This window comes from Oncorhynchus kisutch, linkage group LG25 (assembly GCF_002021735.2).
Source record: "Oncorhynchus kisutch isolate 150728-3 linkage group LG25, Okis_V2, whole genome shotgun sequence".
Lineage (NCBI taxonomy): Eukaryota > Metazoa > Chordata > Actinopteri > Salmoniformes > Salmonidae > Oncorhynchus > Oncorhynchus kisutch.
In genome coordinates this window covers 35,811,277-35,944,316 of record NC_034198.2, presented here as the reverse complement: position 1 = coordinate 35,944,316, position 133,040 = coordinate 35,811,277, and the positions used below count along the sequence as shown (strand labels likewise).

The following is a 133,040-nucleotide window of genomic DNA, read 5'->3' as shown; positions in this document are numbered from 1 at the left end:
CTGAAAGTACAGAAGTCCACCCTGAAAGTACAGAAGTCTATGGTTTTCTCCTGGAATACCACCCTGAAAGTACAGAAGTCTGTGGTTTTCTCCTAGAATACCACCCTGAAACTACAGAAGTCTGTGGTTTTCTACTGGAATACCACCCTGAAAGTACAGAAGTCTGTGGTTTTCTCCTAGAATACCACCCTGAAAGTACAGAAGTCTGTGGTTTTCTCCTGGAATACCACCCTGAAAGTACAGAAGTCTGTGGTTTTCTCCTGGAATACCACCCTGAAAGTACAGAAGTCTGTGGTTTTCTTCCGGAATACCACCCTGAAACTACAGAAGTCTGTGGTTTTCTCCTAGAATACCACCCTGAAACTACAGAAGTCTGTGGTTTTCTCCTGGAATACCACCCTGAAACTACAGAAGTCTGTGGTTTTCTCCTGGAATACCACCCTGAAAGTACAGAAGTCTGTGGTTTTCTCCTAGAATACCACCCTGAAAGTACAGAAGTCTGTGGTTTTCTCCTGGAATACCACCCTGAAAGTACAGACGTCTGTGGTTTTCTCCTGGAATACCACCCTGAAAGTACAGAAGTCTGTGGTTTTCTCCTGGAATACCACCCTGAAAGTACAGAAGTCTGTGGTTTTCTCCTGGAATACCACCCTGAAAGTACAGAAGTCTGTGGTTTTCTCCTGGAATACCACCCTGAAACTACAGAAGTCTGTGGTACTCTCCTGGAATACCACCCTGAAACTACAGAAGTCTGTGGTTTTCTCCTGGAATACCACCCTGAAAGTACAGAAGTCTGTGGTTTTCTCCTGGAATACCACCCTGAAAGTACAGAAGTCTGTGGTTTTCTCCTAGAATACCACCCTGAAAGTACAGAAGTCTGTGGTTTTCTCCTAGAATACCACCCTGAAAGTACAGAAGTCTGTGGTTTTCTCCTAGAATACCACCCTGAAAGTACAGAAGTCTGTGGTTTTCTCCTAGAATACCACCCTGAAAGTACAGAACTCTGTGGTTTTCTCCTAGAATACCACCCTGAAAGTACAGAAGTCTGTGGTTTTCTCCTGGAATACCACCCTGAAACTACAGAAGTCTGTGGTTTTCTCCTAGAATACCACCCTGAACGTACAGAAGTCTGTGGTTTTCTCCTGGAATACCACCCTGAAAGTACAGAAGTATGTGGTTTTCTCCTGGAATACCACCCTGAAAGTACAGAAGTCTGTGGTTTTCTCCTGGAATACCGCCCTGAAAGTACAGAAGTCCACCCTGAAAGTACAGAAGTCTATGGTTTTCTCCTGGAATACCACCCTGAAAGTACAGAAGTCTGTGGTTTTCTCCTAGAATACCACCCTGAAACTACAGAAGTCTGTGGTTTTCTACTGGAATACCACCCTGAAAGTACAGAAGTCTGTGGTTTTCTCCTAGAATACCACCCTGAAAGTACAGAAGTCTGTGGTTTTCTCCTGGAATACCACCCTGAAAGTACAGAAGTCTGTGGTTTTCTCCTGGAATACCACCCTGAAAGTTCAGAAGTCTGTGGTTTTCTTCCGGAATACCACCCTGAAACTACAGAAGTCTGTGGTTTTCTCCTAGAATACCACCCTGAAACTACAGAAGTCTGTGGTTTTCTCCTGGAATACCACCCTGAAACTACAGAAGTCTGTGGTTTTCTCCTGGAATACCACCCTGAAAGTACAGAAGTCTGTGGTTTTCTCCTAGAATACCACCCTGAAAGTACAGAAGTCTGTGGTTTTCTCCTGGAATACCACCCTGAAACTACAGAAGTCTGTGGTTTTCTCCTGGAATACCACCCTGAAAGTACAGAAGTCTGTGGTTTTCTCCTGGAATACCACCCTGAAAGTACAGAAGTCTGTGGTTTTCTCCTGGAATACCACCCTGAAAGTACAGAAGTCTGTGGTTTTCTCCTGGAATACCACCCTGAAAGTACAGAAGTCTGTGGTTTTCTCCTGGAATACCACCCTGAAACTACAGAAGTCTGTGGTACTCTCCTGGAATACCACCCTGAAACTACAGAAGTCTGTGGTTTTTCTCCTGGAATACCACCCTGAAAGTACAGAAGTCTGTGGTTTTCTCCTGGAATACCACCCTGAAAGTACAGAAGTCTGTGGTTTTCTCCTGGAATACCACCCTGAAAGTACAGAAGTCTGTGGTTTTCTCCTGGAATACCACCCTGAAAGTACAGAAGTCTGTGGTTTTCTCCTGGAATACCACCCTGAAACTACAGAAGTCTGTGGTTTTCTCCTGGAATACCACCCTGAAAGTACAGAAGTCTGTGGTTTTCTCCTGGAATACCACCCTGAAAGTACAGAAGTCTGTGGTTTTCTCCTGGAATACCACCCTGAAAGTACAGAAGAGTTGAAAGCGTTTCTCCTGTAAAGAGTGGGCTTGTCCCGCGACGTCTCATCCTCATCTGAACGATAAGTTAGCAGGAGTTCAATCTTTTATAACACATAATGAAAATTAAACCCACAAGAATATATGTTTAAAAATGCAGTGATACAATGAGGTAGGGCCTACGTCTCATATTAAATATTAATGTCGCGCCCCAGCCTTGGGAGGTAGATTATTTATTAGGCTACATATTGGCATCTGCTAATAAATTTACTGTGGGCATTCAAAGTGAACTCAGAATTAAATATGTATATTGCTTGTGGCCCTCACATATTGAATCCTTCGTATCCGGCGCCTTGATAGCCCTACGTACTTCCCCAGCCTGTTGTTATGTTTTGCCAGTGCGGATGTCACTGGCATGGAGGGGGATGGTGGGACGGGGTTGGGATGGTGACCAGCGAGTCTTGTGCGGTTACCTATACACTAAAAACAAAAGGTTCTATATTGTACCAGATAAGGGTTCTTTGGCTTATAACCATAACAGATCCTTTTATGATGCTAAATATAAAACCTTTCTTTGAAGGTTCTATAAAGAACCATGCCCATAAGGTTCTATATGGAACCTGTGTGGTGCGATAAAGAACACTTTCCTACACAGCAAATTTACCAGTGTGAATATTAGTGTTAAATTAACACACTGCTTGGTGTAAAGCCTTATTTCCCAGAATGCCTTGCCTTTCGAGTGAATTGTAGAGTTACCGCCCAAGACTATATTTCTTAGCGACAGAGACATGGTTGTTGTATTCATCAATTTTAAGTTCTGCGGACCTCACCAAGTGAGATTCTGAGCAACTAGATTATTCAAATGTAATTATTTATGAATGTATGTATGTATGTATGTATGTATGTATGTATGTATGTATGTATGTATGTATGTATGTATGTATGTATGTATGTATGTATGTATGTATGTATGTATGTATGTATGTATGTATGTATGTATGTATGTATGTATGTATGTATGTATGTATGTATGTATGTATGTATGTATGTATGTATGTATGTATGTATGTATGTATGTATGTATGTATGTATGTATGTATGTATGTATGTATGTGGTGGTAGGCCTGATCACCGACAACAGCGACACAGCCTATAGGGAGGAGGTCAGAGACCTGACCGTGTGGTGCAAGGACAACAACCTTTCTTTCAACGTGATCAAGACAAAGGAGCTGATTGTGGACTACAGGAAAAGGAGGACCGAACACGCCCCCATTCTCATCGACAGGGCTGTAGTGGAGCAGGTTGAGAGATTCAAGTTCATTGGTGTCCACATCACCAACAAACTAACATGGTCCAAGCACACCAAGACAGTCGTGAAGAGGGCACGACAAAACCTATTCCCCCTCAGGAAACTAAAAAGATTTGGCATGGGTCCTGAGATCCTCAAAAGGTTCTACAACTGCAACATCGAGAGTTGCATCACTGCCTGGTATGGCAACTGCTCTGCCTCCGACCGCAAGGCACTACAGTGGGTAGTGCGAACGGCCCAGTACATGACTAGGGCCAAGCTTCCTGCCATCTAGGACCTCTAAACCAGGAGGTGTCAGAGGAAGCCCCTAAAAATTGTCAAAGTCTCCAGCCACCCTAGTCATAGATTGTTCTCTCTGCTACAATATGGCAAGCGGTACAGGGGCGCCAAGTCCAGGTCCAAGAGGCCTCTCAACAGCTTCTACCCCCAAGTCATAAGACTCCTGAACATCTAATCAAATGGCTACCCACACTATTTGCATCCCCCCCACCTTTTACACAGCTGCTACTCTCTGTTGTTATCATCTATCATAGTCTCTTTAATAACTCTTTAATAACTCTACTTACATATACATATTACCTCAATTACCTGGACTAACCGGCACATTGACTCTGTACCGGTACCCCCTGTATATGGCCTCTTAATTTTTATTTGACTGCTGCTCTTTAATTACTTGTTACTTTTATTCCTAATTCATATTTTATTTGTTTAACTGCATTGTTGGTTAGGGGCTTGTAAGTAAGCATTTCACTGTAAGGTTCTTGTATTCGTTGCATGTGACTAATACAATTTGATTTGATTTGATATCCCCACTCTGGCTGGATTTCAATAGGAACTAAACATCAATCTGCAGCATAATGTGACAAGTTGTGTGAATAAGCCGCCATGTTGGAGTTGTTTAGGTTACCCAAACAAGGGGTTCATTTAACTGTTAATTGGGTTTTGATTCACTTTTGTTCTGGATTGACCAAGCAGCTAGGTCTTTTTTTTAATGTAATGCATGTTGATCGAGGTTAAGTTTGTACTCTGCAATGTTATTATTTCCTTGAGTATTGTTCAAATTATTATTTACATATTGCTACAAAGTGGCTACTAATTCCATTGGGGATAGCACATTGGGATTTGCATTGGCTTTTCATTAAAGCTCCAAAAATGTCAGTGTTCAACCTGATATCAATTCAACAGAACATTGTAGACAGAGCCTTCGGAAAGTGTTCAGACCCCTTGACGTTTTCCACATTTTGTTACGTTACAACATAAAAAATTGATTCAATAGTTTTTTTACTCATCAATCTACACACAATACCCTATAATGACAAAGCAAAAACGGGTTTAGACATTTTTGCAAATGTATATAAAAACAAATATCAGTATTCGGACCCTTTTCTCAGTACTTTGTTGAAGCACCTTTGGCAGAGATTACAGCCTTGAGTATACTTCTTGGGTATGAAGCTACGTAGATACAAGCTTGGCACACCTGTATTTGGGGACTTTCTCCCATTCTTCTCTGCTGATCTTCTCAAGATCTGTCAGGTTGGATGGGGAGCATTGCGGCACAGCTTTTATCAGGTCTCTCCAGAGATGTTGGATTGGGTTGAAGTCCAGGCTCTGGCTGGGCCACTCAAGGATATTCAAACACTTGTCCTGAAACCAATCCTGCGTTGTCTTGGCTGTGTGTTTAGGGTCGATGTCCTGTTGGAAGGTCAACCTTCTCCCAGTTTGAGGTCCTGGGCGCTCTGGAGCAGGTTTTCATCAAGGATCTTTCTATATTGTTCTCCATTCATCTTTACCTCTATCCTGAGTCTCCCAGTCCCTGCCACTGAAAAACATCCCCGCTGCATGATGCTGTCACCACCAAGCTTCACCGTAGGGATAGTGCCAGGTTTCCTCCATACGTGACGCTTGGCATGCAGGCCAAAGAGTTCAATCTTGGTTTCATCAGACCAGAGAATCTTGTTTAGGTGCCTTTTGGAAAACTCCAAGTGGGCTGTCATGTGCCTTTTACTGAGGAGGAGCTTCTGTCTGGCCACTCTACCATAAAGGCCTTATTGGTGAAGTAATGCAGAGATGGTTGTCCTTCTGGAAGGTTCTCCTATCTCCACAGAGGAACTCTAGGGCTTTGTCAGAGTGACCATTGGGTTCTTGGTCACCTCCCTGACCAAGGCCCTTCCTCCCGATTGATCAGCTTGGCCAGACGGCCAGCTCTAGGAAGAGTCTTGGTGGATTCCAAATTTCTTCAATTTCAGAATGTTGGATGCCACTGTGTTCTTGAGGACCTTCAATGCTGCAGAAATGTTTTGGTACCCTTCCCCAGATCTGTGCCATGACACAATCCTGTCTTGGAGCTCTGCAGACTATTCCTTCCACAGATGAAGTCAGAAGTTGACATACACCTTAGCCAAATACATTTAAACTCAGTTTTTCACCATTCCTGACATTTAATCCTACTAAAAATTCCCTGTCTTAGGTCAGTTAGGATCAACACTTTATTTTAAGAATGTGAAATGTCAGAATAATAGTAAAGAGAATGATTTATTTCAGCTCTTATTCCATTCATCACATTCCCAGTGGCTCAGAAGTTTACGTACACTAAATTAGTATTTGGTAGCATTGCCTTTAAATTGTTTAACTTGGGTCAAACATTTCAGGAATCCTTCCACAAGCTTCCCACAACAAGTTGGGTGGATTTGGGCCCATTCCTCCTGACAGAGCTGGTGTAAATGGGTCAGGTTTGTAGGCCTCCTTGCTCGCACACGCTTTTTAAGTTCTCCCCACAAATTTTCTATGGGATTGAGGTCAGGGCTTTGTGATGGCCACTTCAATACCTTGACTTTGTTGTCATTAAGACATTTTTCCACAACTTTGGAAGTATGCTTGGGGTCATTGTCCATTTGGAAGACCCATTTGCGACCAAGATTTAACTTCCTGACTGATGTCTTGAGATGTTGCTTCATTAAATCTACATAATTTTCTGTCCTCGTGATGCCATCTATTTTGTGAAGTGCACCAAGTCTCTCCTGCAGCAATGCACCCCCACAACACGATGCTGCCACCCCCGTGCTTCATGGTTGGGATGGTGTTCTTTGGCTTGCAAGCATCCCCCTTTTCCCTCCAAACATAACGATGGTCATTATGGCCAAACAGTTATATTTTTGTTTCTTCAGACCAGAGGGCATTTTTCCAAAAAGTACGATCTTTGTCCCCATGTGCAGTTGCAAACCAGTCTGGCTTTTTTCTGGCAGTTTTGGAGCCGTGGCTTCTTCCTTGCTGAGAGGCCTTTCATGTTATGTCAATATAGGACTCGTTTTACTGTGGATATAGATATTGTTGTACCTGTTTCCTCCAGCATCTGCACAAGGTCCTTTGCTGTTCTGGGATTGATTTGAACATTCACACCAGAATACGTTCATCTCTAGGAGACAAAACGCGTCTCCTTCCTGAGCGGTATGGCGGCTGCGTGATCCCATGGTGTTTATACTTGCGTACTATTGTTTGTACAGATGAATGTGGTACAATTTGGAAATTGCTCCAAAGGATGAACCAGGCTTGTGGATGTCTAAAAAAACGAATCTGAGTTCTTGATTGATTGATTTTTATTTTCCCATGATGTCAAGCAAATAAGAACTGAGTTTGAAGGTAGGCCTTGAAATACATCCACAGGTACACCTCCAATTGACTCAAATGATGTCAATTAGTCTGTCAGAAGCTTCTAAAGCCATGAGATCATTTTCTGGAATTTTCCCAGCTGTTTAAAGGCACAGTCAACATAGTGTATGTAAACTTCTGACCCACTGGAATTTTGGTACGGTGAATTATAAGTGAAATAATCTGTCTGTAAACATTTGTTGGAAAAATTACTTATGTCATGCACAAAGTAGATCTCCTAACTGACTTGCCAAAACTATAGTTTGTTAACAACGAGATTTGTGGAGTGATTGAAAAACAAGTTTTAATGACACGAAACTAAGTGTATTTAAACTTCCGACTTTACCTCATGGCTTGGGTTTTTGCTCTGACATGCATTGTCAACTGTGGGATCTTATATAGACAGGTGTGTGCCTTTCCAAATCATGTTCAATCAGGAATTTTCAACAGGTGGACTCCAATCAAGTTATAGAACCATCTCACAGATGTTCAATGGAAACAGGATGTACCTGAGGTCAATTTCAAGTCTCTTAGCAAACGGTCTGAATACTTATGTAAATATGTTATTTAGTTTTTTTTACATTTTATAAATTTGCAAAAATGTCAAAAAAATCTATTTTCATTTTGTCTATATGGGATATTGTGTGTAGATTGCTGAATAATTGTTTACATTTAATCAGTTGTAGAATAAGGCTGTAACGTTGAAAAAGTCAAGGGGTCTGAATACTCTCCGAAGGCACTGTATGTTCATACACTTTATTTAGACACAGGGGGGTCACCTTAGAGACCAATGTCTCATTCTCAAGGGAGCCCTGTGAACATGATCACACAATTTACATTGACACCCTCCTCCATTTTTGTTTTTGCACTGCTGCTACTTGCTGTTATCATCGACAGTATGTATAGTCACTTCATCCCCACCTACTTGTACAAATGACCTTGACTCAGCTGTACACCCGCACATTGATTCGTTACCGGTACCCCCTGTATATAGCCTCGTTATTGTATTGTGTTACTTTTTATTATTTTTTATTTAGTTTATTTAGTTTATTTAGTAAATATTTTATTCAACTCCTTCTTGTTCAGCACTGTTGGTTAAAGGCTTGTAAGTAAGCATTTCACGGTAAGGTCTACACATGTTGTATTCGGTGCATGTGACAAGTACTCTAAAACTATGGCAAGGCAAGATAGCTTGGAAATTGGACAGTAGTCAGAAGGATTGCCTTCTTTGTGTCGGGGGAGGACTTGTGCCGTTTTCCACATCTTAGGAATAACCCCAGAAACAATTGTCAAATAAAAAAATAAGTGGGAGAGAAAGCTGAAGCAAAAAGGGGATCCAGTGAGTCAGCCCCAGTGAATTGTTTTACATCCATCTACAATAAGGCACTTAGTACATCATAGACATCAAATGGGTCAAAGGAAAACGGATTAGGGAATGTATTGTTCTCTGCAACCTGGCTCGAGGTGAGTCAAGGACTCCCTCTACTGGGATCAGAGTTTTTAGAAGCTTTTCTATCAAATAGGTGGCCTGCTGAGGCAAAGTGGTTATTAAAAGCACCACAAATTTCCATCTTATCTGTTATGGGACCAGAGGCTGTCATAACCTGCTGGGGTAATGAGGGCGTGGAGATTTATTTCAGAGATTTGACTACCTTCCAGAAGGCCACTGGATTCCCACCATTCTCAGATACACAGTTCAAGAAGTAAGTCTACTTTGCTTTTCCAACCATGGAGAGAGATCCATTTCTCAAGCATCTGAAGGACTACCAGTCAGACGTAGAATCAGTCAGCCTTAAGCCCAAGACAAATTTATCTCCTGAACTTTCTGATAGTTCATGTGTGAACCAGGGCTCTATTAGCTTTAGCCTTAGTTTCATGAACGGTACATGCTTATCTGCAATAGAGTTGAGCAAAGAAGCAAAACAATTTAGGACTTGATCCAAGTCAGAGTTATCTGACACAACCCCCCCATTCACACAATCCCAGGTCAGACAAGAGTTGTTGCTCATAAAATACCTATAATTTATCTTTGTAATAATAGGAGGTTAAGATTTAGGTAGCTTTGCATCTCTTATGCAGACAATGGGACAATGCTCACTGAACTCATTAGCAAAAATTCAATTGGCTGTATACTTATGAGGGGCACTGGTCTAAATAATATCTTAAAGAGTATATTTTTCAGCATGTTTAAAGTTGGTTCAGTTATCAGCTGAGTTAGATCTAACTCAACGCATATATCTTTCAGCCTTAAATAAACTGGCATCAACCAATCCAAATGAAGATCACCCAAAATTAATAATTCAGATTTAGTATAGTTTGATACAAGTCAGAAAATCGGCTAAGAGCACATGTTGAGGCAGAGGGATGACGATAAATTCCCACTACAGTAAGTTGGGCATTATTACCAAGTCCCACATTTAGGACGATACATTCAGATTACTTAGCAACAGAGGTAGTGAGAGAAACAAAAACATTTAAGTTGTCCTTTGTAAATATGGTGACACCTCCACCTCTGCCAACTCTGTCGGATCTAAGAACATTATAACCAGTCAGAGACACATCCGGCATTTAATTATTTAACCAAGTTTCAGAAATTACCAGAATGTCCATGTTGATTTGAGAGGAAATTGCGAAAAGTGCAAATCAATCCCAGAACAACAGCAAAAGACCTTGTGAAGATGCTGGAGGAAACAGGTATAAAGTATCTATATCCAAAAACGAGTCCTATACTGACATAACCTGAAAGGCTGCTCAGCAAGGAAGAAAGCAATGCTCCAAAACTGCCGTAACAATGCTAGACTACAGTTTGCAACTGCACGTGGGAACAAAGATTGTACTTTTTGGAAAAATGTCCTCTGGTCTGATGAAACAAAAATAGAACTGTTTGGCCATAGTGACCATCGTTATATTTGGAGGAAAAAGGCGGAGGCCTGCAAGCTGAATAACACGATCCCAACCATGAAGCACTGGGGTGGCAGCATCATGTTGTGTGGGTGCATTGCTGCAGGAGGGACTGGTGCACTTCACAAAATAGATGGCATCATGAGGACAGAAAATTATGTTGATATATTGAAGCAACATCTCAAGACTTCAGTCGGGAAGTTAAAGGTTGGTTGCAAATGGGTCTTCCAAATGGACAATGACCCCAAGCATACTTCCAAAGCAAAATGGCTTAAGAACAACAAAGTCAAGGTATTGGAGTGGCCATCACAAAGCCCTGACCTCAATCCCATAGAAAATGTGTGGGCAGAACTCAAAAAGCGTGTGCGAGCAAGGAGGCCTACAACCTGACTCATTTACACAAGCTCTGTCAGGAGGAATGGGCCAAAATTCACACAACTTATTGTGGGAAGCTTGTGGAAGGCTACCCGAAACGTTTCACCCAAGTTAAACAATTTAATTTCTTAGTGATAGGGTCTAGTTTCCTGAATTTCCGCCTGACTGACGTGCCCAAAGTAAACTGCCTGTTACTCAGGCCCTGACGCCAGGATATGTAAAGTTTCTAAAAGTGTTAAAATAATGTCTGCGACTATAACAGAATTGGTATGGCATATATATAACTTTTTTTTTTTGCTCCCAGGCTCTTATAATAGAAGCCTATTGTTTCTATGTAAATCCATCGCCCAGATTGCTATTCCTATGGCTTCCACTAGATGTCAACAGTCTTTCTTCAAGGTTTCAGGCTTGTTTTTCAAAAAACAAACAAGTATTTGGAGTTTTTGCGAGAGAAGCACCGGAACAATATCAGAGGGAGAGGGCGCGCTCTTACTAATTTTCCTTTCCTGTTGAACATACCGCATGAAAAATAATAGTTCATTTAAATTTTAGAGTGCCTGAGGATTAAATAGAAATTTGTTTGACTTGTTTGGACAAGACAAACTTTTTGGACGAGTGGATTACTGAATTACTGATTACTGATAACTGAAACCGATGGTGCCAACTCAACAGACTTTATGGGATATAAAGAAAGATTTTATCTAACATAACAACCATTTATGTTGTAGCTGGGACCCTTGGGATTGCAAACAGAGGTAGATCTTCAGTAGTAAGTGATTTATTTAATTGCTATTTGTGATTTTATGAAGCCTGTGCTAGTTGAAAAATATGTTGAAATGGGGCACCATCCTCAGACAATCGCATGGTATGCTTTCGCCTTGAAGCCTTTTTGAAAATCGGACAACACAGTTAGATTAACAATAATTTAAGCTTTTAATGATATAAGACCCTTGTATGTTCATGAATGTTTAGTATTATGATTATTTATTTGAATTGTGCACCCTCCAATTTCACCGGAGGCTATGTCTTGTTATTGGGCTACACACAATCCACTGCTTGGCAATAATAAAAAATAAGCTATTAATCCTCTGTGGCTAAACGATAGGCCTTTTCATTATGTAGGTGGAATGTTTGCAACAAGCATGTCCCTGTCACTAACAAAATGTTTAGGTTGTAACTCTACAAATTCAATTGAAATGCAAGGCATTCTGGGAAATATTCAAATAAGGCTATAAACTAAGCAGAGTGTTAATTTAAAGGTCCCAAACCGTCATTCAGATTCCCATGTAAAATAGTATTTTAAGTGACTAAAATATCAAAAATTATAAATCTACTCAACAAAGATGTTAACTCAACATGGAACAATTTCAAAGATTTTACTGTTTTGCAGTTCATATAAGGAAATCAGTCAATTTAAATACAGTTCATTAGGCACTAATCTATGGCTTTGAAATGACTGGGCAGAGGTGCAGCTGTGGATGGGCATTGGAGGGCAGCCAGGCTCACCCACTGGAGAGCTAGTCCCAGCCAATCAGAATGACTTTTTCCCCACGCTTTATTACAGACAGAAACTGCCTAGCGGTTAAGACTAACCGAAAGGTGACAATGTCAGAGTTCCCAAGTGGCACAGCAGTCTAAGGCAATGTATTTCAGTGCAAAAGGCATCACTATAGTTACTGGTTCAAATCCAGGCTGTATCACATCCAGCTGTGATTGGGAGTCCCATAGGACAGGGCACAACGTGGCCCAGCGTCATCTGGGTTTTCCTGGATTAGGCTGTCATTGTAAATAAGAATTTGTTCTTAACTGACTTGCCCAGTTAAATAAAATAAAAAAGTTTTAAATACACTTCCCTCTTTTTTGCTCCTTGCTGGCTGAAGACTTGGCTAGTCAGTAACTAGCTAACACCACACATGTGAAAGTATCTTTGCCATAGATTACAGTTTTTCTCAATTGCTAAAACACTAAAACCCATTGGCTGAACAAAGTTCTCAAGTTGCCTGGACTCATTTAGCTAATTATGCAGCCTGTTGTCAATACCTTAAACCATTTCACATGGTAAAACACAATTTGCAGATCTCACTTAGACTTTTCAGCCAAACTCTAAACACATTCTCATTCTCAAAACACATTCTGCACTCTAATGCACATGTCATCCATACTGGTAAACACATTCTGCACTCTAATCCACATGTCATCCATACTGGTAAACACATTCTGCACTCTAATGCACATGTCATCCATACTGGTAAACACATTCTGCACTCTAATGCACATGTCATCCATACTGGTAAACACATTCTGCATTCTAATGCACATGTCATCCATACTGGTAAACACATTCTGCACTCTAATGCACATGTCATCCATACTGGTAAACACATTCTGCATTCTAATGCACATGTCATCCATACTGGTAAACACATTCTGCACTCTAATGCACATGTCATCCATACTGGTAAACACATTCTGCATTCTAATGCACATGTCATCCATACTGGTAAACACATTCTGCACTCTAATGCACATGTCATCCATACTGGTAAACACATTCTGCATTCTAATGCACATGTCATCCATACTGGTAAACACATTCTGCACTCTAATGCACATGTCATCCATACTGGTAAACACATTCTGCACTCTAATGCACATGTCATCCATACTGGTAAACACATTCTGCATTCTAATGCACATGTCATCCATACTGGTAAACACATTCTGCACTCTAATGCACATGTCATCCATACTGGTAAACACATTCTGCATTCTAATGCACATGTCATCCATACTGGTAAACACATTCTGCACTCTAATGCACATGTCATCCATACTGGTAAACACATTCTGCACTCTAATGCACATGTCATCCATACTGGTAAACACAAGTGGCAACAATCAAATACAAATAGAGAACACATGTCATTGATTGAACACAACCACTCAACATGGATTTAACCTGTTTCAAATGATGCGACACAACCAATATAAGCCAGTTCAGAGAGCAAACAGGTGGTTGAAGGTGGGAAGGAGAAAGTCTGAGAATGGATTTATTTATTTTATTTTTATTTTATTTCACCTTTATTTAACCATGTAGGCAAGTTGAGAACAAGTTCTCATTTACAATTGCGACCTGGCCAAGATAAAGCAAAGCAGTTCGACAGATACAACGACACAGATTTACACATGGAGTAAAACAAACATACAGACAATAATACAGTATAAACAAGTCTATATACGATGTGAGCAAATGAGGTGAGAAGGGAGGTAAAGGCAAAAAAAGGCCATGGTGGCAAAGTAAATACAATATAGCAAGTAAAACACTGGAATGGTAGATTTGCAATGGAAGAATGTGCAAAGTAGAAATAAAAATAATGGGGTGCAAAGGAGCAAAATAAATAACTTAATTAAATACAGTAGGGAAAGAGGTAGTTGTTTGGGCTAAATTATAGGTGGGCTTTGTACAGGTGCAGTAATCTGTGAGCTGCTCTGACAGTTGGTGCTTAAAGCTAGTGAGGGAGATAAGTGTTTCCAGTTTCAGAGATTTTTGTAGTTCGTTCCAGTCATTGGCAGCAGAGAACTGGAAGGAGAGGCGGCCAAAGAAATAATTGGTTTTGGGGGTGACTAGAGAGATATACCTGCTGGAGCGTGTGCTACAGGTGGGAGATGCTATGGTGACCAGCGAGCTGAGATAAGGGGGGACTTTACCTAGCAGGGTCTTGTAGATGACATGGAGCCAGTGGGTTTGGCGACGAGTATGATGCGAGGGCCAGCCAACGAGTACAGGTCGCAATGGTGGGTAGTATATGGGGCTTTGGTGACAAAACGGATTACACTGTGATAGACTGCATCCAATTTGTTGAGTAGGGTATTGGAGGCTATTTTGTAAATGACATCGCCAAAGTCGAGGATTGGTAGGATGGTCAGTTTTACAAGGGTATGTTTGGCAGCATGAGTGAAGGATGCTTTGTTGCGAAATAGGAAGCCAATTCTAGATTTAACTTTGGATTGGAGATGTTTGATATGGGTCTGGAAGGAGAGTTTACAGTCTAACCAGACACCTAAGTATTTGTAGTTGTCCACGTATTCTAACTCAGAGCCGTCCAGAGTAGTGATGTTGGACAGGCGGGTAGGTGCAGGTAGCGATCGGTTGAAGAGCATGCATTTAGTTTTACTTGTATTTAAGAGCAATGGATAGAAGAAACAATGCGAGAGGATGATGACATATAAGAGGTGGGCGATGAGGAGGAAGAGGAGGAGGAGGGCAAGAAAGAGGAGGAGGGCAAGAAAGAGGAAGAGGAGGACGAAGAGGAAGAGGAAGACAGTGGAAATATCTGATGAAATTCGAGCAACAGTTATAGACTTGTTCTTGTCCATGGACTGGCAATGAGGGAAGCAGGACTTAGAGTGGAACCCAATTTGAGCCGATGTTCTGTGTCCACCATAGTAAGGACCTTCAGAGAAGAGAACAGGTACAGTATACTACTGTATTTTTGTAACTGCAAATTTACTGTACTACACTATATGCAGCTGTTTCAATAGACATGTGTAAAGTTAATCACTGTATGTATTGTACTGCATGAATATGTTTTGCAACTGCACAACTACTTTTTGTAGAATTGCAAGGCTGCCACATGCAGGTGGAAGGACAGCTATATTCACTCGGGAGCAAGAGGCCGTTATAGTTGGCATGGTCCTTCAAGATAATGCAATACGACTCAGAGAAATCCAGGAACGAGTGATACAAGACAACACACACTTCCAGGGAATCGACAGTGTGAGCATTTCCACAATTGACCGTGTCCTCCATCGTAACAGGTTGCGAATGAAACAAGTATACAGAGTACCTTTTGAGCGCAACTCACCAAGGGTGAAAGAACTGCGAGCTCAGTATGTGCAAGTAAGTGTACATTCAGAAACATTTACTGTAATCCAGATTGTCTACAGTACTAACACATACTAAGTGAATGACATTACTCTTCAGTACATACAATGTATGTGAATCAGAAGCCTAATTGTACTCTACATTATAGCACTGTCTCTGTACGACTTACAAAATCCTACATACAGTATATTGTATTTCTACACAGACAATATTTGACTTGGAATCCTTGGACAGACCCCATGAGTTCATCTTTGTCGATGAAGCAGGCTTCAATCTATCAAAGAGGAGAAGGAGAGGCCGAAACATGATTGGACAGCGGGCCACTGTTGAAGTCCCTGGTCAACGAGGTGGCAATGTCACAATCTGTGCTGCTATCAGCAACCATGGTGTTCTACATCACCATGTTACACTCGGCCATTTAACACACAGCACCTTCTAAGATTTATTGTCAATCTAAGAGATATTTTATTTGAGCAGCAGGTTCAAGAGCAGCAGGGTCAAGAGCTAAATGAGAATCCCATTCCCACCTATGTGATAGTGTGGGACTATGTCAGTTTACACCAAGCTGCTCAGGTAAGGGAATGGTTTAACATCAATGGGCAGTTTATGAACTTGTACCTCCCTCCATACTCGCCTTTCCTGAATCCGATTGAGGAGTTAGTCTCCTCTTGGAGATGGAAAATGTATGATAGACAACCCTACACCAGAGTAAATCTGCTGCAAGCCATGGATTTAGCCTGTGGTGATATAGCTGAGGAATCATGTCAGGGCTGGATACGGCACACAAGAGGCTTCTTCCCCCATTGCCTCAGGAGGGACAATATTGCTTGTGATGTTGACGAAGTGCTCTGGCCTGACCCAGCCCAAAGACAAGAAGAAGCACATTGATCACATGTTTACTCCTTTGATTTTTGTCCCTTTTAGTATTGTATACTGTAGTACAGTGCATTGTAGGCTGTATACTGTACAATGGACAAATTGTATGGCCCTGAACATTGTGCTTTCCATTTATTAACAGTACTGACTGCTCAATAGATTTTGACTGGTTGCAGGTTCATATCAACAAAGAACAAGAATTACAGTATCACAGAGACAAAGGACACGTTTGTGAGATGCAGGGTACAGGACTGTAAAAATAGAGGTACAAGGAGGAGGAAGAACAAAAAACTAAAATTGCAATAGAGCAAAGCAGAGTAGTAATTTCTGATAAATTTTGAGCTACTATGGTAGAACATGTTTTCGCTCATCAAAAGACAATGACGGAAAAATATGAATATTTTTTTAGATTAAAAATGTACTTCTCCCTGAAAATTGTATGTTTTGAACAATGTGTTTTCTATTTTCTGGTGTATTGTTTACTGACTGTGTCACGTTCTGACCTTTATTTCCTTTGTTTTGTATTTATTTAGTATGGTCAGGGCGTGAGTTGGGTGGGCAGTCTATGTTTGTTTTTCTATGATTTGGGTATTTCTATGTTTCGGCCTAGTATGGTTCTCAATCAGAGGCAGGTGTCATTAGTTGTCTCTGATTGAGAATCATACTTAGGTAGCCTGGGTTGCACTGTTTGTTTGGGGGTGATTGTCTATGTTGTAGCTTCACGGTCGTCATTTGTTTATTGTTTTGTATACAGTGTCAGTACTTTCGGTATTAAAGATTTACCATGGACACTTACGACGCCGCATTTTGGTCCGATCCTTCTCGCCTCTCCTCTTCAGATGAAGAGGAGGATGGCCGTGACAGACTGCTTGAGAGTGTATATCATTTTGATCACTTTGTTTATGATTTGAGAGCAGTGTTTGATTTTGAACACAGGTAAAACGGTTTTGAGGCGAATGTTTCATTTTGCGAGAGGAGTCAGAGGTTATGTAAATAGTGCTTGAAGATGAGGTTTTGTGTTTGATGTTTTCAGGAAATGGAGCAAGGTTTCAGAAATTGTGTTTTAGCAATTGAGAAAAACTGTAATAGTGTAAACTTGTAATTATTTTTGCTGACACCCAACGGTCAAATTTTGACACCATTAGAGTAGCTATCTAGCTACAGTATAACCCCCCTATATGCAAATATGCCTTCTCTGATGTTGGTTACAAGGCGGTACTTATTTAAATTAGGTAAGAGAATATCATGTTACCATTGGTGTATTAAAATGAGAGTTAGAGTGATGTCACCCCATCCCTTAATAATTCTGCCTCCTGAATCCAAGTGTTTGACATGGTGCCAGTAACATTATAATCAAACTTCATCAATGTAGCAACAGTCATTTTTCATAATTTGGTAATTCATACTTTGATCTGGTTTCATCCAAATCTCATCCAAATTCATGAAAGACACGATTTTGTCTGTTCATGACACTGAAAAGTGTGAACCCACATAGACAAAGGACCAGTGTTAAATTGAACTCTGTCAGTGTTGATTTAACACTGAGAGATTTGAAAAATAAATATATGGCAAATAGAAATCAAAACTGGATGGTGTTCATAGATAGATGGGAGGGGTTGAGGTGAAGGATGGGACTAAAAACATATAACAGAACTATTGTCAAATATACTGTGTTTGTGAAATGTATATAGTATGTACAGTACCAGTCAAAATTTGGACACACCTACTCATTCAAGGTTGGTTACCACTATGAAGCAGGGAGGAGGAGGTGTGATGGTGTGAGGGTGCGTTGCTGGTGACACTGTCTATGATTTATTTAGAATTCAAGGCACACTTAACCAGCATGGCTACCACAGCATTCTGCAGTGATATGCCATCCCATCTGGTTTGCGGTCATTTGTTTTTCAACAAGACAATGACCCAAAATGCACCTCCAGGCTGTGTAAGGGCTATCTGACAAAGAAGGAGAGTGATGGAGTGCTGCATCAGGTGACCTGGTTTCCACAATCACCCGACTTCAACCAAATTGAGATGGTGTGGGTTGAGTTGAACCGCAGAGTGAAGGAAAAGCAGCCAACAAGTGCTCAGCATATGTGGGAACTCCTTTTGGAAAAGCATTCCTCATGAAGCTGGTTGAGAGAATGCAAAGATTGTGCAAAGCTGTCATCAAGGCAAAGGGTGGCTACTTTGAAGAATCAAAAATATATAAAATATATTTTGATTTCTTTAACCCTTTTTTGGTTACCACATGATTCCATATGTGTTATTTCATAGTTTTATGTCTTCACAATTATTCTACAATGTAGAAAATAGTAAAAATAAGACCTTGAATGAGTAGGTGTGTCCAAACTTTTCACTCGTTCTGTATACAGTTGAAGTCAGAAGTTTACATCCACCTTAGCCAAATATATTTAAACTGTTTTTCACAATTCCTAACATTTAATCCTAGAAAGAAATCCCCTGTTTTAGGTAAATTAGGATCACCACTTTATTTTCTTTCTTTCATCACATTCCCAGTGGGTCAGAAATTTACATAAACTCAATTGGTATTTGGTAGCATTGCCTTTAAATTGTTTAACTTGGGTCAAATGTTTCAGGTAGCCTTCCACAAACGTCCCACAATAAGTTGAGTGAATTTTGGCCCATTCCTCCTGAAAGAGCTGGTGTAACTGAGTCAGGTTTGTAGGCATCCTTGCTCGCACAGGCCTTTTCAGTTCTACCCACACATTTTCTGTAAGTGTGAGGTCAGGGCTTTGTAATGGCCACTCCAATACCTTCTTTGTTGTCCTTAAGCCAGTTTACCACAACTTTGGAAGTATGCTTGGGGTCATTGTCCATTTGGAAGAACCATTTGCGACCAAGCTTTAACTTCTGATGTCTTGAAATGTTGCTTCAATATATCCACATAATTTTCGTCCTCATGATGCCATCTATTTTGTGATGTGCACCAGTCCCTCCTGCAGCAAAGCACCCCCACAACATGATGCTGCCACCCCCGTGCTTCATGGTTGGGATGGTGTTCTTCGGCTTGTAAGCCTCCCCCTTTTCCCTCCAAACATAACGTGGTCATTATGGCCAAATAGTTCTATTTTTGTTTCATCAAACCAGAGGAAATTTCTCCAAAAAGTATGATCTTTATCCCCATGTGAAGTTGCAAACCAAAGTCTGCCTTTTTTTAATGGCGGTCTTGGAGCAGTGGCTTCTTCCTTGCTGAGCGGCCTTTCAGGTTATGTCAATATAGGACTCGTTTTACTGTGGAAAAAGATCGACTTGTTTTTGGATATAGATACTTTATACCTGTTTCCTCCAGCATCACAAGGTCCTTTGCTGTTGTTTTGGGATTGATTTGCACTTTTCGCACCAAAGTACATTCATCTCTCGGAGACAGAATGCGTCTCCTTTCTGAGCGGTGTGATGGCTGCGTGGTCCCATGGTGTTTATACTTGCGAGCTATTGTTTGTACAGATGAATGTGGTACCTTCAGGCATTTGGAAATTGCTCCAAAGGATGAATCAGACTTGTGGAGGACTTTTTCTTCTGAGGTCTTGGCTGATTTCTTTTGATTTTGCCATGATGTCAAGCAAAGAGGCACTGAGTTTGAAGGTAGGCCTTGAAATACATCCACAGGTACACCTCCAATTGACTCATATGATGTCAATTAGAAGCTTCCAAAGCCATGACATAATTTTCTGGAATTTTCCAAGCTGTTGAAAGGCACAGTCAACTTAGTGTATGCAAACTACTGACCCACTGGAATTGGGATACAGTGAATTATAAGGGAAATAATCTGTCTGTAAACAATTGTTGGAACAATTACTTGTGTCATGCACAAAGTAGATGTCCTAACCGACGTGCCAAAACTATAGTTTGTTAACAAGAAACTTGTGGAGTGGTTAAAAAAAACAAGTTTTAATGACTCCAACCTAAGTGTATGTAAACTTCTGACTTCAACTGTGTATATATATATATATACACACATATATATGTGATCATTTATTTTGTATTTTAACGGCCTGGTTGGTTGGTGGGCGAATGTTTTTGCACTAGTCGCATTAGGCCTTATGCCATGGAGACCTTGACATCCATCCTCTTCTACATTCCAGGCCTATGCAAGAAACATAGCATGACAAAAAACATTTTTTTAATTAATTGGATTTTATAAGAAATTTCCTTTCGATCTGCCTTTGATATAATTAGGCCTCAAGACGGTTCTACCAACTCCTGATCCCACTGGTTGACCCTCAGCTCACATGCCATCAGACATTTTCATATTACCTTTATTTAACTAGGCAAGTCAGTTACGATCAAATTCTTATTTTCAATGACAGCCTTGTTCAGGGGCAGAATGACAGATTTTTACCTTGTCAGCTCGTGCATTTGATCTTGCAACCTTTTGGCTACTAGTCCAACATTCTAAGCACTAGGCTACCTGCCACCCCTACATTCTAACCACTAGGCTACCTGCCAACCCTACACTCTAACCACTAGGCTACCTGCCACCCCTACATTCTAACCACTAGGCTACCTGCCACCCCTACACTCTAACCACAAGGCTACCTGCCACCTCTAAGTTCTAACCACTAGGCTACCTGCCTCTAACCACTAGGCTACCTGCAAGCCCTGCATTCTAACCACTAGACTACCTGCCACCCCTACATTCTAACCACTAGGCTACCTGCCTCAAACCACTAGGCTACCTGCCAACCCTACATTCTAACCACTAGGCTACCTGCCTCTAACCACTAGGCTACCTGCAAGCCCTGCATTCTAACCACTAGACTACCTGCCACCCCTACATTCTAACCACTAGGCTACCTGCCTCAAACCACTAGGCTACCTGCCAACCCTACATTCTAACCACTAGGCTACCTGCCACCCCTACATTCTAACCACTAGGCTACCTGCCTCAAACCACTAGGCTACCTGCCAACCCTACATTCTAACCACTAGACTACCTACCACCCCTAGATTCTAACCACTAGGCTACCTGCCTCTAACCACTAGGCTACCTGCCACCTCTACATTCTAACCACTAGGCTACCTGCCACCCCTACATTCTAACCACTAGGTTACCTGCCTCTAACCACTAGGCTACCTGCAACCCCTACATTCTAACCACTAGGCTACCTGCCACCCCTACATTCTAACCACCAAGGCTACCTGCCTCTAACCACTAGGCTACCTGCCACCCCTACATTCTAACCACTAGGCTACCTGCCTCTAACCACTAGGCTACCTGCCAACCCTACATTCTAACCACTAGACTACCTGCCACCCCTACATTCTAACCACTAGGCTACCTGCCACCCCTACATTCTAACCACTAGGCTACCTGCCTCTAACCACTAGGCTACCTGCCAACCCTACATTCTAACCACTAGACTACCTGCCACATCTACATTCTAACCACTAGGCTACCTGCCACCCCTACATTCTAACCACGAGGCTACCTGACTCTAACCATTAGGCTACCTGCCTCTAACCACTAGGCTACCTGCCACTCCTACATTCTAGCCACTACCTGCCAACCCTACATTCTAACCACTAGACTACCTGCCACCCCTACATTCTAACCACTAGGCTACCTGCCACTCCTACATTCTAGCCACATCTACATTCTAACAACTAGGCTACCTGCCACCCCTACATTCTAACCACGAGGCTACCTGCCTCTAACCATTAGGCTACCTGCCTCTAACCACTAGGCTACCTGCCAACCCTACATTCTAACCACTAGGCTACCTGCCTCTAACCACTAGGCTACCTGCCAACCCTACATTCTAACCACTAGACTACCTGCCACATCTACATTCTAACCACTAGGCTACCTGCCACCCCTACATTCTAACCACGAGGCTACCTGACTCTAACCATTAGGCTACCTGCCTCTAACCACTAGGCTACCTGCCACCCCTACATTCTAGCCACTAGGCTACCTGCCTCTAACCACTAGGCTACCTGCCAACCCTACATTCTAACCACTAGACTACCTGCCACCCCTACATTCTAACCACTAGGCTACCTGCCACCCCTACATTCTAACCACTAGGCTACCTGCCACACCTACATTCTAACCACTAGGCTACCTGCCACCCCTACATTCTAACCACTAGGCTACCTGCCACACCTACATTCTAACCACTAGGCTACCTTCCTCTAACCATTAGGCTACCTGCCTCTAACCACTAGGCTACCTGCCACCCCTACATTCTAACCACTAGGCTACCTGCCTCTAACCACTAGGCTACCTGCCAACCCTACATTCTAACCACTAGGCTACCTGCCACCCCTACATTCTAACCACTAGGCTACCTGCCACCCCTACATTCTAACCACTAGGCTACCTGCCACCCCTACATTCTAACCACTAGGCTACCTGCCAACCCTACATTCTAACCACTAGGCTACCTGCCACCCCTACATTCTAACCACTAGGCTACCTGCCTCTAACCATTAGGCTACCTGCCTCTAACCACATTATATATGCTCTATGAGTTCCATCTGTAGAATTATTAATGAATAGGATTTGTTTGTGGAGGATTCCTGACAATGTATACAGTTTTTTGTGTATATTTTTGTACATCTCTGATTGTGACTTTTCCTCTGGTTGCTGTACAATATGTAATATGTTTGTTAATAGAAAATATTGAAAACTAATTATTTCCATTTGATGACAGTGAGTGTGTGTGCTTATGATTATATCAAAGTTAATGATTTCGCAAAAGTATATCTGGAGAGGAGAGTTGAGTTGACCAACACTGGCCTTCATGGAAGGGATACAGAATAACTGACCTGCTCAGCGCAACATGAAGAAAATATAAACAATGCTGCCACCACCTGGTCATATAGTGCATTACAGCTCACCTACACTCGTTTACAGAACTGTCCAGCGGTTGAACCGGGATCTCGACTTAAAGCTAGGGTTAGGGTTGAGGCTAGGGTTAGGGTTGAGGCTAGGGTTAGGGTTAGGGTTGCTGGTACATTTGTCTCTTACAAATGTCTCTTTAATTCTATATGCCACTCTGCACTGTCAGAGAAACAAATCTCTTCTAATATTTTTTGTGGCACTGCAATATCAGAGAATCTGCCCGAACACAACTTCAGTACTTCGCCTGTAAACACAGGACCATTTTACTCCAAAGTACAACATGGTCAACTCCATCACCACCAAAACCCATAGACAGTGATATCTCCCTGAGGGATGTGGTCAATAACAGGCCAGAGACTGCTGAGTCTGGTGTCAGCCATTTTAGCAGCTATCTTTCTCCATGCATTTGTGCTGCGCTGGGGAGCTGCCACATCTTCTCATTACCCTTACACACTAATCTATTCTCATGACTTATTTACACTCTATTCAGACTACCCCCGAGGGTAAAAGCTTTAGAAATCACATATTTTCATCAGAGAGAGAGAGAGAGAGAGAGACAGAGAGAGAGAGAGAGAGAGAGAGAGACAGAGACAGAGACAGAGACAGAGACAGAGACAGAGACAGAGACAGACATACAGATGCTGGGGTTGAGCCAGGACAGAACAGGCAATAGGTCAGTGTAAAACTCAGAGCTGCTACACCAAACACTACCACTCGATGGCAGCAGAACACCTCTGCATAACCAGGAGATGTAAAAAACACTGACGTCTGAAACCCATCTCTGAATGTACTACGTACTATTTAGGACATACTGTTTAGTAAAATGGCATGCAGGTAGAAACAAATATCAACATACTACTTAATCATCCATACTGTTCCCCAACATGTGTTAATTTGTGTAGAGCATGTCCCCATTCCGCTGTTGAAAAAACACAGGTGGGTCGCGTCTTTCTTTTTCCCAGCGCAGTTAAGCCAAAACCACGTAGTTATTCATAGGGGCGTTCTACTACGCTCCCATTGGCTAGCGTTGTGTCACTCACAGGCGATCAGCGCTTCTAGTCAGCTGTTGGCTCGCGAAAGCTATTGCCTCACAGCCTGTTAAAGAGAGACGTGGCTGAACACACACCACTGATATAATGCAGGCCTACTATTAACATGGTAACATTTGCCCATGTATTTATTTTCAGAGTTTCAATGAGTTGTAAAAATGTCACAGAGAACTCTGCCTAATTCCCCCAATTTGAAGGTCAACTAAGTTAACCTAGGGGTTGGAACAATTTCGGCAGATAGTTTTACAAAGAAAGGGTCCAGATTGTCTAGCCCGGCTGATTTGTAGGGGTCCAGATTTTGCAGCTCTTTCAGAACATCAGCTGACTGGATTTGGAAGAAGGAGAAATGGGGAAGGCTTGGGCGAGTTGCTAGGGGGGTGCGGTGCTGTTGACTAGGGTAGAGGTAGCCAGGTGGAAAGCATGGCCAGCTGTAGAAAAATGCTTATTGAAATTCTCAATTATAGTGTATTTATCGGTTGTGACAGAGTTTCCTATTCTCAGTACAGTGGGCAGCTGGGAGGAGGTGTTCTTATTCTCCATGGACTTTGCAGTGTCCCAGAACTTTTTTGAGTTTGTGTTGCAGGAAGCAAATTTCTGCTTGAAAAAGCTGGGCTTGGCTTTTCTAACTGCCTGTGTATATTGGTTTCTAACTTCCCTCAAAAGTTGCATATTACAGGGGCTGTTCGATGCTAATGCAGAACGCCATAGGATGTTTTTGTGTTGGTTATTAAGGGCAGTCAGGTCTGGAGAGAACCAAGGGCTATATCTGTTCCTGGTTCTAAATTTCTTGAATGGGGCATGCAGTTCTGTTAGCGGGTACATATGCCTTATTCCCAGCACCAACATCATCTTCTCTCTTTCTTAAACGTATTTACGGCCATTCAGATCAACCTGTGTGTACACCATGACAAGTAGTAACTTTATGTTTTCTACACAGATACAGTACTATATGTGTGAGTGAGACCAATGTAAGTGTTGTTTTTGCTTTGGACTCACAGGGGGATGATCCAGTGGGTAAGAAATGCTGCTCCCTAGAGAAATTAGTAAAGTTATACGAAATACACACGTTTCACATACATTGGTCTCAACCACATACATCTCATATATGATCTGGCTATAACAGTGTATTTTCATATTATATACAGTGTAAGATTAGATTACTTGTGAGATATTACTGCACTGTTAGAACAGGAAGCACAAGCATTTCTCTACAGTCACATTAACATCTGCTAACCATGTGTATGTGACCAATAACATCTGCTAACCATGTGTATGTGACCAATAACATCTGCTAACCATGTGTATGTGACCAATAACATCTGGTAACCATGTGTATGTGACCAATAACATCTGCTAACCATGTGACCAATAACATCTGCTAACCATGTGTATGTGACCAATAACATCTGCTAACCATGTGTATGTGACCAATAACATCTGTCAACCATGTGTATGTGATTAATAACATCTGCTAACCATGTGTATGTGACCAATAACATCTGCTAACCATGTGTATGTGACCAATAACATCTGCTAACCATGTGTATGTGACCAATAACATCTGCTAACCATGTGTATGTGATTAATAACATCTGCTAACCATGTGTATGTGACCAATAACATCTGCTAACCATGTGTATGTGACCAATAACATCTGCTAACCATGTGTATATGACCAATAACATTTGCTAACCATGTGTATGTGACCAATAACATTTGATTTGATTTGAAGATTGCAAATCTTGGGAGACTACAGAGCCAAAATAAAATGTTTAAAAAATCAATTTCTGTAGAATATATTTTTAGAGACAAGGTCTATTTGTCATTTTCACCATGTATTTGGCACAGATTGAATCAGAAAGTCTTTAGGAAAGAGTACGGAAAGCAGAGCAGGCCTTCCATGATATCAGCACTAGAGAGGCAGATAGAGGAACACCATCTAAAATGCAGAAACACCTGTGCTAAAAAATCAACATCTTCAGGTGGAACTCCTCTCCATATCCTCCCCCCTTAAGAAGCGGGTCCATCAACTCAAACACCAATGTTTCGGCGGTTCACCCGGAAACATGGACAGAGAAAACTGCAGAATGTTTTTACTATCTTCGTCTTGGGATCATCTTCGCCCAGTCAGAAGATGAGGCCACAATTTTTGAGGGCCTTCAGCTCCTGAAGGAGATATTGGTGGAGGATGCATTTGCTGGGAGAGGTCAGTGTAGAGTAAAGTCAGGTCAGTGTAGAGTAAAGTCAGGTCAGTGTAGAGTAAAGTCAGGTCAGTATAGAGTAAAGTCAGGTCAGTGTAGAGTAAAGTCAGGTCAGTGTAGAGTAAAGTCAGGTCAGTGTAGAGTAAAGTCAGGTCAGTGTAGAGTAAAGTCAGGTCAGTGTAGAGTAAAGTCAGGTCAGTGTAGAGTAAAGTCAGGTCAGTGTAGAGTAAAGTCAGGTCAGTGTAGAGTAAAGTCAGGTCAGTGTAGAGTAAAGTCGGGTCAGTGTAGAGTAAAGTCAGGTCAGTGTAGAGTAAAGTCAGGTCAGTGTAGAGTAAAGTCAGGTCAGTGTAAAGTCAGGTCAGTGTAGAGTAAAGTCAGGTCAGTGTAGAGTAAAGTCAGTGTAGAGTAAAGTCAGGTCAGTGTAGAGTAAAGTCAGGTCAGTGTAGAGTAAAGTCAGGTCAGTGTAGAGTAAAGTCAGGTCAGTGTAGAGTAAAGTCAGGTCAGTGTAGAGTAAAGTCAGGTCAGTGTAGAGTAAAGTCAGGTCAGTGTAGAGTAAAGTCAGGTCGATGTTCAGTGTATAATAACTGGAACAAGACCTTAACTGTCCTCCTCACAAGACGTAACAAAAGTAAACTCTTCAATACTGGTATTCACAGGACAGAACGGTTTAACCCGCACAAATGTTAACAGTGAGACAATACAGGTCAGTTGTTTTATGTGTGTTCATTGAACAATTGCAGGTACAGCAAATTCCTGGCTTACCTGGAGAAACGATATGGTCGTAGGGAGAGTTGGGCCCTGGGTTTCAGAGAGGACATGCTTACCTGGAGAAACGATATGGTCGTAGGGAGTGTTGGGCCCTGGGTTTCAGAGAGGACATGCTTACCTGGAGAAACGATATGGCCGTAGGGAGTGTTGGGCCCTGGGTTTCAGAGAGGACATGCTTACCTGGAGAAACGATATGGCCGTAGGGAGTGTTGGGCTCTGAGTTTCAGAGAGGACATGCTTACCTGGAGAAACTATATGGCCGTAGGGAGTGTTGGGCTCTGAGTTTCAGAGAGGACATGCTTACCTGGAGAAACTATATGGCCGTAGGGAGTGTTGGGCTCTGAGTTTCAGAGAGGACATGCTTACCTGGAGAAACTATATGGCCGTAGGGAGTGTTGGGCTCTGAGTTTCAGAGAGGACATGCTTACCTGGAGAAACTATATGGTTGTAGGGAGTGTTGGGCCCTGGGTTTCAGAGAGGACCCGTGGGATTGACACCAATGACTACGTGGAAGCTGCCATGAGTGTCCTGAAAGACACAATCCTCCAGAGGACCAAAGCCTTCAACCTGCCGCAGCTGTTTAATCTCCCCACATCCCGCTTGGAGACCTACTCTGAAGCCACGGTGACAGACGTGGCATGTGGATGTTGGGAGTCTTTCCACAAGTCTAGATTCCTTGCTTTGAAGAGCGATCTTTAATAGGTCAGACATCTGCCAGGTAAATACAAGCATATTACTATCAACCCGCCTTATACATATCTTACCTCATTTTATCTTCTTATATACATTTTGATGTAATATCCTAGATTTAATAGAAGATGGTTAGTGTGAAGGGCATCTCTCCAGGCACTGTTTACACAGTTGATATGGAGGTGGAGCTGTGTACCTGCCCAGTAGGCCATACAGGAGCATTGTGAAAGCACCAGGCTGCAGTGGTGCAGAACTTTGGATGATTCTCCAGCGAACTTCCTTCCCACAACATCGGAGATGCGGGAGATGAGCTCTTTAAAATAACATCAGGATACAGTAATACAGTGCCAACAAAACATTCTAAAACACAACATGAAATTAATGTACTGTTAATGTACATAAATACATGCATCAGTGTTCATTGTATGTACTTTGAATACCTGTTATAGCTAACATTTCCCTGGAGATCCTGCAGCCCCTGAGGGACAACATTCAGTAATATCAGCCAAGAGGGGAGTCAGACACAGTTAACATGACTGTACTCAACAAGTACTTACACTTTCACAGACATACTACAACCCCCCAAAAAATGATATCATATCATTTGTCATATCATTTAGCAGCATGATTCTAACTATTACCTACAGGTCACTCCAATCAACAACTTGGGGATCCAAGCTCACCAGTAAACGGTATGAAGCTGAAACATCAATGTTCACTACATCTACACTTCATGAATGAATACAGGGAAAGTATTTTTACTGGCACTTCTATTCTGTTTGGGTTATAATTTTCCTCTGTTGTTTTCAAGTAATGGTATATTGTGTTGTCATCCATATTAATTGCAGTTTCACCATCCAAATATACAACCTTCATTGTGCATTGTACCTTAGTAGTCATATCGTAGTAGTTTCTATGTTCAGTTTTAGACAGGGCCACCTGCTTGGAGGAACTAACAGAGTGTTCTCCTCACCAACAGCCTGTGTCCAGTGACAATGATGAGGGTTGTACTTCTAATCAGTTCACATTCAGCACTGTCATTTCAGTTGTCTGTCCCCTAACAACGGGATGAATTACCAGAGTTTTACATTGCACCCAAAAAAATATGTTTGTTTATTTTACAGACATATCCTCTGAATTATCCCCAACTGACCTGGTTGCTGGTTGACCTCGACAGGCTGAGTATCGATGACAACTTTAGTGAGGCACTGGTGGTAATGGCAAAGCAAATAAAGTCAATCCATCAAGGCTTGTGTCAGCCATCCATTACAATCCATGAAGGCTTGTGTCAGCCATCCATTACAATCCATCAAGGCTTGTGTCAGCCATCCATTACAATCCATGAAGGCTTGTGTCAGCCATCCATTACAATCCATCAAGGCTTGTGTCAGCCATCCATTACAATCCATCAAGGCTTGTGTCAGCCATCCATTACAATCCATCAAGGCTTGTGTCAGCCGTCCATTACAATCCATCAAGGCTTGTGTCAGCCGTCCATTACAATCCATCAAGGCTTGTGTCAGCCGTCCATTACAATCCATCAAGGCTTGTGTCAGCCATCCATTACAATCCGTCAAGGCTTGTGTCAGCCATCCATTACAATCCGTCAAGGCTTGTGTCAGCCGTCCATTACCATCCATCAAGGCTTGTGTCAGCCATCCATTACAATCCATCAAGGCTTGTGTCAGCCGTCCATTACAATCCATCAAGGCTTGTGTCAGCCGTCCATTACAATCCATCAAGGCTTGTGTCAGCCGTCCATTACAATCCATCAAGGCTTGTGTCAGCCGTCCATTACAATCCATCAAGGCTTGTGTCAGCTATCCATTACAATCCATCAAGGCTTGTGTCAGCCGTCCATTACAATCCATCAAGGCTTGTGTCAGCCGTCCATTACAATCCATCAAGGCTTGTGTCAGCCATCCATTACAATCCATCAAGGCTTGTGTCAGCCGTCCATTACAATCCATCAAGGCTTGTGTCAGCCATCCATTGCTTTGCGAAGTCTCACATCAGCCCAGCGGCCAACAGAGCAGCAGCACTCCGAAGAGCTGCCAGATGACCAGGCCCTATGATTTCCTGTCAGCCTACAGCTGTTGCCCATCGTTCCACCAAGGCTGATACAAAACGGGGTCTCACGACTGGACGACCAAAAGGTCAGAACAGTGGCTCTGAGTACCCATACTGTTCACATGCTAAAAAGAAAAGGCCTTCGGAAATCAGACATCACAAGTTGTCTGACCCAATGTATGCAAATAGTTCTTACCCAAGGTGATTAACGCACAATAAAGCACAAATTATGTTCCCCTTGAAGATGTCTCAATAAAATACAAACTGCTCAAGGAGAGTCTGTTAGCCACTGGCATAGACAAAATATGTATGTATTTTATGGATTTAGCGAATATGATGTCAAACTTCATTAATCAGCCACTGAATCTAATTTGAGCATTAAGGGACCTTAATGGCCTGCTCGGTCCATGACATTATGTTACTTTATCTTTCAATCTTGAAATAAAAGGGCAAATGTTGTTAATCAGTTCATCCTTGTATTTAAAGCATACTAAATTGTTGAAATTTCACATACCCAAAAAGCCTAAGAGAGGCAGAGGGAGAGCACAGTAACTACAGAGAGAAAGACAGAGGCATAATATTTGCTGTCTCCGTCTCTAGGTTGGGTCTGGGTTGGAGCGCTCTGATCTACCCAGCACATTCCACTGTGTCCACTGAGAGAGCTTGGCAGGTACACACCATCAAATACCCAGGGGAATTAGAGACACGCCCCATACAAGACAGGCTCACACACACCTAAATAAGCAGGCAAGGATACCGTTTCTCTCATGCATTCTCTCAACCTCCCTGTCACTCAAACAAACAGAGCATTTCTTTGTTGTATTTTTAATGAATATGAACCATATACATTCTCAGCCTAATCTTTATATATCAAAACTACTTTCAAACAATCCATACTGTAGTGGCTGCCAGGTCGTCATTGTAAATAAGATCTTGTTCTTAATTGACTAGCCTGAATGAATAAAAAGTTCAATTAAAAGAAAGTAAACAGTAGACCGCTTTCACTGACAGTATGTCAAATATGTACATCTGCAGGCACTAAAACAGTTTCCTGTCATTTCTGGTCTTGGGTAAGTATTTCCTGGCCCTCCTGTCCACATCCTTTTTTACTTCCATTTTAGCTCATCGAAAAGGGTTGGATGACTTTGTCTGGACCCTGTTACCTGTCCAGAAAAATAAGTAATTAATTAGGAACGTTTTTTCTAGTCAGGACATGTGATTCGGGAAAAACCCCTGGAGGTTCACTTATACTGAACAAAAATATAAACAAGTGTGTTTACATCCCTGTTAGTGAACATTTTTTTTATTATTTGTCAAGATAATCCATCCTCCTGACAGGTGTGACATATCAAGAACATGATTAATCAGCATGATCATTACACAGATGCACCTTGTGCTGGGGACAATAAAAGGCCACTCTTAAATGTGCAGTTTTGTCACACAACACAGTGCTGCAGATGTCTCAAGTTTTGAGGGAGCATGCTGACTGCAGGAATGTCCGCCAGAGCTGTTGCCAGAGATTTCGTGTTCAGGTCTCTACCATAAGCCGCTGACAAACATCCTTTTATAGAATTTGACAGTATGTCCCACCAGCCTCTCAACCGCAGACCATGTGTCACCATGTCAGCCCAAGACCTCCACATCTGGCTTCTTCCCCCGCGGGATCATTTGAGACCAGCCACTGGGACAGCTGATGAAACTGAGGAGTATTTCTGTCTGAAATAAAGCCCTTTTATGGGGAAAACTCATTCTGATTGGCTGGATCTGGCTCCCCAATGGGTGGGCCTGAGCCCTCCCAGGCCCACCCATGGCTGCACCCCTGCCCAGTCATGTGGAATCCATAGATTAGGGCCTAATACATTTATTTCAATTGACTGATTTCCTAATATGAACTGTAGAAACATATTTTAAATTGTTGCATGTTACATTTATATTTTTGTTCAGAATAAATTACTTGACCTGTCATTCAAAAGCCATGAGGGGAAGTCAAGTAGGACCCATGGATAGGGTGTGAGGGTTTGGTTTTGGAACAAGGCCCAACTAGGACCCATGGATAGGGTGTGAGGGTTTGGTTTTGGAACAAGGCCCAACTAGGACCCATGGATAGGGTGTGAGGGTTTGGTTTTGGAACAAGGCCCAACTAGGACCCGTGGATAGGGTGTGAGGGTTTGGTTTTGGAACAAGGCCCAACTAGGACCCGTGGATAGGGTGTGAGGGTTTGGTTTTGGAACAAGGCCCAACTAGGACCCATGGATAGGGTGTGAGGGTTTGGTTTTGGAACAAGGCCCAACTAGGACCCGTGGATAGGGTGTGAGGGTTTGGTTTTGGAACAAGGCCCAACTAGGACCCGTGGATAGGGTGTGAGGGTTTGGTTTTGGAACAAGGCCCAACTAGGACCCGTGGATAGGGTGTGAGGGTTTGGTTTTGGAACAAGGCCCAACTAGGACCCGTGGATAGGGTGTGAGGGTTTGGTTTTGGAACAAGGCCCAACTAGGACCCATGGATAGGGTGTGAGGGTTTGGTTTTGGAACAAGGCCCAACTAGGACCCGTGGATAGGGTGTGAGGGTTTGGTTTTGGAACAAGGCCCAACTAGGACCCATGGATAGGGTGTGAGGGTTTGGTTTTGGAACAAGGCCCAACTAGGACCCGTGGATAGGGTGTGAGGGTTTGGTTTTGGAACAAGGCCCAACTAGGACCCATGGATAGGGTGTGAGGGTTTGGTTTTGGAACAAGGCCCAACTAGGACCCGTGGATAGGGTGTGAGGGTTTGGTTTTGGAACAAGGCCCAACTAGGACCCATGGATAGGGTGTGAGGGTTTGGTTTTGGAACAAGGCCCAACTAGGACCCGTGGATAGGGTGTGAGGGTTTGGTTTTGGAACAAGGCCCAACTAGGACCCATGGATAGGGTGTGAGGGTTTGGTTTTGGAACAAGGCCCAACTAGGACCCGTGGATAGGGTGTGAGGGTTTGGTTTTGGAACAAGGCCCAACTAGGACCCATGGATAGGGTGTGAGGGTTTGGTTTTGGAACAAGGCCCAACTAGGACCCATGGATAGGGTGTGAGGGTTTGGTTTTGGAACAAGGCCCAACTAGGACCCATGGATAGGGTGTGAGGGTTTGGTTTTGGAACAAGGCCCAACTAGGACCCATGGATAGGGTGTGAGGGTTTGGTTTTGGAACAAGGCCCAACTAGGACCCATGGATAGGGTGTGAGGGTTTGGTTTTGGAACAAGGCCCAACTAGGACCCATGGATAGGGTGTGAGGGTTTGGTTTTGGAACAAGGCCCAACTAGGACCCATGGATAGGGTGTGAGGGTTTGGTTTTGGAACAAGGCCCAACTAGGACCCATGGATAGGGTGTGAGGGTTTGGTTTTGGAACAAGGCCCAACTAGGACCCATGGATAGGGTGTGAGGGTTTGGTTTTGGAACAAGGCCCAACTAGCACCCATGGATAGGGTGTGAGGGTTTGGAATGGGGCCCTGGCCTTTGAGGCTAATACTGAGCTCTAGGGACTTCTTCATCTGATTGGCTGTCATCAACTTGTATAAACAGAATATTGGGAAACCATCCTTGACTAAATGACTTGAGGTTTCATGAAGTGAATACTGGATTGTGGTACCAACAAAAATAAATATATATTTTTTTGGTGAAACTTGATATGATTTTGGAATATATTTTCTTCACCACTGATGTTACACTTGACATTAGAATATTTAACAATAAAAAAAAGCATATCATTATATTTCAAACACTTTGCAAAATACAATACAATATATACTGTATGGATTGTTTCTTTTATCCAAACAACACCATTTAAAAAGTAAAAGCTCCATGTGGAATTACTGTATGTGTTGGATTTTGCAGCTCACGTTCAGTACAGCTGGTCCTATTGTTGTATTATACATGGTAGGTTACATTCACAATGAAAGAATAGTGTCTGCGCCCCAAATGACACCCTAGTCCCTATGTCACGCACTACTTTTTACCACGACCCATAGAGCTCTGGTCAGAAGTAGCGCACTGCCCAAGGAATAGGGTGCCAATTTTAGTCCTGGGTTTTTCATTTCATATTTCAAAGAAGGGCAACCCCACCCTGGTACAATAACCTAAACCTACAGATACAGTTTGCTTACATGGTTTGAATGTCCACAGTCACCAAACAACCAGAATGCAACTATGTGAGTGAATGTACAGATATGCCATGCTCTGTCTAGTCCAGGTCCTGTTGCTTTGTCTAGTTCATATGAAGTCCATTTAAGCACCTGTTGCTTTATCTAGTCTGGGTTCTGTTACTTTATCTAGTCCAGGTCCTGTTACTTTATCTAGTCCAGGTCCTGTTACTCTATCTAGTCTAGGTTCTGTTACTTTATCTAGTCCAGGTCCTGTTACTTTATCTAGTCCAGGTCCTGTTACTCTATCTAGTCCAGGTCCTGTTACTCTATCTAGTCTAGGTCCTGTTACTTTATCTAGTCCAGGTCCTGTTACTCTATCTAGTCTAGGTCCTGTTACTTTATCTAGTCCAGGTCCTGTTACTTTATCTAGTCCAGGTCCTGTTGCTTTATCTAGTCCAGGTCCTGTTGCTTTATCTAGTCCAGGTCCTGTTGCTTTATCTAGTCCAGGTCATTGTCATTGTATGTATGTTTTATGATATCTATGTATACAACTGTTTTACACTGGGGACAATAAAGATCTATTGAGTTCAAATGGACAATAAAGATATATTGACATTTAAATGGGTGTGTTTACAGTGTAATATGTCTAATCTATGTCTAACTCAAACAAATATGATCTGTCTCTACATCTGAAAGATATGATGTCACGCCCTGACCTTAGTTATCTTTGTTTTCGTTATTATTTTGGTTAGGTCAGTGTGTGACAAGGGTGGTATGTGTAGTTTTTGGATTGTCTAGGGGTTTTTGTATATCATGGCTTTTTGTATATCTAGGTGTTTAAATGTCTATGGTTGCCTAGATTGGTTCCCAATCAGAGGCAGCTGTTTGTCGTTGTCTCTGATTGGGGACCATATTTATGTAGCCATAGTCCCTGGGTATTTTGTGGGTTATTGTTTATGTGTAGTTGCATGTCAGCACTAGTTTATAGCGGCGTGTTTGTTTAAGTGTTCTTTGTTTTAATTAAAGAAGAATGTATTCCAATCAAGCTGTGCCTTGGTCTCCTGGTTATGAGGACCGTGACAGAGGAGTGCTCTTAAAACATACAGTTTATCTGGGTGCAAAGTTGATACGAATCATAATACTTTGCATCACACAACATACATGATTCATAAAGGCTCTGCGTCCCAAATAGCACCATACCGGTATTCTGTATTTAGTGCACCGTTTTTTTTTACCAGAACCTTATGTGTCTAAATAGGGAATATGGTGCCGTTTGGGATGCACCCTAAGTGTTGCAGGGAGTCAATGTGTAATTCTTTTGATTTACTGGCCAAAATTGAAAGCAGTGCTGTAAGAATGGTATGGCTGCAAGACGATGCTTCACGCAATCAAGGCACTTTGAACATGGTTAGTGGGCTCTTTGGGACGTCCCTACCCTGAGGATAATTTTTCTCCGCTCTGTTGAACATCTTGAACAGTGGCCATCTTGAACAGTGGCCATCTTGAATTGATTCTGTTTGGCTGTTTCCTGACAAAACCTCCAACCGATCATCAATCTTCATCAGGCTGTGTGTGCAACATGTTTTTGTCAAATTAACAAGTGGCTTGGTTTACTTCTCAAAGTAAGTCAATGTCTCTCTTGATATCTGGATTAAATACAATAATAACACACGTAAAAAGACACAATAAGAAAGTTAAGATATTCTTCTATGAACTGGGAACCAATCTTCTTCAGATTTTGGTCTCCTTCTCGCGTCACACTGGTCCATCATACAAGCCCACAACCCCCCTAGTATGCATCCCAAGTGGGATCCCGTTCCCTATGTAGTGGACTATACAGCTAATAGGGTGCCATTTGGGACACAGCCCCAACCGACCCCTTTCCCCTACCCCTCGCTCTTGGGCTTGATAAGGTGTCCATTGAAGGTGATGTAGGTATCAAAGTCATCGCTGAAGATGGCGTTCTCCCTCTCTCCTTTGAACAGCCGGACCCACACCTGGTCCTCTCTCTCCAGCTCTAGCATCAGGCTCTGGCTCTGCATGATGCTCCGGTCACTGGACTGGGCGTACAGGATCACCACCTCTCTCTCGTTATGCATCACGTGCACGTACGTCTCCTTCTGGTTCCACGTGTGCACGTTCAGGCTGAAGTAGTAGATTCCCGGCACGTAGCAGTAGAACTTGCCGGTGAACATGTTGAAGTGTCCGTAGAGGTTGACGAGCTCAGTGTCGAACACTAAGGTCTGGTAGTAGTCGTTGGAGTGGATGGCCTTCTTGCGGCCCACGGAGAAGGCAGCGTACTGGACCTTGCAGGGGTCACCCGGGGTCCCTATGCTCCCCTTGGTGCCCTTGATGCCATTGGGCCCACGAGGGCCGGACTGGCCGGACTTGCCAGATTTACCGTAGGGCCCTCGCTGGCCGCTCTCCCCCTTCTCACCTAGAGAAGGACAAAGTAGAAATGATAGAAATGGCCTCAGGTCAGTGGCTGGTCACAATGGTTTCCCCCGCGTATCTGTACTCAAGTAACTGACTATTAGGATTTTGCCACATACAACGTGGCAGATACAAATACCCACAGCTGTTATCCCCTCTCCTAACCCACTGGTTTCAAAACTAGTTTTGGCCCAAAGCCTGTTACATTCTTTTGGAGGGGGTGTTGTTTTAAAACTGCATATTTCCCAGCATGCTTTTCGAATTAATGTGAGAGATACTTACCCATGACTGTGTTTGTCAGTGACAGAGATATGATTGTTGCATTCAATACCTCTCATTTCTAAAGTCTTCACCAAATAACTGCCTTAGTGGTTGAATGAGAAATATACTCTTTATGACCAGTTGTGGCATATAGTGATCCTGTGGTCTGAAAATCATCACTTATGGGTCACATCAGACTTGTAAATCACAATATGCTGGTTTGAAAAGTGATCAGTATTTCCTAGAGATGGGGAAATTAAACTTCCTAAAGCATTGAGCATTTTCAGCCAATTGTGTCAAAAATAGGTCAAGTATTCAAGACGTTGATCAAACGCTAACTGCAGACCCATATGTAGTAGTATCTGTGGCATCACCTACCTTTGAGGATGGTTATGTTGATCTGTGGCACCGCCTGGTACTGTGGGTAGTGTTGTGGGTACTGGGGGTCGGCAGACTGAGTACGGACCTCCTCTCCAGGCTCACAGCACCGCTGACACTCTTTACCCCTCACCTCGCTAGCAGAGAAAACAACGTCAATGGACACAACCCCAAATGGCACCCCAACTCCCTATTTAGTGCATCACTCTTGACCAGGGCCAAAAGTAGCGCACCATATAGGGACCCTGGTCAAAAGAAGTGTACTATATAGGGAGCCTGGTCAAGAGAAGTGCTCTATATAGGGACCCTGGTCAAGAGAAGTGCACTACATATACATAGGGAATAGGGTGCCACTTGGAGTGGTATTATTAGGTAGTATGTTGTATAGCAGTAATACCTGGCATCTCTGTGGTAGTCCCAGGTGTCTGGCCTGGCATCTCTGTGGTAGTCCCTGGTGTCTGGCCTGGCATCTCTGTGGTAGTCCCTGGTGTCTGTCCTGGAGTCTAGCCTGGAGTCTGTACTCTCTCTGTTCTGGCCTTGTTCCTGGTCGTATGGGGTCCGGTAGGGTTCACCTGACTCCACCAAAATAAGCAGCACCACCCACGCACACAGGGAAGAGGGTGGAGGTCCACCACCCACTTTCATCTTCAGGAAATAGGAAACAGGAAGTGACATCGGTCATGATCAGGAAGTGATTGAGCTCATAGGGTGAGGAATGGTCATCACTAGTTACCACAGCCACAAAGTAAATATGGCTAAACCCCACCTATTTCTAAAACTACTTTTCCTCAAAATCTGATTTTAAACCTACCCTAACCACACTGCTAACCTTATGCCTAACCCTAACTTTTAGTTTTCATGAATTTTTACAATATAGCCAATTTTGACTTTGGCTGTGGTAACTAGCGAGAAGAGAGGATGCGAGGAATCAATGAAAATACAATTGAGATTCACCCGTAGATGTTGTGAATAATGGTTGTTTTTGGGACTCTAGATTTACTATGAATGGTTCTCTTTCTCTAGGAGAGTGGTTACTACATAATGGGCCAAGTTGGGGAAGGACCCAGTTTCTCTGGAGACAGAGTGGTTTGCACTGCTGCTGTTATGTATTTGTGGGATAAACCAAATGTCTAGGATGGTGATGACACCTCATAATGACAACATCAGATAGTCTCAAATGTCACCCTACTACCTACAGTATATGTTTCATTAGGGCTCCGGACAAAAGTAGTGCACTATGTAGGGAATAGGGTGCCATTTGAGATGGAGACAGACTCTGAGTAAAACTGTTAATCAGTGTAAAAAACAACACTCAAAACATTTTTTTTTAACTAATTCATTTCACACATCAGACGAACTCATTTCACACATTAGACTAACTCATTTCACACATTAGACTAACTCATTTCACACATTAGACTAACTCATTTCACACATTAGACTAACTCATTTCACACATCAGACGAACTCATTTCACACATTAGACTAACTCATTTCACACATCAGACGAACTCATTTCACACATTAGACTAACTCATTTCACACATTAGACTAACTCATTTCACACATTAGACTAACTCATTTCACACATTAGACTAACTCATTTCACACATTAGACTAACTCATGTCACACATTAGACTAACTCATGTCACACATTAGACTAACTCATTTCACACATTAGACTAACTCATTTCACACATTAGACTAACTCATTTCACACATTAGACTAACTCATTTCACACATTAGACTAACTCATTTCACACATTAGACTAACTCATTTCACACATTAGACTAACTCATTTCACACATTAGACTAACTCATTTCACACATTAGACTAACTCATTTCACACATTAGACTAACTCATTTCACACATTAGACTAACTCATTTCACACATTAGACTAACTCATTTCACACATTAGACTAACTCATTTCACACATTAGACTAACTCATTTCACACATTAGACTAACTCATTTCACATATTAGACTAACTCATTTCACACATTAGACTAACTCATTTCACACATTAGACTAACTCATTTCACACATTAGACTAATTCATTTCACACATTAGACTAACTCATTTCACACATTAGACTAACTCATTTCACACATTAGACTAACTCATTTCACACATTAGACTAACTCATTTCACACATTAGACTAACTAATTTCACACATTAGACGAACTCATTTCACACATTAGACTAACTCATTTAACACATTAGACGAACTCATTTCACACATTAGACTAACTCATTTCACACATTAGACTAACTCATTTCACATATCAGACTAACTCATTTCACACATTAGACTAACTCATTTCACATATCAGACTAACTCATTTCACACATTAGACGAACTCATTTCACATATTAGACTAACTCATTTCACACATTAGACTAACTCATTTCACATATCAGACTAACACCCAAATGGTGGAGGAAATGGCATCAGTTTTACCGCCGCCTAACCATTTGTGCTATTATGTGTTTTCTTTTCACTTTATTTGTAACTTATTTTGTACATAATGTTTCTGCTACTGTATCTTACGGCAAAAAAATAGCTTCTGGATATCAGGACAGCGATCACTCACCACAGATTAGACAAAGAGCTTCTGGATATCAGGACAGCGATCACTCACCTCGGATTAGACAAAGAGCTTCTGGATATCAGGACAGCGATTACTCACCTCGGATTAGACAAAGATTTTTTATTCAACAAGCAGGACGCACGGGATATACTGCTAACAGCCGACAAGGCCGACATCCCCGTTATTCACAAGAGGGAAGAGACGCAGGTACAGAGGACATAGAGCGGGGTGGGAAAGCTGCCGTTACCGTCAATATTACTCGCCAACGTGCAATCATTGGACAATAAATTAGACGAGGTATGATCACAAATATCCTATCAACGGGACATCAAAAACTGTAACATCTTATGTTTCACAGAATCGTGGCTGAATGATGACATGGATATTCAGCTAGCAGGATATACGATATACGAAGTAGAGTATCTTATGATAAACTGTAGACCACACTATTTGCCAAGAGAGATTTCAGCTATACTTTTCGTGGCTGTCTATTTACCACCACAGACGGATGCTGGCACTAAGACAGCACTCAGTCAGCTGTATAAGGAAATAAGCAAACAGGAAACCGCTCACCCAGAGTCGGAGCTCCTAGTGGCCGGAGACTTTCATGCAGGGAAACTTAAATCAGTTCTACCAAATATCTATCAACATGTTAAATGCGCAACCAGAAGGAAAACAATTCTAGATCACCTGTACTCCACACAAAGAGACGTGTACAAAGCTCTCCCTAACCCTCCATTTGGTAAATCTGACCACAATTCTATCCTCCTGATTCCTGCTTACAAGCAAAAATTAAAGCAGGAAGCACCAGTGACTCGGTCTATACAAAAGTGGTTAGATGAAGCAGATACTAAACTACAGGACTGTTTTGCTATAAAAGACTAGAACATGTTCCGGGATTCTTCAGACTGCATTGAGGAGTACACCACATCAGTCACTGGCTTTATCAATAAGTGCATCGAGGACGTCGTCCCCACAGTGACTGTACGTACATACCCCTACCAGTAGCCATGGATTACAGGAAACATTCGCACTAAACTAAAGGGTAGAGCTGCCGCTTTCAAGGTGCAGAACTCTAACCCGGGCGCTCATAAGAAATCCTGCTATGCCCTCCGACGAACCATTAACCAGACAAAGCGCCAATACAGGGCTAAGATTGATTTGTACAACACCGGCTCCGACGCTTGTCTTATGTGGCAGGGCTTGCAAACGATTACAGACTACATAGGGAAGCACAACCGCGAGCTGCCCAGTGACACAAGCCTACCAGACAAGCTAAATCCCTTCTATGCTCGCTTCGAGGCAAGCAACACTGAGGCATGCATGAGAGCATCAGCTGTTCCGGATGTCTGTGTGATCACGCTCTCCATAGCCGATGTGAGTAAGACCTTTAAACAGGTCAACATTCACAAGGACGCAGGGCCAGACGGATTACCAGGACATGTGCTCCGGGCATGTGCTGACCAACTGGCAGGTGTCTTCACTGACATTTTCAACCTGTCCCTGATTCTTAGTAGTACTAGGGCACTAGTCCCTGTGCCCAAGAACACAAAGGCAACCTGCCTAAATTACTACAGACCCGTAGCACTCACATCCATAGCCATGAAGTGCTTTGAAAGGCTGGTAATGGCTCACATCAACACCATTATCCCAGAAACCCTAGACCCACTCCAATTTCCATACCGCCCAAACAGATCCACAGATGACGCAATCTCTATTGCACTCCACACTGCCCTTTCCCACCTGGACAAAAGGAACACCTACGTGAGAATGCTATTAATTGACTACAGCTCAGCGTTCAACACCATAGTACCCTCAAAGCTCATCACTAAGCTAAGGATCCCTCTGCAACTGAATCCTAGACTTCCTGAAGGGCCGCCCCCAGGTGGTGAGGGTAGGTAGCAACACATATGACACACTAATCCTCAACACTGGAGCCTCTCAGGGGTGCGTGCTCAGTCCCCTCCTGTGCTCCCTGTTCACCCACGACTGCGTGGCCAGGCACGACTCCAACACCATCATTAAGTTTGCAGCTGACACAAAAGTGGTAGGCCATATCACCAACAACGACGAGACAGCCTATAAGGAGGAGGTCAGAGACCTGGCCGGGTGGTGCCAGAATAACAATGTATCCCTCAATGTTACCAAGACTAAGGAGATGATTGTGGAATACAGGAAAAGGAGGACCAAGCACGCCCCCATTCTCATTGACGGGGCTGTAGTGGAGCAGCTTGAGAGCTTCCAGGTCCTTGGTGTCCACATCACCAACAAACTAGAATGGTCCAAACACACCTAGACAGTCGTGAAGAGGGCACGACAAAACCTATTCCCCCTCAGGAAACTAAAAAGATTTGGCATGGGTCCTCAGATCCTCAAAAGGTTCTACAGCTGCAACATCGAGAGCATCACTGCCTGGTACGGCTACTGCTCGGCCTCCGACCGTAAGGCACAACAGAGGGTAGTGCGTACGGCCCAGTACATCACTGGGGCCAAGCTTCCCGCCATCCAGGACCTCTACACCAGGCGGTGTCAGAGGAAGGCCCTAAAAATTGTCAAAGACCCCAGCCACCCCAGTCATAGACTGTTCTCTCTACTACCGCATGGCAAGCGGTACCGGAGTGCCAAGTCTAGGACAAAAAGGCTTCTCAACAGTTTTTACCCCCAAGCCATAAGACTCCTGAACAGGTAATCAAATGGCTACCCGGACTATTTGCATTGTGTGCCCCCCCAACCCCTATTTTACGCTGCTGATACTCTCTATTTATCATACATGCATAGTCACTTTAACCATACCTCATGTAGTACTACCTCAATCAGCCCGACTAACCAGTGCCTGTCTATAGCCTCTCTACTGTATATAGCCTCTCTACTGTATATAGCCTCTCTACTGTATATAGCCTCTCTACTGTATATAGCCTCTCTACTGTATATAGCCTCGCTACTGTATATAGCTTCTCTACTGTATATAGCCTCGCTACTGTATATAGCCTCGCTACTGTATATAGCCTCTCTACTGTATATAGCCTCTCTACTTTATATAGCCTCTCTACTGTATATAGCCTCTCTACTGTCTATAGCCTCTCTACTGTATATAGCCTCGCTACTGTATATAGCCTCTCTACTGTATATAGCCTCGCTACTGTATATAGCCTCTCTACTGTATATAGCCTCTCTACTGTATATAGCCTCTCTACTGTATATAGCCTCTCTACTGTATATAGCCTCGCTACTGTATATAGCCTCTCTACTGTATATAGCCTCTCTACTGTATATAGCCTCTCTACTGTATATAGCCTCTCTACTGTATATAGCCTCGCTACTGTATATAGCCTCTCTACTGTATATAGCCTCTCTACTGTATATAGCCTCTCTACTGTATATAGCCTCGCTACTATTATAGCCTCTCTACTGTATATAGCCTCTCTACTGTATATAGCCTCTCTACTGTATATAGCCTCTCTACTGTATATAGCCTCGCTACTGTATATAGCCTCTCTACTGTATATAGCCTCTCTACTGTATATAGCCTCTCTACTGTATATAGCCTTTCTACTGTATATAGCCTCTACTGTATATAGCCTCTCTACTGTATATAGCCTCTCTACTGTATATAGCCTCTCTACTGTATATAGCCTCGCTGCTGTATATAGCCTCTCTACTGTATATAGCCTCTCTACTGTATATAGCCTCTACTGTATATAGCCTCTCTACTGTATATAGCCTCTCTACTGTATATAGCCTCTCTACTGTATAGAGCCTCTACTGTATATAGCCTCTACTGTATATAGCCTCTCTACTGTATATAGCCTCTCTACTGTATGTAGCCTCTCTACTGTATATAGCCTCTCTACTGTATATAGTCTCTCTACTGTATATAGTCTCTCTACTGTATATAGCCTCTCTACTGTATATAGCCTCTCTACTGTATATAGCCTCTACTGTATATAGCCTCTACTGTATATAGCCTCTCTACTGTATATAGCCTCTCTACTGTATATAGCCTCTCTACTGTATGTAGCCTCTCTACTGTATATAGTCTCTCTACTGTATATAGTCTCTCTACTGTATATAGCCTCTCTACTGTATATAGCCTCTCTACTGTATATAGCCTCTACTGTATATAGCCTCTACTGTATATAGCCTCTCTACTGTATATAGCCTCTCTACTGTATATAGCCTCTCTACTGTATATAGCCTCGCTACTGTATATAGCCTCTCTACTGTATATAGTCTCTCTACTGTATATAGCCTCTCTACTGTATATAGCCTCTCTACTGTATATAGCCTCGCTACTGTATATAGCCTCTCTACTGTATATAGCCTCTCTACTGTATATAGCCTCTCTACTGTATATAGCCTCGCTGCTATTCATTTTTCACTGTCTTTTTACTGTTGTTTTTTTTGTTTGTTTTTTACTTATCTATTGTCAACCTAATACCATTTTTTTACTTAAAAATTGCACTGTTGGTTAGGGCCTGTAAGTAAGCATTTCGCCTGTTGTATTCGGCGCATGTGACAAATAAACGTTGATTTGAGTTGATTTGACCAACTCAAGAGAAATGATGCTGGAGAATTTGATGGTCTTTGCATGTCTTTAAGCTATTGATAACATTACTCCCTTGAACCGCCCTGACGATCAGATATGTTTTGAAGATCAAAGGTCAAGTTAATAAGGGTCACTGCTCTCTCTCCCTGAAGAAGTGTGAGGGGAACGTTATGTTACTCGTCAGATCAGGACTATGGTATGAGAGAGAGTCAGCTGACTGATCGTGTATGAGATGTTGTTTTCACGTAAGGACCAGGAGGAATGTGCAGCACTGGCCCAAAGACCTATATGAACCATTTGATGCTAGGCTGATGTTCTGAAATTACAGGTTATATGTTTTATGTCCACATGGCTCCTGGCGTTGTATTTAGTTTTTTTTGGTCTCTCTCAGTATTTGTGTCTTTCTGTCTGCTGCTATTATGAATCTCCTCTGGGGATAATCAAAGTACTTATTAATCTATTGAAAGAAAGGGTAGATCATTACCTTTCAGTGCACTGGTAGGGCTTGATTGTTTTTCTTCTCCAATTAGGAGATCGTATCACCCTAACGTCTATAATCACCATTAACTCTCCTCTCTCCGTATCAAGGTAATTACTAGCATCACAGCAGTTATTAACCTGTTTTGTTTTTTTGTTTCCTGTGATGCAGATCGGCGTTTAAAGCGAGTGGCTACTTTGGAGCAGAGCTGGGCTGTTGAAGTTCAATCATCAGGCTTAGACCAGATAAAACTGTTTTCCTGTCAGGTAGACTCCCTCTCCAGCCTCTAGGTCATCAGGCTGAGACCAGAGAAAACAGTGTTCCTGTCAGGTAGACTCCCTCTCCAGCCTCTAGGTCATCAGGCTGAGACCAGATAAAGCAGCACCCAGACTTGACCATTGAGCAAAAGCCTGTGCTGTCTTGCATATCTGTGAACCAATGTGGTGGTAAATCAAACAAACACTACAGTACGTCCCACATGGCACCCTATTCCCTACATAGTGCACTAGTTTAGATCAGAGCCCTATTCCCTACATAGTGCACTAGTTTAGATCCGAGTCCAATCCTTTCATAGTGCACTAGTTTAGATCAGAGCCCTATTCCCTACATAGTGCACTAGTTTAGATCAGAGTCCAATCCTTACATAGTGCACTAGTTTAGATCAGAGCCCTATTCCCTACATAGTGCACTAGTTTAGATCAGAGCCCTATTCCCTACATAGTGCACTAGTTTAGATCCGAGTCCAATCCTTTCAAGTGCACTAGTTTAGATCAGAGCCATATTCCCCATATAGTGCACTAGTTTAGATCAGAGCCATATTCCTTACATAGTGCAGTGCAAAAGTAGGGGACTAAAAAGGGAATAGTTTGCCATTTGGAACGCAGACCTGACAGAGTGTAACGATCTTCATCTGAGGAACAGGAAAGATCGGACCAAAACACAGCGTGGTAAATGTCCATGTTCATTTATTATAACTGAACACGAAATACAAAATAACAAAGTGAAACAACGAAAATCGAAACAGTCCTGAAAGGTGACACAACACAAAACAGGAAACAACTAAGTGTGGTTCTCAATCAGAGACAACGATAGACAGCTGCCTCTGATTGGGAACCATACCAGGCCAAACGCAGAAAAGAAAACATAGAAATACAACATAGAATGCCCACCCCAACTCACGCCCCAAACCAAAATAGAGATATAACAAAGGAACTAAGGTCAGGGAGTGACACAGAGAAGGTTTATACGCAGTCTAATATGGCAAGAGACTAGCAATAAAGGATCTGAAGTATGAATAAACAGGAATGTCACGGTTTACAAGGATGGACGAGAGCGAGAGAGAGAGAGAGAGAAGACACTCGTCAATGAAACAGGAGAGAATATATCATGTGTGTGTGTGTGTGTGTGTGTGTGTGTGTGTGTGTGTGTGTGTGTGTGTGTGTGTGTGTGTGTGTGTGTGTGTGTGTGTGTGTGTGTGTGTGTGTGTGTGTGTGTGCGTGCATGACTTTGTCTCCTCATCCGAGAGCATGATAACCGTGATGCCAGGTGCATCTGAAGAAGTTGAAAGGCATTGTGGCCACAGCTGAATCTCTAATCCCCTGGTTAATCTCATGTGTTCACTTTATGAACTCTGACCTCTAACACTGATTCTTCATGCAAGTTGATGCTTCCCAAATGGCACCCTATTCCATTTATGGTGCTCTACTTTTGACGAGGGCCCGTCAGGGCTCTGGTGGTCAACAGTAGTGCATTATATAGTGAACAGAATAAAGGCCAGACCAGGTCTACCCTTCACCCTCTGCTCTGTTATTAGTTCTCTCCTCTCTCTAATCTAGACGCAGGAGGAACAGGGAAGCTATTGGAGACAGAGGATCCATCCTAAATGGTACCCAATTCAACAACAGTAAAATGGGCTTAAAGAATTCTGGAATTATTTTCCGAGTGGTTTTCCCAGTTGATGTTTACAGAGATGGTATCTAAGTGTTTGTTTTAGAGATGGTAACTGAGTGTTTGTTTTAGAGATGGTAACTAAATGTTTGTTTTAGAGATGGTAACTAAGTGTTTGTTTTAGAGATGGTATCTAAGTGTTTGTTTTAGAGATGGTAACTAAGTGTTTGTTTTAGAGATGGTAACTGAGTGTTTGTTTTAGAGATGGTATCTAAGTGTTTGTTTTGTATACTCTGATCCATTTTACTCATTGTAGTTTATTTCAAACAGTGGTTGTGACTATTTACAGCAAACGGAGGGCACTTTATCACCCTTTGTATCCCCATTTTAAGTTATTAATGCACATTTGTAATATTTCATGGAGATAACTAACTAAACCAGTGTTCAAATAGTAAAGAATGAACGTTCTGTTTTCTCATAAGACGTGATTTTGAACAAAGGACGACTCTTAAATGCTTTGTTTTAGTTGGCCCCTATCATGTTTACAATCCCAAGTCTGATATCTTCCTAACCCTCTCCTCTCTTCCCTCCAGATCCGCTCCAGACATGTTTACACTACAGTGGCACACACACACACACACACACACACACACTACAGTATTATATATACTACAGTATTACGTCAGTCCTCGGACTGGTGAGTTTAGGGAACAGTGAGAGAAATGGTCCATCACCAACCACAGTCCTGACCTTCACAGTCCTGACCTTCACAGTCCTGACCTTCACAGTCCTGACCTTCACAGTCCTGATCTTCACAGTCCTGACCTTCACAGTCCTGACCTTCACAGTGTTATTGCTTCCCATATCTCCAGGGAACTCTTTGTGTGTGTGGGCTCTTAACCACTGGGGTGTGTGTGTGTGTGTGTGTGTGTGTGTGTGTGTGTGTGTGTGTGTGTGTGTGTGTGTGTGTGTGTGTGTGTGTGTGTGTGTGTGTGTGTGTGTGTGTGTGTATGTATATGTGTATGTGTGTGTGTGTGTGTCTGTGCACACATGTGTGACTAATTGCCTGACCTACATGTCTTCATAATTGCGTGTGAGGGTGTGTCTGTCTTCCTGCATATTGACTGCCAGGACAAAAGGAGACGTAAGGTACAGAAGTCAACAACAACTGTGTGTGTGTGTGTGTGTGTGTGTGTGTGTGTGTGTGTGTGTGTGTGTGTGTGTGTGTGTGTGTGTGTGTGTGTGTGTGTGTGTGTGTGTGTGTGTGTGTGTGTGTGTGTGTCTGTTGACTGAGTGTTCAATAATACAGACAAGTAGCTTCATGTATCTCTTATATGTTGCGTAACACCCCCCCCCCCCCCCCCCCCCCCCCCCCCCCCCCCCTCCCACACACACACACACACACACTGAGAGGGCGGTAAATATTGGGTCCCACCCTAACCGTTCCCCCCTGATGCCTTTTCCCTGAAAAATAGCTCTGCGTTGCTCCATTGATACAATCTCATATATGTTTTCTCTCTGTTAATCTGACCCGATGAAAGATTAATCTGATCCTAGGTCTGTGGTTAGGGGTAGAGGCTACGTCCCATTTCCCTCCATAGTGCACGACTTTTGACCAGAGCCCTTGAGCACTACATAGGGTTTCCATTTGGGACGTAGCCTGTCAACCCCCAGGCATATTCCCCATCTTGTATTTGTGTCGTTGTTTTAGTTGAGCAGCAGCTTCAATAGCGACATTTACGTAGAGTACCAGACACACACACGCACACACACACACACTAATGATAAAATGCCAGGAGCATCTTCACTTGTAGCGTGACAGAGCATCACCAATTAAACAAAACACTTAACATGCATCCCAAATTCCCATATAGTGCACTAGTTTAGATCAGAGCCCTATTCCCCATATAGTGCACTAGTTTAGATCAGAGCCCTATTCCCATATAGTGCACTAGTTTAGATCAGAGCCCTATTCCCATATAGTGCACTAGTTTAGATCAGAGCCCTATATTCCCATATAGTGCACTAGTTTAGATCAGAGCCCTATTCCCATATAGTGCACTAGTTTAGATCAGAGCCCTATTCCCCATATAGTGCACTAGTTTAGATCAGAGCCCTATTCCCATATAGTGCACTAGTTTAGATCAGAGCCCGATTCCACATATACTGTAGTGCACTAGTTTAGATCAGAGCCCTATGGGGTCCTGGCCAAAAGTAGTGCACTAAATAGGTAATAGGGTACTATTTGGGACGTAGACCCTGTTAATGACGGAGTGAAGGCTAAAAACAGACCTGTACTCACCTGGTACAATATGCAGACAAGAACTGAACAAGTGCAGTGCCTTTTTGATGGCAGACAAAGTATGGTTTGGGAACTACTGTAAAAGAACATTCTTATGTAAGGTTGAAGTATTACATTTAGACATTGTTTTACATATTCTCTGACACTCTCTCTCTCTCTGACACACTCTCTCTCTCTCTGTCCGTCCCTCCCTCTATCCCTTTCTCTATCCCCCCCCCCCCCCCGGCCTTCCCTTTCTCCCTCGCTCTCTTTCAATTCAATCTTCAATTTAAGGGTCTCTCTCTCCCTGGGCTCTCTTTCCCTCCCTCTCTCCTTCTCTCTCCCTGGGCTCTCTCTCCCTCCCTCTCTCCTTCTCTCTCCCCCCCTTCCTCCCTCTCATTCTCTCTCTCCTTCCCTCTCTCCTTCTCTCTCCCTGGGCTCTCTCTCCCTCCCTCTCTCCTTCTCTCTCCCCCCTTCCTCCCTCTCTCTCCCTCTCATTCTCTCTCTCCCTCCCTCCCTCTCTCCTTCTCTCTCCCTGGGCTCTCTCTCCCTCCCTCTCTCCTTCTCTCTCCCTCCCTTCCTCCCTCTCTCTCTCTCTCCTTCTCTCTCCCTCCCTCTCTCTCCCTCTCATTCTCTCTCTCCTTCTCTCTCCCTCCCTTCCTCCCTCCCTCTCTCTCCCTCCCTCTCTCCCTGGGCTCTCTCTCCCTCACTCTCTCCTTCTCTCTCCCCCCCTTCCTCCCTCTCTCTCCCTCTCATTCTCTCTCTCCCTCCCTCTCTCCTTCTCTCTCCCTGGGCTCTCTCTCCCTCCCTCTCTCCTTCTCTCTCCCTGGGCTCTCTCTCCCTCCCTCTCTCCTTCTCTCTCCCCCCCTTCTTCCCTTTCTCTCCCTCTCATTCTCTCTGTCCCTCCCTCCCTCTCTCCTTCTCTCTCCCTGGTCTCTCTCTCTTTCTCTCTCCCTCCCTTCCTCCCTCTCTCTCCCTCTCATTCTCTCTCTCCTTCTCTCTCCCCCCCTTCCTCCCTCTCCCTCCCTCTCTCCTTCTCTCTCCCTGGGCTCTCTCTCCCTCCCTCTCTCCTTCTCTCTCCCCCCCTTCTTCCCTTTCTCTCCCTCTCATTCTCTCTGTCCCTCCCTCCCTCTCTCCTTCTCTCTCCCTGGTCTCTCTCTCTTTCTCTCTCCCTCCCTTCCTCCCTCTCTCTCCCTCTCATTCTCTCTCTCCTCATCTCTCCCCCCCTTCCTCCCTCTCCCTCCCTCTCTCCTTCTCTCTCCCTGGGCTCTCTCTCCCTCCCTCTCTCCTTCTCTCTCCCCCCTTCCTCTCTCTCCCTCTCATTCTCTCTGTCCCTCCATCCCTCTCTCCTTCTCTCTCCCTGGGCTCTCTCTCCCTCCCTCTCTCCTTCTCTCTCCCTCCCTTCCTCCCTCTCTCTCCCTCCCTTCCTCCCTCTCCTTCTCTCTCCCTCCCTTCCTCCCTCTCTCTCCCTCTCATTCTCTCTCTCCTTCTCTCTCCCTCCCTTCCTCCCTCTCTCTCCCTCTCCTTCTCTCTCCCTCCCTCTCTCCTTCTCTCTCCCTCCCTCTCTCTCCCTCTCTCCTTCTCTCTCCCTCCCTCTCTCTCCCACCCTTCCTCCCTCTCTCCCCCCCTTCCTCCCTCGCTCTCCCTCTCATTCTCTCTCTCCCATGGCAAGACATAAGTTGAGCAGTAACAGCAGGTTTAGCAGCACCCTGAAGTCTTTGTGATGGCATGCCCAAAGAATTCCTATCCCCCATTTCACTGCTTTGCCTCCTCAGGACACTCCTCTCAAACACTCTGCTTCTGTTCTCTGATGATATCACTATAATGTCATAATGTCTTCATACCATCCCCATTGTTCTCTGTCTAACAGAGAGACAGGGGATCCGTCCCAAATCACAACCTATTCCCTACAGGCCCTGGTCGAATGTAGTTCACTACAGAGGGAATTGGGAGGTATTTGGGACAAGGCCAAGTGTTTCCATCTCTGTCTACATGGTCACGGGAGAAGGGTTGCAAAATTCCAGGAACTTTCAATAAATTGAACATTTATATTACAATAATACTTTTCTGACCTCTTAGTCGGAGAAAAACTGGCAGCAACTATTTTCAAAACACTCCGATATACACAATAAACCCCACACATCACGAACTACAGTAACGTTCTGAGTAACGGTTACAGATTATGTTGTTGTTGTTGTTGTTGTTGTTGTTGTTGTTGTTGTTGTTGTTGTTATGACTGTGATATGTTGTACCGTAGTTGAATGCACCGACTGTAAGTCACTCCAGATAAGAGCATACATGTGAAAACAAAAGGCTCCACAGAAGTGGGTGTGTCTTGACAGGCTTTGTTAACGCATTTAATTGGCAAAAACAATGGAAACTGGATCTGAGCCGAATGTGTTCATTCAATATGAATACAATGCAATATATATCTGCACCTTATTCCTGACGTTCAATGCAACAAAAATGAGCATTCTAGTTAATATGACAACACTCACCTCTTCTGTTGTTATAGATCCACAACCCTCAGGCTATATGGATAAGATCCTGCTTGTTTCTTTGACCTGGTTGTAGCCTGGTTTAGCCTGGTTTAGCCCACGTCTATCCCACCGTTAGCTTTAGTTTATCCTGGTTTTATCCCAGTTGGTCTTCCTCAGATCTCTGCAGCCAGTCAGTGTGTGAGAGTCATCCACCTCTAACTCTCCCCCAAACACTGAACACTACTGCCTGTCTGCCTGCCTGCTGCCTGCGGAAAGACCGGGTCCTTGAAACAAGTGGAGAGAGAGAGAGAGAGAGAGAGAGAGAGAGAGAGAGAGAGAGAGAGAGAGAGAGAGAGAGAGAGAGAGAGAGAGAGAGAGAGAGAGAGAGAGAGAGAGAGAGAGAGAGAGAGAGAGAGAGAGAGAGAGAGAGAGAGAGAGAGAGAGAGAGAGAGAGATTGTTTATTTCACTTTTGTTTATTATCTATTCCACTTGCTTTGGCAATGTAAACATGTTTCCCTTGCCAATAAAGCCCTTTGAATTAAGTTGAATTGATAGAGGTGTACAGTAGCTGTAAGTAGATTCAACCGTTTGTCTGGACAAATGAAACAGATTGTTCTCCCAACGTTTTGTTGAGAATCGTCTATTGTAGGTCAATTGTTTTGAATGATGTACATGTTTAAGTAATCCAAGTTGAACCTGAGGGCACAAAAGGTCTGATTGGGTACCGTGATGATAATAACACTGTGATGTGAGAAGGATTTTAAACAGGACTGACATTTATGTTTGTCGACTAGGAAAGAAGCCAGAATATTCAAGATGTCAGAAAACAATACCCCTCATGCTGCTACATGTATAGTAATTATCGTAGAAGTCTTAAAAGGACGCTAACATATCCAACTACTTAAACCATGCCTTTCTGCTGACGGGAAGATTAAGTTGACAGAGTTATTGTCACAACAACGTTAAGAGCCGTCTACTGTTTGATGGAAATCCTAACTTCACTCACTTACCTTAGACACACACACACACACACACACACACACACAGACAGACATTCTGTAACCAGCTCCTTGCCATGATGACAAGGCTCAGTGATTTCTGTCAATCAAAACTCTCCATTCTACGTGTACAGTTGTAGTCAGAAGTTTACATACACCTTAGACAAATACAGTTTTTCACAATTCCTGACATTTAATCCTAGTAAAAATTCCCTGTCTTAGGTCAGTTAGGATCACCACTTTATTTTAAGAATGTGAAATGTCAGAACAATGGTAGAGAGAATGATTTATTTCAGCTTTTTCGGTTCTGCCCACACATTTTCTATAGGATTGAGGTCAGGGCTTTCTGATGGCCACTCCAATACCTTGACTTTGGTGTCCTTAAGCCATTTTGCTACAACTTTGGAAGTATGCTTGGGGTCATTGTCCATTTGGAAGACCCATTTGCGATCAATCTTTAACTTCCTGACTAATGTCTTGAGTTGTTCCTTCAATATATCCACATAATTTTCTTTCCTCATGATGCCGTCTATTTTGTGAAGTGCACCAGTCCCTCCTGCAGAAAAGCACCCCCACAACATGATGCTGCCACCCCCGTGCTCCACGGTTGGGATGGTGTTATTCGGCTTGCAAGCATCCCCCTTTTTCCTCCAAACATAACGATGGTCATTATGGCCAAACAGTTCTATTTTTGTTTCATCAGACCAGAGGTACCATCTTTGTCCCCATGTGCAGTTGCAAACCAAAATCTGGCTTTTTTTATGGCGGTTTTGGAGCAGTGGCTTCTTCCTTGCTGAGCGGCTTTTGAGGTTATGTCGATGAGGGACTCGTTTTACTGTGGATATAGATACTTTTGTACCTGTTTCCTCCAGCATCTTCACAAGGTCCTTTGCTGTTGTTCTGGGATTGATTTGCACCTTTCGCACCAAAGTACGTTCATCTCTAGGAGACAGAACACATTTCCTTCCTGAGCGGTATGATGGCTGCGTGGTCCCATGTTTATACTTGCGTACTATTGTTTGTACAGATGAATGTGGTACCTTCAGGTGTTTGGGAATTGCTCCCAAGGATCAACCAGACTTGTTGAGGTCTACAATTTTTTTCTAAGGTCTTGGCTGATTTCTTTTGATTTTACCATGATGTTAAGCAAAGAGGCACTGAATTTGAAGGTAGGCCTTGAAATACATCTACAGGTACACCTCCAGTTGACTCAAATTATGTAAATAAGCCTATCAGAATCTTCTAAAGCCTTGACATCATTTTCTGGAATTTTCTGGTGTATATAGCCTCCACATTGACTCTATACTAGTATCCCCTGTATATAGTCTCCACATTGACTCTGTACCGATACCCCCTGTATATAGCCTCCACCTTGACTCTGTACCAGTACCCCCTGTATATAGCCTCCACATTGACTCTGTACCGTAACATCCTGTATATAGCCTCCACATTGAATCTGTACCAGTACCCCCTGTATATAGCCTCCACATTGACTCTGTACCGGTACCCCCTGTATATAGCCTCCACATTGACTCTGTACCGTAACATCCTGTATATAGCCTCCACATTGACTCTGTACCAGTACCCCCTGTATATAGCCTCCACATTGACTCTGTACCAGTACCCCCTCTATATAGCCTCCACATTGACTCTGTACCAGTACCCCCTGTATATAGCCTCCACATTGACTCTGTACCGATACCCCCTGTATATAGCCTCCACATTGACTCTGTACCGATACCCCCTGTATATAGCCTCCACATTGACTCTGTACCAGTACCCCCTGTATATAGCCTCCACATTGACTCTGTACCGTAACATCCTGTATATAGCCTCCACATTGACTCTGTACCGATACCCCCTGTATATAGCCTCCACATTGACTCTGTACCGATACCCCCTGTATAGAGCCTCCACATTGCCTCATACCGGTACCCCCTGTATATAGCCTACACATTGACTCTATATAGGTAAGGGCTCTCCAACCCTGTATCCTGGACAGCCTCCTGTAGGTCCCTGATCCAACTCCAGTTGTAACTAAACTGATTCAGGTTATCAACCAGCTAATTATTAGAATCCATCATAGTAAAAGCACTGCATAAATCTATCATTGTATTTGAGGTTCTTATAAAAATGTCATGCAATTCTATGTGTGTGTGTGTGTGTGTGTGTGTGTGTGTGTGTGTGTGTGTGTGTGTGTGTGTGTGTGTGTGTGTGTGTGTGTGTGTGTGTGTGTGTGTGTGTGTGAGTGTGTGTGTGTGTATGTGTGTGCCCTTCTCTCACCTCTACAGGCTGCGGGTCAGGGCAGAGTTGGGTTCAGTGGTCCTCTACTGCAGACATACCTCCAGTTTAGAGACCACCACCCTCACATGAACTCTCTCTCCCACAGCCACGGACGCACAGTGACAATGAAGACTATATAGGGGCGGCAGGGTGGCCTAGTGGTTAGAGCGTTGGACTAGTAACCGGAAGGTTGCAAGTTCAAACCCCTGAGCTGACAAGGTACAAATCTGTCATTCTGCCCCTGAACAGGCAGTTCACCTACTGTTCTTAGGCCATCATTGAAAATAAGAATTTGTTCTTAACTGACTTGCCTAGTTAAATAAAGGTATAAAAATAGTTGACCGAGACAACATAAACAGACACATCATATGGCCAGCCTGCCAATTCAAATTTCATTTGTCACATGTGCCAAATACAACAGTTGTAGTCCTTAGAGTGAAATGCTGACTTACAAGCCCTTAACCAACAATGCAGTTTAAAAAAGTAAGATATAAAAGTAACAAATAATTAAAGAGCAACAGTAAAATAACAATAGCGAGGCTAAATACAGGGAGGCACCGGTGTTGAGGTAATATGTACATGTAGGTAGAATCATTAAATGGCGGCAGGTAGCCTAGTGGTTAGAGCGTTGGACCAATAACCAAAAGGTTCCTAGACCAAATCCCTGAGCTGACAAGGTAAAAATCTGTTGTTCTGCCCCTGAACAAGGCAGTTAATGCGCTGTTCTTAGGTTGTAGATATTATTATTATTATTAACTGACTTGCCTAGTTAAATATACATCCAAATAAAGTGCCTATTAGATAATAACAAAGAGTCTCAACCTGCTCCACTAGTGAACGGGGCCCCGTCCATGAGGGGTTTTGCATTGTCTGCATTGTCCTCACTGTCTGCATTTACTGCATTGTCTGCACTGTTTGCATTGTCTGCACTGTCTTCACTGTCTTCACTGTCTTCACTGTCTGCATTGTCTGCATTGCCTGCATTGCCTGCACCGTCTGTATTGTCTGCACTGTTTGCATTGTCTGCACTGTCTTCACTGTCTTCACTGTCTTCACTGTCTGCATTGTCTGCATTGCCTGCATTGCCTGCACCGTCTGTATTGTCTGCACTGTCTTCACTGTCTTCACTGTCTGCATTTACTGCATTGTCTGCACTGTTTGCATTGTCTGCATTGTCTGCACTGTCTTCACTGTCTTCACTGTCTGCATTGTCTGCATTGCCTGCATTGCCTGCACCGTCTGTATTGTCTGCACTGTCTTCACTGTCTGCGTTGTCTGCATTGTCTGCATTGCCTGCATTGCCTTCACCGTCTGCATTGTCTGCATTGTCTGCATTGCCTGCATTGTCTGCATTGTCTGCATTGTCTTCACTGTCTGCATTGTCTGCATTGTCTGCACTGTCCGCATTGTCTGCATTTGATGCTTGTTAAAAGTATCGCCCTGTTTACAATTCTTCTGACAGACGACACGTTCTGAACGTTCTGTAACAGCCTTCTAAACAGATGCCCAGCTTCGGTGACTCTTGGTTGGTCAACGTCACACACTTTGGTCCCGCATTTGATGGCAGAGGGGAAGTACGACATAAAACTGTGGAGCATAGATTTGGTTTGTTTCCATAAAATACACCTAAAACTGGAGCACAGGGGCCACAAAGCAACACATTCCCTGTCAAACCTACCACCCGTGCCAATCTATTTAGATGACGTTTGGATTAGCGTTGTGAGCATCTAAAAAGGCGCTGTATAAATGCTAGTTTTATTATTAGCGGCCAGGTTCACATCTCACGCTGGAGGCTTATCTCTGTGGCCCCTGAGATCAACCAACACAATGGTTAGATCAGTCTTTTCTATCTACCCAGCCAGTCACTCTGCCATTCACTGGTTATGACTGGCTGATTACATAGGATCAATGTCATTATGGTGATTATTAAGAACTATGTGGATTCATTAAGCACCAGATTAAAGAACCACAGGAAACTGAAGGGTGAAGGCTAGAGCCTGGGAGCCTAAATAGGGGTTAGACATACTTAGATGTGTGTGTGTGTGCGATTTATACTGTACTGTGTGTGTGTGTGTGTGTGTGTGTGTGTTGTGTGTGTGATGTGATGTGTGTGTGTGTGTGTGTGTGTGTGTGTGTGTATGTGTGATGTGTGTGTGTGTGTGTGTGTGTGTGTGTGTGTGTGTGTGTGTGTGTGTGTGTGTGTGTGTGTGTGTGTGTGTGTGTGTGTGTGTGTGTGTGTGTGTGATGTGTGTGTGTGTGTGTGTGATGTGTGTGTGTACGCACGTGTGCGTTGGAGCTATTCCCACCAGAGAGAAAGAGACTGTGCCAAGCCTCCATCTGTGGAAGATAACGAGCATGCAGGGTCACAGCTTCCGCAGGTCAGGAGGAATGTCCCAGCATGCTCTACTTCTACTTTAAACGCACCACATTACTTTCATTAACCAGGAAAGACTTTGGATTTCGTCCCAATTCTATTCCCTATATAGTGCAGGGCTCATAGGGTTCCCCATAAAGGGAATAGGGTACCATTTGGGAATAGGGTACCATTTGGGAATAGGGTGCCATTTGGGAATAGGGTACCATTTGGGAATAGGGTGCCATTAGGGAATAGGGTGCCATTTGGGAATAGGGTACCATTTGGGAATAGGGTACCATTTGGGAATAGGGTGCCATTAGGGAATAGGGTACCATTTGGGAATAGGGTGCCATTTGGGAATAGGGTGCCATTTGGGAATAGGGTGCCATTTGGGAATAGGGTACCATTTGGGAATAGGGTGCCATTAGGGAATAGGGTGCCATTTGGGAATAGGGTGCCATTAGGGAATAGGGTACCATTTGGGAATAGGGTACCATTTGGGAATAGGGTACCAGTTGGGAATAGGGTGCCATTTGGGAATAGGGTACCATTTGGGAATAGGGTACCATTTGGGAATAGGGTACCATTTGGGAATAGGGTGCCAGCTAGGCTTGCCTTGGGTACGTTCATGGAACCGCTTCTGTTCTGGTGATGTATGTGAGAAGATAAGTGCCACGCTATCAAACTGAGGATGCTTCCTAAATAGAACCCTATACTGTCTAGTGCACTATCTTTGACTGGAGCAATTCCTATAAAAGATATAGGGAATAGGGCATCATTATGGACGCAATTAGAGACTTGGAGACGTTCAAGAACCGCTTCTGTTCTAAGGGTGTACTGCTATGTGGAAGTTGAATGCACTTCTGACAAACGGAGACTAGTCAACCTGGGTTCAGACATTCACTGTTCATGGGTCGCGAGAACATGTCAGTCAAGACACCTCAAAAATACATTCCCAACGACGTAATATTTACATCGTCTATATATGGTGTTAGTTACTATGGAAGCACTGCAGTTCACTCCCTCAACGGTTAAGCAGATAGTGTGAATGAAATGACACTGGAATAAAGATTTACCTTCAGCAGTACTATCAAATCAACACTCATTGACCTCTCTTGTTCCACTGTATGTACAATCTGTTACATAATATCAACAAAACAGAGCCATGGAACAGGTAGGCAAACCAAACAAGGTGTGTGTGTGTGTGTGTGTGTGTGTGTGTGTGTGTGTGTGTGTGTGTGTGTGTGTGTGTGTGTGTGTGTGTGTGTGTGTGTGTGTGTGTGTGTGTGTGTGTGTGTGTGTGTGTGTGTGTGTGTGTGCGTGCGTGCGTGCGTGCGTGCGTGCGTGCGTGCGTGCGTGCGTGCGTGCGTGCGTGTGTGTGACCTGCAAATGTTTGTCCATGTAGGAATCAGGTGTCAATTGGGTATGGCAGCCAACATACACTAGCTCCACACCAACAATCTAAAATGGGCTACTAAAATCACTACAATCCGATTTAAAGGAAAATGCAGTTCAGCTGTATGTCCAATTCAGTATAACGACTGGGGGAACCTGTTTTCTGGTTACAATTCACTGTTGTCGGTCTTGAACTTCCGTGGCTTCAATTTGGAAATTGATCAAATATTTTGGTAGGCTACATACAGTCTTCACTTTTCAGCAGGAGCCATTTGCTTTCCAACCTGTGTTTTCCATCGGTTGTATTTGAAATATTGCAAAAGGCCTGTTTTGTCTGCATGCTGTTTATCACCGACAGATTTGGCAAGTTCCCGACTGTATGCTATTCCTTGTTATTTGGCTACACTCCACAACTAGGCTTTTTTATTTATTTTAAGAAGCAATTGATCCTCTGTGGCTAAATTATAGGCCTTCTCATGGTGTAGTGGGCTCTTCTGAATTATTTATTGTATTTCTGAACAGACAGTAGTAATTCTATAATTTTGGCTGATGTATTTCAATTTACCAGGGGTGCTGCAGGTCCTTCAGAACCCTTCGCACGGCTATGATTCTAAGCTATAAATTATGAAGTTGCAAGCTCATGTCTATCAGAACAGAGAGGGAGAGATATCATAGAAAATGAATCTCATTCTAGTTATGTGAGAGATACTGGCACGTTTCTCACACAGACACGGACAGGCTTTGGTCTCAAACATAGGTTACAATGTTGTACAAACCATAAACCTGGGCCGGCTCAACCCAAATCAACTCTTATAATAATAGGGCCGAGCTGAAAATGTTTTTTGTTTTTTCAAATAACGTTTTTTTGTGGGGGCAGGAGAATAAACGAAGAGGCAACTCGAGTGAACGTGAGAGAAAAAAATGTCATGCCAGGGGTCACGAGGTAACGGATCCGGCCGAAATAGGTTCCGGTACAAAACAGTCCAAAACGAAGAGGTGACAGATCCTGTTCCAGCAGCACCCGGCTGAAATGATGAGTTGGTGGACTGCTGTGTGAGGCGATCAGTGTGGTGAACTGCGCCTCCTACTGGCTATCCCCGCTACTACAGGCAGGGCTGGAGCCCTCCGTACTGCTGAATCCAAAATCTACATGATCCACCAAAATACCAAAGAAGAAAATGCCTAATTTGTGTAACATGTCATCCCAGTCTTTAATGCTGTAGTTTAACGACGTGGAATGGAAACAATCAGGAAGTAGTTGATTCCACTAGTTACCACAGCCACAAAGTAAACATGTGTGGTCTTCATTCAAGGTTAGGGTTAGGCATACATGTATCCGTGTGGTAAAGGTTAGAGCTAGGTTAAATATTACATTTCTAGAAGCGAAATTGTAGAAATGGGCGGGGCTTGTGACTTTGTGGCTGTGGTAACTAGTGACGACCGAAGTAGTGGATACTATATTACCCAGGGTCTCCTTCGCGTGTCTATATACACTTTATAGAAACGATATTTTAATATTTGCCGTAATTCCACCAAAAACACTCACGTATAAAGCGACAGGAACATGGTCGTGAAAACCTTACTTATGCGTCTCTGACCAGACCATATTATTGGGCACAAAAATATTTAGCTTATAACCGTTACCGAGATTTATAGTGCTGTGAATCTGTTGGGTGTCAACCCCTCCAATTCGGTAGTACACTCTGGTTTCTCTTCAGATCGCATAAATCTTTCGCCTTTTACTAAAGATTTCCGTGGAGAGGAACATTATGAGTATCAACAAATATTTTGATGCCCGGTCTCACGACTGGGCTTCCTGCACCTGTTGAAAGTAATGTTAATGCAGCACATATTTGTGTGGCATTGTCCATTTTGAAACCACTATTTTGCTTGCGTTTTAGACCTAAGCAGGCAGCAATTGATACAGTATCTTGTGGATAAAAATAGAGGGAGTGCTCAAACAGCACCTTTAGTTTCCAAATCCACAGAGTATACAAGTCAAGTGGATCGTTCTGCAGCCCATCAATTTAAATCCAACCTGTAGTTTCCAAATCCACAGAGTATAGAAGTCAAGTGGATCGTTCTGCAGCCTGTCAATTTAACTCCAATCTGTAGTTTCCAAATCCACAGAGTGTACAAGTCAAGTGGATCGTTCTGCAGCCCATCAATTTCAACTCCTCTGCCTCCAGCTAAGCAAGCTTTCAACCTTGAAGAGTACAACTTTTCACAATCTACCTTAGAGCGGGTGAGCACTCGCTGTTTGAACCTTACCTTGAACGTCATGTGATGTTACACTTCCTGTTTGAACCTTACCTTGAACCTCATGTGATGTTACACTTCCTGTTTGAACCTTACCTTGAACCTCATGTGATGTTACACTTCCTGTTTGAACCCTACCTTGAACCTCTTGTGATGTTACACTTCCTGTTTGAACCTTACCTTGAACCTCTTGTGATGTTACACTTCCTGTTTGAACCTTACCTTGAACCTCATGTGATGTTACACTTCCTGTTTGAACCTTACCTTGAACCTCTTGTGATGTTACACTTCCTGTTTGAACCTTACCTTGAACCTCTTGTGATGTTACACTTCCTGTTTGAACCTTACCTTGAACCTCTTGTGATGTTACACTTCCTGTTTGAACCTCACCTTGAACCTCATGTGATGTTACACTTCCTGTTTGAACCTTACCTTGAACCTCATGTGATGTTACACTTCCTGTTTGAACCTTACCTTGAACCTCTTGTGATGTTACACTTCCTGTTTGAACCTTACCTTGAACCTCTTGTGATGTTACACTTCCTGTTTGAACCTTACCTTGAACCTCATGTGATGTTACATCAACTGCAATGCGAACCCCATCAACTTCCTATTTCTCTAAAGTAGTTCTCCTTTCTGTCTGTCTTTCTCCCCCTCTCTCAGGTGTTCATGGAGTTTGCTAAGGAGCAGGAGAAAGAGGAGGCGGAAGTGGGTTCCCTCAGCACCACGTTTCAGTGGCAGCGTCTCCGCCAGGGCGGCCCTGCGCCTGTCGACCAAACAGACAGCATTGTGCACCAGCTTAGTTCTGCTGGGGGGGGGGGGGGGGGATTGACTGTCTGTGGGGCACAGTGTCTAGGCACCCAGGCTGCCTGACTACATGGCACTAACCTCATCCCCAGTGGCTGGGAACATTTTACTATGGCACGGGCTATGCCAGCCCTGGCAGTGCACTCAACCCTCGCCTCACCAGCTCAAACCCCCACCTGTCACCAGCCCAAACTAATGAGACGAGATGGTTGTCACAGGACGGACAGACGCCTCTATGGTCATTGCCCTGGAAGGATGGAAGCCTTGCACTCACACTGAAAGTCTGTGTGTGGGATGGTTCTTCCCCTCTCTTTGAGTTGTGTGTTTTCTGACTTGCGTTGGTATATATTGATATACAGTATATAGTATTTTTTGATTCCATATCCTTTCCATCCATTTCTCTTTCTGGGGTAACCTTGTCCCACCCTGGGGTAGCCTTGTCCCTCCTTGGGGTAACCTTGTCCCACCCTGAGGTAACCAATCATTGGACCTACCGAAGAGATGAGTCTTCAATAAAGACTTAAAAGTTGAGACCGAGTATGCGTCTCTCACATGGGTCCTCCTTGTCCTCCTCATCTCCCTTCTCTCTCACCAGTATCCATCCCCTCCTTGTCCTCCTCCCTTCTCCTCATCTCCCTTCTCTCTCACCAGTATCCATCCCCTCCTTGTCCTCCTCATCTCCCTTCTCTCTCACCAGTATCCATCCCCTCCTTGTCCTCCTCCCCCCTCCTCTCTGCCTTGCCATAACAGTTTACTGTACGTTAAAAACATTGATGTACTTGCGTGGTCTACTGAAAGCCACTCAGGGTGGCTGTGTTTCTATAACACTTGTAATGTCCCAGGACCATTGGCCAGACCTCTCAGTAAAGCATATAGAGGGCTTCCACGAAGACATCACCCCCGACCTCTGACCCCACCCTTCACACGGTGGCCATCTTCTTGGGTCGCACGATAAAACATCTATACTGCTAACAGGAGAGGAAACCTAAACAAGCACATCATATTAGATGTCTAGATAGAAGCTTATCCTTGTGATTGTAGTTTAAATAAAGTATATGTATTTAATGGTTAATGGTGTCAGTGGTGGTAAGTGCCCTTTAAGATGAGGGAGGACGATTGTTTTTTTATGAGCATGGCCTTATTTCTATCACATCATGTTGGATGACTCATTCATTTTTATTTTTTATTTTATTTCACCTTTATATGACCAGGTAGGCTAGTTGAGAACAAGTTCTCATTTGCAACTGCGACCTGGCCAAGATAAAGCATAGCAGTGTGAACAGACAACACAGAGTTACACATGGAGTAAACAATTAACAAGTCAATAACACAGTAGAAAAAAAAGAGAGTCTATATACATTGTGTGCAAAAGGCATGAGGAGGTAGGCGAATAATTACAATTATGCAGATTAACACTGGAGTGATAAATGATCAGATGGTCATGTACAGGTAGAGATATTGGTGTGCAAAAGAGCAGAAAAGTAAATAAATATAAACAGTATGGGGAAGAGGTAGGTACAATTGGGTGGGCTATTTACCGATAGACTATGTACAGCTGCAGCGATCATATTCCATTCACCCAGCTCAGTGTAACAGCGATAGGTTTAGTTTACTACATGATACTAAAATGTAACCTATCCCCCATCATTACGTTGCTACAACCTAGCATATGAATGAATGTTTACAACGTAGGTCCACACAGGTCGAGAGAAAGATTTGAGGTGAGAGACGCATTCAATACCGTTTTCCTGCATGTAGCTGATATAGGGTGTAATCATTATTCCAACAGTTACAAACAGGTTTCTACTAGACACATGTTTTTTTAACAGAATCGGCTGAATGTCGCACACCAAACTGTTCATTTTCATAGCAACATATAAACTGCTGGTTGTATTCTCACATCGACTCGCTCTCCTCTCACCTTTTCCCTTCTCTTGTGGACTTCAGTGTACATCAGCTGTCTGTGACCAGGCGAAAAAACCTTTCCAAACCAAATCTACATTATTGTCACCATCGTAGCTAAAGTAACGTCATAGTCAACATAGCTAAAATAACTAAAGTCTTAGTAAACCCACAAACAATCATGCAGTACAGCCAGTAGTCTTCTCTGCCTGTAGCCTTCTCTCTGCCTGTAGCCTTCTCTCTGCCTGTAGCCTTCTCTCTGGCTGTAGCCTTCTCTCTGGCTCTAGCCTTCTCTCTGGCTGTAGCCTTCTCTCTGGCTGTAGCCTTCTCTCTGGCTCTAGCCTTCTCTCTACCTGTAGCCTTCTCTCTGGCTGTAGCCTTCTCTCTGCCTGAAGCCTTCTCTCTGGCTGTAGCCTTCTCTCTGGCTGTAGCCTTCTCTCTGCCTGTAGCCTTCTCTCTGCCTGTAGCCTTCTCTCTGGCTGTAGCCTTCTCTCTGGCTCTAGCCTTCTCTCTACCTGTAGCCTTCTCTCTGGCTGTAGCCTTCTCTCTGCCTGAAGCCTTCTCTCTGGCTGTAGCCTTCTCTCTGGCTGTAGCCTTCTCTCTACCTGTAGCCTTCTCTCTGCCCCTAGCCTTCTCTCTGTCCGTAGGCCTTCTCTCTGCCTGTAGCCTTCTCTCTGCCTGTAGCCTTCTCTCTGCCTGTAGCCTTCTCTCTGCCCCTAGCCTTCTCTCTGCCTGTAGCCTTCTCTCTGCCCCTAGCCTTCTCTCTGCCTGAAGCCTTCTCTCTGCCCCTAGCCTTCTCTCTGCCTGTAGCCTTCTCTCTGCCTGTAGCCTTCTCTCTGGCTGTAGCCTTCTCTCTGCCTGTAGCCTTCTCTCTACCTGTAGCCTTCTCTCTACCTGTAGCCTTCTCTCTGCCCCTAGCCTTCTCTCTGCCTGTAGCCTTCTCTCTGCCTGTAGCCTTCTCTCTGCCTGTAGCCTTCTCTCTGCCTGTAGCCTTCTCTCTGCCTGTAGCCTATTATTCCTTCCGGTGACATTTCACACTCCCCAGTCCGGGGTCTACAGAGATGGTTCCGAGTCCGGGGCCTCCGGCGATGATCAACGGTCCGGTTCTACAAAGGCGGAGGGATCAGCGTAAAGAGGCGGGGCGGTGTCCAGAACCAGAGCCGCCACCGAGGGTAGATGCCCACCCATACCCTCCCCTATAGGTTCAGGTTTGCGGCCGGGAGTCCGCACCTTTGGGGGGGTACTGTCTCGCCCTGACCTGAGATATCTCTGTTTTCTTCATATTTTGGTTAGGTCAGGGTGTGACTAGGGTGGGTACGTTAGTTTTTGTATTGTCTAGGGGTTTTGAATGTCTAGGGTTTTTGTATGTCTAGGGTTTCGTAGGTCTAGGTATGTTTATGGTGGCCTGATATGGTTCCCAATCAGAGGCAGCTGTTTATCGTTCTCTCTGATTGGGGGATCATATTTAGGTAGCCATTTCCCTTTGGTGTTTGTGGGATCTTATTCTATGTTTAGTTGCCTGTCTGCACTATTCGTATAACTTCACGTTTCGTTAGTTTTGTTGTTTTGTTAGTTTGTTCAGTGTTCTTTGTTTTAGAATGTACGAATACAATGCTGCACCTTGGTCCCCTTCGTATAACGAACGTGACACGGGGCACGGTTGTCCCACTCAGGGCGTGTTCTATCTGCCGTAGCGCCAGCCGTATCTTAAGCCATTCTCTCATCCGCGGCGCAGGAGGAAAACTCCCGGCTTTTGTTTGAAAAAGGTGCTGTGTCCATTGTTTGTGATAATCTTCACAGTTGAATCGTCCGGTTGGAAAATGTAACCCATATGGCCGTCACTTATATCCAGCACTCCTTTAAACCAATCAGGGACTTCCCAAAGAATGTCTTCGATGGTTTTGTCATTGTGTTCTTGACACGAAGGACACCGTACACCTACAATTTGTCGAGGAGACATGTTTATTTTCCTCTTTAGTGTTCTGGGTTTATTTTAATTTTGTATTTAGTGTTCTGGGGTTTATCGAGGTTGCTTGTAGTGTTAACAGCGCTTACTTATACCCCCGGACATTACTGTTTTCATAAACAACAGCCAGGCCCTAAGTTCACTACAGCAGGGGGGGCCATACTCTTTGAAATGTTCAAACACATTCCACAGTTAAACGAGGTCACTACACATCAATCATCATGACAGCTTTAAGCTTTAAGCTGTAATATAAATAGATGCAATATCTGGTTAAATAAACACTCACTCGAGAGCATGAGAACTGAAGGACAGGATGTACATACAGTGGGGAGAACAAGTATTTGATACACTGCCGATTTTGCAGGTTTTCCTACTTACAAAGCATGTAGAGGTCTGTAATCCAGAAAAAAAATCCAGAAAATCACATTGGATGATTTTTAAGTAATTAATTTGCATTTTATTGCATGACATAAGTATTTGATCACCTACCAACCAGTAAGAATTCCGACTCTCACAGACCTGTTAGTTTTTCTTTAAGAAGCCCTCCTGTTCTCTACTCATTACCTGTATTAACTGCACCTGTTTGAACTCGTTAGCTGTATAAAAGACACCTGTCCACACACTCAATCAAACAGACTCCAACCTCTCCTCAATGGCCAAGACTAGTGAGCTGTGTAAGGACATCAGGGATAAAATTGTAGACCTGCACAAGGCTGGGATGGGCTACAGGACAATAGGCAAGCAGCTTGGTGAGAAGGCAACAACTGTTGGCGCAATTATTAGAAAATGGAAGAAGTTCAAGATGACGGTCAATCACCCTCGGTCTGGGGCTCCATGTAAGATCTCACCTCGTGGGGCATCAATGATCATGAGGAAGGTGAGGGATCAGCCCAGAACTACATGGCAGGACCTGGTCAATGACCTGAAGAGAGCTGGGACCACAGTCTCAAAGAAAACCATTAGTAACACACTACGCCGTCATGGATTAAAATCCTGCAGTGCACGCAAGGTCCCCCTGCTCAAGCCAGTGCATGTCCAGGCCCTTCTGAAGTTTGCCAATGACCATCTGGATGATCCAGAGGAGGAATGGGAGAAGGTCATGTGGTCTGATGAGGTAAAAATTTAGTTTTTTGGTCAAAACTCCACTCTCCGTGTTTGGAGGAAGAAGGATGAGTACAACCCCAAGAACACCATCCCAACCGTGAAGCATGGAGGTGGAAACATCATTCTTTGGGGATGCTTTCCTGCAAAGGGGACAGGACGACTGCACCGTATTGAGGGGAGGATGGATGGGGCCATGTATCGCGAGATCTTGGCCAACAACTTCCTTCCCTCAGTAAGTCTATTGAAGATGGGTCGTGGCTGGGTTTTCCAGCATGACAACGACCCGAAACACACAGCCAGGGCAACTAAGGAGTGGCTCCGTAAGAAACATCTCAAGGTCCTGGAGTGGCCTAGCCAGTCTCCAGACCTGAACCTAATAGAAAATCTTTGGAGGGAGCTGAAAGTTCGTATTGCCCAGCGACAGCCCCGAAACCTGAAGGATCTGGAGAAGGTCTGTATGGAGGAGTGGGCCAAAATCCCTGCTGCAGTGTGTGCAAACCTGGTCAAGAACTACAGGAAACGTGTGATCTCTGTAATTGCAAACAAAGGTTTCTGTACCAAATATTAAGTTCTGCTTTTCTGATGTATCAAATACTTATGTCATGCAATAAAATGCAAATTAATTACTTAAAAATCATACAATGTGATTTTCTGGATTTTTGTTTTAGATTCTCCCCACTGTATATGGGCATAAGCACTCACTCATACCGTGAGAATGGAAGGACAGGATGTACATATATGGGCGTAACCACGTGACCCATAAAATAGGTCATAAATCCCTTGTTTGACAGATGCCGTCTACTGTATTCTCTCTGTGGCATTTGATATAAATGTGAGGATGGTTCTTATAGCCCACGAATTTGGACTTGGTTATGCAGATCTAAAGAAAATAAGCAAAATCCTAGCGATTCCTTCCTTGCGTCTCAGCTCATATCAGAGACATGAGAGGAGAATGACACGTAAATTAAAAGGGGGAGTGGCCCATTATTGCCACTTATTATTAGACTTGCTGTGTATAAATCATATGTATTTCCTTGCTCCAGCAAATGTATTCAAAGCTAATAAAACAGAGTGATAGGAAAACATAACTATACAATAAGATTGTCACATAGGCCTATAGTGTCATAGGGCTGTAGCCTAATGTGATTAGTGGGAAATTAGCTTTATGTAAAGTAAATACATGCTGATATACTAATATTTTGTCCTGCAGTTATGTCTGTAATGTCGACAGACATAAGTACTTTTCCCCCCACTTTAGTTTCAGAGATGCAGAGAGCTACAGCCAATGGAGAGTACTGCAAAGATAATTAGAAGAGCATAAAAAGATATAGACCCAAACATAGCAGAGATGCTGAAGGAGAAAACAGATATAGAACCAGACATAGCAGAGATGCTGAAGGAGAAAACAGATATAGACCCAGACATAACAGAGATGCTGAAGGATGAGGAAACAGATATAGAACCAGACATAGCAGAGATGCTGAAGGAGGAAACAGATATAGAACCAGACATAGCAGAGATGCTGAAGGAGGAAACAGATATAGAACCAGACATAGCAGAGATGCTGAAGGATGAGGATACAGATATAGACCCAGACATAGCAGAGATGCTGAAGGAGAAAACAGATATAGAACCAGACATAGCAGAGATGCTGAAGGATGAGGATACAGATATAGACCCAGACATAGCAGAGATGCTGAAGGATGAGGATATAGATATAGACCCAGACATAGCAGAGATGCTGAAGGAGGAAACAGATATAGAACCAGACATAGCAGAGATGCTGAAGGATGAGGATACAGATATAGACCCAGACATAGCAGAGATGCTGAAGGATGAGGATACAGATATAGACCCAGACATAGCAGAGATGCTGAAGGATGAGGATACAGATATAGACCCAGACATAGCAGAGATGCTGAAGGATGAGGATATAGATATAGACCCAGACATAGCAGAGATGCTGAAGGAGGAAACAGATATAGAACCAGACATAGTAGAGATGCTGAAGGAGGAAACAGATATAGAACCAGACATAGCAGAGATGCTGAAGAAGGAGGAAACAGATATAGAACCAGACATAGCAGAGTTACTGAAGTAGGGTATAGATATAGAACCAGACATAGCAGAGTTACTGAAGTAGGGTATAGATATAGACCCAGACATAGCAGAGTTACTGAAGGAGGATGAGGATGTCATCATAGACATTAATGTATCCTTCGATGGCACAAGAGAGGATTCACTCCAGCTACGGTATAGGTTTGTGCATTGGTGCTGGTACCAGCTACCCATAGAAAATGGTGAAAATCCACCCTGTCACCAGAACCTTGGAGGCCATTCATTTTTTTTAAAGAGGTTGCACAGAAAATGGTATCTGTACATTTGAGGATGTCAAATATTAACGTTGTGAAAAGAATGTATCACGGAGGAACCCAGAATGCAAATGAATGTCTGAACTCTGTAATATGGTCGTGATGCCCCAAAACTGTCTTCACGGGCAAAAGCTACATTGACAACTCAAAGGGCCTTACATATGGGGCAGGCATAGCTGATTCATGTTCTGCACATTTCAACAACCATACAAAATCCTTGTATGTGACAAATTGAGCAAAGTGATATGAGAATTTGTCCAAAACTGCATATTTGCCCAACAGACCAGTATTCAAAGCATATGCTCTATTGCTTGAACCAAATGTATTAAACGTGCTAATGTACTTGTAAAAGGTATATTTGATGTTTATTTGTCAGTTTAGAAGTGATATATGAATAAGAGTTTAATTTAATGTGACATGGTCATATTTATGGAAAGTACAGTTTAATTGCATTAGCCTCTCTTTGTCAAAATGACATGTTCCCTGTGCGCCAATTCATTTTTCTCAGTCTTCAAAGGACATACATTCCCTTTATTCCACACACAGGTTCTTAGGTCTTATAGTCAGACTTTTACAGAGGCTTTTCTTTTATATATTGTGTTGTGTTTTGATTTTAAGTGTCATTGTATGTGTAAATATATGCAAAATGTGCATCCGTCATACATAGTGAATAGTGTTTTTAAAATAATTCCATGAAATGACAATATTTAGATAAACTGATTTGTAAAAGTCTGACCAGTCAGTGTCTCATCACAATAAAACAAAAAACAACAACATTCTTCCTTGAAGCAATGTGTTGAAAAACAGATTCTCGTCATATGCAAAATTATCACACCTTTAAGAATGGTTTGCCTCATTTGCATATTTTAATTGTCAAATAATTCAATCTTTGTATTTATGTATACTTTCAACTGGTAAAGTTTCAGTCAGATGACAGTAAGGGGAAAAAAATCCCTATTAGCCTGTGATGCCTGGAATGAGGATACAGAGCTTTATTTATTTAGAACAGCCACACCTTTTTCTTCAAAACAACCCAGGAGGAAGAGAGATCACAATATCACATTAACTTTGTGAAAAAATACCACTCAATAAAATCGTGCTTACGGACTGCCGTTCCACACCATGTTGTGTTTGGGTTTTTGATAAGTAGTATGCTTAGGACAACCCAACTATGACATCACCCAATTGAAGTTGACATTTAAAACGGTTAACCCATAATAGTCTAAGCCCTGTGCGTGTTCCTTTCCACAGAGGGGTCATATTAGTGTGTCACCCAAACTGTTCGGAGGCTACAGACCGAAGTTGGCAAATCGTCTGTACCGACTTCAGACTAGTCCCAAGATGCTTGTTGGGGGTCACAGAGCAAACCGTTCCGACGCTACAGGCGATTTTGTGAGAAGACCCATTTTCAGGATGTCTCATGGTCTGACAACCACCGCTCTAGCTCTGTCACCTTCCACAGCAGATGAGGAAGTGAGGCATCGGCGGACTGAGACGCATCCAATACAAACATCCAGATCTGTCTTGTTTAAACTAACAGGTGTTTATTAGATTATCATGGAGGCCCAGACGTCGACTTTAGGGGGTTCCTAAGGTAAGGGTTAGGATTAGGGTTATAGTGTAGGTTCTTGTCTTGGGCCTCGGTGGCAAAACTTTGTCAATGCTCCTAGACATGGAAAACTCACAGTAAGTATTTGGTGTGTTGGTTTTAGTCTCATGATCATAAAGAATTCCAGACACAGGAACTCGTTCTCTCACAATTTCATGCACTGCTTTGTTGTCGGGCAATGAACGATAGCACTGTTAACACCTACACATAACATTTATGAGATAAAGTTGTAAAATTACAACTAAATTAAAGTCTGGAAAAATTACAACTAAATCACAGAAGTAAAATTATTCTAAGTTGTCAATGGTGTGATAAAAATAGTGCCAACATAATAACTCTGTAATGGAAACCAAAGAGCTAGGATTAGATTACAGCATTAGTTATGCTTAGAAGGAAGTGGACAGAGGGGATTTGTTTTAAGAAAAGGTATGTAAGAGACGTATCACGTGTGTATCTAGCAGGTAATGTGGTGTGTGGAAGGGAGGAGCTGAGAAAAGACAACAGAACAGAGGGATGCTTAGGAAGGAAGATTGACTCCAGGGTACCAACAAGAAAGCATGGCCTTCCTCAGGACTCTCTGTGTGGTGACCATAATGGTGACATTCCTGTCAAACGGTAAGTAAATACAATTCTCAATGTATCTTTCTCCAACAGCGTTCTTCATTTATACTCACCTGGTTTAAAGAAGTTCGCCACTAAGTTTATTTCAACTTGTATATAAAGACATTTGGACTGAATGAATTAACTGAACTCAAATCGATTTAAAACTGCAATATGTCACTTTTTGGGCGACCCCGAACAAATTCACATAGAAATCTGAGTTACATATATCTCATTCTCTTTGAAAGTAAGTCTATGAAGCGTTTTTTAGTCTTTTACTTTCGGGTTTATACACCAACATCAAACCGCTGAAAATATTATAGTTTGGGTTATGGAAAAGCTATTCACAGCAGTTTAGATGGTACAATGATTCTCTACACATTGTCTGCTTGTTTTGTCAAATAAACTGAAATAAGGTGAACTACAAGAATTTTTGCAACCAGGAAATGTTGGAGCCATTTCTGAGAAATGTAAGAGTTACTGGGTAGGAAGATATGCTTCCGTTGTCCTGTAAGTAGTTGGTGACGGGAAAGCATACCTAGCAGGCTCAACTTTCAAGTTCTTCAAGTTAATTAGCCTCGTGTGCATGTGGACAGGTATGTGTTTTCAAAAGTATTGAGTGAAGCAGAAATACTCATTGTTGACATTGAGATAAGAAGAAAGGTAACAAGTCCCACATCTAGATTCTAGTTTACAGGTAGGCCTATGTGTTTTCAAAAGTATTGAGTGAAGCAGAAATACTAATTGATGACATTGAGGAAAGAAGAAAGGTAACAAGTCACACTGATACATCTAGATTCTAGTTTACAGGTAGGCCTATGCGTTTTCAAAAGTGTTGAGTAAATTGGAGCCGAGGAGGTCTTAGTCAAGCAATTCAACATCTAGCTAAGATGTTTGGTGCAGTATTTCTCAAGTGGAAAAATGTGCATGAAAACTAGTCATTTATCATTAAATGACAGCAAACACTTCCCACTGGACAAAAACTGGTTGAATCAACATTGTTTTCATGTCATTTCAACTCAAACTGTCAAAGTGATGTTGATCAATGTAAAAAGGAATCAACATTAATAAGGGAATTGGAACCTTAATCCAATGACATGGTGACGTTTTTGTTGATTTCACGTTGTATTCACGTTAGTTGACAATTCAACCAAAGTAAATCCCAAAACTAGACATTGATCTGACGTCTGTGCCCAGTGGGTTCAGGTTTCCACTCCTACTAGGAGGAGTACGTTTTACCAGTCACCGACAAAAGAGCGTAGACTTCAACTACCGAACTTCGACTTGCCTCAATCATTTTTTGGTGTGCACGATCAGCCGAAAAAAGACTGCCAAAGACCAAAACAAAAACATCATAATATATGCGCAAATCCCTCTATGGGATTGGTCCCCCAACGGGGACGGTTGAGCTAACGTGCACTAATGTGATTAGCATGACGTTGTAAGTAACAAGAACATTTCCCAGGACATAGACATATCTGATATGGGAAGAAAACTTACATTCTTGTTCATCTAACTGCACTGTCCAATTTACAGTAGCTACTACAGTGAAATAATACCATGCTATTGTTTTGAGGAGAGTGCACAGTTATGTACTTGAAAATGTATCATTAAACAAATTAGGCACATTTGGGCAGACTTGATACAACATTTTGAACAGTAATACAATGGTTCATTGGATCAGTCTAAAACGTTGCACATACACTGCTGCCATCTAGTGGCCAAAATCGAAATTGAGCCTAAACTGCAATAATACATTGTGGCCTTTCTCTTGCATTTCAAAGATGCATGTTTTTTTTTACATTGTATTATCTTTTAAAAGATCTATTGTGTTATATTATCCTATATTAATTTCACATTTCCACAAACTTCAAACTGTTTCCTTTCAAACGGTATCAAGAAGATGCATATCCTTGCTTCAAATCAAAGTTTATTTGTCACGTGTGCTGAATACAACAGGTTGAGTACTACGTGAAACACATACTTACAAGTCCTGACCAACAGTGTAATTTTTAAGTAAAAAAAATGGTATTTGATAAACAATAGATAAGTAAAGAAATAAATTGACAGTGAAAATAACAGTAGCGAGGCCATATACAGGGGGTACAGCTGCAGAGTCAATGTGTGGGGGCACCGGTTAGTCTGGCTAATTGAGGTAATATGTATATGTAGGTATAGTTAAAGTGACTATGCTCAGATAATAAACAGAGAGTAGCAGCAGCGTAAAAGAGGGGTTGGCTGGTGGGGCTGGCAGGACACAATGCAAATAGTTTGGGTTGCCAATGTGCGCGGGCACTGGTTAGTTAGGCTATGACAGGGATTTTGGCCTTGTCGGATGTCTGAAGTACATACTGTGTGTCCTAGTTGTTGAAGAAAAATCTTTGTCTAATCCGAGGTGAGTGATCAGTGTCCTGATATCCAGAAGCTCTTTGTCTAATCCGAGGTGAGTGATCGGTGTCCTGATATCCAGAAGCTCTTTGTCTAATCCGAGGTGAGTGATCGCTGTCCTGATATCCAGAAGCTCTTTGTCTAATCCGAGGTGAGTGATCGGTGTCCTGATATCCAGAAGCTCTTTGTCTAATCCGAGGTGAGTGATCGGTGTCCTGATATCCAGAAGCTCTTTGTCAAATCCGAGGTGAGTGATCGGTGTCCTGATATTCAGAAGCTCTTTGTCTAATCCGAGGTGAGTGATCGCTGTCCTGATATCCAGAAGCTCTTTGTCTAATCCGAGGTGAGTGATCGCTGTCCTGATATCCAGATGCTCTTTGTCTAATCCGAGGTGAGTGATCGCAGTCCTGATATCCAGAAGCTCTTTGTCTAATCCGAGGTGAGTGATCGGTGTCCTGATATCCAGAAGCTCTTTGTCTAATCCGAGGTGAGTGATCGCTGTCCTGATATCCAGAAGCTCTTTGTCTAATCCGAGGTGAGTGATCACTGTCCTGATATCCAGAAGCTCTTTGTCTAATCCGAGGTGAGTGATCACTGTCCTGATATCCAGAAGCTCTTTGTCTAATCCGAGGTGAGTGATCACTGTCCTGCTATCCAGAAGATATTTGTCTAATCCGAGGTGAGTGATCGCTGTCCTGATATCCAGAAGCTCTTTGTCTAATCCAAGGTGAGTGATCGCAGTCCTGATATCCAGAAGCTCTTTGTCTAATCTGAGGTGAGTGATCGCTGTCCTGATATCCAGAAGCTCTTTGTCTAATCCGAGGTGAGTGATCGCTGTCCTGATATCCAGAAGCTCTTTGTCTAATCCGAGGTGAGTGATCACTGTCCTGATATCCAGAAGCTCTTTGTCTAATCCGAGGTGAGTGATCTCTGTCCTGATGTCCAGAAGCTCTTAGTCTAATCCGAGGTGAGTGATCACTGTCCTGATATCCAGAAGCTCTTTGTCTAATCCGAGGTGAGTGATCGCTGTCCTGATATCCAGAAGCTCTTAGTCTAATCTGAGGTGAGTGATCTCTGTCCTGATGTCCAGAAGCTCTTAGTCTAATCCGAGGTGAGTGATCACTGTCCTGATATCCAGAAGCTCTTTGTCTAATCCGAGGTGAGTGATCGGTGTCCTGATATCCAGAAGCTCTTTGTCTAATCCGAGGTGAGTGATCAGTGTCCTGATATCCAGAAGCTCTTTGTCTAATCCGAGGTGAGTGATCGCTGCCCTGATATCCAGAAGCTCTTTGTCTAATCCGAGGTGAGTGATCGCTGTCCTGATATCCAGAAGCTCTTTGTCTAATCCGAGGTGAGTGATCGCTGTCCTGATATCCAGAAGCTCTTTGTCTAATCCAAGGTGAGTGATCACTGTCCTGATATCCAGAAGCTCTTTGTCTAATCCGAGGTGAGTGATCACTGTCCTGATATCCAGAAGCTCTTTGTCTAATCCGAGGTGAGTGATCTCTGTCCTGATGTCCAGAAGCTCTTAGTCTAATCCGAGGTGAGTGATCACTGTCCTGATATCCAGAAGCTCTTTGTCTAATCCGAGGTGAGTGATCGCTGTCCTGATATCCAGAAGCTCTTAGTCTAATCTGAGGTGAGTGATCTCTGTCCTGATGTCCAGAAGCTCTTAGTCTAATCCGAGGTGAGTGATCACTGTCCTGATATCCAGAAGCTCTTTGTCTAATCCGAGGTGAGTGATCACTGTCCTGATATCCAGAAGCTCTTTGTCTAATCCGAGGTGAGTGATCGCTGTCCTGATATCCAGAAGCTCTTAGTCTAATCTGAGGTGAGTGATCTCTGTCCTGATGTCCAGAAGCTCTTAGTCTAATCCGAGGTGAGTGATCACTGTCCTGATATCCAGAAGCTCTTTGTCTAATCCGAGGTGAGTGATCGGTGTCCTGATATCCAGAAGCTCTTTGTCTAATCCGAGGTGAGTGATCAGTGTCCTGATATCCAGAAGCTCTTTGTCTAATCCGAGGTGAGTGATCGCTGCCCTGATATCCAGAAGCTCTTTGTCTAATCCGAGGTGAGTGATCGCTGTCCTGATATCCAGAAGCTCTTTGTCTAATCCGAGGTGAGTGATCACTGTCCTGATATCCAGAAGCTCTTTGTCTAATCCGAGGTGAGTGATCGCTGTCCTGATATCTAGAAGCTCTTTGTCTAATCCAAGGTGAGTGATCACTGTCCTGATATCCAGAAGCTCTTTGTCTAATCCGAGGTCAGTGATCTCTGTCCTGATATCCAGAAGCTCTTTGTCTAATCCGAGGTCAGTGATCGCTGTCCTGATATCCAGAAGCTCTTTGTCTAATCCGAGGTCAGTGATCGCTGTCCTGATATCCAGAAGCTCTTTTCTGCCGTAAAATACGGTGGCAGAAACATTAAGTACAAAATAAATGACAAATAACGTGATAAAAAACACATAACAGCACAATTGGTTTGTCGCCCGTAAAACGGCTGCCATTTCTCCCGCCGCCATCTTCAGGTCCTGAGCTACAGGCAGTCAGATTTGGGTATGTCATTTTAGGTCCTGAGCTACAGGCAGTCAGATTTGGGTATGTCATTTTAGGTCCTGAGCTACAGGCAGTCAGATTTGGGTATGTCATTTTAGGCAACAACAAAAAGGGTCCAATCCTTAAGAGGTTTAACAATCAGTGTGTTATAACAATTGGTACTTATGCTGATGTCAGTCGGTGTGTTCACTCTGATCAGTATGGGACAGTATGTACACTCTGATCAGTATGGGACAGTATGTTCACTCTGATCAGTATGGGACAGTATGTACACTCTGATCAGTATGGGACAGTATGTACACTCTGATCAGTATGGGACAGTATGTACACTCTGATCAGTATGGGACAGTATGTTCACTCTGATCAGTATGGGACAGTATGTACACTCTGATCAGTATGGGACAGTATGTACACTCTGATCAGTATGGGACAGTATGTACACTCTGATCAGTATGGGACAGTATGTACACTCTGATCAGTATGGGACAGTATGTTCACTCTGATCAGTATGGGACAGTATGTTCACTCTGATCAGTATGGGACAGTATGTACACTCTGATCAGTATGGGACAGTATGTACACTCTGATCAATATGGGACAGTATGTACACTCTGATCAGTATGGGACAGTATGTTCACTCTGATCAGTATGGGACAGTATGTACACTCTGATCAGTATGGGACAGTATGTTCACTCTGATCAGTATGGGACAGTATGTACACTCTGATCAGTATGGGACAGTATGTACACTCTTAGAAAACAATTGTTCCAAAAGGGTTCTTTGGCTGTCCCCATGGCAGACCCTTTGAAGAACCCTTTTAGGTTCCAGAGAGAACCCTCTTGGGTACCATATAGAACTGTCTGTGGAAAGGGTTCTATCTGGAATCCAAAAGGGTTCTTCAAAGAGTTCTGGTGAGGGGACAGGCTAAGAAATCCGTTTAGGTTCTAGATAGAACCAAGTGTACCCAGTGAAAATGCCAGGGTTTGGATACAGAGAGTAAGGGAAGGATCAAGGGATTTCCTTTTCTTTCTGTCTTGTATTTCAGGCTCTCATTCACAGCTGAGTGGTAAGTCCTTTTCACCACTTACAGATATTCTCTAAATCTTAAGATTTAAACCTTTTATAATGCACTGTCACACCAATGTGACCTCTTCGACACAAACTTTCCAAATAACCCATCATTCTCTATCGCTGTCAGTGTGCGGAACTCCTCCTCTTAACACTAGGATCGTGGGGGGTCAGGATGCTCCTGCAGGGAGTTGGCCATGGCAGGCCAGTCTTCACAGATCAGGCAGCCATTTTTGTGGGGGATCCCTCATCAACAAAGAGTGGGTGCTGACTGCTGCTCACTGCTTTTCCAGGTGAGGATTTGCAGGATTGTGGGACACATTTAACCCTAACGTCAAACCTAATCGAGACTAAACTGTTCCACTCTTTAAAAAACAATACTGATATCTTTTTATATATTCGTTCTCTCAGTTTCAGCACTTCAAATTTGTTGGTCTACCTGGGTCGTCTGAGCCAGCAGGGCTCCAACCCCAACGAGGTGACACGGACAGTCACTCAGATCATCCTCCACCCCAACTACACCAGCAGTACCAGTGACAATGACATGTGTCTGCTGAAGCTCTCCTCCGCTGTGACTTTTACAAACTTCATTCGGCCAGTCTGCCTAGCTGCACCAGGCAGCTCCTTCCATGCTGGGGCTACTAGCTGGGTCACCGGCTGGGGCAGCATCAGCAGTGGAGGTGAGTGTTGTAGCTTGCTTTAAGTACTGCTGATGATGGATCAGAATTCTGATAGGTATTATGTATGTTGAGGAATACCTGTTTTGTCGCTCCTCAGTGTCCCTGCCCTCACCACAGACCCTACAGGAGGTGGATGTGCCAGTTGTGGGGAACAGGCAGTGTAACTGTAACTATGGAGTTGGTTCCATCACCGACAACATGATCTGTGCTGGTCTATCAACAGGAGGAAAGGATTCCTGTCAGGTAAAATCTCTTGGTTATCTTCTTTGTTTATTACAATGTGGGCTAATGACACATTCGTAATCTGTGTCTGGTTTCTCAGACCCAGATTATACCTAGCCTGGTCCTAAATTGAAAATAGAGATTATCCATTAAAAGTGCTTTTTAGTCCAAAACTTTTTTGAAATTGGTGACTGAAAAACTGACCCATTATGTTTCATAAGAAAATCTAATCTCAGTGTCTGTAAATCTGTCAATGGATAGGGGGACTCGGGAGGTCCAATGATGAGCAAACAGGGTATTCGCTGGATCCAGTCTGGGGTTGTGAGTTTCGGCAACGGGTGTGCCCAGGCAAATTTCCCAGGAGTGTACGCAAGAGTGTCTCAGTACCAGACCTGGATCAACACCCAGATCACCAGTGACCAGCCAGGATACGTCACCTTCTCCTCCAGTGGGACTGATTCTGACCTCAGTGTCTCCTGTAATGGTCTTCCAGCCCCAGCCACCACCACAACTGCCCCTACGACCACCGCCACCACCACAACTGCCCCTACGACCACAACTTCAACCAAAACTACCCTTGCAACCATAACTGCCCCTACGACCACCGCTACCACCACAACTGCCCCTACGACCACAACTTCAACCAAAACTACCCTTGCAACCACAACTGCCCCCACGACCACCGCTACCACCACAACTGCACCTACGACCACAACTTCAACCAAAACTACCCTTGCAACCACAACTGCCCCTACGACCACCGCTACCACCACAACTGCCCCTACGACCACAACTTCAACCAAAACTACCCTTGCAACCACAGCTGCCCCTACAACCACTACCACCAAAGCGGCCCCTGGGGCCACAACTACAACCAATACTACCCTTGTGACCAAAGCTGCCTCTACGACCACCACAACTGCTCCATCCATTACCACCACAGTTTACCCTACCACCACAACTATGACCTCAACTGCCCATACGACCACCACTAGCACCATAACCACAACTACCCCTAAAACCACCACTACAACTGCCCCTAAAACCACCACTACAACTGCCCCTAAAACCACCACTACAACTGCCCCTAAAACCACTCCTGAACGTAAGTGGATTTACTTCCCTCTGTGAAAATTGCTGCCTTCTCCTGGAGCCACACCCATCTGTTACTCCTGTTGTAGCTTTAGCCACACCCATCTGTTACTCCTGTTGTAGCTTTAGCCACACCCATCTGTTACTCCTGTTGTAGCTTTAGCCACACCCATCTGTTACTCCTGTTGTAGCTTTAGCCACACCCATCTGTTACTCCTGTTGTAGCTGTAGCCACACCCATCTGTTACTCCTGTTGTAGCTTTAGCCACACCCATCTGTTACTCCTGTTGTAGCTTTAGCCACACCCATCTGTTACTCCTGTTGTAGCTTTAGCCACACCCATCTGTTACTCCTGTTGTAGCTTTAGCCACACCCATCTGTTACTCCTGTTGTAGCTTTAGCCACACCCATCTGTTACTCCTGTTGTAGCTTTAGCCACACCCATCTGTTACTCCTGTTGTAGCTTTAGCCACACCCATCTGTTACTCCTGTTGTAGCTTTAGCCACACCCATCTGTTGCTCCTGATGTAGCTTTAGCCACACCCATCTGTTACTCCTGTTGTAGCTTTAGCCACACCCATCTGTTACTCCTGTTGTAGCTTTAGCCACACCCATCTGTTACTCCTGTTGTAGCTTTAGCCACACCCATCTGTTACTCCTGTTGTAGCTTTAGCCACACCCATCTGTTACTCCTGTTGTAGCTTTAGCCACACCCATCTGTTACTCCTGTTGTAGCTTTAGCCACACCCATCTGTTACTCCTGTTGTAGCTTTAGCCACACCCATCTGTTACTCCTGTTGTAGCTTTAGCCACACCCATCTGTTACTCCTGTTGTAGCTTTAGCCACACCCATCTGTTACTCCTGTTGTAGCTTTAGCCACACCCATCTGTTACTCCTGTTGTAGCTTTAGCCACACCCATCTGTTACTCCTGTTGTAGCTTTAGCCACACCCACCTGTTACTCCTGTTGTAGCTTTAGCCACACCCATCTGTTACTCCTGTTGTAGCTTTAGCCACACCCATCTGTTTCTCCTGTTGTAGCTTTAGCCACACCCACCTGTTACTCCTGTTGTAGCTTTAGCCAATGTATCGTTACTCCTGTTGTAGCTTTAGCCAACCCATCTGTTACTCCTGTTGTAGCTTTAGCCACACCCATCTGTTACTCCTGTTGTAGCTTTAGCCAACGTATCTGTTACTCCTGTTGTAGCTTTAGCCACACCCATCTGTTACTCCTGTTGTAGCTGTAGCCAACCCATCTGTTACTCCTGTTGTAGCATTAGCCACACCCATCTGTTACTCCTGTTGTAGCTTTAGCCAACATATCTGTTACTCCTGTTGTAGCTGTAGCCAACCCATCTGTTACTCCTGTTGTAGCTTTAGCCACACCCATCTGTTACTCCTGTTGTAGCTTTAGCCACACCCATCTGTTACTCCTGTTGTAGCTTTAGCCACACCCATCTGTTACTCCTGTTGTAGCTTTAGCCACACCCATCTGTTACTCCTGTTGTAGCTTTAGCCACACCAATCTGTTACTCCTGTTGTAGCTTTAGCCACACCCATCTGTTACTCCTGTTGCAGCTTTAGCCAACATATCTGTTACTCCTGTTGTAGCTGTAGCCAACCCATCTGTTACTCCTGTTGTAGCTTTAGCCACACCCATCTGTTACTCCTGTTGTAGCTTTAGCCAGGGTATCTGTTACTCCTGTTGTAGCTTTAGCCAACCCATCTGTTACTCCTGTTGTAGCTTTAGCCACACCCATCTGTTACTCCTGTTGTAGCTTTAGCCACATCCATCTGTTACTCCTGTTGTAGCTTTAGCCACACCCACCTGTTACTCCTGTTGTAGCTTTAGCCACACCCATCTGTTACTCCTGTTGTAGCTTTAGCCACACCCATCTGTTACTCATGTTGTAGCTTTAGCCAACGTATCTGTAAATCTCCATTTGACCACATCCAAACTTTAGTGTTTATCTCTCTCTTTCAATCTACACTCAGCCAAAAGTCAGCCCTGACTTCTGTAGTGCTTCTCTCCCTGTTTCTGCAGCCGTGGTGTGTGGCAGTGCCTCTTTGAACTCCCTTACTGGTGGGGGCTTGGCCTCGGGGGGATCCTGGCCCTGGATAGCCAGTCTACAGACAGACGGAACACATGTCTGCGGAGGAACAATGGTGGCAGAGGACTATGTCATGAGCGATGCTGGGTGCTTCTCCAGGTAACACACTCCACTTGTATGTAAACAGGTGAGTTGGTCAGATGCATATGGTCAGATATCCATCCCTTGGTGCTCAAGTTGAACCAAGGACCTATTACATAGAAGGTATTTGTAATGCCAAGCTAAAGTTCCCCAACTTCACTATTCCCACGTCCCAGTCAGTCCGACGCCTCTCAGTGGACCGTGATCATGGGTCGTCTGAAGCAGAACGGCTCCAACCCCAACGAGGTAACCCTTAAAGTAATCAACATCACCATGAGCAACTTGACGGCGAACAACGTGGCAATCCTCAGACTAGCCAGCCAACCCACGTTGTCTGACTACATCCAGCCTATCTGTGTGGACCAGGGAAGCAGCACCTTCAGCATAGGGACTCAGTGCTGGGTGGCTGGCTGGGGCAAGGACCAGGGTGGAGGTGAGTCAGTGTGTAATACTGGAACAGGGTTAAACTAAGCAGGGTTGGTCCTGGTTGGTCCCTGGATGGGAGACCAGATGCTGCTGGAAGTGGTGTTGGAGGGCCAGTAGGAGGCACTCTTTCCTCTGGTCAAAAAAAAGAATATCCCAATGCCCCAGGGCAGTGATTGGGGACATTGCCCTGTGTAGAGTGCTGTCTCTTGGATGGGACGTTAAACAAGTGTCCTGACTCTCTGTAGTCATTAAAGATCCAATGGCACTTATCGTAAGAGTAGGGGTGTTAACCCTGGTGTCCTGACTAAGTTCCCAATCTGACCATCATGGCCACTTAATCATCCCCAACTTCCAATTGGCTCATTCATCCCCTCTCCCCTGTAACTATTCCCCAGGGCATTGCTGTAGATGAGAATGTGTTTTCAGTCAACTTACCTGATAAAATAAATGTGTTCTTTCTGTTTGGTCAACTTGTGATTTTCGTCCTCTATTTCTCTATTCTGTCTCGTTCCTCAGCCGAACAGAACTTGCAGCAGTCCCAGACCACTGTGGTGGATTGTGAGAGCTCTGGCTCCTCTGATAACATCTGCACTGCTGCCTTGGACCTTCGACAGGTACCGATTGGTCCGACAAAAAAAGCAAACGCACAATAATGGGTTTCAAATGTCGACTCAGAAGTGTCAACTGGTGTACAGCAAGGATGGTTGCATTATGTCTGTTTAGTTATTGAGGATAGCTCTGCAACTGTTGGGATGTGATCTATTTGACTTTGGCATCTCCAGAATTGGCGTCAGCAGAGCCTGTCCGATGGTAGGACATTTAAATCCACCTAGTGAGGACAGTCCCAAGTTTCATAATGATCTTCCAGTTAAGTAGCTTGGTTGGCAACCAGTCTGGCTGTCTGCCTGACATGACAATGCTGACCTCCCCCCCCCCCCCCCCCCCGTGTGTTCGTTCTTCTCTCTCCCCACAGGGTGAAGGAGGTGGTCCTCTGATGTGTAAGCAGGGTGATGCATGGTACCAAGCTGCTGTGTTGACTGTCGACAGCAGCAACAAGACCAGCTCCAGCAAAACACGATGGAGCCGGAGTCCTCGCTTCTCCAGCATCCAGGTCTTCACCAAAACCGCTCGCTTCCAGAGCTTCCTTCAGACCACTGTGGGCCCCCTCCCTTTACCTGTCACAGCCAGAACCCCGGTCAATGACACCAACACTGCCAACGCTGCCAGCGCAACTACCGCTGTCGTTACTCCTGCCAGTGGGGCAACTCTGGCCCACTCATCCCTGGTGCTACTCTTCTTGTCTCTCCTCTCTCTCCTACTGTCTCTCGGTCAAGCCTGATGACACTGAGGAGTCACCTTTATGTAAATAGGGTCTAAATGTGCTCTGTTTGAAGTATGTACCCTTGCACTTAATATATTGCTGCTCTAGAATATTTTGGTGAGTTTAATCTTGGTTAACCCAGAACTAAAATCTTGCACAATTTGGTCAGCTGTGTGATTTAGTTCTGGGTCAATGTGTTTCAAATTGAGAGTTTGGGTCTGCGAAGTCTCCACCCTTTTGCAAAAGGAAACTCTCAGCCAAAGCACTGACATTTAAGCACCGCCTTCGTCCAATCCCGACACGTCCAAGTTATCAGTGAGAAAAAGCTAAACATTGTAGCTACTGCTGCTCGTTATCCTATGCATCCCATTCCGTCTCAACAGATGATTTGGTTTATGTGCAGGACTTGTCCACAAACAATGCCTGCTAACGCTGTCAGCAACAGTCTACTAAATACAGAAGGTTTATCTCATCTAATTGTTTATTCATTCTGACTGGATTGAAATATGAAACTGCCATTGTAATCAGTTTGAGCTCACAAGTATTCTCTCTTTGTAGTCTATAATCAAATCTATGCAGGTCAGTATTTCATGTTATGAGACAGATCAGGAAATGATTTATTTAAATTTAATGACTTGATCTACTGTTGCATCTGGAAATTAAAATGATGAATGAATTGTCTAGTTCATTTTTTTCTTCTTCCAATAAACAGCAGAATTTATATAGACTAGACACCACACAACGTTTGTGTAAATGTTGTAGTCTGGCCAAACGCTTGTGTAAAATGTGTGTGATTACTATAGGTAATAGATTATATTCAACTTGAAAATGTTGTCTTTAATTCCATACTTTGAGTTACATTACAGTATATCCTTTATATAAACAAAAATCCTAAAATTTTTAACAATTTAAGTGAAAAATCTGTCTCGGTCATATCCTTTGTCCGTCTCGGTAATGTCCTTTATCTGTCTCAGTAATGTCCTTTATCTGTCTCAGTAATGTCCATTATCTGTCTCAGTAATGTCCTTTATCTGTCTCGGTAATGTCCTTTATCTGTCTCAGTAATGTCCTTTATCTGTCTCAGTAATGTCCTTTATCTGTCTCAGTAATGTCCTTTGACAGCGGTCTCTCTAATGTCCTTTGATAGCTGTCTGAGTAATGTCCTTTATCTGTCTCAGTAATGTCCTTTATCTGTCTCAGTAATGTCCTTTATCTGTCTCGGTAATGTCCTTTATCTGTCTCAGTAATGTCCTTTATCTGTCTCGGTAATGTCCTTTATCTGTCTCAGTAATGTCCTTTATCTGTCTCAGTAATGTCCTTTATCTGTCTCAGTAATGTCCTTTGACAGCGGTCTCTCTAATGTCCTTTGATAGCTGTCTCAGTAATGTCCTTTATCTGTCTCAGTAATGTCCTTTATCTGTCTCAGTAATGTCCTTTATCTGTCTCGGTAATGTCCTTTATCTGTCTCGGTAATGTCCTTTATCTGTCTCGGTAATGTCCTTTATCTGTCTCAGTAATGTCATTTGATAGCTGTCTCAGTAATGTCCTTTATCTGTCTCAGTAATGTCCTTTATCTGTCTCAGTAATGTCCTTTATCCGTCTCGGTAATGTCCTTTATCTGTCTCGGTAATGTCCTTTATCTGTCTCGGTAATGTCCTTTATCTGTCTCAGTAATGTCCTTTATCTGTCTCGGTAATGTCCTTTATCTGTCTCGGTAATGTCCTTTGATAGCTGTCTCAGTAATGTCCTTTATCCGTCTCGGTAATGTCCTTTATCTGTCTCAGTAATGTCCTTTATCTGTCTCAGTAATGTCCTTTATCTGTCTCAGTAATGTCCTTTATCTGTCTCAGTAATGTCCTTTATCTGTCTCAGTAATGTCCTTTATCTGTCTCAGTAATGTCCTTTGACAGCGGTCTCTCTAATGTCCTTTGATAGCTGTCTCAGTAATGTCCTTTATCTGTCTCAGTAATGTCCTTTATCTGTCTCAGTAATGTCCTTTATCTGTCTCAGTAATGTCCTTTGACAGCTGTCTCTGTAATGTCCTTTGATAGCTGTGTCAGTAATGTCCTTTATCTGTCTCAGTAATGTCCTTTGACAGCGGTCTCTCTAATGTCCTTTGATAGCTGTCTCAGTAATGTCCTTTATCTGTCTCAGTAATGTCCTTTATCTGTCTCAGTAATGTCCTTTATCTGTCTCAGTAATGTCCTTTGACAGCTGTCTCTGTAATGTCCTTTGATAGCTGTGTCAGTAATGTCCTTTATCTGTCTCAGTAATGTTCTTTGATATCTGTCTCGGTAATGTCCTTTGATGAGCTCCAGCCTGTGTCGGATCCATGGTCGTCCCAGTCAAAGGAAGAGAAGTCTCCACACTGTAGGAGCTAACTGTGGGAAATGTCCACCTCTGCCAACACGCACGCACGCACGCACGCACGCACGCACGCACGCGCACACACACACACACACACACACACACACACACACACACACACACACACACACACACACACACACACACACACACACACACACACACACACACACACACACACACACACACACACACACACACACACACACACACACACACACACACACACACACACACACACACACACACACACACACACACACACACACACACACACACACACACACACACACACACAAAGAGAAACACACAGGACACAAATAAGAAATACAGACACACACAATATATGATAAAAGCGTGCAGGCACACACACACACACACACACACACAACCTTTGACTCACATGTTCAGTGTTGCAGCCTAATTGCTTTGATCCTATTGCTCTGAAAGTGATCAACTAAAACAAAAAAACGATGTACTTCTATCGATTTCAAAATGTATATAATTATTCTACCACTATTAGTCAGTATCATCTTCTAATATACAGATGTAAGTCCCTTTTTTTCCAATATATTTATCCCTCTCATTGATTATTTAAGCATTAAGGCATGAGAACCTGGGGATTACTGTGTGACAACTCGTTTTCGCCTTGGGCCTAAGAACAGCCTTTAGTCGGGAGTTATCACACGATAATCCCCGGATTTGAGTGCATTATTGCTTTAAAAAGAGGTTGGCAACATACAGTGAGCTCCAACAGTATTGGAACAGTGACAAATATTTAGTTTTGGCTCTGTACTCCAGCACTTTGGATTTTAAATTATGTAAAGTACAGACTGTCAGCTTTAATTTAAGGGTATTTTCAGAGCTTTTTGTACATAGTTGTGATACAGTAACTGTAAAAGCTTGGGAACCAGTGGCCCCACACCTTTTCAAACCAAATTGTATTTCGATGCCACTGCTTTCAACTGAAAGTAACCCCTTTCGACTATTTTTCTCCCAACATATAAACACTGGAAATGTCTACATACAAGGTATCCTTAATGGATGGGACACCCAATCCTCTACCATGTCAATTCTCTTTTTTTTATACAAGTGTAGGAAGCCCAGCCGTGAAGCCGGGCATCAAAAAATTAGTTGATACTCATAATGTTCCTCTCCACGGAAATCTTTAGTAAAAGGCGAAAGATTTATGCGATCTGAAGAGAAACCAGAGTGTACTACCGATTGAACGAAACCATTCTGACCGAGTTCTCGGCCTTACTATTCACAGTCGTGGTTTAATTAAAAACAAAGCAAAGCTATATAGTGCGGATATATCACACTCATACATTACAGTTCACCACTGCAAATAAATAATGAAGTTTGACAAGTGTCAATGCTTTGTAACTTCATGAATTCTTCACAGAAACGAAATGCACGCTGGGCATTATTGAAATCACTTCCTGGTTTGATCCATTAATTCGTAAAAAGTATTTCATCTGCAACGCCAGTGGAATTTCAGCAACTAAGAAGAGCAATGTTGGCGTAACAGTTTAGCCACCATCAAAAGTCTACTATCAAAATTGGAAACGATGTTACATGTATTTATATTTGCCAACGGGACTAAATACAAGGCTTCTACGTGGAGCATGCGCCGTAGAGACCAGCAAATCAATTTATTCACAAGCCATGCGACAAGCAAAGAGCACGGGTGGCAAAAATGATATTCAAATCGGCATTTAATCGCTGGACTTTACACAATTGTATGTAACCACTGTCTGCAACAATGTATCAACCTAGAAGTCTATAAGTAACTCCACGATGAAAACGTTTTGGTGTAAAATATTCTAGCAACATGTCTTAACATTTGTTTGACTTTTGGATTGCTCTGCTACTGGTGATCAGTGGCCATTTTAGCATGTAAATCTTAATTGGGCAAAAATAACAATTTTTTATAGATACAAAGCCACTACACACCATTTTATTAGGACTATGTGGTCGAAAAAGGAAGGGAAAATACAAATCACGAGGAATCCACTTTTATTGACAATATACGGACGCACGGACAGCGCATTGAGCAAACAAAACAATAATCCGAAATCAACTGAAATTACATGGGTCTATTACTGAAGAGACTGTCACTGGCAAACATGGTTACAGACCCAACAACATGATATAGTATCTCCTCCTCGTGGAGAAAAGCACATGATATGATTATAATACACAAAGTAAGCAATATAACAATTGAGATGTACAAACTATGGCACAAGGGAACGATGAGTGGAAGAGAGTGATGCCGTCATTTTGATAAAGACATGAGTTAGTAGTCGATATAACTATTTGTTCAGCACGTTTGAAATGTACAGCGACAGAATTCAGAACATAGACTGTTTTTACAGGATAGGATAAATAACGGGGGCATATAAGCAGACAATGAAAGATCTTACAATATTTGTTGAGGATATCTCTCTAAAACAGGTGGTAAAAAAGTTCAGCATTTCTCAACTTTTATGCAAATCACCACCGGCGGACTCTGGGTGACCAATCACTTTGACATATGAACCTCCGCTATCATAGCTGGTTGTATTGACTTCAATACACTGAATGCATTATCCAAGTGTTATGAATACATAATACATGCATTATAAATATTATAATTGTAATATGTATATATACACAAGTTCAATCTGTACTTCAATGCACATCTGGTCTGCATTATAAAAATAGGGAGGAAGAAAGATGAGGTGTTTATTTATTTTACCTTTATTTAACTAGGCAAGTCAGTTAAGAACAAATTCTTATTTTCAATGACGGCCTAGGAACAGTGGGTTAACTGCCTTGTTCTCAGGGGGCAGAACGACAGATTTTTACCTTGTCATCTTAGGGATTCGATCTTGCAATCTTTCAGTCACTGGCCCAACACTCTAACCACTAGGCTACCTGCTGGTTACTGGCCCAACACTCTAACCACTAGGCTACCTGCTGGTTACTGGCCCAACACTCTAACCACTAGGCTACCCGCTGGTTACTGGCCGAACACTCTAACCACTAGGCTACCTGCTGGGTACTGGCCGAACACTCTAACCACTAGGCTACCTGCCGTGAGATAATGTCAAAGACAGAAAGGGAAAGAGGTCAGAACAGAGGAGCAGGGAAGACAGCATATGATTAATGAATTACAGTGCTACTAAACGTCATATTCTCTCAGGTCATCACAATCTCCTAATCAACCTTGGGTCCCCAGTTGGCCCAATGTTTTTTATATATATTTTTTTTATTTTATTTAACTAAGCAAGTCACTTAAGAACAAATTCTTATTTACAATGACGGCCTAGTAACAGTGGGTTAACTGCCTTGTTCTCAGGGGCAGAACGACGGATGCTCGGGGATTCCATCAAGCAACCTTTCAGTTATGGCCCAATGCTCTAACCACTAGGCTACCTGCCACCCCGGTTTTCTTCGAGCGGGTGAGGTGGCGATGACGGGACTGGGGGTTGGCATCCTCTCTCACATCAAAACATACCTGCAGATGAGAGAGATGGTATGAATAAGCTTTGTGTCTTTAATTCTAAAACAATCATCAGGAGGTGAAATACAAAACTGACCTGGGATCATTAACTCTGGGACTACTACAACCCTATCTGTAGTTCAATGTAAAGCATCTCTTTAATAATACTTCCTGTTGACCCAAGTGACCTCTCACCTCTGATCATGCTGTGTCCTACCATTTCAGGCATAGTAGCGGGATGGGCTCACCGACACAGCTGATATAACCTATGGGATTTAGGGAGAAGGGGAGGGGTTCACCGACACAGCTGATATAACCTAGGCGATTTAGGGAGAATGGGAGGGGTTCACCGACACAGCTGAAATAACCTAGGCGATTTAGGGAGAATGGGAGGGGTTCACCGACACAGCTGATATAACCTAGGGGATTTAGGAAGAAGGGGAGGGGTTCACCGACACAGCTGATGTAACCTAGGCGATTTAGGTAGAATGGGAGGGGTTCACCGACACAGCTGATATAACCTAGGGGATTTAGAGAGAAGTGGAGGTGTTCACTGACACAGCTGATATAACCTAGGGGATTTAGGGAGAAGGGGGAGAGGGATGAAGTGAAGGAGGGTGACTGTAATTGAGGAAATATGGTAGTTAAAGAGACAGTGCTCAACAGGAATCTGTGTATGTGTGTGGCCTCACCTAGTGTCTGGATTTCCTCCCCTGCTGCGTTGTTGGCCCCCATCCGTGCAACATCCTGCAGAGCAGCAGACCTCTCCTCTGGCACACGGCGGGGGGGCTGCAGTGCCCCTCCTGGTCCTTGTGTCCATCCTCATGAAGTTATGCAGGACACAGGTAGCCTTCACACATGCCTGAATTCCCCCATGAGGAAATCCCAGATGGCCCTGGTCACGCTCACGACAATTCACCCAACATGGTAACTGTAGGCAATCGTTTTGAAAGAATCTCCAGTTGCAAGGTACAGTATCTGTAGGAATATGGAAGATAATGTAATTATTAGACTTTTACATCCCCAGGTTATTGTGGATTACTAACGTATTATATCTCTTATAACAAATCATGAGAACATTGGACAGATAGATGCATGTGCAAACACGTGCATGTATAGCATGTGACAACAGCAGGATCATTTTAAGGATAGCATCACAAATGAATACACAAATATCAGTTGAAGCTTGATGATGAGGCAAAGACAAAAATGTGCACCCCTTTGAAACCCCAGGACCAGGACAGAGTACAGATACGCCCAAACAACTATAGAAGTAGTACTTTCAAGTACTTTTTACAACACTGTAAATTAGCGTCATTTAGAGCCGGGGGCTTTACAAGTAGGCCGTCAATGTAAGTAAGAATGTGTACTTAACTGACTTGCCTAAACAAATGCTGGCCTTACTAGATAGCCTGCATGGATGAAAATAGATATCTTCCTGGTATGGCGAATGCACCTTAAAAAAGTATGGGCATAACAGGCCAGCCATGGACCTTCAGCTGCCCTATGGAGGCAATAAATTGCCACCCCTCCTATTTGCCTAAACTAGAATAGTGGTCGGCAATAGGTTACTCAGCTAATAGTCGGCAGAACAGAACATAATAGCAGCCCAATTCATAGGCCTAAGCTACACATTAAACACAATGTTTAACACATCTGGTGTTACTATATAATCAGTTCAATGTCAATAACCAACACAATAACATATCCTAATATTTAAAATGTAAATACACTGATAAAATCAACAATGTCTATTAAATGTGTTTGTTCTTATGTTTCTGCCACTGCCGCACGCAAAAAGGTAACTTTATCCACACCCTAAGTAAATATAATTCACCACCTACCAATCATTTTCAAACTACGTTGGGAAAAGCAGCCCGTTTTCAACACCAACCATAACAACTTGACTACTCTTATTTTCCTCCCTGTCTAAGAGGGATCCAATAGATCAAGCCACCCAATTCTACACAACTCCATGCAATGAATTTGACTTTAAACAAGTGTAGGAAGCCCAGCCGTGAAGCCGGGCATCAAAAAATTAGTTGATACTCATAATGTTCCTCTCCACGGAAATCTTTAGTAAAAGGCGAAAGATTTATGCGATCTGAAGAGAAACCAGAGTGTACTAACGAATGCTGAACACAGTTCAGTCCCAGTTCTCGGCCTTACTCTTCACATTCATGGTTAAATGAAAAACAAACCATACCTAAAATCGCCGATACAACACAAACACACATTCCAGTCCACCGATGCAGAGAAATAAATAAGTTTGACTAAGTGTCAATGCTTTGTAATTTCATTCAGTCTTTACACAAAGGAAATGCACGCTGGGTATTATATAAATCACTTCCTGTTTGACCCATTCATTCGTAAACATTATTTAATCTGCAACGACAGTGTAATTTCAGAAACTAAGAAGAGCAATGTTGGCGTAACAGTTTAGCCAGCGCTAAAAGTTTACTATCAAAATTGGAAACGATGTTCAATTAGTAATATTTGCAGAAGGGACGAAATTACAACGCTTCTACATGGAGCAAGCGCATGCGCCGTTGAGACCCGGAAGAAACTTCACAAGGTAGTGGTGAGAAGCAGGGACGAGGGGCGGCAAAAAATGATATTCACATCGGCAACATTTAATTGCTGGGTTTAACACAATTACATGTAACCACTATCTGCAACAATGTATCAACTTTGAAATCTGAACGTAATAGTTTGCAACATGTATTATGGTACTTGGGGTTAACTAGTCCCCCCTAAGAACAATGTCTAATTGGTGACACAAAAAAAGCAACGTTTGGAAAGAAAATTGGTATGTGAATGATGGTCATACTTAGTTTATTCGTCTATCAAGGGATATAAATGGCTACAGTTCACACTTTTTTAAAATGTATTTGATGAAATGTTTTATTAGAAATGGGACTTTTTTTTCTTTGTTGTTCCTTTGCCTTACAATATGTACAATTGCAAATATTATTTGAATAATCCAAGTTTTGAAATCCCAGCAGTCTTTAAAATGACATTCAGGAGAAAAATGTTTTCAATAGTTGTTCTTTTAATTAAGTAAAACAAGTATTTATTGGAACGTAATATTGGATTTGAATATAACATTGGAATATAACATATAATGACAATAACTTAACTAATTAAATCAGTGTAACATTGATGTGGAAACTTTTATGCTCTGCTATTGCACAATTCTAATTTGTTCATAGGTCAGAAATGAAGTTGTCCCCAGTAAAATTGGAGCACAACTGATGAGCACACCTCCTGTACTGCTCACACCTAATCCAGTCCCCACCTGGGACTGAAAACAGCACCTGGGACTGAAAACAGCACCTGCGACTGAAAACAGCTCCTTACAGAAAATGCACTCTGCATCCCCTTCTTTTGCAACAACCTTCTTTTGTGGCTGATGTGGCTGCTTGTGTTGCAACAACCTTCTTTTGTGGCTGATGTGGCTACTTGTGTTGCAACGACTTTCTTTGACAACAACCTTCTTCCAACACTTTTGATAAACTGGGCAAAATAGAAACAGGCCTATAACAGTTAGGATCAGCTTGATCTCCCCCTTTAAATAAAGGATGAATCGTGGCTGCATTTCAAGCAATGGGAACCTCCCCAGAAAGGAGAGACATGGTAAAAGAGTTTGAGATAGGTTTGGTGATGATAGGGGCAGCAACCTTAAAGAAGAAAGGGTTTAAACCATCTGACCCAGATGTTTTTTGGAGGGATGTCAAGTTTAAGGAGCTCCTTTAGCACCTCGGACTCAGTGACTGTCTACAGGGAGAAACTCTGTCGCGGGGCAGTGGAAAAAGAGGGAGAAGCATCGGGCATAGTCGCATTAGCAGGGGTGGGAGATGAGGAAATGTTGGACGGGCAAGGAGGCATGGCTGAGTCAAATAGGACTCCTGACTTAATGAAGTGGTGATTAAAGAGCTTAGCCATGTGCTTCTTGTCAGTAACAACCACATCATCAATATTAAGGGACATGGGCAGCTGTGAGGAGGAGGGTTTATTCTCCAGGTCTATAACCGTTTTCCAGAACTTTTTGGGTTTAGACCCATAGAGAGATAACTGCTCCTTATTAAAGTAACTAACTTTGGCCTTCCGGATAGCCTGAGTGCACTTATTTATCATTTGCCTGAACAATAGCCAGTCAGCCTGAGTATGTGTGTACCAAGCCCTTTCGCCAAATGGAATTCTTGAGGTGGAGTAACTCTACAAGATCACGGTCGAACCAGGGCCTGAACCTGTTTTTAATTCTCATTATGGGGCGTGTTTGTTAACAATACCACTGAAAATATCAAAAAAGAAGGTCCAAGCGTCTTCGACAGAGGGGGTGAAGCTGAGTCTATACCATTTTACAGAGGCCAGTTCATGAAGGAAGGCTTGCTCATTAAAGTTTTTTAGCAAGCGTCTATGACAAATCAGGACAGGTCGTTTCACTGGGCAGCCATTACGAACACAGGTTGTAAAACAGTGATCACTAAGGTCATTACAGAAAACACCAGACTGATAATCCTATCAGGATTATTTGTGACGATAACGCCGAGGATAGTAGCCTTTTCTGGGTGTTTGGAATCATACATTGTGGGATTGGTAATAATCTGAGAAGATTTAGGGAGTCCCATTGCTTTAAGGTGGTTTAAGCATGTCCCAGTTTAGGTCACCAAGCAGGACACATTCAGACTTAGTGTAAGGGGCCAGGAGAGAGCTCAGGGCAGGTAGGGTACAGGCCGGTGCTGATGGAGGACGATAGCACCCAGCAACAGTCAACAAAGAGCTATTTGAAAGTTTAATGTATAAAACCAGCAAATCAGACTTGGGGGACAGACTTGGTGGAGACAACCGAGCACTGAAGGTGATCCTTGGTTAAAGATTGCCACTTCCCCACCTTTGGAAGATCTGTCTTGCTGAAAAAGGTTATAACCAGAAAGGTTAACATCAGTATTCAAAACACTCTTCCTTAACCACGTCTCAGCTGTGAACCTACACTTTCAATTGATCCATTTTAGGTAATAAGCTTCTAGTGTTAACGTGCCGAAAATACAGGCTTTTACGAGAGCAGAAATCAGTGAAGCAGATATCAGAGCACAAGTCAGAATTGGGGCTAGCAACAGTAGATGGGCCAGGGTGTACATGCACATTTCCAGATATCATCAGCAGTAATACAATCAAGGCACGGCAGAGGACAGGGAGAGCTGTGCAGTGCTGATTTATGACAGCTGAATGTGCATCAGATGGCAACAAGATCATATCATACAGCAATTTCATCAGGTAACATGAATACAAAGCCAACGAGAGGTGGTTAGAATAGGATGGGAGGCCAAAAGTCTGTGTAACCAACAGAGAGTCAGAGTCCCGAGTGTGGGTACAAACAGTCTGTCCCACGGTTGGGTAAAGAAAGTTTGTAGTCAACAAAGTATGCAGGAGTCATGAGGCAAATAGCAAAATGCAGATTTACTACTAGTGTGGTTGCTAGCTTGCTAATTTAGCATAAATTGTCTAAATGACCGGTAGAAACACATTCATAACCATAAAGGGGTAACTAGCCCACATCTACATTTTTCTCTCTAAATGAGTGGATTGTTTATCTGGAGATGAAAATAAAACCGAATATAACTCAAACGGAAAGCATATTTATATTTTAAAATCTGTAGATCAAACTTCATTGGAATATATCTAGAATTTCAAAAGATTTGATCAATTTACCACAAAATTGTTTTGTTGAAATATCTCCAAAAGACGTGATGACACAGAGGAAAGGTTTTCTTGAGCAAGAGCAGTGGCAGCCAGAGAGCAGTGGCAGCCAGAGAGCAGTGGCAGCCAGAGAGCAGTGGCAGCCCGAGAGCAGTGGCAGCCAGAGAGCAGTGGCAGCCAGTGAGCAGTGGCAGCCAGAGAGCAGTGGCAGCCAGGGAAAGTGTTGGTAAAATAATTGTGACATCTTGTGGTCTTAATGTGAATTAAAGGTGTTGGGGCAGTTACCCCCTAGTACCCTAAACATTGTTTGACTTGAGGATTGATCTACTACAGGTGATATAGTCTATCGCCCTGAAAAAAAAACCACAGCAAAGCATTGGATATCGTGCCCTAATCAGCGCACTAGCCTAATAGTCCTATAGAAAAGTCTTCCCAATTCACCTAAACAATTCAGACTACTCCCTGGCTCCTGAGGCCCCCTTCCCCAGAGCCCTGGAAGAGTGCTTCTACACCTAGTGTTGGGCCCTCAAGAACTGCCATTTTTCGGGTCAGAGTCATTGCCACTGTTTCGGAGCTAAGAGACAAAGAAAAAGGGGTTCTTATCTAGACAGCGTACCCTCAGGTCAATAATATCGGCACATCTTCTATTGCAGTATTACAGCAACCTTCTGTCTCAGAGCAGAAAGTACTGATTGCTCTGCCCCAGGCTCCACGACTGAGCGTGTTTGTCTGGCTGGGAACAGTGCTGGGGGGGGGAACATATGAATACCGTGTCCATGAGGGTCATTGCCTGTGGTGTGCGCTTCCCGGATGGTATTATGGATGCATATCCTGCTAACCTGCACACCACTGGCAGCTCGCCCCCCCCCCCCCCCGCCTTCTCTGCTCCTGCTATCCTGCACACCACTGGCAGCTCCCCCCCCAGCCCAGATTCAGGCACAGGAGGCAGATGGTTGGAGTCTTACAATGTTTATTAATCCAAAGGGGTAGGCAAGAGAAAGGTCGTGGACAGGTAAAAAGGTCAAAGCCAGATCAGAGTCCAAGAGGTACAGAGTGGCAGACAGGCTCATGGTCAAGGCCGGCAGAATGGATAGGCAGGCGGGTACAGAGTCCAGAAACAGGCAAGTGTCAAAACCGTGAGGACTGGAAAAAGTCAAACCCCAGGTTGACTTGGAAACATACAAGAAGAACTGGCATAGAGAGACAGGAAACACAGGGATAAATACACTGGGGAAAATAAGTGACACCTGGAGTGGGTGGAGACAATCACAAGGACAGGTGAAACAGATCAGGGCGTGACACCTGCTGCCCTAAGGGGTGATCTTCAAGCGTATCAATGCCGACACAGGTACGGAAGGAATGAAGGACGTGAAAGGAATGAGAGAGTATTAGAAGGGAGGGAGGGTAAAGGGGTGTGTGGGGTGGAGTCAACACATTTAGGAAGACAGGTTTATATGTTGAGAGGGATGGAAAAGATAAAGAAAGCAAAGGAATACACATTTTACTGCAATGGGTCTATTTTACCTTGTTCACTAGTCTTTCTAACACTCTCCACTATTGATGGTCTTTCCACTTAAATCTTTCAGAGTTTTTTGTCATTCTTACTCCCCTGTCTGTCCCCACAGGCCTCTGCACGGGATGCGTTGTTGGATGACTCTGTGATGCTCGCCAAGAAACTGCAGGATATCGGCCAACCAGTGACACTGAGGGTGGTGGAGGACCTCTCACATGGCTTCATCGGCCTATCGGGACTCGCTAGGGAGATACAGGTAGCTTCAGACATCTTTGCGTAGAGCGAATCAGAGTACTGGCAAGCGACCAAAGTTTGAAAGGACCAATCGTGGGGCTGGCCCATCAAATGGAGGGGCTGAAGAGATGCCTATAACACCCAGGGGAAAAAACTAGTTTTATTGAGAAAAACTTTTACTTACTATGACTGAGTTAACATATGTGGTTGTCTTACCCAGCTACCTGAATCAACTAACTGTAAGTCGCTCTAAAATGTACATAATAACTTTGATCACTGTGAAATTCTGACAAGTGTGCTGAAATATTTTATATATACAAATATCTTGCATGTGAAATGTAATACTCAAGTTTAATGGTCGAATAATAACTTAACTTAAATGTTCGAAGTATTTGCCTTTTATGGAGCCTAGAAAATATCGGATAATAATTGTAACACTGTAATAACGAGGCTCAACAAAAAGCTATACAGGCGCTCTAGAATGAAGAAGTGAAAGTGACGTATCAGATGCACGGGTGCCTGAACTACGGATGCCGCTGGAGGGCAATATTTTCTCCCTGTTCCGCTTTTCCTTTCGTAAAAAAAGGAGAGAGGGGCTGTAGCAATGGAGGGGGTAACTGTAGGGCACGTATTTGACGCCGAATGCATCCTCAACAAACGTCCACGAAAGGTATGAAATAACGTATCTTATTCTAATATGAAAACATGAGACCCTGTTCAATCGTTTAACTCTTTCCCAATCTTCTCCTTTGCAGGGGAAGTTTGAGTATTTGGTGAAGTGGAGAGGGTGGTCGTCCAAGTGAGTAGCTATTTAGCAAGCAGCTGGCTGAGCTAAACAATGACAACAATGTATCCCTTGAGCCCAGGCAACCCCGGATTGCTTTCACATCCGTAATATTTACAATCGGAGATTATTCCCGTGTTTTTTGGATAGACTGCATGATGCATGGAAGAAAGACGATGGTGTTCGCCGTTTCTGTGTCTTGCTTTATTTTCTTTAGCCCGAGCAGTTTATGTTACGATGCCAAATCGGTATTCAGTAACGTGAGCAGGCATCACCCTACTACGGTAGCGAACTGTAGCAGCGGGAATATGGAACGCCCACTATTTGCATGCAGCCGTGCTTTCGTCGTGCTAGTTTACCAATAATGTTTCCATACAAAACCATCTTTATGTTGCTGAATGTAAATCTCCGAGCAAACGCTCCAGTTTCAACCATTTAAATATACGCTAACCCCACGCTGGGGGGTGAACAGCTACTCTCAATATTTGCTATTATTCAGCAAATAGTCTTAATATTTTATTTAGACACAACGTGAATTATGTTTTGTTTTTTAAATATGATGCGACTATGTCTGACATTGTATCTGAAAAAGGCGATTTAAACTAGATCCACCTGAACAGAGAATTCATGGTTTGACATTATATGTGCAATGTCTCTCTACTGTGCACTAATAAACCGTTTATTTTTATTTTTTTATATAATATCGGGTTTTCTTTACAGACATAACAGTTGGGAGCCTGAAGAGAATATTCTGGACCCCAGATTACTGGCTGCCTTCCACAAGAGGTGTGTTATTGATATCATACGACAGTGGTTCAGTTGTTTGACAAGAACCCCTTCATATTTAATGTGTGTATTAGACTTGCCCTGGTCAAATGCATCCTTCCTCCAATCCTTGAAGCAATCACTTATATCTGACTTAACCAAATTGGTTCAATTAAACTTTCACTTATTCAGTTATTAAGATCAGTAGTCTCTTCAAGTAAGGAAGGAGGCATTTTTAAAGAGGCAGAACATTGTCAGCGACTGTATCTGACTGTGTGTGTGTGTGTGTTTTCTACAGAGCGCAAGAGAGGGAGCTACTCTTCCGTAAGAGAGGGAAGAGGCCAAGGGGACGTCCACGGAAAATTCTGGTAATCATCACACTGTTGCTGCTATTCAAACATATAGGATTTAGTCACGACTTACTACAACAAATGCAGCAAATTCACTTCCTTTAGTCATGTTTATTATACTTGTAATGTCTTCTCAATGATTGATCCATTATATTTACAACAGTAGCAGCAATTCATTTGTTTGTTTGAATGATGAATATAAAAAACTCTCTCTCTCTCTCCGTCTTTAGGAACCAGAACCAACTGAAACCAAATCCGACCGCTCCTCCTCCTCCTCTTCATCCGGCCTGTCCTCCTCTCCCTCCTCCTCTTCCTCAGAAGAAGAAGAAGAGGAAGACCACAGGAAGAAGGCCAAACCAGGTCCTCGCCTCCGCAACCTCTACCCCGTCCCCCAGAAGAGGCCCCAGATTGTTGTTGCCAAAAATGAGCCCGTCCGGAAAAAGCGCGGGAGAAAACCGCTGCTCCCCGAGCTGAGGGCTTTGAGACAGGCAAAGACCCGGCCGCCCCTCCCGCCCCCTTCTCCTTCTCGCCACCAGCAGGTCCTCAGGCCCCCCCGCGAGCCCTTCAAAGAGGAACCCCGAGGTGGGGTGAAGAAGCCTCTACAGCCAGCCAGTTTCACCTACACTGGCCTGAGCTCCAGCCGGGGCTCCAGAGATGAGGTGGCACACCAGGTGGCTGCTGGAGGGGCCTTCTACCAGGCAGGGGCCTCCAAACCTGGGCCGCTGAACTCCATTTGGTCAGGTCGCTCCATGTCGACCAACACCCCCACCCCATCCTCTCCATCCTCCTCTTCCTCTCTCAGCAGACCTCCCCCGCCTTACAGTAAGGGCTGGTCAGATCTGAAGCGCTCCCTCTCTGTCTCCGACGCCGGCAGCAGCAATGGCAGAGCAGAAGGGTTCAAGGTGGCTTCCTCTCTAAAACCAGGGATGTCTACAACCACACTCTGTCTCCACAGCTCCAAGACCTCCAGTGGGTGTGGGGGCTCTTCAACGGCATGTAGCCCAGCTCAGCGCTTCCCAGCTGGGCAGAGGAGGCAGCAGGAGGGCCCAGGAGGTCAGGCAGGGATGGTGGTTCAGCAGCAGGGAGCCAAGCCCCCCTCCTCTACCCCTCCCTCGGCCAGAGACCGCATCAGTCAGGCCCTCAGCCTCCGAGCTCTCAACCTGCAGAGTGTCAAAAGAATTGCGCCCGGCAATGGTCCCCAGGGAAACGGGACCTCCAGCACCACTGGAGTTGCAGTTTCGAGGTTGAGCCTGAGAAGCAGTGCCAGCCCGGCAGGAAAAAGAGCAGGGGGGAGCATTAAAGAGACACACACCTCGTCTGGACTGAACCAGGGCCTGGTGTCGGGAGGGTTAGGGGGAGGGGCACTGCACTCTGGAAGCGTGCCACCAGCCAGAGTGGAGAGGGGGGAGAGAGGGAAGGACACTGGGGCAGAGACGGAGAGAGAGATGGACAACAAGGGACCAGGGGGTGTAGGGATGGGGAATGGAAGGGTGGAGAAAGGGGTGAGTGTACAGGCACAGGGAGGCGTATCCACGGCCCGCAGAGGCAGAGCTAACGGGGGGAGACAGGAGGACAGGAAGTCAGGACAGAGCCTTACCGTTAATGAGCGGAACTCCCGGACCCTTAACGAGCTCAGCACGGGTGATTCAGATGACACCAGCAGCAGCGAATCAGAAGAGTGTGACTCCCCCTATCCCGACAACAACAACAACAGGGCCCGCCTTGTCTCTATGGAGATGGAAACGGAGACGGACTGGCGGCCGGCGCGGAGCCTTCTAGAGCACGTGTTCGTCACGGATGTCACCGCCAACTTCGTCACGGTAACAGTGAAGGAGTCGCCGACCAGCGTGGGGTTCTTCAACGTCCGCAATCACTAAAGCCTGTCCGTGTATGTACAGACACAGGCCATTTCCCCTCCCAATGGTTAAAGGGACATTACGCTTTCAAATCAAAGTTTGTCAGACATTTTCAGACCTCTAAACTAGTCTAATGTCAAGAGAAAACCCACTATAGCTGGATCTACATAAGCTATATTATGTCACGTGTTTGCATTAGAATACTTTAGAGGTCTGAAAACATTTGACATTTTATTTATGAGTGAAATGTCTCTTCAAGGTAAGAATCTGGAGGGAGCTTAAACTCACTAAGCTGATCCTGTATCTGTGCCTAAGGGCAACCTATACCTGGAATAATAAGATACAACATGACATTAGGCTTGATTCCAAACCCATCCCTGGTCCCTTTAGCCCAATGATTGCCCCTTTGAAGATTTGCATAACAGTCAAGTAGGCTTTGGGCCTAGTTCCATTTCTGCCTTCAACCCTTTCGCCTAGGTCCTTCACTTTTCAGCATATTTTTTCTTCTACATATCCAGTCTTTTTAGATCTGCGAGGGGGAGTCAACAAGGGATAGGGGAAAGAGAATGTTTTGTTATTGGACCCTCGTCAATTGAAGACTTTTGTGAAGACATAGCTGTCTGTATAGCTATGCCAGCATATCCCATCTTACTTTGTATTCTCTTTGGACCAAAATAGTCATGAATGTGAATTGTGTATTTTTTTAAATCTGTTAAAAAAATGGTATTCTGTCAGTCAGTATTTCTCTTGCACTACAGTATGTTATTGTAATCTTTTAAGCCAATTATATTAGAGACTGAAACATACCTTCTCATCTCAAGCAGGCATGACATTTTTTTACAGTTATCTTCCAGTGTTATCCCTACCTGCGGCGAAGAATATTTGAATTGAATACAATCACAGTCATTGATAGTAAGAGCATCATAGGAGGTGGAGAAGTGTTTTAATTTAATTTATATTTGTACATATGTTTCTCTCCTGTTGATATGAATATGTATCTGTAACTCTGGTGCTTATTATAGCTTCACAGCTTCAGAAACTCGTAGCCTGTGTGCCTCCTGCCATTTCTAAGGTATTGAAATAAACCGTGAGTACTTGTAAAAGTGGGTGCTTAACCATACCAAAACGCTCTTGTTGTTGTTATTGTTAAGTCAGTCCATCAAACATCTTTTATAAAGCCTGTTTTTACAGCAGCAGTTGTTAGAAAGTGCTTTACAGTCACCCAGCCTAAACCTCAATGAGCAACCTAAGCAGAAGCAACAGCACAGCGGCTAGGAAAAAAAACATGGAAGAAACCTAGAGAGGAACCAGGCATCGAGAGGTGGCCCACCTTCTGGCTGTGTTTTCGTGATTGGTTGGTGTGTCTCTGATCTGTACCAAATATGTACTATTATATTGACAAGATATTCAAGTGACCGCTCTAAATGGAAATACATGTATTTTTTTTCTCAAAATGGCCGAAATGCCACGTGTGTCCGCTTACATAAGTACATTCGTAACAACCTAACCATTACTAAACTTATAGCAATAAAAAAATGTGTAGACTAATTAACACTCATTGACCGCTGATTTTGGGTGGGAAAAAAACGAGCTTTGCCTCCACCTCTTCTTTTTTGACTCCACCAAAACCCCTGAAATTTCCATCCCTAACTATAACGTTTTCCGACAAGATAGAACTGCCAAAAGGGGGCGGAGTTGTAATCTATTGCAGAGATAGCCTGCAGAGTTCTGTCTTACTATCCAGATCTGTACCCAAACAATTCGAGCTTCTACTTTTAAAAATCCAACTTTCCAGAAACAAGACTCTCCCTGTTGCCCCTTGAAATAGACCACCCTCTGCCCTCAGCTGTGCCCTGGACACCATATGTGAACTGATTGCCCCCCATCTATCTTCAGAGCTAGTGCTGCTAGGTGACCTAAACTGGGACATGCTTACTACCCCATCCATCCTGCAATCTAAGCTTGATGCCCTCAATCTCTCACAAATTATAACTGAACCCACCCGGTACAACCCCAAATCCGTAAACATGGGCACCCTCATAGATATCATCCTAACCAACTTGCCCTCCAAATACACCTCTGCTGTTTTCAACCAGGGTCTCAGCGATCACTGCCTCATTGCCTGCATCCGTAACGGGTCTGCAATCAAACGACCACCCCTCATCACTATCAAACGCTCCCTAAAACACTTCAGCGAGCAGGCCTTCCTAATCGACCTGGCCCTGGAAGGATATTGACCTCATCCCGTCAGTAGAGGATGCCTGGTCATTCTTTAAAAGTGCCTTCCTCACCACCTTAAATAAGCATGCCCCTTTGAAAATTTTTTGAACCAGGAACAGATATAGCCCTTGGTTCACTCCAGACCTGACTGCCTTTGACCAGCACAAAAACATTCTGTGGCGTTCTGCATTAGCATCGAATAGCCCCCGTGATATGGAACTTTTCAGGGAAGTCAGGAATAAATATACACAGGCAGTTAGGAAAGCTAAGGTTAGCTTTTTCAAGCAGAAATTTGCATCCTGTAGCACAACCTCAAAAAAATTTGGGACACTAAAGTCTATGGAGAATAAGAGCACCTCCTCCCAGCTGCCCACTGCACTGAGACTAGGAAACACTGTCACCACCAATAAGTGGGAATTTATCGGTGGTGACAGTGTTGAGAATTTGAGAATTTCAATAAGAATTTTATTATGGCTGGCCATGCTTTTCACCTGGCTACCCCTACCCCGGTCAACAGCCCTGCACTCCCCACAGCAACTCACCCAAGCCTCCCTCATTTCTCCTTCACCCAAATCCAGATAGCTGATGTTCTGAAAGAGCTGCAAAATCTGGACCCCTACAAATCAGCCGGGCTAGACAATCTGGACCCTCTCTTTCTAAAATGATCTACCGAAATTGTTGCAATCCCTATTACTAGCCTGTTCAACCTATTTCGTATCCTCTGAGATCCCCAAAGATGGGAAAGCTGCTGCGGTCATCCTCCTCTTCAAAGGGGGAGACACTCTAGACCCAAATCTATCCTACCCTGCCTTTCTAAGGTCTTCGAAAGCTAAGTCAACAAACAGATTACTGTCACGTTCGTCATAATGATGGGGCCAAGGCGCAGCGTGAGTAGAGTTCCACGTAATTTTAATAAACTTAAACTCACCTAACAAAACAACAAACAAACAACCAACCAACCAACCAACCAACCAACCAACCAACCAACCAACCAACTGAAACGTGAAGCTACAGATGTGCAAGCTACAGAAGGCAACTATACATAGACAAGATCCCACAACACAAATTAGGAAAATGGCTACCTAAATATGATCTCCAATCAGAGACAACGATAAACAGCTGTCCCTGATTGGGAACCATATCAGGCCAATATAAACGTACAAAAAAACCTAGACATACAAAAACCCTAGACATACAAAAACTAGAGTACCCACCCTAGTCACACCCTGACCTAAAGAAAATATTAAAAAAATATAAAAGCCACGCTCAAGGTCCTAAACGATATCATAGCCGCCATCGATAAGAGACATTACTGTGCAGCTGTATTCACCGACCTGGCCAAGGCTTTCGACTCTGTCAATCACCACATTCTTCTTGGCAGACTCAACAGCCTTGGTTTCTCAAATGATTGCCTCGCCTGGTTCATCAACTACTTCAGGACACTGTGTTAACTAACCTCCAGACGAGCTTCAGTGCCATACAACTCTCCTTCCGTGGCCTCCAACTGCTCTTAAATTTCCAGTTAAAACTAAGAGCATGCCCTTTAACCGATCGCTGCCCGCACCTGCCCGCCCGTCAAGCATCACTACTCTGGACGGTCCTGACTTGGAATATGTGGACAACTACAAATACCTAGGTGTCTGGTTAGACTGTAAACTCTCCTTTCAGACTCACATTAAGCATCTCTAATCCAAAATTAAATCTAGAATTGGCTTCCTATTTCACAACAAAGCATCCTTCACTCATGCAGCTAAACATACCCTCGTAAAACTGACCATCCTACCAATCCTCGACTTCGGCGATGTCATCTGTAAAATAGCCTCCAACACTCTACTCAACAAATTGGATGCAGTCTATCACAGTGCCATCCGTTTTGTCACCAAAGCCCCATATATTACCCACCACTGCAACCTCTATGCTCTTGTTGAATGGTCATCGCTTCGTACTCATCGCTAAACCCACTGGCTACAGGTTATCTACAAGTCTCTGCTAGGTAAAGCTCCTCCTTATCTCAGCTCACTGGTCACCATAGCAGCACCCACCCGTAGCACGTGCTCTAGCAGGTATATCTCACTGGTCATCCCCAAAGCCAATTCCTCCTTTGGCCGCCTCTTCTTCCAGTTCTCTGCTGCCAATGACTGGAATGAACTGCAAAAATAACTGAAGCTGGAGACTCATATCTCCCTCACTAGCTTTAAGCACCAGCTGTCCAAGCATCTCACAGATCACTGCAGCTGTACATACGTCATCTGTAAATCGCTCATCCAATCTACCTCATCCCCATACTGTATTTGTTTATTTATCCTGCTACTTTTGCACCCCAGCATCTCTACTTGCACATTCATCTTCTGTACATCTACCATTCCAGTGTTTAATTGCTATATTGTAATTACTTCGCCACCATGGCCTATTTATTGCCTTACTTCTCTTATCCTCATTTGCACATGCTGTATATAGATTTTTCTACTGTATTTGTGATTTTATTAAGTTTATTCCATGTGTAACTCTGTGTTGTTGTTTGTGTTGCACAGCTTTATCTTGGCCAGGTCGCAGTTGCAAATGAGAACTTGTTCTCAACTAGCCTACCTGGTTAAATAAAGGTGTTCTCAACTAGCCTACCTGGTTAAATAAAGGTGTTCTCAACTAGCCTACCTGGTTAAATAAAGGTGTTCTCAACTGGCCTACCTGGTTAAATAAAGGTGTTCTCAACTGGCCTACCTGGTTAAATAAAGGTGTTCTCAACTGGCCTACCTGGTTAAATAAAGGTGTTCTCAACTGGCCTACCTGGTTAAATAAAGGTGAAATATAAAATATCTTCCAAGTAGGTTGTTCCCCAGATGTTTAGAAGCACTGTTAAAAGTTACCAGCAGATGTCACTGTTGCATGGCAATGTCACACCAAACCCCTGCATCTCCCAGTGCACGATATCATACCCAAGCAGTAGACCAGGGGATCCAATTTTGCTAGCAATTTTTTTTCACACGACCCCATCATGTAATCAACAGCCAATGTTTACTTAAACTGGGGCTATGACAGTCTATTACAAATCAGTCTGACAGTATTTTGGACAGCATTTCAATCTGAAGAGTATGGTTTAAAGTAACTGAATGGCATTAGAAAGGTATTGGGAAGTTCACAAGATCAGGCAATAATAATATTCTGTGTAGAAAACAATACCATCATTAATTCAGTTATTCCCCCCCCCAGTCTGATTTAGTGCTTAGTCTTGTCCACTCGGTTCTAATGGCTTGTGGACATAGTAGAGGGAAATAGTATGTATGTATGTGTTCCTGAGAGTCTTACATTTCAGTGATGGGGTCATAATATTTTGTAGCTTAAACTATTCAACAGATTCTCAGAACCTGCATCACATTTCCAGCGTGAAAAACAAAGCTTTGAACATGTTTGGAATTTCAAGGGGTGTGTAGACTTTACCTAGACAACCCAGTATATTACCTAGACAACCCAGTATATTACCTAGACAACCCAGTATATTACCTAGACAACCCAGTATATTACCTAGACAACCCAGTATATTACCTAGACAAACCAGTATATTACCTAGACAACCCAGTATATTACCTAGACAACCCAGTATATTACCTAGACCAGACTGTATATTACCTAGACAACCCAGTATATTACCTAGACAACCCAGTATATTACCTAGACAACCCAGTATATTACCTAGACCAGACTGTATATTACCTAGACAACCCAGTATATTACCTAGACAACCCAGTATATTACCTAGACAACACAGTATATTACCTAGACAACCCAGTATATTACCTAGACAACCCAGTATATTACCTAGACAACACATTATATTACCTAGACAACCCAGTATATTACCTAGACAACCCAGTATATTACCTAGACAACCCAGTATATTACCTAGACCAGACTGTATATTACCTAGACAACACAGTATATTAACTAGACCAGACTGTATATTACCTAGACAACCCAGTATATTACCTAGACAACCCAGTATATTACCTAGACAACCCAGTATATTACCTAGACCAGACTGTATATTACCTAGACAACACAGTATATTAACTAGACCAGACTGTATATTACCTAGACAACCCAGTATATTACCTAGACAAACCAGTATATTACCTAGACAAACCAGTATATTACCTAGACAAACCAGTATATTACCTAGATAAACCAGTATATTACCTAGATAAACCAGTATATTACCTAGACAACCCAGTATATTACCTAGACAACACAGTATATTACCTAGACAACCCAGTATATTACCTAGACACCCCAGTATATTACCTAGACAACCCAGTATATTACCTAGACAACCCAGTATATTACCTAGACAAACCAGTATATTACCTAGACAACCCAGTATATTACCTAGACAACCCAGTATATTACCTAGACAAACCAGTATATTACCTAGACAAACCAGTATATTACCTAGACAACCCAGTATATTACCTAGACAACCCAGTATATTACCTAGACAAACCAGTATATTACCTAGACAAACCAGTATATTACCTAGATAAACCAGTATATTACCTAGACAACCCAGTATATTACCTAGACAACACAGTATATTACCTAGACAACCCAGTATATTACCTAGACAACCCAGTATATTACCTAGACAAACCAGTATATTACCTAGACAACCCAGTATATTACCTAGACAAACCAGTATATTACCTAGACAACCCAGTATATTACCTAGACAACCCAGTATATTACCTAGACAACCCAGTATATTACCTAGACAACCCAGTATATTACCTAGACAAACCAGTATATTACCTAGACAAACCAGTATATTACCTAGACAACCAGTATATTACCTAGACAACCCAGTATATTACCTAGACAACACAGTATATTACCTAGACAACCCAGTATATTACCTAGACAAACCAGTATATTACCTAGACAACCCAGTATATTAACCTTAGACAACCCAGTTATGCCTAGACAACCCAGTTATTACCTAGACAAACCAGTATATTACCTAGACAAACCAGTATATTACCTAGACAACCAGTATATTACCTAGACAACCCAGTATATTACCTAGACAACCCAGTATATTACCTAGACAACCCAGTATATTACCTAGACAACCCAGTATATTACCTAGACAACCCAGTATATTACCTAGACAACCCAGTATTTACCTAGACAACCCAGTATATTACCTAGACAAACCAGTATATTACCTAGACAACCAGTATATTACCTAGACAACCCAGTATATTACCTAGACAACCCAGTATATTACCTAGACAACCCAGTATATTACCTAGACAAACCCAGTATATTACCTAGACAAACCAGTATATTACCTAGACAAACCCAGTATATTACCTAGACACCCAGTATATTACCTAGACAACCCAGTATATTACCTAGACAACCCAGTATATTACCTAGACAACCCAGTATATTACCTAGACAACCCAGTATATTACCTAGACAACCCAGTATATTACCTAGACAACCCAGTATATTACCTAGACAACCCAGTATATTACCTAGACAACCAGTATATTACCTAGACAAACCAGTATATTACCTAGACAACCCAGTATATTACCTAGACAACCCAGTATATTACCTAGACAACCCAGTATATTACCTAGACAACCCAGTATATTACCTAGACAAACCAGTATATTACCTAGACAAACCAGTATATTACCTAGACAACCCAGTATATTACCTAGACAACCCAGTATATTACCTAGACAACCCAGTATATTACCTAGACAACCCAGTATATTACCTAGACAACCCAGTATATTACCTAGACAACCTAGTATATTACCTAGACAAAACCAGTATATTACCTAGACAACCCAGTATATTACCTAGACAACCCAGTATATTACCTAGACAACCCAGTATATTACCTAGACAACCCAGTATATTACCTAGACAAACCAGTATATTACCTAGACAAACCAGTATATTACCTAGACAAACCAGTATATTACCTAGACAACACAGTATATTAACTAGACAACACAGTATATTACCTAGACAACACAGTATATTACCTAGACAACACAGTATATTACCTAGACGACACAGTATATTACCTAGACAACACAGTATATTACCTAGACAACAAGGTATATTACCTAGACAACAAGGTATATTACCTAGACAACAAGGTATATTACCTAGACAACAAGGTATATTACCTAGACAACAAGGTATATTACCTAGACAACCCAGTATATTACCTAGACAACCCCGTATATTACCTAGACAACCCCGTATATTACCTAGACAACCCAGTATATTACCTAGACAACAAGGTATATTACCTAGACAACCCAGTATATTACCTAGACAAACCAGTATATTACCTAGACAACCCAGTATATTACCTAGACAAACCAGTATATTACCTAGACAACCCAGTATATTACCTAGACAACCCAGTATATTACCTAGACAACAAGGTATATTACCTAGACAACAAGGTATATTACCTAGACAACAAGGTATATTACCTAGACAACAAGGTATATTACCTAGACAACAAGGTATATTACCTAGACAACCCAGTATATTACCTAGACAACCCCGTATATTACCTAGACAACCCCGTATATTACCTAGACAACCCAGTATATTACCTAGACAACAAGGTATATTACCTAGACAACAAGGTATATTACCTAGACAACAAGGTATATTACCTAGACAACAAGGTATATTACCTAGACAACAAGGTATATTACCTAGACAACAAGGTATATTACCTAGACAACAAGGTATATTACCTAGACAACAAGGTATATTACCTAGACAACCCAGTATATTACCTAGACAACAAGGTATATTACCTAGACAACCCAGTATATTACCTAGACAACAAGGTATATTACCTAGACAACCCAGTATATTACCTAGACAACCCAGTATATTACCTAGACAACAAGGTATATTACCTAGACAACCCCGTATATTACCTAGACAACCCAGTATATTACCTAGACAACAAGGTATATTACCTAGACAACAAGGTATATTACCTAGACAACAAGGTATATTACCTAGACAACAAGGTATATTACCTAGACAACAAGGTATATTACCTAGACAACCCAGTATATTACCTAGACAACAAGGTATATTACCTAGACAACAAGGTATATTACCTAGACAACAAGGTATATTACCTAGACAACCCAGTATATTACCTAGACAACAAGGTATATTACCTAGACAACCCAGTATATTACCTAGACAACAAGGTATATTCCCTAGACAACCCAGTATATTACCTAGACAACAAGGTATATTACCTAGAAAACACTGTATATTACCTAGACAACCCTGTATATTAACTAGACAACAAGGTATATTACCTAGACAACCCACTATATTAACTAGACAACACTGTATATTACCTAGACAACCCAGTATATTAACTAGACAACCCAGTATATTACCTAGACAACCCAGTATATTAACTAGACAACCCAGTATATTACCTAGACAACCCAGTATATTACCTAGATAACCCAGTATACTACCTAGACAACCCAGTATATTACCTAGACAACACAATATATTACCTAGACAACACAATATATTACCCCCCCCCCACACACACACACATATGCAATTCACTCACACTTTTTCTCACAAACACAGTGCCCTCTGCCACTTACACACACTCTGTTATGGTTTCAAGGAGAGAAATAGTGTGTGTTGATGAGTGTGTGAGTGACAGAAGCTATCATTCCACAAAGCTGCAGATTCCGTGATTTATGGTCAGGGCCTGTCCAGCTCTGTGGAATTTTCCCAAAATAAGTTTGTGTAAACAGAGTGCGACAGAGAGCCCCTCAGAGCAGACTGGTATGCATAAACAGTTTGAACAGTGTGGGGCAGTGTAACCCCCCCTCCATCGCTCACCTCCCCCTCTCTCCAGTCTACACACACACACACACACACACACACACACACACACACACACACACACACACACACACACACACACACACACACACACACACACACACTCCTGAGTGTTTACCATGCTGCACACACACACCTAGACAGACACGGAGACACACACACAGTAATACACTTAGGCAGGCACGCAGAGTCGCAGACACACAGATGTATACAGACAGACATAATACACTGATGTTAAAAACAGACCTAGTGACATCATAGGCAGACAAATACTGTTTACCCTCACACAGTAAATACTGTTTACACTCACACAGTAAATACTGTTTACCCTCACACAGTAAATACTGTTTACCCTCACACAGTAAATACTGTTTACACTCACACAGTAAATACTGTTTACACTCACACAGTAAATACTGTTTACCCTCACACAGTAAAAACAGTTTACCCTCACACAGTAAATACTGTTTACACTCACACAGTAAATACTGTTTACCCTCACACAATAAATACTGTTTACCCTCACACAGTAAATACTGTTTACACTCACACAGTAAATACTGTTTACCCTCACACAATAAATACTGTTTACCCTCACACAGTAAATACTGTTTACCCTCACACAGTAAATACTGTTTACCCTCACACAGTAAATACTGTTTAGCCTCACACAGTAAATACTGTTTAGCCTCACACAGTAAATACTGTTTACCCTCACACAGTAAATACTGTGTACCCTCACGCAGTAAATACTGTTTTCCCTCACGCAGTAAATACTGTTTACCCTCACACAATGAATACTGTTTACCCTCACACAGTAAATACTGTTTACCCTCACACAGTAAATACTGTTTACCCTCATAAAATAAATACTGTTTACCCTCTGTCATGACTTCCGCCGAGGTCGGTCCCTCTCCTTGTTCGGGAGGCATTCGGCAGTCAACGCCACCGGTCTTCTAGCCATCGCGGATCCACCTTTCATTTTCCATTTGTTTCGTCTTGTTTTCCCGCACACCTGGTTTGCATTCCCTCATTACTCGTCGGGCATATAACTCTGTTTCCCCCCATGTCTGTGTGTGGAATTGTTATATGTAAATGTATGTGTACTCCAGGCTGGTTAGCGCCGGGTCATTGTAACCCGTGTGTGTTTAGTTTTCTATGTACTGTGTTCTGTTCGCCTCAATAAAGGGCTCCGTTTGCTCCCCATGTCTGCTCTCTTGCGCCTGACTTCCCTGTAGACAGTTACGCACTCCTTTACACCCTCACACAATACATACTGTTTACCCTCACACAATACATACTGTTTACTCTCACACAATATATACTGTTTACTCTCACACAATATATACTGTTTACCCTCACACAATACATACTGTTTACCCTCACGCAATAAAGACTGTTTACCCTCACACAATAAATACTGTATACATACACAATAAATACTGTATACCTCACACACAGTAATACATTTTGACCCTCACATGTACACACATGTACACACATGTACACACACACACGCACGCACACACACACACACACACACACACACACACACACACACACACACACACACACACACACACACACACACACACACACACACACACACACACACACACACACACACACACACACAGTAATACATTTTGACACTCACACGTACACATACAACAGCATAGGGTAATGTTAAGTAACCCCCGTGTCTTGTCCCCCTCCCTCCCTCCCTCCCTCCCTCCCTCCCTTTCGCGCTGTCTCTATCTCCTTCCCTCTCTCGCTGTCTCTCTCTCCTTCCCTCTCTTGCTGTCTCTCTCTCCTTCCCTGTCTCGCTGTCTCTCTCTCCTTCCCTCCCTCGCGGACTCTCTCTCCTTCCCTCTCTTGTGGTCTCTATCTCCTTCCCTCTCTCGCGGTCTCTCTCTCCTTCCCTCTCTCGCTTCTCTAGCTCCTTCCCTCTCTCGCTGACTCTCTCTCCTTCCCTCTCTTGCTGTCTCTCTCTCCTTCCCTCTCTTGCGGTCTCTCTCCTTCCCTCTCTCGCTGTCTCTATCTATCTATAGTCTTGAGCTTCCTCTCAGTCCTGAGCTACCCCTCAGTCCTGAGCTGACCCTCAGTCCGGAGCTGCCCCTCAGCCCATTGGGGCCCTCTGTTAGGGTTCTTAGGCCAAGGTCAGTGGCGAGGGTCGCCACTCTAAGGACGCTAAGTAAGCAGACATCACCCATGTCACACCTAGGTAATATACAGTGTTGTCTAGGTAATACACAGTCTGGTCTAGGTAATATACAGTGTTGTCTAGGTAATATACAGTGTTGTCTAGGTAACATACAGTGTTGTCTAGGTAATACACAGTCTGATCTAGGTAATATACAGTGTTGTCTAGGTAACATACAGTGTTGTCTAGGTAATACACAGTCTGATCTAGGTAATATACAGTGTTGTCTAGGTAATATACTGTGTTGTCTAGGTAATACACAGTCTGATCTAGGTAATATACAGTGTTGTCTAGGTAATATACAGTGTTGTCTAGGTAATATACAGTGTTGTCTAGGTAATATACAGTGTTGTCTAGTTAATATACAGTCTGGTCTAGTTAATATACAGTCTGGTCTAGGTAATATACAGTGTTGTCTAGGTAATATACAGTGTTGTCTAGGTAATATACAGTGTTGTCTAGGTAATATTCAGTGTTGTCTAGGTAATATTCAGTGTTGTCTAGGTAATATTCAGTGTTGTCTAGGTAATATACAGTCTGGTATAGGTAATATACAGTCTGGTCTAGGTAATATACCGTGTTGTCTAGGTAATATACAGTGTTGTCTAGGTAATATACAGTGTTGTCTAGGTAATATTCAGTGTTATCTAGGTAATATTCAGTGTTGTCTAGGTAATATACTGTGTCGTCTAGGTAATATACAGTGTTGTCTAGGTAATATACAGTCTGGTCTAGGTAATTGTTACGGTTTTCTTCTGGTGAAAGAGAGGCGGACCAAAAAGCAGCATGGTTATTCATAAACATCTTTAATGAAAGATGAAAAATAGAACAATATACAAAACAAGAAACGTGAAAAAAACGAAACAGCCCTATCTGGTGCAAAACACAGAGACAGGAAACAATCACCCACGAAATACCCAAAGAATATGGCTGCCTAAAAATGGTTCCCGATCAGAGACAACGATAAACACCTGCCTCTGATTGAGAACCACTCTGGGCAACCATAGACTTACCTAGAATACTACACTGAACACAACCCCATCAATCTACAAAACCCCTAGACAAGACAAACACATAATCACCCATGTCACACCCTGGCCTGACCACAATAATAAAGAAAACACAGAACACTAAGGCCAGAGCGTGACAGTACCCCCCCAAAGGTGCGGACTCCCGGCCGCACACCTAAACCTATAGGGGAAGGTCTGGCGCGGGACGTGGACCCCACTCCAACATAGTCTTAGTCTGCTTACTTAGCGTCCTTAGAGTGGCGACCCTCACCACCGACCTTGGCCTAAGAACCCTAACAGAGGGCCCCACTGGGCTGAGGGGCAGCTCCGGACTGAGGGTCAGCTCGGGACTGAGGTAGCTCAGGACTGAGGGGTAGCTCAGGACTGAGGGGTAGCTCAGGACTGAGAGGAAGCTCAAGACTGAGAGGAAGCTCAGGACTGAGAGGAAGCTCAGGCAGGTTGATGGCTCTGGCAGATCCTGGCTGACTGGTGGCTCTGGCAGATCTTGGCTGACTGGCGGCTCTGGCAGATCCTGGCTGACTGGCGGCTCTGGCAGATCCTGGCTGACTGGCTGACTGGCGGATCCTGGCTGAATGGCGGATCCTGGCTGAATGGCGGATCCTGGCTGAATGGCGGCTCTGGCAGATCCTGGCTGACTGGCGGCACTGGCGGATTACCTAGGCAATTCTAACACTATTTCTAACATTAACCCTAAACCCCTAGAAATAGCATTTGACCTTATGGGGACTAACAAAATGTCCCCAGTTGGTACAATTTTTGTTACTATTCTTTACTATTCTTCTGGGCCCCACAGGTATAGTTAAACACACACACATACAAAGATCAGAATTGCGGATTAATGCTTGTATCACTGTTCAGGAATGCTGACCATAACTGAGGCATGTCTGATTTTGAGGTGGAGTTTTTTGAACACTTGATATGGAGATGTTGAGTCAGCCCTTCCATTGAGACACACACATACACACAGACTGGCTCCACCACTCCTATGACAGGTTATGACACCCCTATGACAGGTTATGACACCCCTATGACAGGTTATGACACCCCTATGACAGGTATGGAGCAGCAGGGTTGGGAAAAGTCGGATGTCACAGCGAGACCTTCTAAAGTCGGAAGTTTACATACACCTTAGCCAAATGCATTTATTTTTCACAATTCCTGATATTTAATCCTAGTAAAAATTCGCTGTGTTAGGTCAGTTAGGATCACCACTTTATTTTAAGAATGTGAAATGACAGAATAATAGTAGAGAGAATGATTTATTTCAGCTTTTATTTCTTTCATCACATTCCCAGTGGGTCAGAAGTTTACACACACTTAATTAGTATTTGGTAGCATTGCGTTTAAATTGTTTAACTTGGGTCAAACGTTTCGGGTAGCCTTCCACAAGCTTCCCACAATAAGTTGAGTGAATTTTGGCCCATTCCTCCTGACAGAGCTGTTGTAACTGAGTCAGGTTTGTAGGCCTCCTAGCTCGCACACGCTTTTTCAGTTCTGCCCACACATTTTCTATAGGATTGAGGTCAGGGCTTTGTGATGGCCACTCCAATACCTTGACTTTGTTGTCCTTAAGCCATTAAGCTCAAGTATGCTTGAGGTCATTGTCCATTTGGAAGACCCATTTGCCACCAAGCTTCAACTTCCTGACTGATGTCTTGAAATTTTGCTTCAATTTATCCACATAATTTTCATCCCTCATGATGCCATCTATTTTTTTAAGTGCACCAGTCCCTCCTGTAGCAAAGCACCCCCACAACATGATGCTGCCACCCCCGTGCTTCACGGTTGGGATGGTGTTCTTCGGCTTGCATCACAAACCTATTTTTGTTTCATCGGACAGGAGGACATTTCTCCAAAAAGTACGATCTTTGTCCCCATGTGCAGTTGCAAACCGTGGCTTTTCTATGGCGGTTTAGGAGCAGTGGCTTCTTCCTTGCTGAGTGGCCTTTCAGGTTATGTCGATATAGGACTCGTTTTACTGTGGATATAGACCTGTTTCCTCCAGCATCTTCACACGGTCCTTTGCTGTTTGCTTGATTTGCACTTTTCGCACCAAAGTACGTTCATCTCTAGGAGACAGAACACGTCTCCTTCCTGAGCGGTATGACAGCTGCGTGGTCCCATGGTGTTTAAACTTGCACACTATTGTTTGTACAGATGAACATGGTACCTTCAGGCTTTTGGAAATTGCTCCCAAGGATGAACCAGACTTGTGGAGGTCTACAATATTTTTTCTGAGGTCTTGTCTGATTTCTTTTGATTTTTCCATGATGTCAAGCAAAGAGGCACCGAGTTTGAAGGTCAGCCTTGAAATACATCCACAGGTACACCTCTAATTGACTCAAATTATGTCAATTAGCCTATCAGAAGCTTATAAAGCCATGACATAATTGTCTGGAATTTTCCAAGCTGTTTCAAGGCGCAGTCAACTTAGTGTATGTGAACTTCTGACCCACTGGAATTGTAACATAGTGAATTATAAGTGAAATTATCTGTCTGTAAGCAATTGTTGGAAAAATGACTTGTGTCATGTACAAAGTAGATGTCCTAACCGACTTTCCAAAACTATAGTTTGTTAACAAGAGATTTGTGGAGTGGTTGAAAAACTAGTTTTAATGACTCCAGCCTAAGTGTATGTAAACTTCCGACTTCAACTGTACATAGTGCACTATTTTTGACCAGGGCCCGTTCCCTCTTTAGGGAATAGGGTGCTATCTGGGATACAGGAAAGGTTGATTTTATTGTTATTTTTTAATGTGATTTACTCCCGTCTGTTTCTCACTTAGAGCAGACCAGCCTTTAACAATCACGTTTTCTCAACAACAGGTTACGGTCAATAATATCGAAGGCTGCATTGAAATCTAACAGTGCAAATCAATATCAAATCTTGTTTTATTGGTCACATACACGTGATTAGCAGATGTTATTGTGGGTGTAGAGAAAAGCTTGTGCTTCTGTGCAGTAATATCTAACAAGTAATATCTAACAAATTACACAACGTATACCCAATACACACTAATCTAATTAGGAATGAATTAAGACAATATACATATTTGGACGGGCGATGTCAGAACGGAACGAACTAAGATACATTAGAATAGTATAGTACATGCATATGAGATGAGTAATGCAAGATATGTAAACATTATTAAGTGACTAAGATACCGTAGAATAGTGTAGAATAGTGTAGAATAGTGTAGAATAGGGTACATACATATGAGATGAGTACATACAGCTCCCACGAGCTTCTTATTAGCAATTTATTTCAACCAATAATCAGTCATTTGTGTAACTGCGGTACATGTTGAGTGCCCTTCTGTAAAAGCATGCTGAAAGTCTGTTTTGATGATTTGTTTACAGAGAAATAACATTATATTTTGTCAAACACCATTTTTTTGCAACAGTTTAACAGCGAGCTGGCAGCAAGCTGAGAGGTCTGCTGTTAGAACCGGTAAAGGCTGCATTACTACTCCTGGTTAGTGGAATGACTCTGGCTTCCCTCCAGGCCTGAGGACCAACTCCTTCCTGTATAGTCAGATTAAAGATATGAACGTGGCCATAGTCAGCTACGATCCTCAGTAGCTTTCCAGCTAAGTTGTCAATGCCAGGAGGTTTGTAAGGGATTTCCTCCTCCTCTTCCGAAGAGGAGAGGCGATAAGGATCGGAGGACCAATATGCGGCGTGGTAAGTGTCCATGGTTCTTTTAATAAGAAATACTACACATGAACAACTGAATACAAAAACAATAAATGTGGAACAAACAAAACCCAAAACAGTACCGCGTGGTGAACAACACAGACACGGAAACAAACACTCACAACCAAACAGTGAAACCCAGGCTACCTAAGTATGATTCTCAATCAGAGACAACTAATGACACCTGCCTCTGATTGAGAACCATACTAGGCCGAAACATACAAATCCCCAAATCATAGAAAAACAAACATAGACTGCCCACCCCAACTCACGCCCTGACCATACTAAATAACGACAAAACAAAGGAAATAAAGGTCAGAACGTGGCAAGGTTTGTCATTACCGATCGATAATAATTTGTCCATCTCTCCCACACTAATGTTACAATGCTTTTTATCCATTATTTGTTTTTGTTATGCATGAATACAATGGCTCACTGGTAGTTGTTGCCATTTCCTGCTTAATTTGCCCACATTGCCAGTTAAGTAATCATTAAAATAATTGGCAACATCAAATTGTTTTGGGATGATTACGCCAATTGAATTTGGTTTTAAGATCACAATTTCATTTAAAATACTCAAAGTTTTTTTTTTCATCATTCTTTTATATAATTGATCTAAACTTTATAATAGAGCCAGGATGTTAAATAATTAGTTAGTCGGAGCCAGGATGTTAAATAATTAGTTAGTCGGAGCCAGGATGTTACAGCATTAGTTAGTTGGAGCCAGGATGTTAAATAATTAGTTAGTTGGAGCCAGGATGTTAAATAATTAGTTAGTCGGAGCCAGGATGTTAAATAATTAGTTAGTCGGAGCCAGGATGTTAAATAATTAGTTAGTCGGAGCCAGGATGTTAAATAATTAGTTAGTCGGAGCCAGGATGCTAAATAATTAGTTAGTCGGAGCCAGGATGTTAAATAATTAGTTAGTCGGAGCCAGGATGTTAAATAATTAGTTAGTCGGAGCCAGGATGTTAAATAATTAGTTAGTTGGAGCCAGCATGATACAGCATTAGTTAATCGGAGCCAGCATGTTACAGCATTAGTTAGTCGGAGCCAGCATGTTACAGCATTAGTTAGTTGGAGCCAGCATGTTACAGCATTAGTTAGTTGGAGCCAGCATGTTACAGCATTAGTTAGTTGGAGCCAGCATGTTAAATAATTAGTTAGTTGGATCCAGGATGTTAAATAATTAGTTAGTTGGAGCCAGCATGTTACAGCATTAGTTAATCGGAGCCAGCATGTTAAATAATTAGTTAGTTGGAGCCAGCATATTAAATAATTAGTTAGTTGGAGTCAGCACGTTAAATAATTAGTTAGTTGGAGTCAGCCTTTAAAAGCATTAGTAGCGGGCATTCGCCTCCCTCTGAGGTCAGTAATAGAGTTCAGTAGGCGTCCCAGGACCTGATGTTATAATTGTCTCAGTGGCTCAGAGGGATGAGACGGTTTACCGCCAGATCCTGAGGTGAGGTTGTCTAGCATGTCGTCTTGTCTGCCACAGGGAGAGACAGACACAGTTATTAAGCCAACACAAAGCCCCTCGCTAAAGCCACAGGCTTCCAGGACACTCAATTTCCTCTAACTCTCTGACCCTTTCTGTTTCTATCTCACTGAACCTCTTTGTTTGTCTCTCTGACCCTCTGTTTCTCTCTCTCTCTCTCTCTCTCTCTCTCCCTCTCTCTCTCTCTGACCCTCCCTGTCACTCTCTTTTTCTCTGGGTAGCAGTCCCTGTTACTCTGTCAGCATTATCCTCCATCTAGTGGTGATGTGCAGCTCTGTCTGCATTATCCTCCATCTAGTGGTGATGTGCAGCTCTGTCTGCATTATCCTCCCTCTAGTGGTGATGTGCAGCTCTGTCAGCATTATCCTCCCTCTAGTGGCGATGTGCAGCTCTGTCAGCATTATCCTCCCTCTAGTGGTGATGTGCATCTCTGTCAGCATTATCCTCCCTCTAGTGGTGATGTGCAGCTCTGTCCGCATTATCCTCCCTCTAGTGGTGATGTGCAGCTCTGTCCACATTATCCTCCATCTAGTGGTGATGTGCAACTCTGTCAACATTATCCTCCCTCTAGTGGTGATGTGCAGCTCTGTCCGCATTATCCTCTAGTGGTGATATGCGGCTCTGTCAGCATTATCCTCCCTCTAGGGGTGATGTGCAGCTCTGTCAGCATTATCCTCCCTCTAGTGGTGATGTGCAACTTGCACACTGCTCTGGCTGCATGCTGTTTCCAATCACTTCCAATCACTTGAAATGACTAACAGTATATCAAATACGTTGAAGAACTAACTTAAACCCAATTAGTACAAAAGCTGTGTCTCTCTCTATCTTCCCACCACTTCTCTAAGGTTCATTTCAGGTCGATCCAGTCGTGTATCTGTCTATTCTCTGGCAGAGAACGAAGTAATGGAAATGAAGTCCTAGAGAACACAAGCTCATTGTGACTGTGTGGTATGGCGAGATTAACACAACGGAATATTGGAGAGAGACGATCGGGATGGGCAGGTGTGTGTGTGTGTGTGTGTTCATGTCTGCATGCCTATGTTTGTGTGTGTGTGTGTGTGTGTGTGTGTGTGTGTGTGTGTGTGTGTGTGTGTGTGTGTGTGTGTGTGTGTGTGTGTGTGTGTGTGTGTGTGTGTGTGTGTGTGTGTATTTCGGTATCAGGGATAACAATAAGGCTAACATGCCAGTCATTGTGAGTAAATGACAACGGGCTGTAGCAGCTTAACGTCACCACCTAGGTCAGAGAAGTATAATCACTGGGGTTTTGCTAGGGCAGGAGTCAAACCCACACCTCTGATGTTGAAAGCACCATCCCTCAACCAACCGAGCCATCCACTTCATAGGGGCTGCGTAAAGGGCTCATAGGGGCTTCGTAAAGGGTTCATAGGGGCTTCGTAAATTGTTCAGTGGGGCTGCGTAAAGGGCTCATAGCTTACTTGTGAGAACTTCTCCCTAGCTGTGTGTCTGTCAGTCTGTTTGGGTCTGAATGATGACAGTCTGCCCAGAGAGACTCAAACCCTCTTTAATATTCTGAAGAGATAATTGCTTAGCGTTCCTCAGCTCTGTGCAAAGAGAAGGAACGCCAGCTTTTCTCCAATATAAATTATTCATACAACTGGGAATGTTTGAAAATAGGTGTGTAGTAAGCAAATATTTTGGACCGTCCGATGAGTTGACTGACGTAGAGCTAGGAGAATATATGGTGGAGGCTACATGGTCAGTATTTGGGAAAATGTCAGATATGCACCTTACGGTATGCATGCATAAACACACACATGGGAACGCAGTCAAACAGACAGACACACACACATGGTGAGAAATCTGATTTGTGTGTGCGTGCGTGCATGTTCGTACGTGCCTGCATGTGTCTGTATGCGTGCTTGTGTGTGTGTCTGTATGCGTACTTGTGCTTGTGTGTGTGTGTGTGTGTGTGTGTGTGTGCGTGCAGCCAGCACAGAGACATACTGACATGTCTGTCACAGAGGTAATGCCCTCAGCATTAGTTTGTGTGTGTGTGTGTGTGTGTGTGTTTGTGTGTGTGTGTGTGTGTGCACGTGCGCGTGGGTTTCCCTCCGTGTGAATTCCTCCTTTGCCACTAGATGTGACCGCCAGCTATAGAACTGTTAAAGGGAAACTCGGCTATAACTGCATTTTCCTACTGAACCGAAACAGAGTAGAGGTGCGTGCTTGAGGTAATATGAAGACACTGTCTGATGTCCGGAGAATATATAAATACATTTCATCATCTGTGACCTCTTTTTATGTGTTATAATTATGTGAAAGGAACAATAATACTTTATCTAATGAGAATTTAGGGTTTAATTGTATTCATTGAATGATCAGTGTGAGGAATGTTGCATGTAATGTATCACCTACCATGTTTAGTTTAAGTGTGTTTCAAAACTATACCATCATTTCCCTTTGCTTTGCATGAACGAATGAATGTTTTTAACACTTCTGTTCGTGATAAGTTTTACTTCTAAAATGCTGAGCGCTAGAAAAGTTTGTTGATAACATTCTATGTTATTTTGCCCTCTTCGCTGAGCTAAAGATGGCTCACTCTTGAAACCTCAGAAGACTGTCTGTTTTGCCATCTCTGGTGTATGAATGGAGCGCTGAGAATCCTGACACAGAAGCTGCCATGACGGATGGCATTCCCTATCAGACCTGGCAGTGCCAACCACCACACATCACACGCGCACACACACACAGGCACACAGACATCAAAGCCTGGTCTGACCTCGGCCTGCATACCTGCCTGCTCTCCACCGATAACGGTCTGTTTGAAACCCAAGAATACCCACCTTCTCCTCTATCCCTCCTTCGCTTCCACCTCACTCCCTTCCTCTATCCCTCCTTCGCTTCCACCTCACTCCCTTCCTCTATCCCTCCTTCGCTTCCACCTCACTCCCTTCCTCTATCCCTCCTTCGCTTCCACCTCACTCCCTTCCTCTATCCCTCCTTCGCTTCCACCTCTCTCCCTTCCTCTATCCCTCCTTCGCTTCCACCTCACTCCCTTCCTCTATCCCTCCTTCGCTTCCACCTCACTCCCTTCCTCTATCCCTCCTTCGCTTCCACCTCTCTCCCTTCCTCTATCCCTCCTTCGCTTCCACCTCACTCCCTTCCTCTATCCCTCCTTCGCTTCCACCTCACTCCCTTCCTCTATCCCTCCTTCGCTTCCACCTCACTCCCTTCCTCTATCCCTCCTTCGCTTCCACCTCACTCCCTTCCTCTATCCCTGCTTCGCTTCCACCTCACTCCCTTCCTCTATCCCTCCTTCGCTTCCACCTCACTCCCTTCCTCTATCCCTGCTTCGCTTCCACCTCACTCCCTTCCTCTATCCCTGCTTCGCTTCCACCTCACTCCCATCCTCTATCCCTCCTTCGCTTCCACCTCACTCCCATCCTCTATCCCTCCTTTGCTTCCACCTCTCTCCCTTCCTCTATCCCTCCTTCGCTTCCACCTCTCTCCATCCTTGATGATTGAAAGCAAAACAAGATGGGCATTTGAAAGAGAGCTCCAATGACCTGGGCTATGAGTGGATTTGGGAAATAGGACAAAGAGACATCAGAGCAAGATTTCAGGTGCTTATTGTGGAAACTAATTGAAGTGAAAAACTATTTGATGAGGATGGAATTTAAAGTTTTAGATGTTATTGATAGCTAGATGAAAGAGTAAATTGCAACAGCATACAAAGGTAGGGGAAATTCCCTTGACTTGTTCACCTCATTCAAATGGTTGTGGACATAACAAGCTAGTTGACATCATCAATGAAATCATTGCAATTCTGTAAAAGTGAAGTTGGGGATAAAACAGGCTTTGAACTTTGAAGAGGCAGTAGTATTATTCTTATTAGATAGTATTTTAGTTTACTTAGCATGCTGAGTGTGTGGGTGCAGTGGGGGAGGAGGGGGGGGGGAGTCATTGAGTCCGATCCAGGAATTGTAAGAGATATGATCCAATTAAAGAAAGAAAAAGAAACCGAAAACATCACGACACAGACCCTTTGGAGGGCATGTGCTCAAAAAGAAGAAAAAGGGCAAATTCACACAACAGCGTCATTGACCAATGATTACAAAAAGAGGGGAAAGCAGCACCATCTGAGAAGTAAAATATTTGTGAACTGGAGTAAATTCAGCAATTATTAACAATAACCAACACACTTTCAGTCAAAATAGAAGATTGTAGGGAGAGGTTTGGGGGTGGGGGTGCTGCAATGTTTTCGCTGACATGGGAAAGCTATTATTAGTACACACAGCACCCCTACTTCCCAGGGTTGTGGTAAGAAATACTGTAGTCTATCATTACTATATCCAACCCAACTCCATTTGTTACACTCATGTTATCCCAGTGGTTTGCAAAATGTTTGACTCCAAACCTGTGAAAATGAGTGGTTCAAAACTCGCGACCCCCGTGCACGCACATGCACGTGTGCACAAGCGCACACGCGCTTATAATCGTTGCGCTAATGTAGCCTGTCATTACAGCCACGAACGGTGACGTATTTTCAAAACCCAAGATAGACGACAGAAATTAATTGTTTTAAATTAAATAGTTGTACCGTTGCATTTGGAGCTGAAAGTCATTCATGTTAGCAGCCAATATCAACAATGGTTATACTGTATCATGTCTCTTTTCTGGAGTCCACAAGAGTAAAAAAAAAAGCATACGACCTACTTGTAGCAGTGGTTGCCGGTTCAGGTGGATAGCAGGTTCTGTCTGCACCGCGCCCTCACGTCGGAGGGCAGCCTATCTGCAGAGTGCTCGTTGCCAGCCGGGTAGCCCTGTTTTTCCTTACAAATATCATAATAAATTCGCCAGGATATGTTCATCCCGTAATATTGATGGCAGTGCGATTTTACAGCTGCTTATCTTTAGACATATAGCCAGTAGCCACCCAAACGAGGCCTATCTGAAATAAGACAATAATAACTCAAATAACCAGGTAACCTGTTGTTCTGGCAAAGATGAGTCGGTAGTAGATTGCTAAACTGTATTTTATATGGATGATAAACTTAGGCCTACTCTGTTTTTGCAAAATTGGAGGAAATTAAACTAGTTATTTCTGGTCACTAGTATGGATATGAGCGCCGCCTTTGCACGCCAATGCTGATGACTGGCCATTGGTCAACAATCAAGATGCACAACTTGTTGGTTCTGAAGCATAGATGGTAATTTAACGACGACTTGTAGGCAATGGTCTCAGAACAATGACAAAATCTATATAAAAACAACACAAAAATGTTTTTTTGGGGGGGAAATTATACCACCACCGAAAAGGGCACTTCGGTGACTGGAAGGGCATAGGGACATGTGCCCTATCTGTGCACGTGCCCGACGATCATCATGACACGGTGTTAAAGGATGTGGAATCAGCACTATTAAAACACTAGGACATGACTCTGAGCTCCACATTCCACATCCCATTAAAGATTTGTGTCAGAAAAGTACTCAACACTTTTAACACTGGCAAAAAAAACTCACTGTCCTCTCTCTGTCTGTCTGGTCATTTTCTTTTATTCCTTCATCTCTCTCTCTCTCTCTCTCTCTCTCTCTCTCTCTCTCTCTCTCTCTCTCTCTCTCTCTCTCTCTCTCTCTCTCTGTCTCTCTCTCTCTGTCTCTGTCTCTCTCTCTCTGTCTCTCTCTCTCTCTCTCTCTCAGACCTGACATAACCCAAGCAGAAAGACTGTTTTTTTTTTAACATTTGAAATGTTTTTACATGTGATCATCCCTCCAGCCCCAGTATGTATTTGAGGCGCCATGCAGCTTAAATGAAGGAATCTGAAAATGAAGGTATTTAATTTATAATCCCTTTACAATGAGCCTTCCGACTGTCAGGGCATAGCGGCTTGGGATGCGTCCCAAATGATACCGTGTTCCCTATTTAGTGCACAATATAAGGAATAAGGTACCATTTGAGACGCAAATATGGAGCTGGCGTCGAGCAGGGGAAGTGAGACCACACCACTGCTTCACTGCACTAGGCAATCCAGGTTACACCCCTACATTATAATAAACAAGCCGGTTGAAGTTGTAAATTATACATTGATCCCATCACTACTATCAATATAAGGCACCTCGCGTTGTTGTTGTTGTAAATGTGGACGTTATTGGTGCTGTAGTTATATAGCCAATAAAAATGTCCTGAACTTCTTGACCACATAAATAATGAAACACATTTATTGGCTGCCCTGTCTGTGTTACTCCAGTAAAGTTCTTAGGGCACTCATATTGATATAGTATAATATAGTATTGGTATAGTATAATATAGTATTGATATAGTATAATATAATATTGATATAGTATAATATAGTATTGGTATAGTATAATATAGTATTGATATAGTATAATATAGTATTGATATAGTATAATATAGTATTGGTATAGTATAATATAGTATAATATAGTATTGATATAGTATAATATAGTATTGGTATAGTATAATATAGTATTGGTATAGTATAATATAGTATTGGTATAGTATAATATAGTATTGATATAGTATAATATAGTATAATATAGTATTGGTATAGTATTGATATAGTATAATATAGTATTGATATAGTATAATATAGTATTGGTATAGTATAATATAGTATTGATATAGTATAATATAGTATTGGTATAGTATAATATAGTATTGATATAGTATAATATAGTATTGGTATAGTATAATATAGTATTGGTATAGTATAATATAGTATTGGTATAGTATAATATAGTATTGGTATAGTATTGGTATAGTATAATATAGTATTGGTATAGTATAATATAGTATTGGTATAGTATATAGTATTGGTATAGTATAATATAGTATTGATATAGTATAATATAGTATTGGTATAGTATAATATAGTATTGGTATAGTATAATATAGTATTGATATAGTATAATATAGTATTGGTATAGTATAATATAGTATTGGTATAGTATAATATAGTATTGATATAGTATAATATAGTATTGATATAGTATAATATAGTATTGATATAGTATAATATAGTATTGGTATAGTATAATATAGTATTGATATAGTATAATATAGTATTGATATAGTATAATATAGTATTGATATAGTATAATATAGTATTGGTATAGTATTGATATAGTATAATATAGTATTGGTATAGTATAATATAGTATTGGTATAGTATAATATAGTATTGATATAGTATAATATAGTGTTGATATAGTATAATATAGTATTGATATAGTATAATATAGTATTGATATAGTATAATATAGTATTGGTATAGTATAATATAGTATTAGTATAGTATAATATAGTATTGGTATAGTATAATATAGTATTGGTATAGTATAATATAGTATTGGTATAGTATAATATAGTATTGGTATAGTATAACCACATACTATGGCGTATGCTCTTCTACTTTAGTTTCACAGTCCTTGTTTGATTACTTTGGTTCGTGACTCCAAAAGGTTCACACATAAGCTTTGCTGCTGCTTCAGAAAACTGTTGAAATGAAGAAGAAGAAGAAGAAGAACATCTGGAGAAAGCAGGAAAACTTCAGTTACACTTGTTAGAAATAATCAAAAGGTGTGTCTGGGCTTTGCACCCCTCTCAAAGCAGGCGTACTCTTAAGCACACGGGCATATAGAAAAACAAGTCCCTGGCAAGCAACTGGTGTCTCTACAGACAGAAAATGTAATTCATCTCGCTCCCCTTTCCTGAAACAACGTGTACAGTCAAATATAACGTATATTGAATTAGTAAAAGGCTCCAGTAGTAGCTTTCATCAAGAGGTAGTGTAATGAAATGAAGCAGTGTTGCCCAGACCAGGTCCTGCTCATGTTGTTATGAGCAGTGCTCCTGGCTTGCCTGTGGACTCACATTGGCTTGCTTCCATTCCACACTTTCTATTTCACACGCAGTAAAACAGTACCTGTATTTGAACTGTGAATAAAAGCCATTCTGATTGAATGAAAGATTGGTGTGCTGAACTTAACTTAATGGTATTTGTGCCCAAAAAAATATCCATAGCAGTATAAAGACAGATTATAAAAGAGAAAAGTCCACATTCACAGAAGCTATAGTCTCTTCAATTGGTAGCAGCAGCCGAGGTCACGGGTTTGAAAAAGACGTGTCAGTGAGTGGTGTGGGTTTTCCCCATTCTCATCACACAAGGGAAGTTTTCTGATAGAATTCACACTTATTGAAAGTAGTTCATTCATTTTGTAGCAGGAGCAGCAGCAGGTCACAAGCAGCAGGTTTGAAAAAAGACTACTGTCTTTCAGTGTGTGTAACTGCCTCATCTTTCTCAAACCGGTGTCCAGGTGTCCACACTCAATGGGACTGAGTGGTACAATACACAAACAACAACAAAGCATCCTACTCTTTGGCTATTATAGTGTAGAATACCTCTGTCTGCCAACGTGTCTGGACCTTTCTGGCACATGAGGTGGTGACTTTGCCATATAACTGCAGGATTGTTGGTTCAAGGCCTTTGGAGATGAAGTTAGACTTGCCATCTGGGGTTTGAGGAGAGCAACCAGGAAAAGGGCTGAGGAGAATAGGGAAAATGAATCACCAGTGTACCCACAGAGCACCTACTAAGCGGAATAAAGGAAGAAGGGAAGGAGCCCAATTGGGAAGAGGACCAAGAGGGAAGAGGCCCAAGAGGGAAGAGGCCCAAGAGGGAAGAGGACCAAGAGGGAAGAGGCCCAAGAGGGAAGAGGCCCAAGAAGGAAGAAGTCCAAGAGGGAAGAGGTCCAAGAGGGAAGAGGCATAAGAGGGAAGGGGCCCAAGAGGGAAGAGGCCCAAGAGGGAAGAGGCCCAAGAGGGAAGAGGCCCAAGAGGGAAGAGGCCCAAGAGGGAAGGGGCCCAAGAGGGAAGAGGGAAGAAGACCAAGAGGGAAGAGGCCCAAGAGGGAAGAGGACCAAGAGGGAAGGGGACCAAGAGGGAAGAGGACCAAGATGTGCCAATATCTGTAGCTACAGGACAGATGTTGAGAGCAGAAAGGTTCCATGTTAGACATGTATATGTGTGGTCAGCAGCTGAATAATCAAAGACAGTACACTAAAACTTTCCCTAAACTTTTCCCACAACCACAGTCTGCATAGTCTGTAAGGCCCATTTCTTATTTTTTATATAGTCCAAAAAAATATAGTCTAAAAAAAATTGGGCCAAATGTACTGCAATTTGAGGACAAAGGAAATGTAAACCAACAAAAATTGTAACAAAACAAAAAGTCCTTCCGAAGTGTCATCTGTGTGGGTTATTTGAACTGTGGCTACATGAAACATAAAGCATAAATAGGTTGGCAGTTACTCTTATTTTACATTATTTACCCACCAACTTTCCCTTTATCCAGTTTCCACAAGCTCAATTTATACATTTGGGCTAATTTTGCCACATCAGAGGTCAATAAAACCACGTATTTATTTGTTCTTCCCAAAACAATGGAAAATAGCTGTTAAGTCCTTCAATAATAGTATTTTAATGGTTCGCAATGCGAAGTGCTCTTCTTCAATATAAATATAAAGATACATCACATTCAAGATATGTTCAACAAATACAGTAGATGCTGGTTATATTGTAATAATAATACTGACCTTTCTACAAAGTGTGTCATCATAAAATTAAATGGCGCCACACACACACAAAATATACATTCTTACACTTGGCAGTGCATATAAAAAACAATCATGATTTTTTTTTTTTTAAGAAATAATAATAACCAAAAAAATCATTTCAGTTTATTTCAGTTCGAGCAGGAGCATTTGCACTCAGATATAATGGGGTACTGAACTGGTATCCAAGCGCATTTCAGACCTCCTTTTCTCTGCAGGCACCTCCATCTTAAGATCGTAAAATGGGCCGATTTGGCAGGTTTGCAAAGCATCCCTTCAGGGACCGAACAAGAACGCTTAGTGTAGCAGCTCCCCACCTTCACGTAGCGCGGCCAGAATCTGTTCCCGAGGTCGTTCCATGTATAAACAACTGGACAGAAGGTGTAAGACCACAGCCACAGTTGCAGCCTTCTTCTGAGTTTTTTACTGGGCTTGTGCTTCTTGCCTTGCTGGATCTCAAACTCAATGGCTTTGATCTCTTTGGGCATCGCGACGGATGGCTTCTGACGCATCTCCGAGTCGCCCAGGTCCTCGTTGCCCGAGTACTTGTCCTCTGGCGGGGTGATGGACATGAATTGGGGGTCGAAGTGACTACCCAAGTTGGATCTTAGTTCGGTCTCGTTCAGGTCCCGTTCTTTCGGATCCAGGACAGGGTCTGGGTCCTCTTTGAGCTCCACTATAGGGAGAGTGTCGCTGGGGATGGGACGGAGGAGGTAGTAGTGTTGGCACATGCCCTCCTCTATCCTAAACCCGAGGGACAGAACCAGCATGGACATGGCCAGGAAACAGTACGAGTTATCCATATCTCTATCTGGTAACAATAGTTCCAAGTGATATAGAGAACAATATAACAAGTAGAATCCTTATACGGTAGAAACGATCATCCGTTTTCCCCCGGGGTGTCGGTGTAAGTGTGTGTGTGTGCGTGTGGAGTCCCGTGGCACCCCGTAGTCCAGCGCCCGTCGTCACGCACGCGCTCCAACCGGTGATCTGTTTCTCAAACTCCGCGAAAAAAATGCCTCAAAAAGTTTCAGCTGGCTGGAATTTAGTCACCATAGCAACCGGTGATTGCAGTCTGAGAGAGGAAAGTTGATGCCCTGAGCCAGTGGAGAGTTTCGCTGCGTAACTTTAGAGTCCATGACACGCGTCTGAATGAATAGAACGTAGCCCTTCACTGTTTTAACGAGGCAACAAAAAAAAACGCACATTCAAAGCACTTTCAACAAAAACGTTATACCAGACCCAGCGGTGTCACTAGCATGATTCGCCCTGGCTGCATTTCCACTGGGCTCTCTCGTGCGTAAAGTGCGTCAGGTCCTGGTTTCTCACTAGTCTTAGAGTTGGGTCCTGTTGGTTTCTGGGTGTCCGCATGTTGTCTAGGGCTAGATGATGCACTGGCCGTTGCCGGACACCAAACTGAGCCCCGCCTGGCTCAGACGATATATCCATGTGCGCGGTGATGTAATCCTCCCTCCCCACCACCAGTAAAACGCAGACATGAGTAAGCCTATAGACCATATCTCTCCAAATGTATCGTTACAAACTTAATTGATGCGTTTTCCTAATAAAAATAAATATGACTGATGCACCCAAACCAGGCACATTAGATTCTAGTGCAATAACACGTAATTGTCTTAGCTGTCTGATTCATCTCATACATTGAATACCAGCGGTGTCATAAATCAAGGAACAGTTCAAGTTCAACAGCTGAGGTGCCGAAAGCCGTCTCTTCTAGACAGACAAACTGCCAGAGATTTTTTTAAATAATGGCTGGTGCCATAGCAATGTTTATTTTATATCTCTCTCTCCAGTTAGATGCTCTCAACGTGTGTTTAGACTCATCCAGGACGGGGTGAGAGTGAGCAAAGTCCTCCTTTTCATTACCAATATTATATAACCTTTTCATTTGACATCGACGCCTTTATTGATTTTTTTTTTCTCATTTTTTTGTAGTCCCGGACACAAAGTGGACAAAGAGTTTAATTGACAAAAACATCCCTTTAAGGAAAACGCACATTATTTCACATGTGCTGATGTGGATTTTCACATATGAAATCCCGTGAAACCATGTTTTTTTTTAACAATTCGCATGTAATGATATTTCACATGAAGTTTCACATGTGGATTTTCACATGAGATTTCACAGGTGATGCCCTGCAAACAAAAATGTGTTGTATGCTTTTAACATAGTTTTCAACTTAAATATTCGACATACATTACGACATCGTGTATGTTTATTTAAAAATGTAATGTCCTTACCTGAGATTTGAACACAAAGCCTCTTGATTCAAAGGATTCCAATCTTTTTGTTACACCACCATACCCATGTTGGTGACTGATTTCACCAGTATTTATACACTTCAGACTGAGTACATTTCAGCTTTGTTTAAAGAAAAATAAACTAAATAAAAACTATTATATGTATCATAGAGATTCAGGAGGAACATTAAAACAGAATAATATGCCCCTCTGACATTAGACAGCTATACAGAAAACCCTCAAATTGCTGAAATAAATTAAAGCAATAATGAGAGAATAGTCCGAAAAACGGATAACTGAAATAGTGCAGATGACAATATTTTGCTAAGTGCAGAGATAGGTAATGAATGTTTAGTGGAATCCTAAAGGCTTTGCGGCACAGAGGAGAAATCAGCGTACTGGTGATGACCAGGTTGACTCATAACCTGCCGGTTTATGGTCATGAAACATTGTATGTGGCGAGCGGCTTGAATCAAGACAAAACAATACCTTTAAAAAAATCCATAAACTTGTCATTCTTGTTATATCTATTGGCTACGTTGAGGTTTTTCTTTAATTATTCAAGGTTATCTGGCATTAAGCTTTAGAGCCTAACTGTACGCACGTCAAATTAGTTAGGTCACCCGTGATACAAGTATTCAACATCCATCTGTCTAAGGATGTCAGGAGATGACGTGGGAACCGGCCACTAGGGGCAACAGTGAGCACTGTTACCTTCAAGTAGGATTCGGGTTTGGCAGATGGGTATATGTATCTGCCTCTGATTCCAAAGATTGCAAGTTTGAATCCAGCTATAGAAATTGAGTGATAGAGATGTGTAATTTAATAATATTGGCTCCTGGCTGTCTGTCCGTCTGCCTGTCTGTGCGACAGCTGACGATGCGCAGGGACGCAGATTTGAGAACACTGGCGGGTCTGTCGTTACAAAGTTTATTCGATGCTGCTAGCTTGAGCTTCTGAATGAAATGATTTATATGATATGAGAAAAGCTGCAAAATGGAGAGTTGCAAATGAAGACTAGGGAGGGCCAGAAAAGCAGCCTAATGTTTGGGAAAGATTTGGAGAAGTGGTAAAAAGGATGATAGCAGTGCTGTAAAAAGGATGATAGCAGTGCTGTAAAAAGGATGATAGCAGTGCTGTAAAAAGGATGATAGCAGTGCTGGCACACAAATTCGTCACGAGACGGGGACTTCAAATAGGCCTAGGAAATGTCAAAGGAACTGTAGCCTACAGTTCAGATGGGTTAAATGGAAACTGACATCTGGATGCTGACTGTAGGTATATAACCTCTTACATAGTCTTGATATTATCTGTAGGTATATAACCTCTTACATAGCCTTGATATTATGTGTAGGTATATAACCTCTTACATAGCCTTGACATTAACTCCTGCGGAATAAAGCCTTTCTTGCAGAAAAATGACAGATCTACCCCGAATGTAGGCTAAAGGTGTGGAGATATATGATTTCTTTCATTCAGCATCTTGAGAGAATGTGAATGTGCAGTTAAATACCATCTGTAGAGCTGCTGGCTTTATCAGAATCATAAAAGCTTATATTACTTCAACCACATAAAATATGCATCCAATGCCGAACTGAAATCTTATCAGAACCATGTTGGGTAGTTTTCACAGATTTCTATTTCCTGATGTAATTTGGAAATTTGTACAGAACGTCTTTCCAGGTCTTTTTCAGTTATTTCATTTTATCCCCGGTACCCAGTGGTGATTGTAGCTTGTACATCTTGGTGGAGTAAACAGTTCATTCTGCCTCATATCCTGCCTTTTAAAAAACATGGCTGACTTGCTTAAACAAATGTGGTTTCTACTGACAATTGAGATGTACAAACTATGGCATAAGGGAACGATGAGCGCAGAAAAGAGGCAATCCGAAATTTTAAGACATTAATGAGAGAGTTAGGACTGACATAGTTATAAATATTTGTTCAGCACTTTTGAAATGTACAGCGACAGAATTCAGAATATGGGCCGTTCTTACAGTTTTCTTCCTGTACACCAAGTCAGAACCGTAAGATAAATAAATGTCAGTGATCTTCAGGTCGAAGCTCTAGAAAGAGGTTTGAGTTCCCGACCTGGAATTCCGAGTTGGATGACCGTGTAAAATGTATTTTCCCAGTCGGAGCTTGTTTGTCTCAGAGTTCGCAATTGTCTTAAACTCACTTAAGTCTGTTGCATTTGAATGTGGATCCTTTTAAGCTTGGAAAAGAGACCCTTAAACAGACTTGGACTACACACCCACTCCACTGAATAGCAGGCAAGTGATTGATTTTGCAATGCTTGCAGTTAGCCACTGATTCCTTCCAAACCACTCATTGTTGAATTTACAATTTGCAACTTGTTGTGTCATGTTTTTGTCCAATGGCTGATTTATTTTTTATTTTTTATTTAACCTTTATTTAACCAGGCAAGTCAGTTAAGAACACATTCTTATTTTCAATGACGGCCTGGGAACAGTGGGTTAACTGCCTGTTCAGGGGCAGAACGACAGATT

General features: G+C 42.9%; 4 protein-coding genes, 1 long non-coding RNA gene and 3 other non-coding genes across 10 annotated transcripts; 3 read left to right on the top strand and 5 right to left on the bottom strand.

Annotated features, from left to right (window-relative positions):
- Window positions 1–32,013: 32,013 nt before the first annotated feature.
- LOC109870468 (complement C1q tumor necrosis factor-related protein 1) lies at window positions 32,014–51,720 on the bottom strand. The gene is made up of 4 exons (XM_020460988.2): window positions 51,463–51,720; window positions 37,570–37,817; window positions 37,173–37,309; window positions 32,014–36,537 (listed from the first exon to the last, which is right to left on the bottom strand). The coding sequence occupies exons 2-4, from the start codon at window positions 37,815–37,817 to the stop codon at window positions 35,987–35,989; spliced, it is 936 nt and encodes a 311-aa protein (XP_020316577.1). The 5' UTR covers window positions 51,463–51,720; the 3' UTR covers window positions 32,014–35,986.
- An 8,455-nt stretch (window positions 51,721–60,175) lies between these two features.
- Window positions 60,176–60,291, top strand: LOC116357576 (U5 spliceosomal RNA). The gene has a single exon (XR_004205577.1). It is a non-coding gene; the product is annotated as a U5 spliceosomal RNA (small nuclear RNA).
- A 10,703-nt stretch (window positions 60,292–70,994) lies between these two features.
- On the top strand, window positions 70,995–83,322 carry LOC109870465 (transmembrane protease serine 9-like). Its single transcript, XM_020460984.2, has 10 exons — window positions 70,995–71,111; window positions 77,086–77,106; window positions 77,239–77,401; window positions 77,520–77,788; window positions 77,886–78,031; window positions 78,272–79,115; window positions 81,147–81,312; window positions 81,471–81,727; window positions 82,237–82,334; window positions 82,694–83,322. Exons 1-10 carry the CDS (start codon window positions 71,054–71,056, stop codon window positions 83,057–83,059), a joined length of 2,388 nt encoding a protein of 795 aa, XP_020316573.1. The 5' UTR covers window positions 70,995–71,053; the 3' UTR covers window positions 83,060–83,322.
- A 3,186-nt stretch (window positions 83,323–86,508) lies between these two features.
- Window positions 86,509–86,624, bottom strand: LOC116357574 (U5 spliceosomal RNA). The gene has a single exon (XR_004205575.1). It is a non-coding gene; the product is annotated as a U5 spliceosomal RNA (small nuclear RNA).
- Window positions 86,625–87,410: 786 nt separating this feature from the next.
- Window positions 87,411–91,448, bottom strand: LOC109870078 (uncharacterized). 2 transcript variants are annotated; one of them, XR_002252094.2, is made up of 3 exons: window positions 91,102–91,448; window positions 89,588–89,873; window positions 87,411–88,910 (listed from the first exon to the last, which is right to left on the bottom strand). It is a non-coding gene; the product is annotated as an uncharacterized LOC109870078 (long non-coding RNA). The 2 variants fall into 2 exon arrangements; XR_004205409.1 differs by lacking the exon at window positions 91,102–91,448 and adding an exon at window positions 90,740–91,022.
- On the bottom strand, window positions 90,904–91,019 carry LOC116357573 (U5 spliceosomal RNA). Its single transcript, XR_004205574.1, has one exon. It is a non-coding gene; the product is annotated as a U5 spliceosomal RNA (small nuclear RNA).
- Window positions 91,449–96,878: 5,430 nt separating the features above from the next.
- Window positions 96,879–101,642, top strand: LOC109870514 (chromobox protein homolog 2). Of its 2 annotated transcripts, XR_004205510.1 has the most exons (6): window positions 96,879–97,012; window positions 97,098–97,141; window positions 97,847–97,912; window positions 98,190–98,259; window positions 98,472–100,198; window positions 100,309–101,588. XR_004205510.1 is itself a non-coding variant. In XM_020461040.2 (5 exons), exons 1-5 carry the CDS (start codon window positions 96,947–96,949, stop codon window positions 100,116–100,118), a joined length of 1,893 nt encoding a protein of 630 aa, XP_020316629.1. In that variant the 5' UTR covers window positions 96,879–96,946; the 3' UTR covers window positions 100,119–101,642. The 2 variants fall into 2 exon arrangements, 1 of the variants encoding a protein (XP_020316629.1); XM_020461040.2 differs by having other exon boundaries at window positions 98,472–101,642.
- Window positions 101,643–128,066: 26,424 nt separating this feature from the next.
- Window positions 128,067–129,682, bottom strand: LOC109869938 (noggin-3-like). Its single transcript, XM_020460260.2, has one exon. It carries the CDS (start codon window positions 129,072–129,074, stop codon window positions 128,403–128,405), a length of 672 nt encoding a protein of 223 aa, XP_020315849.1. The 5' UTR covers window positions 129,075–129,682; the 3' UTR covers window positions 128,067–128,402.
- Window positions 129,683–133,040: the final 3,358 nt, after the last annotated feature.

Coding starts and splice junctions, on each gene's coding strand:
- LOC109870468 (XM_020460988.2), bottom strand. CDS start 37,817: ATGAAAGTGGGTGGTGGACCTCCACCCTCTTCCCTGTGTGCGTGGGTG. Junction 37,310..37,569: donor GACTACCACAGAGATGCCAG/GTATTACTGCTA, acceptor TTTCTCTGCTAG/CGAGGTGAGGGGTAAAGAGT. Junction 36,538..37,172: donor CAACATAACCATCCTCAAAG/GTAGGTGATGCC, acceptor GTCCTTCTCTAG/GTGAGAAGGGGGAGAGCGGC.
- LOC109870465 (XM_020460984.2), top strand. CDS start 71,054: ATGGCCTTCCTCAGGACTCTCTGTGTGGTGACCATAATGGTGACATTC. Junction 77,789..77,885: donor GGGCAGCATCAGCAGTGGAG/GTGAGTGTTGTA, acceptor GTCGCTCCTCAG/TGTCCCTGCCCTCACCACAG. Junction 79,116..81,146: donor CCCTAAAACCACTCCTGAAC/GTAAGTGGATTT, acceptor CTGTTTCTGCAG/CCGTGGTGTGTGGCAGTGCC.
- LOC109870514 (XM_020461040.2), top strand. CDS start 96,947: ATGGAGGGGGTAACTGTAGGGCACGTATTTGACGCCGAATGCATCCTC. Junction 97,142..97,846: donor TGGAGAGGGTGGTCGTCCAA/GTGAGTAGCTAT, acceptor TTTTCTTTACAG/ACATAACAGTTGGGAGCCTG. Junction 97,913..98,189: donor CTGGCTGCCTTCCACAAGAG/GTGTGTTATTGA, acceptor TGTTTTCTACAG/AGCGCAAGAGAGGGAGCTAC.
- LOC109869938 (XM_020460260.2), bottom strand. CDS start 129,074: ATGGATAACTCGTACTGTTTCCTGGCCATGTCCATGCTGGTTCTGTCC.